This window comes from Haliotis asinina, chromosome 3, assembly GCF_037392515.1.
Source record: "Haliotis asinina isolate JCU_RB_2024 chromosome 3, JCU_Hal_asi_v2, whole genome shotgun sequence".
Lineage (NCBI taxonomy): Eukaryota > Metazoa > Mollusca > Gastropoda > Lepetellida > Haliotidae > Haliotis > Haliotis asinina.
Genome location: NC_090282.1, coordinates 37,221,090 through 37,363,294, shown reverse-complemented (window position 1 = coordinate 37,363,294; position 142,205 = coordinate 37,221,090). Strand labels below are relative to the sequence as shown.

At 40.3% G+C, this 142,205-nt stretch overlaps 11 protein-coding genes and 1 pseudogene across 13 annotated transcripts; 3 read left to right on the top strand and 9 right to left on the bottom strand.

The window, feature by feature from the left end:
• Positions 1 to 13,157: 13,157 nt before the first annotated feature.
• LOC137277937 (failed axon connections homolog) lies at positions 13,158 to 23,789 on the bottom strand. The gene is made up of 6 exons (XM_067809946.1): positions 23,530 to 23,789; positions 18,666 to 18,801; positions 17,738 to 17,934; positions 17,165 to 17,364; positions 14,861 to 14,977; positions 13,158 to 14,091 (listed from the first exon to the last, which is right to left on the bottom strand). The coding sequence occupies exons 1-6, from the start codon at positions 23,634 to 23,636 to the stop codon at positions 13,985 to 13,987; spliced, it is 864 nt and encodes a 287-aa protein (XP_067666047.1). The 5' UTR covers positions 23,637 to 23,789; the 3' UTR covers positions 13,158 to 13,984.
• Positions 23,790 to 25,815: 2,026 nt separating this feature from the next.
• On the bottom strand, positions 25,816 to 31,185 carry LOC137277934 (failed axon connections homolog). Its single transcript, XM_067809944.1, has 6 exons — positions 30,997 to 31,185; positions 30,196 to 30,334; positions 29,778 to 29,974; positions 28,790 to 28,989; positions 27,598 to 27,714; positions 25,816 to 26,514 (listed from the first exon to the last, which is right to left on the bottom strand). The coding sequence occupies exons 1-6, from the start codon at positions 31,101 to 31,103 to the stop codon at positions 26,408 to 26,410; spliced, it is 867 nt and encodes a 288-aa protein (XP_067666045.1). The 5' UTR covers positions 31,104 to 31,185; the 3' UTR covers positions 25,816 to 26,407.
• Positions 31,186 to 41,855: 10,670 nt separating this feature from the next.
• LOC137278865 (uncharacterized) lies at positions 41,856 to 60,518 on the bottom strand. Its single transcript, XM_067811369.1, has 12 exons — positions 60,296 to 60,518; positions 57,902 to 58,040; positions 56,994 to 57,190; positions 55,795 to 55,994; positions 55,264 to 55,380; positions 54,238 to 54,340; positions 50,104 to 50,238; positions 44,906 to 45,044; positions 44,601 to 44,797; positions 44,119 to 44,318; positions 43,515 to 43,631; positions 41,856 to 42,043 (listed from the first exon to the last, which is right to left on the bottom strand). The coding sequence occupies exons 1-12, from the start codon at positions 60,400 to 60,402 to the stop codon at positions 41,937 to 41,939; spliced, it is 1,758 nt and encodes a 585-aa protein (XP_067667470.1). The 5' UTR covers positions 60,403 to 60,518; the 3' UTR covers positions 41,856 to 41,936.
• A 7,078-nt stretch (positions 60,519 to 67,596) lies between these two features.
• Positions 67,597 to 70,647, bottom strand: LOC137277930 (failed axon connections homolog). The gene is made up of 6 exons (XM_067809939.1): positions 70,522 to 70,647; positions 70,147 to 70,288; positions 69,658 to 69,854; positions 68,871 to 69,070; positions 68,424 to 68,540; positions 67,597 to 67,771 (listed from the first exon to the last, which is right to left on the bottom strand). The coding sequence occupies exons 1-6, from the start codon at positions 70,638 to 70,640 to the stop codon at positions 67,665 to 67,667; spliced, it is 882 nt and encodes a 293-aa protein (XP_067666040.1). The 5' UTR covers positions 70,641 to 70,647; the 3' UTR covers positions 67,597 to 67,664.
• A 1,189-nt stretch (positions 70,648 to 71,836) lies between these two features.
• Positions 71,837 to 77,801, bottom strand: LOC137277932 (failed axon connections homolog). 2 transcript variants are annotated; one of them, XM_067809941.1, is made up of 6 exons: positions 77,476 to 77,801; positions 75,583 to 75,721; positions 74,970 to 75,166; positions 74,467 to 74,666; positions 74,076 to 74,192; positions 71,837 to 72,316 (listed from the first exon to the last, which is right to left on the bottom strand). In XM_067809941.1, the coding sequence occupies exons 1-6, from the start codon at positions 77,592 to 77,594 to the stop codon at positions 72,210 to 72,212; spliced, it is 879 nt and encodes a 292-aa protein (XP_067666042.1). In that variant the 5' UTR covers positions 77,595 to 77,801; the 3' UTR covers positions 71,837 to 72,209. The 2 variants fall into 2 exon arrangements, with proteins under 2 accessions (XP_067666042.1, XP_067666043.1); XM_067809942.1 differs by having other exon boundaries at positions 75,583 to 75,718; positions 77,476 to 77,664.
• Positions 77,802 to 82,565: 4,764 nt separating this feature from the next.
• On the bottom strand, positions 82,566 to 84,001 carry LOC137277938 (failed axon connections homolog). 2 transcript variants are annotated; one of them, XM_067809949.1, is made up of 3 exons: positions 83,868 to 84,001; positions 83,260 to 83,401; positions 82,566 to 83,022 (listed from the first exon to the last, which is right to left on the bottom strand). In XM_067809949.1, the coding sequence occupies exons 2-3, from the start codon at positions 83,317 to 83,319 to the stop codon at positions 82,816 to 82,818; spliced, it is 267 nt and encodes an 88-aa protein (XP_067666050.1). In that variant the 5' UTR covers positions 83,320 to 83,401; positions 83,868 to 84,001; the 3' UTR covers positions 82,566 to 82,815. The 2 variants fall into 2 exon arrangements, with proteins under 2 accessions (XP_067666050.1, XP_067666048.1); XM_067809947.1 differs by having other exon boundaries at positions 83,260 to 83,964.
• A 501-nt stretch (positions 84,002 to 84,502) lies between these two features.
• LOC137277933 (failed axon connections homolog) lies at positions 84,503 to 90,683 on the bottom strand. The gene is made up of 6 exons (XM_067809943.1): positions 90,508 to 90,683; positions 87,662 to 87,800; positions 87,043 to 87,239; positions 86,326 to 86,525; positions 85,908 to 86,024; positions 84,503 to 84,947 (listed from the first exon to the last, which is right to left on the bottom strand). The coding sequence occupies exons 1-6, from the start codon at positions 90,624 to 90,626 to the stop codon at positions 84,841 to 84,843; spliced, it is 879 nt and encodes a 292-aa protein (XP_067666044.1). The 5' UTR covers positions 90,627 to 90,683; the 3' UTR covers positions 84,503 to 84,840.
• A 4,358-nt stretch (positions 90,684 to 95,041) lies between these two features.
• Positions 95,042 to 99,962, bottom strand: LOC137276795 (failed axon connections homolog; annotated as a pseudogene).
• A 1,140-nt stretch (positions 99,963 to 101,102) lies between these two features.
• LOC137277931 (failed axon connections homolog) lies at positions 101,103 to 106,477 on the bottom strand. Its single transcript, XM_067809940.1, has 6 exons — positions 106,286 to 106,477; positions 104,348 to 104,486; positions 103,742 to 103,938; positions 102,973 to 103,172; positions 102,555 to 102,671; positions 101,103 to 101,584 (listed from the first exon to the last, which is right to left on the bottom strand). Exons 1-6 carry the CDS (start codon positions 106,402 to 106,404, stop codon positions 101,478 to 101,480), a joined length of 879 nt encoding a protein of 292 aa, XP_067666041.1. The 5' UTR covers positions 106,405 to 106,477; the 3' UTR covers positions 101,103 to 101,477.
• Positions 106,478 to 107,595: 1,118 nt separating this feature from the next.
• On the top strand, positions 107,596 to 114,170 carry LOC137277936 (failed axon connections homolog). The gene is made up of 6 exons (XM_067809945.1): positions 107,596 to 107,824; positions 109,215 to 109,347; positions 110,052 to 110,248; positions 110,723 to 110,922; positions 111,781 to 111,897; positions 112,263 to 114,170. Exons 1-6 carry the CDS (start codon positions 107,712 to 107,714, stop codon positions 112,367 to 112,369), a joined length of 867 nt encoding a protein of 288 aa, XP_067666046.1. The 5' UTR covers positions 107,596 to 107,711; the 3' UTR covers positions 112,370 to 114,170.
• A 1,996-nt stretch (positions 114,171 to 116,166) lies between these two features.
• LOC137277929 (failed axon connections homolog) lies at positions 116,167 to 123,856 on the top strand. The gene is made up of 6 exons (XM_067809938.1): positions 116,167 to 116,356; positions 118,385 to 118,511; positions 119,267 to 119,463; positions 119,878 to 120,077; positions 122,383 to 122,499; positions 122,831 to 123,856. The coding sequence occupies exons 1-6, from the start codon at positions 116,244 to 116,246 to the stop codon at positions 122,935 to 122,937; spliced, it is 861 nt and encodes a 286-aa protein (XP_067666039.1). The 5' UTR covers positions 116,167 to 116,243; the 3' UTR covers positions 122,938 to 123,856.
• Positions 123,857 to 126,331: 2,475 nt separating this feature from the next.
• LOC137277928 (failed axon connections homolog) lies at positions 126,332 to 131,495 on the top strand. The gene is made up of 6 exons (XM_067809936.1): positions 126,332 to 126,549; positions 126,793 to 126,925; positions 127,928 to 128,124; positions 128,680 to 128,879; positions 129,803 to 129,919; positions 130,467 to 131,495. The coding sequence occupies exons 1-6, from the start codon at positions 126,431 to 126,433 to the stop codon at positions 130,571 to 130,573; spliced, it is 873 nt and encodes a 290-aa protein (XP_067666037.1). The 5' UTR covers positions 126,332 to 126,430; the 3' UTR covers positions 130,574 to 131,495.
• Positions 131,496 to 142,205: the final 10,710 nt, after the last annotated feature.

Genomic DNA, 142,205 nt, shown 5'->3' with positions numbered 1-142,205 from the left:
CAAAAAGCAGAACCTGAAACTGACACTCTGAGTTTCCACCGATTTCCGGTCCGATCCAGTCATCTGAGAAAAATGGATCCAGTTTGTTTGCAACCAACAGACATAATAACATGCCATGTGTACAAATATCACACCTGCCTGACTCTGCCGCCATTTTGACTGTATGTAAAGATTGATGTGTTTACCATATACTCTCATACCACCATTGGTGGTCTTTGGAGAATAAATGAAGTTGAAGTTGAAGTGTAATCACATAATGTGACAGAGACAGAACCAAGGTGCACGGGCCACAAATCAATGTATTTTGTTAGAGTGTATAGTCTGATAGGTTGATAGGTGTTAAGATAAAACTGCATGTAGTAAGTGATTGAAGTTGTGTATTGCATAATATTATTGTCATCGACAGACAGGCAGACATATACGTGTCAATAAAACAGACACTGAGTTTTGTTTGTGGCAGAGACTGCTTATTATAACGAACATTTTTCCATGTTCTATAGACATGAATTAAATTATTTTAGTTTTCACGCTCAATTTTTAAAAATGAAATTAGTGTTTCTCATGCTACACATTCTTGAAAACATGGTTTGCACATCCGCCGGTATATGGGACCGGAGTATTGTTTATTACTGCAGGCCCACGATGCTTTTAATCACAAGAGACATCTTTTGTTCTCCAACTTCGACCGCAGAGATAATCCTTTCACGCATAACTTGCAGTGAGTCACCTTCCACGGTTCAAGCCGCGTGAACCTAATTACTGCGCACGCGATATGGGCGCAACATAGCACCGCACCGCTATTGAAACCACTTCTTTACCACTTTTGTAGCATAAAATTTCGTACTTATTCCTCCAGCATTAGGGGAAATTAGTGAATGGTTTGAACTCCGAATTTGCGGGGTTTTTTTTATAAATCGTGCTATATTTCAACTTTTTAAGCAGCATTTCCATTTTTTATATTTTTTCTGTAAGACCACACCCAAAGGAATCAGAATCTGCAAATTTGTATTTTGCGTTGCATGCGGCTTTTGAAACAACAGAGCTCGATAGTCCTTCATACCATCTAGTATTCGTATTATTAATTCAACAAACGTCATCATGCACGAGACAACGACTAATTTGGCCTCAAGTCTCAATTATCAATTATCATGTATCAATTATCATCAGAATTCATTTATCATCAGCATTCATTTTGTACATATAATTATTATGTATATTTTTGTGAATTTTGTATATATTCACTTATACTGCACATGGCAACTATGCTGATTAGATCAGAATGACCTACAAATCGATTACTGCATGATGTCTTGACTAATTAGTGAACTTACTTGGAAAACAGTTTCCTGAGGACAACAATTAACCGACACGCCTCTCACGACAACACTTCCGAAAGCATACAACGTATCCTGCGATGTGTCCATATTGCTGAAACCATTCACGAGAGTCTCTTGTTTGGGTCTCTTTTAAAGCCGAACTAAGTAACACTCACCAAGATTACCGACATTGCTGAATCACGTTGTGAAGGGGAATAAGTGTTGTTACTTAATTGTCTTGACTTGCACCATGGAAAGATCGCTCTCATAACTGGAACATTGCACGGCGCAACGTTAAATACCGAACACTGCCGTCTATTATACTTACTTCGGCTCGTTATAAAATCTGAACACTGTTCATTACGTAAGAGCAAGACTATCATGACGTAGACACAGCCTTATCACAGGGTCTTTGTAAGGAGGTGTTGGGTGTACACGTTCTGTACAACCGCTAAGGTCGTACAGAACCAAGATCATCGTCAGTAGAGCAGTGATACGATACAGTATATATACTAAACAGAAAAAAGAAACACAGCACTAGCTTTTTGTCTTGTAATATGGGGGACATAAACATGAACGCTTACTTTTATGAGATTCCATTTTTTCGAAACTTGCGTTTCTTTTGTTGTTCAGTATATATACCGTGTTTCGTTGGATTAGGATTGTCCAAAAGAAACTCTTATTCACTATGCATCGTGTTTTCCCAGGATCCTAAAAGGGCAGGGCGACAGAATATCAAAAGGGGCATCGTTATCCGTAAAGGGGCATGCGGGGAGAAATGTCCAATTATGGTGTTAAGCTTTAAATGCATATTTGTTGAAAGGGCACAGTAAGCAAAAAAAAAAAAAGAAAGAAAAAAAGACCAGCAAGAGCTGATAGCACTTTAACTGTAGTCAAAGAAGGCGAGGGTGTCCGGTAAAAAGGAGAGGACGCCAAGCAGAAAGGACTGTACGCCAGATTAATATGTAAGTGCGCCGCGACCTGTTAAAATGCCTTGGAGAAATATTAATTTAATGCAGATATCCGTGGTCATTAATATAAGACAACAGCACCTGCAAGCATCTAGTCACGGTAAGGTGACAAATTATAAGACCTGAAAAGCTGACTCTGTTTGTATGTGAAATTGTGTCCCTATTTAACTAATAGTATGTTATTTCATGTTTGCAAAAATGGTTTTGTGCACAGTCATGAAATCGATCGGCTGCTATCGTTTTGCAGTTACTACCATGAGTCATGATAATTGCAGAAAGATACAAGACGGAAAGGTGAAAAATGTATGACGAAGGACTGATCCTGGCTCTACTTTTCAGCCTATGCACCGAGGTCGTACTTGTCTCACAAAGACCGAATTCGGGGTCCTTGTCCGACCTATAACTTATTCGTGCCTTAGAATATACACGGGCTAATCAAACGTGTCAATAAGCAGTGATATTCGTAAAGCCACTTTAAAGTGGGCACGTCTTTAATATGTATCGTACTAGGAATAACGGCATTCCGTTGGCAATGTTGCCAGAAACCATTTGCCACAGTGACCCTTTGCCTTAACACCTGCTCTGACAGGGAGTGCATGAAGTGAGTGGTTTATTGATTGTATTGCATGAGGATGATCCTAGTCTAGGTGAGGATAACCATTGGCGACGAAACCACTGTAGTACGACAATAATGATCCCGACGCTTTAACCATGCTGAGATCAGTTGCTGTGGTCAGTTTGAAGTCATTACTTCAGCTCATGCCTAGAGTGAACAATGCCAACTACAAGAATATCATTGATGCGGAAGTGCGAAACATCGATCCATCGATACATTTGTTTTCACACAGCACTTCCTACTAGCAACAATTCATATTTGTCTTCTGGAAGAGAAGGGCGAGAATGGACACGTCAGATGCTGTCAAGGAGATAACAATCTGCTAGAGTCTTCATGTATAATTAATGATGACATCTCCCTCGTGTCAATCAATAGCCACTTCAGCTACAATCAATATTTTGCCCTCTTAGTTTATGGGTGGTTTTCAAATGATATAAATGAACTGCTGGCAGGTATCAGTCTTGGAGAGCACTCCAAAATCAAAATCGCTGTAGACAATAGACACAAATGTATTTGATGTTTCAAAGTCTATGTCAGCTGCTAAACGAGATCTGACGACCGTCAGATGTATTTTAACAGAGAATCTAAGAATATAAGATTGAATATCCACGAGATACAGTCATCCTTCATGAGGCCGGAAGGACACCTTACGCCCCTAGGATGACACCATTTGCTGTGAAGCAGGAAATCTATCTTCGGATGGCCAGGGTGCCGTACCAGGTGTGTGAGTGTTGTTTCACTTCACAGTAAGGAATGCTGCCATTTGTCACAATAATCTTTATCTGATCCTTGAAAGCAATGGGTTGACCTCAGAGGAGAAACTTCAGAACTCACCTACCCACACATCACATGTTGGGATGATTCCGTATAACACGGAAAACTATCAACTGAACTTAAAAACAAATTTGAAATTCCTCAGACAGGATATGTCGTATCTCTTGCACATCTCTTGTATAGCATGAACGAATCAGAACATATATCGGAGCAACTACACAAGTGAGTGAATTCAGCAATATTCCAGCTATATGGCGGCGGTCTGAAATAATCGAGGCTGGACTGGACAATCCAGTGATCGAAAGTTTGAGCATCAATCTGCACAACTGGGAACCGATGACGTGTGTCAACCAAGTCAGCGAACCTGACCACCCGACCCCGTTAGTCGTCTCTTACGACAAGCATATTCGCTTTTTATGGTAAGCATGGGTTGCTGAAGGCCTATTTTACCCCGGACCTTGACCGGTCGCACCAACACAAGCCATGTGTAGGGAAGCCGTGGTAGTAAAAGCTACCGACAGATACGGTAAGGCAGTATCAGTCGAGCTATCTTACAGAGTTGATTCGCTAAAATATACGTCCAAGTAGCAAAATTCACTTGACAATCATGGTATCATTTCACTCGATTACATCTTCCGCAGAATATCCACAGGATGCAGTTGTCGTCAAAGGGCAAATTTCCCTGGATTGTGTACAATGGACAGGCAGTAGCAGAATCTACACTGTGCACAGAATTCCTCAACCAGGAGGTTTCTGGGTGGACCACTACATGAACCTGAGCCCCGCTGACAGAGGAATAGCTCAGGCAATATCAGCCATGGTGAAGGAGCATCTGTACTGGTGAGAAAACACTTTAAGAGCTTATCTACGTTTTAAATAACCTCGAGACCAGACGTACTGTCCGACCTTGCCTCCAACTAGCAATCACTTTCGAAAGATGCCTTTTCATATCAAACTTGGGATTTGGGTACATTCAACCTGGAATTCTTCCGTGGAATTAGCTGAATGTGTGATATGACAAACACATCATTTCTCACTCTTCGGGTTAATCTGTTCCGCTACATTAGTACACATTAAAATATCTCATTTTATGTCCTTATATTTGATGTCATTAGATATTGAGTGCAATTGCAATGTGGTTGTATCGACGACATCTTGATAAGCAGACAGCCAACTCAAGGATTGGGCCAACACACAGAAGAGGAGGCAACTGAGATGTTAAAAAGGGGTCTACAATCACTCTCCGTCTTTATAGGTACACGGAAAATGTTTTCCTCTACATAATGTATCCGATTTATTTATTATATAATTTAACTGTTTCGGGTTGTCGTGTGTGTGCCTGTGCGAGTATGAACATGATAAATGATTATCCGTCAAAGTATGGAAGTGTAATTGTCATCACATGAGATGACTCATAAACATCTTTGAGCCCCGTTAAGGTCCAGGGTAGAATAGGCCTTTAGCAACCCATCCTTGCCATAACAGGCGACTGTGCTTGTCGTAAGAGGCGACTAACGTCAGGCTCGCTGATTTGGTTGATACATTGCATCGGATCCAAATAGTGCAGATCGATGCTCATGCTGTTGATCACATGATTGTCTGTTCCAGCCCCTATTATTTACAGCCACCATATGGATAGACTCTTTTGGAATGCAGAGTAAAACTAAACTCACTCATTCATGACCGACCGTCACGGGTAGCTGCATTGAAAATTATTTGAAGGCCACTTCTCACTATGCTCTGACTCTTTAACAATTCGATATTCTCACAATGCCTGAATCTTTGAAAACCTCTTGTTACCACATTGGGAAACCTGAAGTTTGAATGCTTCTTCCTTCTTACGATAATTTCATGATTTGTTCCAGTCATTTAGATTTTACTATAATTTTGTGAAACAGATATACAGCCGATTAATGGGATTAATGATCCTATCAAGGTACTGCGGAAGCTGTCAAAAACCGGCATCTGTCCAAACCGGCAAGTTGTCAACACCAGTGTAAATTGTCAGTACAGTCCGTGGCACAGACATTTATCATCAACTCTACAATCCGGCACGTTGACTAAACTGGATTATTTCTTCACTCCCGACTTGTGCCGGTTTAGGGAGCTTCCTCTGTACTATTTAAATAAACTTTAGGGCTTTAGCCCAAGCAGAGATTACTAAAATAAGCACCGTAGTGAGGCTGATTAAACGGTTTACACCACGAGGGTACACATATACACAAATTAAGTGCAATTATATGTCTTTCAGTCGAAATAATTGCTGTTGGGCATCTGAACAAATTATGCTGAGACACTGCCAAAACCAATGGACATAACTTTCCCAAGAGGTTTAAGACATTATACCAAGTATTATCCTTGAAAGGTATACGGCAAAAGTATAACTGGTGGATAAAAAAAATTAAGCGTTGAGTATTGTAACCTTGTTAGGTAATAGTATATTCATTCTTGCAGATTTAGAGGTATTGTTGAAATTTACACAATTGACAACTCATACTCCTTGCCTTTCCGATGTGTACACGTGCTGCTAGATGTGGTAAGACATGTTGGCAGTCTTTCTCAAGCTGACGTGTGCTGTTACTGGAATGCACACAGTATGACATCGTTTATATTCGTCAACATTTACGTGGTAATGGCAGCAATGATACAATTACACTTTCAGCTTCCTCTGTTCTCCAGATTTCTGGACGCACGACACAACAGCACGCATCGATATACGGCTGTAATTACACTGAAAACTGTCTAACCCTAACCCTAAGACACATCGGAGAGACGGTGGAAACTGTCTAACCCTAACCCCAAGACACATCGGAGAGACAGTGGGAGCTGTCTAAACCGGCAATCATCGGGACTGAGGAAATAATCCATTTTAGACAGCGTGCCGGATTAGAGAGCTGACGATAAATGTAAAAGCCACAAATGAGACACATGCAGTGTTACCAGTTTACCAGCAAGGACAGATGCCGGTTTGTCAGCTTCCACTGTATCTATTAGATGTCCCATGGCAGTAATATTGTCCTTGATTGAAGGCCGTGCGTTGTTGATATGTTTCAAATCAACAGTCCACATATATAAACTCTAACTGTCGATTATGAAATTATGCATTAGCGTAATAGATGTTACTTATGTTGCAGACACGTGAAGATACGGGTCGCAACCCATAAGAGACAATTAGCGGGATCAGGTGGTTAGGCTCTGTGAGTTAATTGACCTCCCGGTGTCTCCCCATTAGTCAGAAGCCCCATTAGTCAGAAGATATTTTTCATGGTAGGCTGACCACAGCTCCCCTAATAATTAAATGGACTAACCCGATTCATTAATTACCAAGAAAACATAACACAACTAGCCCGATTCATTAATTACCAAGAAAACATAACACAACTTTGATTCAAGCATTTATTTGTTTACAATGAAAAAGTCAGAGTAATAATAAGAGTCATTTTAGCACTATCACTGTATCATTTCATTCACTTCTGTCCATCGTTCACTGTCTACTGTTCACTTCAACCAAGTTTTACAAGCTTCCCAACAGCATCCAAATACTGTATGGAGGTCTTAATGCCTTGTTGCAACTGATCCCTCAAGCGACCGAGCCGATGGTTAATCTCCCTGTAGACCCTCTTGCGTGGCGGGGGAGCGGCACCAAAGTCAATCTGGGAGATCTTCAGTTTGTCAGCCTTCTCAATCTTCTTGAGGATCTCGATGAGTCTGTAGATGTTTGGGTGACGACTTGAGAGGCTGGCATTCAGGCGACTGTTGAAACCCTCAAGGCAGTTGTTTGTCCTCGGGCCAAAGGTTTCATGGTGATTCCATATGGGAAACCTGAAGAGAGCATCACCGTCTACCCATGTCGTGACCATGTAGTCATGGAAGGCAACAGCAGCTGGCACATCAGGGCTTGAGTGGAGTAGGAAGGAAGGTGGGATGCATCTTCTTGGTGGTACTTCAGGAGTTCGTCTTGGTAAAGGGTTTTGTTTCAGAAGTAGTGAAGTAGTCAAGTGGTTAAAGCCTTCGCAGTTAAAGATCTGGGTTCGTTTTCTCTCATGAGTACAATGTGTGATGCCCATTTCTAGTGTCCCCGCCCTGATATCACTGGAATATTGCTAACAGCGGCGTAAAGCCATATCCAATTTCTCATAATGACATTTTTCTTTTGAAATTTGGATCATTTCTGTATTGTTCAAATAAACATAATCCCAGTATACCGAATGGTAAGGTGGAAACCCAGGAGGAATCAGATGTATTAATTATATGAAATATAATAAATAATAATGTATAATATATTGTTAATATATCTAACCTAACATATATTTAGGGTCTCAATTAAATTTCCTGCTTTCGTGTTCAGAAGTTAGAAAACCCAAACAAACAAAATTATTCGAATTTGAGTTGTTTGTTTTCTTGTCAACTATTAGTTTTCCTTTTGGTTTCATTTTCTAGACAAATACCCGAACTTGGCCTCCTACTGTGAACGTATGAAGGCAACATTCTGGCCAGACTGGGGCCACTGCATCACACACTGAGTGCAACCAAATAATACCTGCATATTCCCATGACTGTTTATATACTGCTTACATAACAAGTTTTGTTACATTCGAGTACTGTCTGTGAAACGTGGGTCCAAGCAATTGTGTGGTTTGTAATCTCCCAAAACAACAACCCAGGAAACGGCATGGGCTTCATCGAGTACACTGTTCTGTTGAATCAGAATTAGTTTGTTATAAATCAAAGCCTGGATGTGCTGCCAGTGATTCCATCGAGAAAAACAGATAATGACTTACTAGATTTCTCATGACTGACAAACTACTGAGCCCTAGAACATGTACTGACTCAATGACTCTAAAATTCAAATAAAATGTGTCCTCTTTCTTGCAAATCCTGTTGTCACCCACTTGCATTGCCACACTTGTTTATACATGCCCCTCATTGCAATCTGGAATCGTTTGCGGTTTAATTGAATCACTGCCGATGAGGTCTTTTATGCCCCACCAACGAATGGTTCAGTTAGTATAAAAACGTCAGCTACAACCATGCTTATGCCAATCTTTCTGATCGTTTTCAGTCACCATTCGCTCACTGACTGTCTGAACGATTCTGATACAATGATCTTATAGTATGCAAGTGCCTGGAGTGGACAGATTTTAACACGTATGAGAAACAAGTATGACAAATGGGTAAAGCGAAAAGAATAATAGCAAATAGAGTATATTTATTGACGAGATCAAAACGAAGTTACTTACATAATGTGAATAATTTGTATACTCTCCAAGGTGAAGGTCTCAATGATCACGTTCTTCGCTAAATAACTCCGATGATAACCTGTCACCAGTCAATGCGATGCAAACATTCTGTTTCAGAACAACACAAGAGCCTCCTTCTTAAATGTTATAGCCTGTCTGACAACACTGATTGTCCCCATATATACAGCAAGACACTCAGTCGCAAAGGTAAAAAGACCTCGTTGATAATAGTAACGAAAGTTCATACACAGTAAGATCGGAATATGTTGCCAAAGGAAAAGTCATAGTTGGTAAAAGTATTTCCAGTACTGATCCGTGGTTCCTTGTCAAGTGCAGCTGTACGCGGTGGAGGTGCATGGTTGGGTTCTGAACCAACTAACGTCTGTCATTTTGGATCATGTTTAACATAGATCTTTGTCTTTGACGTCTGTAGTACTGTTTGCAGAACAGGCGTGTAAATGCCTGTCTGAAAGGTTTATATGTTTTCACATATATGAATACGTTCCACAGGCTATTACTAAGCCATGAGAGAATTGCGAATCTGAAGATATTAACATTTTCAAGACCATTTATTATATTCCAGAATATGGTCGTTGTGGCTGGGATATAAGATGCACAGAATACGGCAGCACAAAGAAGTACCATCAGTGGAAATTTGTTGACACTCGCGTTTGACCCCGACTGTCCACCTTGTTGCACGATTCGATTATGGGCGCGTCTGATATTTTTGTACACCGGTATAGAAAAAACTACCACAGCGCAAAACGGCATGACAGCAAAACAACCGGATATACTAGAGGCCAGCACAGATCTTTGCTCGATAAATGGGACCCAGATAATAGTGTTGAAGTGGAACTTTGTTTCCGCGGATGTCAGTATCAATATTTGAAAGATGCCGAGGATCAAAGAGAAAACAACGAATAAAACATAATTCCGTGTAACGGCAATTCTTGGATACTTCATTGGAAAACGGAGAGCAATGTAGCGATCTACTACAACCATACACATATTAAAGAGGTTTTGATGCCCTATGAACGACAGTATACACGCAAGTCCTGGGATGAGGCTTTCCTTATATGGGAAATAGTCCAGAAAAGCTGATGGTGTTGCAATCAGAAGAAAGAATAAGCCCGTGGCGAAGTCAAAGCTGGCCATGAATGCAATCATCCAGAGATTTGGCAAATGCAGTTCTCTTGATTTGGAAATGACACCGACGACCACTCCATTGGACATCATGACCAACACCGATATAATAAGGTATGACACTCCAAAATATATGTTCTCTCCTGAAAACGAGTCATTGCTTGTAGAATTCACGTTCATGGTTAAAGTTCAAAGTCACAGAAAAAGTCTTGATGTCAGATGTTTTCTTCAGAAACGACGTTGTTGCAATGAAACTTCAGCTTTGCCCCGGCAGATACCCACAGTCTAATGAGATCACATGGATTATTTGCACTGCATTATCATAAAATCAGGTGTTGACAAGAACTGCTAGATAATGAATGACTGTGATTAGAGACACCAAGGCAGTGTGTGAAAGGAGAACATGACTGATCGTGGTAGCTCACACAGTGATAACGAGACACTATTGTTTTGGAATAGTAATGACTAACTTCAGGTCTTCTACATAATATCCTTTAATGGCGTGGGTCTTAAGGTATCTTCTGCAACAATGCAGACAATAAATACATATTTACATAATACTTTCATATATAAACAACTTCTAAACACCAGAATAGTACCTTAAGGCATAACTCCCCTGAACCTGAGATGTACAATAATGCATTCACCCACATAATAATGGACTCTGCCAGGTATGTCAGAAATTATATGGGCATAAAGTACTATAACATCAATGTAATGTTACACCACTTCGATGTGCCTAAATAACAGCTGATAAAACATTTACCCTCATATATGAATTGACTCTTCCAAACGTCAGTCAGATTCGGAAACTATATCAAAACACAGAATTTTGAGTGAAGTAGTTCAAACAACCATGAATGAAACCTGTAAAGTGAAAACAGTCCTTTCCATTACAAACGCCGCTTACCCATATAACAAGTTGCCAACATAATACCATCTCTGAAATACACAGTAATGGAATCCTCCAGTCTTACATGTTACGCCATAAGATGCTATTAGTAATGAATATTAGTCATTAAATATATTGTGAACATTATTTGAGGTAATGTATAATATCCTGTCTGAGGAGTGATTTTTCCGCAAAAATGTTGGGCAAATATTCTCTGACCGTTGCATGTTACATAATCTACTGACGTGTACAGTTCATACGAGCGCATCGCCAGTTGCCTAAAACAGTGATTTGGAAAGGGGGATAAGTTCCAGTTAATGATGTCTAATGATGCAAATAACTAAGCAATTAGAGGACGGTTCTACGTTTCTAGAAAATATATGGTTTACTTTTTTCCTAATCTCAAATGAAAGCAGCACCAAACACATCTGTACTTGATCACACTTCTAGGAAAGATTAATAAACAATATTAAATCAATGACACACACACCAATGATACACAAAGGCTGTACACAAATTAAAGCTTCGTAATCATAATAAAAAATATTCAGATTTCCGAAGTGTCAAAACACCTGTTTAAACAATATCTTCAGTATAATACTCGTTTCATGTAGTCATCCTCCGGGAAAATATCAAGCTCCATATCTCAGCTACAAATAGTAACAGATCATTATACTAATACGGATTGTCACCCCTTCAGATTGCCAGTAGAGTCAAGTCAATTAGTCTACGCATGCGCTGAAAATGTTAAAGCGCTACACTTAATGGCAATGGGGATTGCTTTTCCTGAACTTTATGCGAATCTGTAATTGTTGCTGTGAAAATTAGTTCATATGCTGCAAATGTTTTTAGCCAATCAGCTATGTTTCAGCATCAAGACAAATTATTAACGCCATTATTCATTGTAATGACGGCACACAGTCATTCAGTACGATTTTAGCAATTCGCTGTGTTGGTTTGCATCTCTTGTTTTATCTGTTTTGCAAATCGATGCTGACTCTAAATTTACTTTTCTTGTGTCGGCTGCAAAAAATGGCTACGAAAAGATATGTATCGCATTCCCTTACCTAAATGTTTTTTGACTAAACGTTGACATGTAGTCCCTGTGAATATTAAGAACGGAAATTGCAGAGCCTCAGTGTCCGGTCCGATTGCTCACCAATGTGCGAAAAAGTAAGATTTTGCTATCCAGTCAGACTAAATGTGCCTCAAAGTTACTAGCCCGCAAAATAATTCACTTGGCCTAAGTTCAAGCATAGAAACTAAGCAAATGGTTAATTAAAGGTAAAACCATAACACACACACACACACACACACACACACACACACACACACACACACACACACACACACACACACACACACACACACACACACACACACACACACACACACACACACACACACACACACACACACACACACACACACACACACACACACATATTCTAAGGTGTAAAATCATGACATTCAGATAATTCAGACTTCCTATGCAGGTTATGGCAATTGGCAGTTGTGAATTGGTTCCGAAAGGCTTGGAGCACCACATATCAGTCATGTGCCCTTGATGTTTTTCTTGGTCTTCCAGGGTGAGGTCTGTCCTGTACTCTACCAGTGGCCTGGAACCTGTACATCAGTCTGTGAGTGAGGGAGACACCTGGGGACGGCGAGCAACACGTATTAAACATGTAACCATGCAGTGGCCCTGCTTCTGTCATGGGGGTATAATGGCCTGCGCTGTAGCACGGGAAGTACTTGTGAGGCCACAATACACTTTGTTGCTTCTTTTTAAAGGAACTGTTGCCATTAACAACCACATGCATTAGGCCGTTGTGTTTGGACGTTTGAATCAAACATGGTGCTGGTGTGTTTCAACATCCTTGTTTTTCGCTGCTTTTGACAATGATTCATTTCATCCAAACGCAAGGAATATTGAATTAGTTGCAATAAGCTTCAATACAAGCTCAAAGATGGTATTGAAAGTGGACATCAAACACACGAAAAGTTGCACTCACCTTAGAACATTAATAACCAAACAACTTTTTAATGTATGTATATATGACTTTTAGGGTGCTCCCATATTTTCTGTTTGTAGTATATCTAACGCTGATAACGTGTGCATCTTTCTTTGTTTTTCATTCAGTATATCGTGTATCTATTTATTTCTTGTGATTGTCGCTAATAAACATTAACGACATACAAGTGTTGAAAACCCAAGCATTTATTTGTACACAACAATGTTTACATTTCATAGACACACTTACAATGTATTTCATACAATATATTTGGTACAGACATACTTACATATATAACAGAACATTTAATCATGTTAGTGTGTGAATGAGCGTGGATTATCAAAATTTTCAGCACCATCCCATATAACAACAAAGAAGACACATGACTGTGTCTGAGGGGTCGAATCCCACATTCGTGCTGAAACGTTTCTGTTACGTTCTTACAGGTGGTAGAAGCGTCCAAGTCTTGTACGACTTCAGGCATATTTTTCCACATTAGACTGACCCACATTGTCATATCAGAATATCCCACATCAGTAAACACATTTTACTAAACAGGATTATGAAAGTTACAAGTAAATAAAGTTTTGACTCGAACCGGGAGTCTGTAGAGAAAAAAAAATCTTGTCCCATTTGTCAACTAAATATTGGTCCACTTTGATGAAATAAACATCTCGTGAAATCGTATCTGTACGAACTGTTCCTTCTTGGAAAAATGACATTTGACGATAGCTTTACGTGTAATTTACAGTGCTACTCATGCAACGTTACGCTTACTGAATGCTACAATTTCTGTTTCTGTCATGAAATGGTTACAGAAATACTATTGTACAGAGCTGTGTTTGAATGTTCTATTATGTCATCACAGCTCATTGGCGTAATCCCTGGGTACCTCCTTTGTTCCACCCTGTAGGTTTTGTAAGCGGTAAACTATGCCGTGAGCTGTGTTTGAATATATATTATGGCAACACAGCAAGAAAACTGGAACTCATCTGATGTGAACAGAAAGCGGAGTTCCTACTTGACTGCCTCCCTTGTTCCACCGTGTGTGTGGCACTCGTCCCAGTCAGGCCAGAATGTGTCTTTCATACGTTCACAGTAAGAAGCCAGATTGGGGTACTTGTCTGTAGGATAAAACAATATATTCAACGAGTACCACAAAACATGGGTAAATGTTATATGGTTCCGTAGGGTGGAATTAATTTAAGCATATGGTGCTAGCAGTCTGCCTGCATTGATGCGAGGCTGATGCGGAACAGCTGTATCAGCATACGAGAATGCACTTGCAGAATGCTACCCGGGACGCGTGTTATATGACATAATGATAAGAAACAGTATATTTCATGGTGCATTTTAAAATAAGGCAAACACAACTTTTAAAAAATTCAGCAATAACACAAAAAATCAAGTGATCGCGGTCTAATAGGCTGATACGCGACGTTTTTATGTACACAGCTTCCTATGTTTAGCAGGATTGTTACGACACACACAAATATTTGCTTTCGTTTGGTGTTGACTATTGTTTGACGCCGCATTCAGCAATGTTCTAGATATATGGTGGTTTGTAAATAATCGATTCCTGACCAGACAATCCAGTGACCTACAGCATGAGCATCGATCAGCGCACTTGGGATATGATGACACGCCAAACACGTCCGCGAGCCTGACCACCCGATCACGTTATTCGCCTCTAACGAAAAGTTTGTTTTTTCGCTGAAGACCAATTCCAACCAGGATTTTCACTTAGTCTACTATCATCAGTTCTTCACGGGCAATGCATCCACTATATGTTCTCATGCACATCGTACACCTCATAGCAACCCCGTGGACGGGCAGGAACGTAATCATTTTAATAATACATTTATCACATAACTGATACAATCTGGTACTTGCCCTTAATGATGGTCGCATGTCGAGTGCCATAGAACTGCCAGTAGATCACTGCCACCTGACCAAAGACAGCACAATCCGTCTCACAAGGCTCGTCTCCCATCAGGAACTTTTTGGTTCCTGGAACAGTCACAGGATTGGACTGATGAGTGAAACAAGGAAAAACGCTGGGCAAGAACACAACACCACGTTTGTCTTGGTATACATTGTGACATAGTTCATCCTCACTGTCAGACACACTGATGCTGTCATAATAACATAACTATTATTGAACAATGTTATTTAGGAAGTGTGTTTTAGTGTTGTATGATGATAATAGTGAATTATTTCAATATTACATAACAATAGTTATGAATCACATTAAATACTTTATCATGACGGTAATGGTGTGTATAATTGAATATTGTCACAGTGTAAGGATAGTAATGAAATATACGTTATTGTAATATAAATATATGCTATTGTTGTATACTGACACTGAATAGATAATGTGAATTAATAGCGATAAACTAAGTAAATTACATTGTCTGTTGTTAGTTACGTGTGCCACCACTAACAACGAGCTATAATCCATCTTTGTCATGGACACTAATGTCTGCCCTTTCGCCTGTATCAGAAGGTGCGTGCACAGTGATGAGACCCTTAGTATACAAGGAAACGAGTTGAAATTGGAAAACAAAGTGAAATCACATATAGACAGCTATATTCAATTCTCTTGCGGGTTTTCACATGAGCAGGACCTAATGTATTAAGACAATGATTATCAGATGTGTATATCCAAGCCATGCAGGACCATGCAGTTACAAATCCCAGCTTATTCTTACGTTCCAGTTCAAACATCTTCTTTGTAACAGGTATTTTTACAGGAACATCAACAGTCCAGATAAACTGGAGGTAAGAGTTCCTTCCGTTCCCCCACATTTTTTTCTTCCTCGGATTAACAGAGGTAACACCGAGCGGTTCAACCCTACCTATTATACGTAATTTTAGGGCTTATAGTAATTGTTGTGAGTCCTCTTGTATTAGGGTTTGTTAATAATTCTGGAACACCTTGTCAGTGGATGCCCTTCCTTGGCACCAACAGCATATCTTAAAAGACATGATGGCAATGCTCGCTGCTTTTATTATCGTCTCCGCCATGTCTGTGGCTTTGACCCCGAGGTCCATCCATGGTACGATCCTGAACATGTCCAGGGCGTCCTGGAAAATGATGCTTTTCAACTTCTCTGGAATAGGCAAATATACAGCCCGAGACGAATTCCTGCCAACAAACCTGACCTTGTCCTTCTTGATAAAGCCAATAAAATTATTTATATCATTGACTTTTCTGTCCCTTTTGACAGCAATATGATTGGCAAGATTCAGGAAAAGCATTATAAATATGCGGACCTGCCTTTGAAATGTTTCGCTTGCATCCCATGTTCACTGTCGTCAGGCTCCCCATTGATCTCGGTGCCCTTGGTTTGGTACTTCCTGATTTCTTGGCGAAGATCAGGAGAGTGCCCGGGTTCTCCACCGGGAGCACAGCCCTTCTGACAATCTGGGTAATGCAGAAGGCTGCAGTGTTGGGGGGCTGTATATTCTCCGGAAAGTTCTTGGTGGGTTCGACTAGGCAGTGTTTCCTGGGAGGAGTCCCATTCGCTGTCTGGGCTGCGTGTAGAGGGGGCGAGGGCCCTGAGCTGATGATGAGCTTTACCAGCCTGACTGTGCCAGGATCACCCAAACCCTCACTGCTGCATATCTATCTTAATCTGTAAAACATAATAATAATAATAATAAAGTAATCTATAAAAAAACCCATTGTAGATAGCTCTGATACTATACTCTGCATAGGCAAAAAGTTATTGAGACATGGAATATGTTTCACTGGTAATGTGAATGATTTTTCAATTTGAATCAAAGAAAGAATTTGCTAAAACGGTCGAAGAAAAGCGAAGTTGTCGTTCAAAGACAGGCGACATATTGGAATGAAACGACCAGCAATCTCCACGTTTAAAGGTCCTACGATTGCCATTAAAAGCAGCCTTCATACGCACTGAAGTCAGAAAGCGCGTGTTTGCAGAGAGGTTGGACATGCCGTGCTCTTCAGATGTTTATTGTTTTATTGATGAGGCGTCATTAAATAACCGGTGACCACAACTGCGACAATTGCCAAGCGTATCGCGAGCTAAATAACAGTATGGAGATAATATATGCAGAATGTTACTCAATTTTTGCATGTTTACAACCTTGTCAAACATTTATCGATGCCATATATACAATGTTTTATACATGCACTTTGTGTGTCCACCTAAAACACCTTCTTACCTATGAAGTCCGACAGGGATTGCAGATCTTTCCGGAACATCTCATTAATCTCCTCTTCCGTGTGTTGGCCAAAACCCGCACTCGTAACTTGTCTCATGAAAATTTTCCCAGCCATCCAAGCCGTCAGTCTCCCTACTTTTGCTGTTTTCAAGGTCAACGACTTGTCGTTTTCAAATTTCCATCGGAAGAGGACATGAAACCTGCAGTTTCACTGTAATGTTACTCATTCACGGACGTGAAGTTGATGGTTCAATGCAATAGGAATTTACGGTTTGATTACACCAATCTATAAGAAGTGAGTGAGTTTAGTTTTACGCCACACTCAACAATATTCCAGCTATATGGCGACGGTCTGTAAATAATCGAGTCTGGACCAGACAATCCAATGATCAACAGCATGAACATCGGTCTGCGCAACTGGGAACAGATGACATGTGGCAACCATACCAGCGAGCCTGACCGCATCGCTGTTGCCAAGCTCGTAAATAGTATGAAAATACAATGCCTTCATGTTTGTTTCATCTGCTTTAAGGGCTCATTTTTGCAGAATAAGATTAAATGATTATTTCTCACAAAAACAGCTGTTCCTCCACCATGACCTGCATTGCCTGAGCTACTCCTCTCTCAGCAGGAATCAAACTCCCGTTGAAGTCCACCCCAAACTTTTGGTTGAGGAACTGGATGCACAGTGATGTGTCCGCTACAGCCAGACCATTGTACTCTATCCATGGGAACTTGCCTTTGGATGAAGGTTTCATCCCATGGACGTTCTGTGCGGAAGATCACACATCAAATTTAGAGCAATTATTAAGTTATGAATGTTAATATATAACCACTCTAATCAACGTTTTGTTGTGCAAAATACCCCTAACAAACAACAACTCAGTGTCAAGGTGACACATCACTAATTACGAGAGATTGACGGTTTACATTCATTATATCAGATACCATATGAAAGATATTATATCAATTGATCTCTGACTATATAGCCCAAAATTCAAAAGTTGACTTGATGTTAAATTCAGAATCACTTTTATGAAACAGTTCAAGTAACTAGCACGACAGTATTTGAGAAAGCTATTCTTACTCTGTATTTTCCTTTCGTGAAACGTGGCAAACAATTATTACAATGCTTCACATAACAGCACATATGAGAGGAAACATGTCCTGTTCGTCCAGCTAACAATCAATATCGAAGGTACAACTTGAACCCCATCGTTTTCTTTTAAACCTTAAGAATGGCATTGCTGGAGAGTGCGTATCAGGACGTCTTGGGCTAGGCTCACATTACCTCACCACTGGCATGAAAGTGAACATTGGTTTATGGCTACAGGGTGTTGTTTAGCTGAATCTATATTTTGTGATAACATATAATGAAATCGGTGTTCATGCCGTACTTCTGGCTCTCTCGAACCAGATCCATTACACAACTGAAACTAAGCTCCCATTCTCTCCCTTTGCTCCCTTCGTTCCTCCCTCTCTCAGTCAGTCACTCACTCACCTGGTAGGGTATCTTTGCCATCCGGAGATAGGTCTCCAGCTTCAGTGCGAATGGTGACAAGCTTGGGGCATAAGGACCTCTGCCAGGCTGATGGAGGATCACAGTGTCACGCGGATATTTCTTTGCCTTCAGTTTCCTGCACAATATTACAGATTCATATACAGCGGTTGGTAATATATTTAAAAAAATTAGATCTGGTTGGTAAAACACCAGCAGGATCACGATAGGTGAAGAACGTGAAACGGTGTCACCCCATTAGAAATATGTCGTAAATAAACACGCCATGGTTGATTGCTCTTACGTATGAACCATTAGGTGAGTGAGTGAGTGAGTTTAGTTTTAAGCAGCACTCAGCAATATTCCAGCTATATGGTTGCGGTCTATAAATAATCGAGTCGGGACCAGTCAATCCAGTGATCAACAGCATGAGCACCGATCTACGCAACTGGGAACCGATGACATGTGTCAACCAAGTCAGCGAACATGACCACCCGATTGAACCATTAGAACCTCTTCAAGTAAATAGAGTGACCCATAGGATATGAAACAAAACGAATTTAGTAGTAGCTTATTTGAGCCATTCTAAAAATTTGCGCATATATTTCATTTCAAGATTGGGGCACTTGTTTCATGTTGAAACGTTTGATTATGTTTGTAGTATTCTGAATATAGAAAAGATAAATTATACAAACTTAACGGCATTTCATTTATTTTATGTAACTCTTTTCATTAGGAACTTCAGTACGAAAATTAGTAATATCAATTTGAAAAGAAAAAAATATCCAAAATTGATACCATTTATTGTACGTACATTATATGTTGTTCACTGGTCACGAGGCATGGTTTGAAGTACCCTCGATGTTTGTTTATGTTCCCTGAGCCCAAAGGGCCCCGCTGTATAATTCTTTACATTCACAGGGACTACATTTGAAAGTTTTGTCAAAATCTATCTGTTAGAATGCCAGGCAACTCTTTTCCTAGCCATCGTCAGATTTCGCAGACGACACAAGAAAACAAACTTAAAGTTGTTTCCTCTCCATCGATTTTCATTCGCAATTAGCCAATCATATTTGAATATGTAGTGACGAGTCTTCCATCTTAGGTCAATATATGTGTAGTCATATGGTATATTGAATGAAATGTCATGTCTTTGATTCGTGTCAAAACGGGGTTATCCTTTCCTTTGTGCAATACTTGTTGGATAGATGATTAAGTACCCGTCATTCCAGTCATCGGGTGTTAACAAGGCTCTCCACGATCCAGTGACCGTGGTGCCGTCCCCAGTCATCCCTGTCCTCGGTCGGCATCGATCCATCAGCTTTGTCACAGGTTGGCATCAATACTCATTTGGGTGACACTTCATTCGAGGGTTCATAATGCATAGCCAATAACATTTTAACCGTATGTGTTCCTCATGCTTTGTTATCAGTTATCCGTGCATTGGAGATGTTGCTTTAATTTGAAGCTGGATTACAAAGTTCTGTGTAAATATGTCCCGTGTGCTTATGGTTGTCTGGCTCTAGTTGTTTATTGGAACCTTTGGGTAGTTTATGTAGAACCCGTTTGTGTACACACACCTTACTGTTTAGAAATTAGTTTGGTAATCTTGTGATTTCCATATTGTGCAATGGCGGTGGGGCACCTTAGTGGTTAAAGCGTTCGCTCGTAACGTCGAAGACTCGGGTTCTATTCTCCATATTGCTAAAAGCGTGGAAAAACTAAACTCACACGCTATTATTGTAGAAAACGCAATTCTGTGTGATCAAATCTAAAGTTAGTTTTGTTAGTATGCAATTTAGAGGCGGGTTTGATCTTGTATTGACTTACTTCCGGTGTTATTGAGGCCTGCTGCATTCTAGTAATCCGAATGTGATCAACTTTCTCGGGATTATCCAATAAAATGAGGAACATGTGGAACTTCAAGTCCTGGTCAAAGCATACTTGGTAAACCAATATGCCCCATCAAATATACACGTCATAGACGGATCCATGTGTGTGTGTGTGTGCGTGCGTGCGTGCTTGCGTGTGTGTGTGCGCGCACACCCTCACCCATTTTGTTTGTCCTGAAACATTATTAAATGACCATTGCACCTGTCGTGAAAATGAAGTATGCACCCAGGCCCAACCCTCCACTCCACCCATTTCTCAAAAGCGTGCAACCCTCTTTCTGAAAAAAGCTGTATCCGCCCCTGCACGTGCCATTGTCTTCGAGTCAAAGGTAGTCATTAGAGGTTCGTTCTGTGCGATTACAGGCACTCAAATAGAACGTGTGCAACATTGTGTCACTTCCCTGAAGACAAACGACTCAACGAACATTAACAATGGACGTGGAAGTATACCCTACAAGGTACTTTCATTGGCAAAATTTATTTTATCTTCTAAGAAATGCTGCCGAACCTTTCATGCCATACAACTTACTTGTGAAACAATTTTGAGCGCGACAACTGACACAACAGATATGACAACACCTCCCACAACATAAAACAATTTCTGTGATGTGCCCAAATCGTTACATCCTTCCACAATGGTCTCCGCTGCTGCTTTTCTGTTAGCTGATTGTAAAGTCATCAGGGTGTTGTGCTTGTGTGCCTAAATATGACTGAGATAACTAACAATTCAAGGTCATGTTGAACAAGGTCGATATGTGTGTCGACGATATGTTATATCGCTACACCAAATCGAATGTCAACAGCGTGTGCAGGTAGACACATCGTGGCGGTGACTTTGTAAGATTTACATGTTTTGTCTGTTTGGGGTTTTGTGTGAGTATTTCCCGGTGTCACAAATTGATTGAAATAATAGTCATGCAGGGAGGGCTTGCTGTACATGGCTCTCTGTAGAGGGAAATGGGGCTTGGGTTCCACGATGCGTAGACATGTACAACTGCATTGAAATATTTATTGACACACCAAGTCATTGTAGATATCTGTCTTGTATAAATGTATCAGTTGAAAATAATACGTTGACTTGCAACTGATTGATTTCGGTTCATATTTGTTATGATGATCATCATGAGAAAATGTGATATGTATGAACTGTGGTTTCCAGGTGTCAAGTGGTAACACCCGCTCAATGTACCTATTCTTTGAACGACGTCATAACCTGTGACATCATGAAAGAGTGAATGTCGTCATTTTCACTTTTTCACAAAAATCCGACGTTATATAAGTCATGTTGCTTCGTTCACACCGCAAACCAAACGACAAACCGCAGGGGCGGATACAACTGAGAAAGATGTGGGGTACGCGCACGTGTGTCTGAGTGAGTGAGTGTGTGTGTGTGTGTGTGTGTGTGTGTGTGTATGCAGCCTTGAGAAAGCTCTGTCGTTTTTACGATTTGTTGGATAAAACTAAATATTTCATTTATTTATACTATATAATGTTATTACATTTTAAGCAATATGGCTTTTGCTTGTTTGTTGTGCAACGCTGCACTCTCTAATATTCACGCTATACGGCGCCACATACAGTGGCGTGCCAGTTATATTCGGACGATTAAAATGGCTGCTGTTTGTTTAAGTTTCGACTCGCTCGATTATAAAAATTTCAAATATCAATGAAAAAATCCATTAAAACTTTGTAAAATATCCCTTCAGGACTTAAGCAAACTGACGTGGAATCGATTGACAGAGATCATGAATAAGGTAGTATGGATTACGTGGAACTGCTCATTAAGGGACGTTATGCCATTTACATTGTCCTGTAGTGGTCTCTTTGATTCTAACAAAACATTTTATATTCATTCCTGTGGACTGTTCTGGTCAATCCTTCGTGTTTCATGGCATGAATTCTTGACTTCTTTCACAAATGTCCCTGTGAATGGGCGCGTCGTCATTCTGAAATATACTGACAGCAAAAGAAACGCAAGTTTCGAAGAAATGAAATTTCAGAAAAGTAAGCGTTCATGGTTATGTATTCTATTTAAAAACTTGACAAAAACACTTTTGCTGTTCAGTATATGAACTCGTTGTCAGGGAAATGTCTAGCTCAAACTGGCAACAAATTATCCTTCACGGTGGAAATCTCTTTGACTTGTTCTTTTGAAGACAGTTTCGTTTCTACCTGAATTAAATTCACTACATCACTCAAATGTACCTGTCTATTTAGCTTCATGATTCTGAACAGCGACCCCCGATATTTAATTGAACTCATTTTTGTCGAGATTTCATAAAAACCTTAGCAGCTACCTACAGTTGACAAACACAACGGGTCAGCAAATAGTTTCAAAACTTTCCCTTTTTATTAAACTTCACCGGTACTTTGTCTACATCACACCTTTCGTTTCCTTTCCATGATTAGATGAACTATGTGTGCTTTCAATGCAACAGCAGACGAGACTTCATACGGTGATGCATACGGTGCGCGAAGCGATTTAGCGATCCAAAAAATGACAGTTACAAGCAGTTGTGAATCGTACGAAAATAACAGACACAGTTTTGTATCTGTATATCTGAGTGTGTCGTTAAACAACAACCGAACAACAAACGATCGTTAAACAATCCCATTCTTACACCATCTCATTTTCGTGGTCTCACCAACTCGTTTAGGCGTGTGAGTGGATTGGGTTCAACGCCAATTTCAGATGTTTGTTAACAGATCTAGGCGTGTCTAATTTATGAGGCAAGGAAGCCAGATACGCTGGCTTCAGACATGTTACATATCGGTGAAACCTTCCAAAATGGATATGGAGCTCCAAACAATAGAAAGGGCCAACCGGTATTTGAACACCCATTCACCGGTATCAACTGACGAAACTCCGAACGACGCTCGACAGAGCGAGTCGCGGCGTCCCAGATAGCAGGATGATATGTATTCACATATTTACCTAGTCTCTCTTTGTTAGATATTCACACATGATAACTCACTTGAAACATAGCTTCCTCAGGCCGACGATTGTCACGATGGCTACGACAGCACCTCCAGCAACATACAGTACTTTCTGTGACGAGTCCAGGCCGTTGAATGTAGCCATGATATGCTCAGTAGATACCTGTGTTTGTCACGGAGCACTATGCTTGCTGTGCTGCACAGATTGACCTGAATAACACTTTGTACGATTACCGGCAATTCAAGTTCATGCTGGAAAGGGGAATAACTGTTTGATCGGGACAGTTGTCAGTCAGTTATTTTTCGATGTTTGAGTGAGTGAATGAGTTTAGCTTAACGTCGCACTCAGTGGTATTCCAGCTATATGGCAGCGGTCTGTAAATAATCGAGTCTGGACCAGACAATCCCGTGATCAACAACATGAGCATCGATGTGCGCAATTGGGAATCGATGACATGTGTCAACCAAGTCATGGACCCTGACCACCCTATCCCGTTTACTGTCTACGTCAGTAAACAAACAAATCACAAAATGATGCAATTAAACTATCATGTTAAATACCGCTTGCCACAGATATTTACACTTCTTCCCTTGAACAGCTGAATGATACAAGAACGTGAAGCTGTTTATTGTAACACGTAGTGCTACCTGTAAAGACAATCGTTCAAGGTCTCCATCTACTATGAGTGAGTGAGCTTAGTTTTACGCCGCACTCAGCAATATTCCAGCTATATGGCAGGGGTCAATAAATAATCGAGTCTGGACCAGACAATCCGGTGATCCCGTTAGTCGCCTCTTACGACAAGCACAGTCACCTTTTATGGCAAGCATGGGTTGCTGAAGGCCTATTCTACCCCGGGACCTGCACGGGTCTCCATCTACTATGGCTGTATGTGCAAGTCACTCACTGTGCTGTCGACGCATGCGTATAAATAGCACACAACGAGATAAGGGATAATTCAAGGTCAGGCTGAGAAGGAGCACGGGTGTTCAGGACTATTGTCACTGTATGTATAGTGACAGAAGCTGTGTAGTACTGTTGGAAATAGAAAAAAACAACTGGTTTTTATATTTATATCTACAGACTAAGTAGCTGATATGTGAAAGTGTTAAATATATGTTGAACTAAGTTCGGCCTAACTACAGACTCAGTGACGGGGAGATAGGACTGGTAAAAAAAATGACTTTTCTGAGGAGAGATGAGCGCAGAAATTAGCAGTGCGGTTCTGATAGTGCAGAAATGAGAAATGCGTATTATATAAGTCCAAAGCGACTTGTTTGGAACAGATCATGGCTTTATGCAAATTAGTGTGCTGTGTAAATTCCTATCTTGAAAAATCGACTTTGCTTCATTATAAACGATAGCTGACATGTAAAAATAACAACTTTCATACTGAAACTATCATGGATGAAGCTACCGTGGAATCACTATAAAGAGGAACAGGTAGGACGGGTCGTCTCAAAAGCAAAACCACCAGGGGTGTCGCAAGACACTGGTTGGGGTCGAGCTGAGGGATACAGATATAAGCTAAGATAAGATAATCTTTCAGGGAAAATAAACTGGGGAGGTCGAGGTACACGGCTTGTCATTACAATTTACAATAATATCCACTCCCGTCGGTCTTTTGGTGGTCAGCCTGCCTATATGTTTGGAGACATTTAATACGATGCATTTCTGTGGGTATCATGTGTCACACTCTTTTACATTTCTCAACATAAATGTTATGAAAGAAAGACATGAAAGGTCTTAATCAATAGATGAGATATATTCAAGACACATGAAAAAGCCTGGACTAACAGTTAGTCTCTGAAATGAAAATATTTAGCTGAAAAAAGTTCATAGTTAAAAACTAATACTGTAAAATCATTTATTTTCGCGCGGCTTAATTTTCGCGGAAACAGAAAAATTGACTAATTCGCGCGGTTTAATTAAATGGAATCCTGAGACTTTCTTCATTTTCAGAAGCTAAGGGAATTTAGACTTGCCACATTTTCTAGACTTGCATGGGCTTTCTTGAATATATTTGCTTCACGGTTGGTACAGCAGACTAGAAAAAGTTCAGCATATATTTGAGATTGCTTCTTGTGCTTGTAGGCAGCACTTGCATTTAATGCCAGGCGAGTCGACGGTCCGTCGCCATACCTGGTTGAGTGACCTAATTGCTAATAATCCTGATCTATTCTTATCAGCAGTTATCGGTATGTTTTCAGTTTCTCTTTACCTTGCTCAATCCATTAACCAACAGCTGTCATAAAATGGAGTGTAAAATGTGAATAATAACTTGGTAACACTGTGGTTTCCAACAACAGGAATAGCACAACTGTGAGCTTAATCAAAATTTTATTTTATACAAAGCTATTCGCATTTCAAAGACACACAGTATGCATTACTAACATTTCAAGACAATGGAGTAAAATGAGGATGTCTAACGCAGTTTTAGGCAACACACACGTACACGCACGCCCGCGCCCGCACACACACAAACAAAGAAAACTAAACAAAAACAAAATCCCACAAAACCCGTACACCCTCCCAAAAAAGGGAAAAAAAAAGAAAAGAAAAAAGAAGAACAACAATACAAAAAAAAACAACACTAAAACGCACAGCAACTCTCGATGATCTAGTCTGCCCTAAATATAGTACAGGTTTCACTGTAAGTGTACAGTTTGGGTATCACTTTCAATTCGAAAGGAAGTTGATTCTATCAATCATTTCACAATCTACGCGCATCAATATACATCTTATTCTCAAGGATAATTACCTTGTTTGAGCAAAGGTTTATTATATGATGAAGCACATAGTATCACTGAAAACTTGCTACTTGGTGGCCTCCCTTGTTGCCTCCACAGGCCATACCCGAATGTTACAAAACTGGTTATATAAGTATTACGCCAAATTCATTGGAATTCGCCTTACTACTTGGTTGCCTCCCTTGTTCCACCGTGTGTGATGCACTGGTCCCAGTCAGGCCAGAATGTTTCCTTCATGCGTTCACAGTAGGCGGCCAAGTTTGGGTATTTGTCTACGGACAAAGATAAACAAAATCATGACCATCACGTATTTAACAATAAATGATGAGTTTAAAACATTAATTTATATGTCTATTTGAGCTAAAATTTAGTAAATTTAGTTAAGAACCGAAAATGAACGTACAAAACCACATCTCATAGTGGAAATGGGGCGGTTGGGGTAGCCAGGTGGTTAGCGGAAGCTATTCACGATAAAAGACCTGGGTTCAATTTCACACATACGTACAGTCTGTGACGCCCATTTCCGATGTCCCCCGACCGGCCGTGACATTGCTGGAAACTTGCTAAAAGCGGCGTAAAACTAAATTCACTCTCTCATAGTGAAGTGAGTGAGAATGGTATTACATATACTAGTTGACGAATGACTGACGAGTGAAATCGGGCAAGTCGTAAGTATGGGCTATTGCTGGGCCTGTCTTGTCGACGTAAAGCTTCATACGCCGCCGGAAGACATCAGAAATGGATTTCACACATTGTACCCTTGTGGATAATCGAACACTAGTCTTCGCCGTGATGAGCGAATGCTACAGTAGTGAAATAAAGCGACTGGGGCGTTGAAAATTCAGTGTTGTCCTCGTTACGGAACTTCGATTTGAGGTGTGTTCAATAAAGTCAGACACAGCCTTGTTTAAGGAAGGCATAAAACGTTGCTCAGATCTTACAATTGTTTACGTCAGGAAACAGCTGCATTCTGTATTCCTGATCTATACCATTAAAAAGTAGCCTATATTGGATTTACAAGGTTGATAAAATTCAAAGGAGGAACAGATGATGGGGAGAAATTAAGGGAAAATGTGACAGTTTATTCCCTTCCTTTGGAAATGTTTCATCTGTATGGATATTACTTTTTCTCATATGCATTGACATTGGCTATTGATATGCTCGCAAAATTGAATATCCCCTACTGCTTTAATGGTATAGAATAAATAAACGGAAACAAAGCAGTCTTCTGCATTCTCCAACACATGGAGACACATCATCTAACACAAAAGAGACCATATGTATTATGGGGACTGAAGTGATGAAATGCTTGCAAGTTTTGAATTAGAAATGATAAGGCCACTAAAGGTACTTGCCCTTCAGGATGTTCTCCTGTCCAGTGCCCGTGAAGTGCCAGTGAACCATTGACAGCTGACCGAACACCGCACAGTCCGTCTCACAGGTCTCGTGCCCCATCAGGAACTTCCTCGTCCCTGGAACAATCAGCATGTGTGGACAGATGAACAAAACAAACCACATGAAAAGTAAAAAAAATATCATCAATTTCAGGATGTATTTTAATCTGTTAATGTGCTTACAATGGACCTAAAGGCAGCCACGTTGAAGTAGAGGAAGTAGAATAGGTCCTCTAAGGCGATCGTATGTCACTAAGGTAACCTTTGTGCAATGTTAAAGAATGGGAGTTAAGGTTAACCTTAGTAAAGGTTGCTTCGTGAAAGGTGCCCCAGGATGGTCTTCCGTGACGAATCAATGTGCTCTGTGATGTGTTCGTGAGATCAGGCCCCAATTTCTCGAAACAAACTTAAGTTTTTACTCAAATCTCAAACTGAGTTTCATAATTTGAAACAGCTGAACTTTTAACTCAACTGCATTTTTGACATATAAAATCCAAACAAATTAAGTAATCTGTTCACGAAACTCAAATTGTTTCCTACAGTTTCAGTTTTGTGCCGATTTCAGTTCATTCTGAGAAATGCGTTTTCTCAAATTTGAGTAAAATCTTAGACTTAAGTCAAAACTCAGACTTAAGTTTGTTTCGAGAAATCGGGGCCAGGAGATGGAGTCGTAATGGTTTGCAGAGGATTCTGTATGAACGGCCTATCCCGGTGATTGTCGTCCTGAGCAATGTTACATATATCATACATCATATCAATTTGACACCAGTCCATCTGCAATTCATGCAGCTGCATGTCCCTTGAGCCTCCCAGTGCTGAATCGGCCAATGCAATTGACAGACCTTCCCGGTATCGAACACATTTGGGATGAGCTGGGAAGATAAATGCAAAAACAAGATCCACACCTTGTAAGAATGTGAACGCCATTTAATAATTATTCAAACAATTTTGACGCAATCCACTTCTCGCCGCCTGTGTTCTTCCTGTGTGATTGCGGTATGATGCACGTCTAATTTCATAATATTGCACACACAACTGTCGGTTTCAAGTGTCATGTTTATCATGTGGCCCATCTGCACCTATCATATCTTCTGAGAAATATTTAATGTCAATGTGTAGTATAGAGGTACAATAACATAAAACGTCTGCATACCTATGAAGTCTGATAGGGATTGTAGATCCTTCTTGAACATTTCAGTTCCCTCTTCTTCTGTGTGTCGGCCCATGCCTTGACTCCATACTTGCTTTATAAACAGTCGTTGAAACATCCAAAACTTAAATTTCCCTAATTTGAATTTTTTGGTAATCAAAGATTTGTCATTGTCATATTGCCATCGGAACGCCACCAGTAACCTGAAACAATCGTGACATATATTCACTTTTCGTTTTTTGTGGACAAAGTGTAATTATTGTTAAGGAATTACCTGTTTATTTCACGATATTTCCATATTTCACGATACGGCTGAAATATAGCAGATGTATAGCAGAGAGGGTTTTCTCACTCACACACTTACTTTAAGTCCAAAAATACAGCTTAAATGAAGTATGGAAATTGCAAGTATCTGAAATGGGGAAATATGAGGTGAACGTTTTCTTATCCCCTTATGCAGAACGCACAGGGGTATATTTATTAACTTGTGTTGGTATGAAGCGATTAGAGGATGGAGCCACAGACGTTTTGCTCGTTGGATTGAGGCTGCTTCTACTTGACCACTTCAGTGGTTCGAAGGGAAGGTTCGGCTTAGTTAAGCTTGCTGACTTCTTTGATGCATGTCATGAACATCTTATCCCGAAGACATAGATCATGATGTTCATGATGTCAGTCACCAGATAGTCATTTCTTGACACGATTATTTACAGGCATGTTGCTGAAGTATTGCTAAGTTCGGCGTTAAAGAAGAATCAAAACTGTCAAACACAGGAGAATGGCGTCATGGTTACGGTGGGTAGATAGATAAGAGCCAAATGGCACTACGTGACTGTTTCTCAGTATTACAGATGCTCCTCCACCATTGTCTGGTTCCGATACGAATATTTACAGACCGCTATCATATACAAGGATTGATCAAGCAATCACTATGTTTGCCGATATGGTTCCCATGGACAGGGACATTAAAAAGCACCGACTGACTGTGTCTCACCAGTACAGATGCTCCTCCACCATGGCTTGCATTGCCTGAGCTATTCCTCTGTCAGCAGGGCTCAGGTTCTTGTTGAGGTCCACACCCAGCTTCTTGTTGAGGAATTCGATGCACAGTGTAGAGTCTGCTATTGCCTGCCCATTATACTCAATCCAAGTGAGCTTGCCCTTTGATGAAGGTTGAAAGCCATGCACGTTCTGTGTGGAGGATCACAGACTATATGCAGAATAACTATTAATGTACTACATGATAGAAAACATATACCTGCATGGCTGGGGAATAGAATAAGGCAATGAAGGAGCCTGGATTTGGTCTATCTAGTACGATCCAGTTTAATCTGGGCTTTGTGCAACAGCTAGGGATATGAATCGTTGCTAGTGCAGTCAAATAGATTCAGGTATGACTCACGCTCACTTACCTGGTAGGGTATCTTAGCCATCCGGAGATAGGTCTCCAGCTTCACAGAAAATGGCGTCATGCTTGGGGCGTAGGGACCTCTTGGGGTCAGATGATGGATCACCCTATCTCGTGGGTAGTCATTCTTTGTCTTTGTCTGTCTATAGATTATCATACAAGAACAATGAACAGCTGATGGTTGTGTTTTGGTTTCAACGTTATCAAATGCCATAAACGTTAAGTATATTGCCATAGTTATTGTACGACATACACTGTGTAATTTGGTGTTCCATGATTTGTGGCCGGTCTTGTACATATAGCTGGATTTAGTATAATTCACCACCTCATTGAACATGGATTCCAGCAAACAAAATTTACAGTGAAACTGTTTCTATCGTGATCCCACCTATTGAGTTTGTGAGTACCAATCAATAAACAGAAAGAGTGTCATGATCACAATCATAAGGATAATGAAAATACAGTAGCCACCTGAAACACTGGTTGCACCATTTTCAAGACTCCTCCAGCTTGTTGTTTGGCTGTGTGAATGCATTGGGTTCAACGCCAATTTAAGATTACATTTAAATCACGGTGTGTCGCCTTTATGCCGCATACATGGGTCTCTGACATATTACATGAAACCTTCGAGTATGGGTACGGTGCTCACAAGGAGCCGCACCTGCATTCGAACCCACATTCATTGGTTTCAGCGGACGAAATTCTGAAGGACGCTATGTCGAGTGAATCAAGGCGCCCCAGGAAAATGGATGACGCCAAATAACAACTGAGTCTCTTTACCAGATATTCACATGTGAAAACTCACTTGAAGAATAGGTTCCTCAGACCGACGGCTGTCACGAATGCTACAACAGTACCTCCCACAACATATAGTACTTTAAGCGATGTGTCCAGGTCGGTGAAAGCATCCATGATGCTTTTCAAAGTTTCTGTGTGTGTCACCGTGCCCCTCGCCGTGTTATACAGACCGACCTGAATAACACTCAGTAAACCTATCGGCAATTCAAGGTCGTTTTGGAAAGGGGAAAAAATGTTCAGGGCTCTTGACTGTCGATTTGAGCGGGTTCGTTGTCAGTCGAGTTCGCCCGTTTTCGCTGTGTGGGGTCAGTTGTAGTCTCACAGTCTCTTAAAGGCAGTATTCTCTCCTCAACCTATCCTTTTTTGCTGTGGTATAGCGCTTTACGAACAAGTTATAATTGCCACATGTTTTGAATCTCCAGCCGTAGGGGATCCCTTTCAATGTAAATGAGATTAGTTGTTTCTATCAAAGGTATGGATATTCTGAGACGATGCGTTCGTAGAGATCAGATACGGTCACACATCGGTTTTTTTTATGTCACCAGTTCATACTATTGCCTGCATGAAATACTCACTTATATGGTTGCCATAGTTGTTTGAATGCATTTATATGGTTGCCATAGCTGCTTGAATATGATATGTTCGCTCGAGCAAGCACCTATATCCCAGCTGATGAATGGGTACGATGAGGCATACAAATGAAAAGAATCGCAATAAATTTATTCAACAATATGAGTTTAAAGACATTAACAAACTTATGTTTTACACATATCAGTTATTCAATTCCCTTTATCTTATGTCGTAAATACAAACATCACTTATAGGTACTGATGTCTAGAATGGCTGATTGTTTTTCACCAAAGGGCGACAAGTCTCATTTTGAAAGGATGTGGCTTCTCCGTTAGTTGTATTACAGATATTAAAAATGACATATAGATATTTTATTGATTATGATATCATGCATCTGATTTTCGCTATCAGTTACGGTCAGAATTAAAGATATATCGAATTCGGTTAAATGTGTCTCTCACTGAATCAATGCTATCATAAAAGAATTAATGATATCTGGATATGTTGAAACATTTTAAGTTGTCTTGATTTAGGTCAGCTGACCGACAATTTAACTAAAGATATCACCTTGGTATCTTTAAATAGAATACAGATAGGACTATCGGCAATTCAAGATCAGTAATGTATACGAAACCGACGAATCCTACGCTTCGTTTATCCGAACAGTTAAGTTCCAAGTGAACAAGCTAGACCTACAAGTATTACTGGATTAACGAAGTATGTATATAGTGAGGAAGTGAATAAACTCTTCTTTCCGCTATGTGACTGCGACATCAGAAACTTTCTTCTCCCTTTGCACCATAATCGAACACGTGCCCTTGGTGAGACGACTAGCTGTAAGACTTTCGTTCTGGTATAATAGCCTGAGGTATTTTTAGCGGAAACTAATTTGCATATTTGATAATAGGCTGTGATATTAATAAAAAGACACAAATGGCTCTGTCTCTAATGGGTAACAATTCGTAGCTTTGAATCATTGTAATCGAAGATTCAAAATTTCAACTACCGACATTATTTTCAGGTTTAACAGCACGCTATCCCATGGGGACTGCGTAGTTGTTGTCATGGTCTCCATTAACTCCTGCTGGTCTTGAGCCAACAAAATGGAATAGATTGGTCAACGTCGTTGTTCATAATACTAATGATTGGATGGCTACTTAAGTGATGACTTACTTGATTGAGGCATAACGAAATGGTAATCAGTGATATCACAGCACAGCTCATTCAGCGGCCTGTAAGTGTTACAGTAGTACTAGAATAATAAAGATTAACTAATAATGGAGATAACATCTAAAACCTTCCAGCTATTGAGAGATTTGAGACATACAGATGTGTTGGTCATGAATCCGACGTGATGACAGTACGTACTATGGGTGCCTGAAGACATTTTCAGGAGTAATAAACTTGATATAACCTGTTACAAACCAACATTAGATGCAAATTAACTGATTGTTGTACGTCACAGGAAAAAAAAGACACATGGCTCGTCAGACTCAAAGGAACATCACATGCAGTCGAAGTCGAATTATCTACTGAAGACAATTGTCTCATCACGATCAGATACTTTACATCGTAATCGACCAAGACTGGTAATTCAGTGTTCATCGGATGAGTCGGTGTCCAGGGTGGACCTGGCCACTTGGCCATTACTCATTGATTCTCTTCATCCAGATGTAACCTGATCAGGAAACGTGCTACGAATGTCTGTAATTGTTTTTTCCTCGCTCACAAAGAGCATCAGTCGCATTTTCCACAATCCAAGGGTTTGAATAGTTGCAACAGCAAGTGATCTCAGATAAAAACATGTACAGTTCGCACAAAGGGAACGACACAAAATATGAAGATATTCATTCCGGACATGCAAAGCAAATAGTGATACTGGATGAATATTTGTAGGGTTGCTTTAGGCAATATCTTCTTTTGGGACAAAAGAATGGCTACATTACATAATTGAATAAAGAACAGAAGCACGATCAGTCGCAATAATACTAGCAGCACCTCCAAATCATATTCATGATTCCCCTCCTCGTCCATCCTAGCCTTGAATTGCCCTCTCCCTACGCGGCCGTAAAACATATTATGTTCTCTTTGGAAACAGTTTGTGGTGGGGTTCGCACAAAGATGGTGCGTGGTGCGTGGTGCGTGGTGCGTGGTGCGTGGTGCGTGGTGCGTGATTTGACTTCATATTCATTTCTTCAGTTGGTTCCGATCAAACTGATGGCTAATGTTCTTACAGATGATTTTGTCTCTGGTCATTCAGAACGGACATTGTAAACACGTGATACTGATGATGTTCTTATGTCCAGTGCCAGCGAAATGTTCATCTAAGACAGCTGACCGAACGCCGTATCCTCCTTCTCGAAGAGCTCGTCCCCAATCAAGAACCTTTCGGTCCTTGGAACAACCATGTATGCAGAGATTACTATATTGAGACAAAACAAACCACACGAAAGGCTCTAAACTTCATCTATGGCAAGCCCTGATTCAAAAGAACAGGCTTGTCTTCCGCACGAATCAGGATGCATAGTGATTAATTTTGTTCATGACATTTGGAGATGGCAGCACAATGATTTGTGAGCTTCTTCTCCGAATGGTTGATCTCAAATGATTGTCGTCCAGGAGAATGTAACTGTCATACACTATAGGGACTTTTGATCCAAGTCCTACTGTTATGTAAGCAGCGCCATGGTCCTGGACTGACATTTCAATAGGACAAAGATACGTACTGACATACTTCTTACGTAACCACCATGTTGATCTCATGGAAAATCTAACCAAATCTCACATATTTGGAGATCTGGGAAATAAGTGCAACAACGAAAGAATTAACCACAGACCTTGATAAAGTCTTGGAACGTCATGGAATATTTTTCTTCCTTCAGCTGTACTACACAATCCACTTTTCATCATTTGTATCATATCATCTGGATAATGGCAGAATGATAGCAGTACTTTTCATAATGACGTACACGTCAATGTGGGTTTCAATTTAAGTGTTAGGGGAACTTACCCACCCTCCTGACAAAAGTAAATAACATTTGTCGATCTGTATAATACAATAACTTTACAGTTCTTCAAACATATGAATTCGGAGAAGGATTGTAGGGATTGCTAAACATTTCAGGTGCCTCCTCTTCTGTGTGTCGGTCCAAATCTTGACTTCATGTTTGCTTTTAAGATGTCGATAAAACTTCCAAAACAACATTTCCATAATTTAAACGTAGTCGTTAAAGATTTGTCGTTGTCCCACTGTGTTCGGAAGAGGGCAAGAGCCTGAAGTGACAGTTATTCAGTCACTGGTCTTGCAGGTAAATGCAAGTAAACCGTAATGGAAGTTTCCAGCAGTTTATCTAAAAGGCACTATGTGCGGTAAAATCATTCTTCTTCCTGTCGTCCCCATGAGGCAGAGCACCAGTCAAAAGGCGATAGAGGATCGAACCACCAACGTCCGCTTTGGAAGGACGCCACTAATAGTTCACCACTTAAATGGTTCTAAAGGAATATCAAGGGTGGTCACGCTGGCTGACCAGGTTCATTCATGTCGGGATCATCATACCCCAAATACGTAAAAGGGTAATGATGTCAATCACTGGATTGTCTCGTCATGACACAATTATCAACAGAGCGACATGTAATGTTGGGACATTACCGAGCTCCGCGTTAAATGAACAAACTGTCTTCAAGATAACAGAACTGAAGGTAAATGTAGATAAAAGAAATTTGAGATTGCCAGCAGCTTATCGTAGAGACGTTGTATGAGATGAACGCGTTCTTGTTTATTCCCCAAAGGCATTACCTAATTCAAAAGTTGCAAACATTCCATGTATAAACTATATTTCATGAGGAAGCGTATGAGAATGAACCGTTACGACACTGCCGTTCCAGGATTCACGTCCTCAGGATTCACCGATGGCATTATGACAAAAACGACAAATCCTTACTGGTGAAGTCTACATGGTTCGAGGATACGGTCGCAAGGGGTTGATTATACATAATGTCTCGTTATCTCATACTGTAGTTTCACACAACGTCTTGGTGTCTTTAATGACAGTTATTATCCTTTATCTAATAGCGTACATTCGAGCAATTCTTGTCAACACCTGATCTTAAAATGACAGTGAGACACAAATGATCCATACGATCTCATTAGATTGTGCGTATATCTGCGAGAAAGCTTACAATAGGTTTCATTTCGTTTTTGATGAAGACATCTGATATCAAGATCTCCATGAACATGAATTCTCCAAGCAATGACTCGTTGTCAGGAGAGAACATATATTTTGGAGTGTCATATGTCATGATATCGGTGTTAGTCGTGATGTCAAATGGGGTGTTGTTTTCAAATCAAGGGAACTACATTATCCATATCCGGAAAGCCTTAGTCCAGTCGCTATGTGTATGCCTTTGATGATAGGCTGTCAGAATGTCCTAAATATGTTATGGTTGTAGTAGATAGCTACATTGCTATCATAGAATTGCCGTTACACGGCATTATCTTCCATTTTCTAGTTATTTTTCTAATTACTTTAAGTTGGTATCCTCAGACAATATCCAGCACAATCTATTTGGGTCAAACCCAAAAAGTAACTCCAAATCGGTTCATGCTCAAGTATTCACTTTAACGCAGTAGTGTTGACATCCTGTTTCGCACTAGAGAGACTATTCTTCAACTGCTACTTCACTCTCGTAAAACGCAACACAGAAAGTCGAAACAAAATTATGCTACGTTGTTAAATATCAGTTAAATATTAATCCGAACAGACTGTGCTGAATATTGTCTGAGGTTACCAAATAGCGGTTCCTCTATTTTATACAGTAATGGATCTTTTCTCCAGAGTTGATGTGATGTTTTCATTACATTCAACGTTGAAATGAATGTTTGATCATGAACCAATTTCAACTAAAAGTGTGATTTGTCGGTATCATTTTGGCCCAAACCGACTGTAACTTAAAGGTCACATATACTCTAATAGGGTACAAATGCAAAATCAGTTGCTGACATCGTTATAACTGAAACCCCGTCATTAAAACTGCTCATTTCGATCTTTAATTACCTTAAATCGACTTTTTGTCAACAGTGCACAATTCTCAATTATTTAACCAATCAGAGCGGCGCGTCTCCGTGACGTAATAGTGGGTATAGAAATGAGGGTCTGTGCAGTATTCATCTACATTTCAGGGGTTAAACTATTTCGTTTACAGGTTTGTACAAACCTGCAGTCGCGAAAGCTGTTGTGAAAAATGAAAGCTATATGTTCTCACAATCTACTATCATTTAGTTTTGTCTCCTGCTTTGCCTAGTTTTCATAGACGATTCTGTCAAAATCACTTGGTGTCGCTAGATTGTAATCCGTGTTTGGTGGTATAAACCTGCACGTTATTTGTCATCATTCACTTGATGCTCAGTTAATGAATATATAACAGGTATAATTAGTGGTAACGCCACTTAGATTACCCGACAAAGGCCCCCCATTTGGCATTTCTTTTGTCTGGATCGATCAAAGGATTAACCGATAACACGCTGATTGATTAATTAGTTTTATGGGGATTAAAATGGGTGAGTTGTCAAAAGGCAGTGTTTATGTAAGTACATTTACTAATCTATACTGAATACACTCCGTCGTGTCTGTGTCTATGTAAAACAACACCCTTCTTTCAAAGGATTAACCACCAGTACGTTGATTGATTACTCATTATTGGCTAACTAAATAACTTTTTAAAAAGAATGACGCACATTATGCAATTAGTTGCCAGGTGTGCTATCTTGGGTAACCAAAGAAACTCATATACAGCAATGTATACAGTATACAGCAATGTGAAAAACCTGAAGCGATACATCACGTTTTCGTATATTAGACTGTTAAAAGACACATCACTTGTGAAATCTGCAGATGGATTATATGTCACTCGTTTTTGTGGATATTGATGGATACATTCCTCTAACAAGGTAATAGCCTAACATTGCTCCTATAATTTTAATATTTGCATTTTTGTTTTTAGCTTTCAACAGAATCATTGTTTTCGTGGTTAAGTGTAACGATGCAGACGACATACACTAGGGCGTGCGTGCGAATTATGATTCATATAGGAAAACAATGAAATATCTACATATTACATTCCTGTTATACATTTGCAGATCGCTTCTTTTTATTCAGTTGCAAGCAAATGCATGCAAGTATGATTATAAAGTAATTAGGATCATGAGACCAAGTATAAAGACGTATAATGACAAGTGTCTACAAACTGGTGAACGTTACAAACCAAATAAATTTAGTGAAGAAATTTATCGCACAGTATTCTCACTTCGACCCCGACCTCGCTTAGGTTATGTTACAGGTTGTGTCATGCAAACTCCTTTTGGAAGTGATTCAAATACATATTTATGTAGTTTTGATTTTCTAACTTGATGAGAACAAACCATACATAATTTCATTAATTCAAATGGATTTGACTTCACGATTTTCAAAAATGGCGGCGCACTGTCTGAGGATGAATGGTATTTAAGTTTGTTTTCACAGACTTACGAAATCAAAATTACTTTCTACTGGTAGTAATATATGTATTTTATTGATGGACAATAGGATTTTGCATGACAGTGCTTATAACATAACAATTTCACTCTTGGAAGTGAGGTGGAGGTCAACATAACATTGCTTGCAATATAAATGTCCCTTCGATCCCCACCTTGCTTCCTTGGAAGAAGTCCTTATGTTAAAAGTTGTGTCATGCAAAATCCTTTTGGCCATGATTCAAATGCATATTTAATTACCAGTAAAAAGTATTTTTGATTTTCTAACTTGATGAGAACAAATCATAATCTCAATAATTCTAAAGGACTTTAGCCCGTGACTTCACGATTTTCAAAAATGGCGGCGCCTTGTCTGAGGATGAATGCTATTTAAGTTTGTTTTCACCGACTTACAAAATGAAAGTTACTTTCTACTTGTAGAAAAATATGTATTTTATTGATGGACATTAGGATTTTACGTGACATTGCTTATAACATAACAATTTCTTACATAATATTGTCACTTCGACCACAACCTCGTTTCCGAGGAAGAAAACGATATATCCATGCAAAATCCTTTGGGTCCGCAATGTGTAGTAAGCAGTCTTGATTTTATGAACTCGATGAAACTTGAAATCCATTTTCTATCCTGGAAGCGTGGTTGGGGGCGAACCATCCGATTTAGTATATACCACAGGCTTCCACAAAGCTCACTTCGCACACACTAACAGCCAATTTAAGCACAAACTACGGAGTCTGGTGGAAATCTGTGCATAGTGACACCATCACCCGACCCCAAGGAACAATTGACGGCAACACAACAATTCGGCATGTCTTTGGTGACGTCTACAAATCAGCAAAATGACGAGCTTCATACACATTTTCTGTCCATTTAACGAGAAATCGTTCCTTCTATGACGTCACTGTAGGGCTCTGGCGACAGAGTTACGTAACCTGTCTGCCGTTTCGTTTGCGGGCGAGTGAGAAGCAGACGGCTTTTTAGTAACTTTTAAGCGCTTGGTATTAATTAAGCACACGTTTTATTTTAAAAAAAAGGTGTTTCGTTTATGACTAACCAAAAGTCTTTCATATGCAGTAATAAAAAGAGTACCAAAACATTGAGTTTTGTGGTCCTTTAAAGGTTACATGCAACGTAAAAAACGACTTTGCAGATTCAGTTACCTTTCGGTGTGCACTTACCGAAACCAATCATCAAAAATGCCAATCAACCTATAAAGCTGAAAAAACGTGATAAAAAAAGCTCGCGAAATCGGGAGTTCGAGATCGTGAGCAGTAGTTTGATCTTGGCTGTGTACACAAACAAGGAAATACTCTACTTGTTACACATAAAAAAAAAACATGTTGATTATGATAAGCAGACTCTGTCAAAGAAAAACTCATTGTTTTGTCTGTATGCCTGTCTGCTAATGACAATATGCAAGGCACAACTTCTATCACTGACCACGTGCAATTTGAAATTAACACCTATCGGGCTTATAAGCCATAAACAAAGAGCCGGCTAGGGGTATCGGCAAATGAACCAGTGGCCAATGACAAGGCGTCGTTACACATGAGTGCACATCCACTGGCCCTGACTGGGATCGGTATCGCGGCTGCTTCGTTTCGAGGGAGGTAAACCAAAGTACAAAATATTGCACATTTGATTTGTGATTATACGCTTATAATTTTGTTTATTTGGGGTGTTTTTTTTTCAAAATCACCGATGCATTTTATATATCATGAACAAGTTATAACTGTGTTTTAATTATGTTGCATGTGACCTTTAATTAAAGCAACACATACATTTCTATCAATATAATAACTGTTTTGTTCGTCAACCGTACAAAAACGTGTTAATTAATGTTGCGACCAGATACACTTTTCTTACCTCAGCATTTCTGTTGAATTTTAAGTTTAACGTTCAAATACACGTCAGTAAGTGTTGTCAAAAGGGAACCGTTGGTTTGAGGCAGTGGGGGAAACGTAACCTACTCCGAAGAAAAAAACCAAGTCAATTAACCTTCTCCCGTCATTTGTAATTAGTAACTAGTAATATTCGCACCTACTTGTTAGTTGCAAATTACTCACATACCTGATGAACCCATATCATTAAACCGCTTCAGAATTATTAGTATTTCATGTGTGATTATGTCAAATTTACCTTGTGACCTTTCTTGTCTGAAATATTACTGTGCGTAGCGTTCATTAGCAACGTGAACGACAAACAGGATTAGCATGATAAAAAACACATTCTTTTTAATATGATTACCAATGCATGTTTCAAGGGCACAGTCAGTTGGTATCACTGACATGCTATAAAATCACTTAACGTATGTCACTCATCACAACTGTGATGGGCAAAGCCAACAACAGATGTAACGTTGACAGATTTAACTGTTGTTTTATTTTGTGAGTCCTCTGTTGGATGGATGTCACTGAGTATATTCCTTAAGATCGACAGACTTGAAAAGTATTGTCATTATTCTTGTTTCCGTAGAATCACAGTGATTTACAATGAAATATCTGAACAGCGAACTCCATAAAGCCCGTTTCCGGGGTTGTCATTTAAGAAGATTACAAACAACACAATTGGTCTGGTACACGTTTCACAGGCCATTCTCGAAACTTGTTATATACTGGACAAAATAGTTTACGGATATTGGTATTTTTATGACTGATATTTTATCAGTGTGTCAATGAATAAATGCATAATTATTGAAACTTTCAAAATTTATACATATACCTAACTATTTTTGTCTAGTATATAAGCATTATGCCAACGATCATGGGAATCTGCAGCAACTTCTTGGTTGCGCCCCTGTACCGCCGTATATGATGCAATGGTCCCAGAATGTTCCCTTCATGCGATCACGGTAGGAGGCCAAGTTCGGGTATGAATACAAGAGCTACGAAAACATTCATATTTTCATCTCTTAGTGGGTTAATGAGTGAGTATGGTTTTGCACTGCTTTCAGCAATATTCCAACAAAATCACAGCAGGGACACCAGAAATTGGCTTCATACACTTTACCCATGCTGGAGATCCCATCCGGGAACTACGTGACGAGCAATCGCTTCAACCACAGGCTTCACATGAGCTAATCACACACATATTGGTAAAGGTAACTTACAACCTCATTAATATACAGAAGAAACAATCATGTGAAACAGACCGACGTAAATACTAATCTGACCATTCATATGGCGCCAAACCCGACAGTAGGAATACCCATAGCGGTATCGATGAATAGTACAACACATTATCACCCCGGATACCCCTCCTTTTAGGCGCTAGATTGTTGTAATCACTTATCCCACCGGGTGCCCATTTTTCTGCATGGCTGAAGTCCAATAAATTCACAGGAGTCAAGCTGTCAAACACGGTCACCCATCCATGACCATCCGCGTCCAACGTTGCTTAACCTCAACTGATTTGTGACCTGAGTTCTATGCGCTTTTGCTCGTGAGGGTCACAAGAATGGGTACATTATATTCATGCCACCTCCGGGTACACGTCCCCCTTCAAAAACAAGCAAAGCAAAGCTATGTAAAGCAAAACAGAACTGAACACAAACTAAAACAAAAACAAAGTTTTAACACAAAATACTCCACTTGAAAATCTAGAGAAAGAGAGAGCAAACCAAACAATGTATATATAATAAGTATAACAAGCTTTGCGACAACAATGTCTGTGTTCGGGGCTGGTAATAAAGGATAATTGCCCATTTTGCGCAGAGCTGTGATTATTCATGAAACACGTATTATGAAAGAACAGTCATCACGCGGTCGGCCACACATTTCACAGACCAAACTCAAATGTTACGAAACTGGTTATATAAATATTATGCATTCATGGGAATCCGCAGTTACTACTTGGCTGCCTCCCTTGTTCCACCGTGTGTGATGCACTGGTCCCAGTCAGGCCAGAATGTTTCCTTCATACGTTCACAGTAGGCGGCCAAGTTGGGGTATTTGTCTATGGAAAAGCAAAAGCTCAGAAACAACACGTACTTCACAACAAATGTTATCTTAATCTTAATTAATATGTCAACTTGATCATTTGAATTTGAATAAATTGTAGTCAAACACGTTGACTGTCACTACGAGTATACTGGTATCAATGTCTGCTCGAATTTGCCACTATGAGTTATCTTGTGGCTGCATGAGTGACATTTTAAACCACGTTTCACGTGCACGGGCACAAAAAGGACACGTCTCCTGGAGGGAACAAAGAACATCAAGAGCCGCTTGGTTCTTATTGTCTATTTTCCAACATGTGCGACTTGTTTTAAAATATCACTATTGCTACAAGATAACTCGTAGTGCCAAATTTGACCAGAGTTGATACTACATGTATACTCTTGATAGGCGATCAACAGTGTTATTTGTTAGTGTCAGTGAAGTCGAATCAACCTGAAATGGAAACCTAACTATAGTGGACGCTGTCAAAACCGGCACCTGACCAATCCTGCAAGTTGTCAACACAAGCATAAAATCTCAGTCCCGTAAATTTATCATCAGCTCTATAATCCAGCATGCTGTCTAAACCGGATTATTTCTTCAGTCCCGATGAAAGCCGGTTTAGACAGCTTCCACTGTACAATGGAAAGAGATACTCATCTTCTCCTATACATGAAAAGACAGTTCACAGCAATCTTGGTTAATCTCGACTCTGTTGACGTTCACCTTTATGCATGAAAGTTGAACTGGTTTAAAGTTTGGTTTAAAGACCTTTTCGAGCACAGTTTTGTGAATGTGTTTGTGATACAATAATGTCGGAGAACATTAAGTACCCTGTTTTGTGCGACGTTTTGAGGTCGATACAGTGCATGTACTTTTATGTATACACTGACAGAAATTTACGTATGTAATACACGAGTTTCACCTATCAACAGTTTTGAGTTGGTTGCTAATATTGGACATGACCTTGTCCGGGCAAAAAAGAAACTAGAAAATGCTCAGACCAATGAAACGTCAGATTATAGCGCAAAAAAGGCAACATTTCACGTGAGAGATATTTACTGCATTCTGGTTTGGGGGCCCATCTGTTCTTCATGCACAGTGGTAGGGCGCGCATGAAGTTGTTGCGTGGAGCAAGACCGATCTGACTTTTGCTACATTATGTCAGTTAACTCCATTTAAACCTATTATTTCTCGCTTTTGATTTTGTAACTGATTCTGACTCACTGACATAGGATTTCACTAACATTGTGACCAAGAATATTAAACAAGTGGCACAGCGTAAACTCGTAGTAACTACAGAGAAAATCTGTATTACCCACACCATGGTCTACATCAAATAATAGTTCAAATCAGTACTCCTGGAGTACAGTGAACATCCGACATCAAAACGTTTTTCTGATTTCTTCATTACATGAACATATATCCCCACATCCCCTACCAAGTCATATACATTCATATTGGATAAGGCCACTATAGGTACTTGCCCTTCAGGATGTTGTCGTGTCCAGTGCCTATGAAGTGCCAGTAAATCTGTGACAGCTGGCCAAACACCGCGGAGTCCGTCTCACAGGGCTCGTCCCCCATCAGGAACTTCTTGGTCCCTGGAGCATGCGTGGACAGATGAATATATTGAAACACACGAAATGACATGACAGGCACAAGATTCCATCATCTTCAGGATGCACTCTCATCCTGTTCAGTGGTTACAATGGGTTCGCTGACATATGAGGTTCTACCCAACGAATAGGAACAGGATTGCCTCAAATGACAAGCCAGGCTTTGCGCATTTTCCGGTGGCAGCTTAGGATTGTTGCAAAGGAGGAGGTAATATTACCCTCAGTGAACATCCTGCAAAGTTTGCCACTAATGTTATGGCGCAATCCACCACTTTTCATGGCCCATATTGTCATCTGGATGACAATATGCTTGATGACAAACAGCTTGATACACATCCATTTTCATAATATTGCATATTGAATGTGGGGTTCAGTGTACAAGAATCACATCTATTATTTAGTCTACCCTAAATTACCATCTCACCTAATATCAGTTAACATCGATGTTGCATGCAGAAACCTTAAAACGTACCTATGAAATCTGACAAGGATTGTAGGTCCTTCTTAAACATTTCAGTTGCCTCATCTTCTGTGTGCCGGCCCAAGCCTTGATTCCATGCTTGATTTGTCATAAGGCGTCGATACGTCCAAAGCATAAACTTTGATAATTTCAAGGCATTCACTATGAATGATTTATCGTTGTCAAATTGCCATCGGAAGATGGCAATTAACCTGAAAGCACAGCACTGTTGATTCACTATTCCTGCAAATATATGCGAGTGAAACACAATGGAAGGGTGATGTGAGGTAAACTCTTTCGTTCTATCCCCTAAAGTACAATTGACGTTACAAAACATGCTATGTATTAACATTTTTAGTATGATGCGGTTACGCAGTTGCTCGTAATGTCAGTCACTGGATTGACTGATGCCAACACGATTAATTACAGATGACCGCCACATATAGATAGACAGATGTGTGGGGGTTATGATTACGATGGACGATGTTTCTCACCAATACAGATGATCCTCCACCATGGTCTGCATTGCCTGAGCTACGCCTTTCTCAGCAGGGCTCAGGTTCCTGTTAAGGTCCACACCCATCTTCTTGTTGAGGAAATTGATGCAGAGTGTAGAGTCCGCTACTGCCTGTCCATTGTACTCAATCCATGTGTATTTGCCTTTTGACGAAGGTTGAAACCCATGGACATTCTGTGTGGACGATCACAGACTTCAGATATGTCAGATATGTCGTGACAGAACGATAATATTGTTAACTGTGACATGAAACAACACTCATTGACTCACACTCTTGCCTACCTGGTAGGATATCTTAGCCATCCGGAGATAGGTTTCCAGCTTCACTGAATATGGCGTCAGACTAGGGACATAGGGACCTCTACCAGTCTGATGATGGATCACCGTATCTCGTGGGTAGTCCTTCTTTGTCTTTGTCTCTCTATGAAATCAACGTACAGCTGGTTATGTTATTTTTCAAATTTCTAAAATGCCACTGACATAAACTGTAAGTATATTTAAGCAGACATTGTATGATATACACTACGTGTGTTTAAGGTCTGTGTGTTGCTATTAAATGTTTCCAGTATCACCTGAATTGACCATGCATTCCAGCGACATGATTTACAATAAATCTGTTTCTGTTTTGATTCCACCTAAACTAGTGCTTGGCAAAGCTGAAAACATTCACATTCTCATCTTTGTGCGCAGTTTCTGGAATATTTCCAGCCGTGAAAGTTAATAGCTTAAGGACCCAAATTACTCATATCGTTAATCACACAAAAGAAGTCTCTTAAAAACACAGGAACACTTCGTGAATTTCAACAATCCCATTCTTGCACCATGTCATTTTCAAGGTATCTCCAACATATAGTTTGGTTGTGTGAGTGAAATTGACATAACGCCGATTTCATTAGCATTTGTGTGTAAATGAAGGCGTCTCAGTCAGCCTGGTTCCCGGGGTCTGTTGCGCTAACGCTTCCACATAGACCCCGGAAATCACTACCGAATGGTGACCATCATTGCTGTACGACATGCCATATATGTACTACAGAAAACACCGAGAACGGAGCGCATTTAGCATTATTTAAGCACTTTTGAGCCACGAAAGTCATCGTTTCATGAGCGAAATATAAATACTAGACATTACAATTTCAACACCGACCTATGTGTGGTTTTATTTCTTGCCAGTTCGTTAAATGAAGTCATACACATAAAACATGAATATGAAACGACAATATAGATTGACTGACGATAGTACCCCTTTTCTAGCAAACATTAATGGAGATTGATACGTATATAAGTAATATATATCATTCTTATGTAGTGAATGTTATACGTTGTTCACTTGACACGGTGTGTGTGTTTGTGTGTTTGAACTGTTTGAATTAAGCGTGGGTATCGGATCGTACACTTCAGCCAACCTGTCTGAATCAAACTACTCGAATCGTGCATCTTGCTGTTTTTCACCGCAGGTATTGTCTTAGTAAAGTCGCCGCAATGTAATTCCCCTTCTTAACATTCACAGAGACTATGTTAGAACGTATGTCAAAATTTATTTACTGGAATACTTGGAAATCTTTTCATAGCAATCGCTAGATTTTGCAGACGACACACGAAAAAGAGAAATATAAATACACACTATGATCAGTATAACAAATGATTGTATATTATCATAAAGGTACATATTTTAAATTTACACAGATGTATATTTCGCTATTTGTGAACTGTTCTATTATTTTTACCAACAAAACCTGTCCCCAGTATTGTAATTTTCCTCATGGCTTGAAGCTAGTATCAGAGTAATCCTATATATCTACTATACTAGCCACATAAAGAAACTGCGCATTGCCAAAATATTGTCCCAGTTGATAAGTACGCTAACAGTGAGTGAGTGAGTTTAGTATTACGCCGCTTTTTAGCAATATTCCAGCAATATCACGGCGGGGGACACCAGACACCAGTTTCACACATTGTACCCATGTGGGGAATCGAACCCGGGTGTTCGACGTGACGAGCGGACGCTTTAACCATTAGGCTACCCCACCGCCCCTACGCTAACAATGTGAAAGGTACATATAAACATTAGGGATCATGAGACCATAACGAGTCGAGAATTTCAAAAGAAAAGTCAATCACAAGGCGGGTCCACCTGCGGACAGGGGTCAAACTACCAAGTCACTAGCTCAATAACGGGCATGTCCACCCTCGGCATTGAGAGCAACAGTGCATCGACAACGCACAGAGCCTATCAAGGAGGGCATGTGGGATATCACGTCAGGTTCTGTCAAGTTCTGTTGCAAGGTCTATGACGTTATCTGGCGGATGAGAAAGACGGCGTGGACGTCGATCCATCTCTTCCCAAACATGCTCTATCGGGGAGAGATCCGGTAAGTTTGCAGGTCAGGGTTTGCACTACGTTGTGGTGTTGCAAGAAATCAATAGCAACCTTTGCCGCATGAGGGCGGATAGTGTCCTGTTGGAATGTTAACCCAAGGCCATGTCGTTGTTCGAAAGGAATTGCCACAGGTCGAAGAATCAGATCCCTGTAGCCCACACTAGGTAGGTTGCCCTGAACAATCACCAAAGTTCTTCGGCATGCTGTTATTTCCACCCCAAAACATCACGGAATCACCACCACCACCACGACCAAAGCGATTCCTCTCCAAGACACTGACCTGTGCATAACGTTTACGTTCTCCCACGCGTCTATAGGCACGTTGACGTTTCTAGTATATATATTGATGATTTTGAGCTTCATAGCCCCAGTGATATTTGAATAGATCTGATACGTGTCAATAATCACATAATTCAATATTTAATAATAATTTAATAATTACTCCGCCAGATATGTGCTACATTTCACTTTATTGTGCGTCAACATTTATCCACCACCGATCCTCACACACGATCTTACATTAGGATACAATGAGTCAATGAATGAGTTTTGTTTTATGCCGCAATCAGCAATAATCCACTTACACTTGATATTGGATTACTTGGAGAGGACAACCAAAACAATCTCTCTCTCATTTTCTCATATGTATCATAGTCATCTGACTTTCCATATTAATATCCTTTTAAGATCAATGCCTGTCGAATCATCATGATCACCGTGACGCATAATGGAAGAATAGATATGGATGGTGTTTAAAATATTATTTGTCAAACATATAAAACGAAGAAATATATTCTTCTTTATCATTATTTCATTGTTGAAAATATATGAATTAATTGTTAAATATACATGGCTGAATTAATCAGTAACGTGTTTGAACTGTATTAGATCTGTTCAGTATTATAATGCGACAAGAATCATTTTCTAGTTACTATTACTGGGCGTACAGTTTGTTTCCAGAATAGAAAAGGGTAAATGTAACCAAATTAGTGAATCTTATGTCATCAAATTTGCCAAAGCAAAGATATTCAATCAATGTGGTCTTTCAGATTCATGATTTAGGCTTCGCCCGATTTCCTTTAAATAGCGAGCTCACATGAAATATACATGCACGTCGAGTTTGTAAAAGGGATGTGAGTCATTGTTCACAGCACGTCCATGTATAGCTAAGATACATGGCGTTCACTACGTGAAGTGAACGCTATGTATCTTAGCTAGTCCATGTAACAACGATTTTCGTGTTTCAGACCTGCTTAAAAAACCTGTTCGTGTCTTAAAACTAACGATGGGTAAATTAAAAGGATTGTGTGGAGACTTTTCTTTTACAATTTACACTGACTGACCCTGCTCTTTTTCACCTAGTCCAATCATTTCCATAACAAGCAAGAAAAATAAAAATGAAAAAAATCTGCACATAGCAAAAGGCACCACTTTAGACTCTGATCCATATTTATTCCAATTTATGCTGAACAGTAACAACCGGTTTTAGAGCTATGTACATGTACAATTTAATATACTTATGATTGTTAAAGTTCTCAATATAAGTCAATAAAATTTGCACCTTGAAAAGCATAGTTTTCTGAACTAATACTTCACTGATAATTTGGAAATCCTACTATTTTTGCTGTCAAAGAGGAAGAGGTACTGTCATATTGCAAATGGACTTTCTTCAACTGAGACTTCATTGAAATATATATGTGACTTAAAAAATAAAACCTTTTTCATCAACGATGTATGAACAAGAGTTTAAATTTGCCTTTGTGCTGTAATTTGAATGATCCTTCCCCATTTAAAAATTGCTTCTTAGATGTATCCCCATAATTTGGTATTTGTTTATAACTGAAATATAACAAACACTGTTTTGCTACTTGTTTGCTAATATGGAAAAGAAGAGATGTACAGCAAGGATTGAAGCTGGGTGCTTGAAACCTAACACAACATGGAAATATTACAAGTGATATTCAAGGCAGTAGAAATGTGAACTGAGGGATGTTAACGTTTTTTTGTTTTTGTTTTTTTAATTTTTTAAGCACAAATGGAATTTAGAGATAATTATTTCGATAACTCATTAATTATTTAGTTCCTACATTCAATATGTCTTTGTCGTCAAACGTTTAGGAGTTGTACAGAAACACCAATGCATTGTCAAGGTGGCGGCAATGATCCAATATAATGAATATTGTAGAAAGCATTGAAAACTCCAGAGCAATTCCTTTCAAATCAGTTGTTGAGAGGGCTGGGTGGTCAGTCAGTCTTGATTAGGAAAGAAAGTCTCCACACAATCATTTTAATTATCTAAAAATGTATGAAAATTTGTTATGAACAAGCAGCAAGGTCTGGAACAGGTGTGTTACTATTTTAGGGAGGGAATCCCTTCGCGTCACGTGATTCAAAATGGCGCCGCTCATGCGATCGATCGACTGAGATGTTTGATGGCTTGCAAATATTTATTTTTGTAATATTTTATAACGAAACTAGGGCGCACATGTAGGTATGAGTACAAAGAAGCCATTCATATAAGTTTTTCGTGCGCAATAGTCGTAACGAGTGCGCGAAAGTGCGACAAATGATTTCCACCACTGCTGCCTGTGGAGGTGCGGCATAGCGTTCATGTAGTGAACGCTATGTATCTTAGCAAGTCCATGTAACAACGATTTTCGTGTTTCAGACCTGCTTAAATAACATGTTCGTGTCTTAAAAGTAACGATGGGTATACCTTATGGAAATGCAACGAAAACTTCTAACCGTCCGTCCTCGGATTTTTTTTGCTATAGTAAATACAAGGCGTGTCGCTTTGACCCCAGCAACCAGGCCGAGAGGAAGCCAGAAATGTAGGCCTCAAAGCATATACTATCGATGAAACCTTCGAGCATACATATCGGTGAAATCTTTGAGCATACATATCAGTGAAACCTTCGAGCACGGATATGATATGATAGGCCTGGAAAGAGCGAACCTGAATTTGAGTAACCATTCTCCGGTTCCAGCAGATGAAACTCCGAACGACGCTCGACAAAGCGAGTCGAGGCGCCTCAGATAGCTGGATGTATTCACATATTTTCGGAGTTTTCTCTTTGTTAGCTCTTCACCTGTTATAACTCACTTGAAACATAGCTTCCTCAACCCGACGACTGTCACGATGGCTACGGCAGCACCTCCCACAACATACAGGACTTTATGCGATGTGTTCAGGTCGTTGAAGGTATCCATTACACGCTCCGTCGTTTCTTGTGAGTATTACGTGAACACGTCGCTGTGTGGAACATGCTAACCTGAATAACGCTCAGCCGCTTTAGGGTCTTGTTGAAAAGGGGAATAAGTGTTGAGGGTTTAGACTGTCGGTTGATTGGTAGGTTACACCACACCAAATGTTTCCCATAGACTTCTAAAGTAACCCGATATTTTTTAAAAAATTATCCAGGCAATCAATGCACAGAGTGGTACAGTCTGGCATTTAAACTGAAATAAAACACAAATTCTGTGCAACTCGCCCGGCGATTTTTCGGAGCACATGAAGCGGAGCACACCAAACCTCCATTCCACACTATATGTCAACTACTTGAAAAATGTCATAAGTTATCAGTCATAAACATAAGCAATGGTGATAAAAGTGATTGCACTAAATGCTTAAAATTGTGGTCAGTTTTAATTACTGAAGAATGTGATTTAAAAAAAAAAACCATAAACATCTTACACTATTTCATCCAGTCACAGGTGTTACGCATCTCAGCCTCTTCAGCTATTGACATACGGTCTCAGAGAGCATGTTATTCTGATATAGTGTAGCAGAACCTTGTCAGCCTCTCTCACCTTTTTTGAATGGTCACACGTAAAACATAGTCTGCCTCACAGCACCTTTTGAAATGATTTATTGAGTCCGGTCTCATACGAGATTAAAAGACAGAGCCAACACACCTGAGACCGTTTACAAGCCATTTAGAAACTGGAATATTTTACGGACATTTAACCCGAAGTATTTGAAAATGTCTGGAAATCACTGACATCTTTTACGAACTGAAATATTTCAAAAAATAATATCTTTAATCTGATTTTAGATATCCGTCAGAATTGAAGATATCTTGAATATTATGAACGACATTTCTCATTGTATAAATGCTATCTAGTATGCATGAAATATTTCAAGTTATCTTATACTGAATTAGTTATAAGGTCAATTTACCCTCCATCTTAAAAAGAAAACATTATCGGTATCTTTAATTATAATACAGACATGTTTTAAATGGGTGAGATCACTTTTTTCCAAATAGATGTGAAATCGCCCACATGTTCACCTGGACAGTTAAGTTCATAAATGAAATCATAATGGTTCTTACACAGAGGGGGTACTGGATTAAAGACATATGTATTAAGTAAGATGGCCAACGGTCCTTTCACCTTTACAACAGCAATCCATCAGAAATGGACTTCTACAATTGGACCATGTTCAGAATCGAACATGGGCTCTGGTGTGACAATCTAACGCATTATCCACGTGGTTTCTTCCCTCATCCCATTTACACTCATATGTACGGAAGCGCAGTAGGGCCATGGAGAGCATAATTCAGTCTTATTATCTCTACGTAGAACATGGTGTCTCATACGTAGAATGTGCGATATCTGCTAGTACCTCCCGTGTACGTTACTATAGTGTGTTGAACTAACTGATGCACGTTACTATCGTGTGTTGAGGTACCTATTGCACATTGTTATCCTGTGTTGAACCAAATTGTTGCGCATAAGTGTCATGTTTTGGATCGACTGTCTTACTTTACTACCTTGCGTTCAGTTGGCCGCGCTAATGTCATGGATGGTTACTGACTCACATTTCTACCAACTGAACAAACATTTATCAACTTAATGCCCAGACTTCATAATCCGAATCTGAAAAGGAAGTTTATCTACAATAATTATATCTTGCCACGATAATATAGCGATAACAACTCCACACGCACGTTAACGATCGTAATTACGACATTAAGCATCACTCAGGTCCCCATTCGAAATGTAGTTGCTAGACTTAAAATTTGAGTGTGACTCATCCATATAACTTCATGATTCTTACCAGTTTCGCTTTACACCTAAACGAGGACACCCATGCACGCACGCACGCACGCACACACAACCGCACGCATACAAATAGCACCAGGAACTGATTACTTACGAGACTGGGGATTTAAGTCTTCCATTTCAGATTGATGATACTAGGTTACATTAAATACTGCGTACCACTAGGAGATGCGATGTCTCACACACTAGGTACAGCTCCTTCGTAGGAGATATTAAGTTCTCTGTAGGAGATAGTATCTCCTACGTTGAACAAACTATGTCCTACGTAAGACCTAATAACTCCTACTTACGAGATGTCCTACGTAGATATTAAGTCCTATTTGTGAGATAGTGAGACCAAAACGTTTTTCACCGTGGCCCTACTTCGCTTCCGTACATATGACTAGGCATTTTCAGAGAGAATCTTATTTGCACTTGGTTGTGACATATTACCAAGAAGACACAAATGGCCCTTCATCTAATATTAGGCAACACGTCATTGTGTGAAGATTCAAATTCCGTAATTGCCAATGATTGTATCCATGTTTGACAGCGCCCTATCACGTGGTTATCATGGCCTCCAACAAGCGCTCACAAAATGTAATAGGTTGGTCGAGGCCGGTTACTTGGTTGAGGCAAGCTCACAGTGACCTGTCACAGAGTGCTTATATGGTGTTTTTTCAGGCCGGTGTGTTTACACATACGTATGTAGCCGGTATAGTTGGTAGCAGGTCCTCACTTGTCGCCGATTCATGAACTATTGAAGGACTTTTGGAGACTTGTCAGCTGCACATGTTACCGGTGAACGATTATTTTTCATACCTTCACAAACTGCCTGGATGTGATATACAGTTCGAAAGATAAAACGTGTACCAAGACCAAATTCCCGCTTGTGAACAGGACGTATTTTTCATATTTAAACAAGCATTAATAAAGTATGCCAGTTTCCTTTGAAGGCAATGAATTATTGTATGGGATTACCAGAGTAGCTAGTACTAACAACAGGCGTTTTACGAGAGTGTTAAAACACTTTTGTCGTTGATTATGATTTTGTACAGTTTCCTACGTGCTTGATGTCGGTGCACGGTTTTCAGTAGTAACTGGAACTGGTAAAAAAGCATGCCTAAATAAGTAAGCGAATTACATCAGATTCTGTATGTAGATTCGCAGTTAGGCTCATGAGTGACAACGGCTATAGACACTGTTTGGAGACAGAAAGTCTAAAGGGAATAGCGTAAGTTAGATATATGTCCGGCAGAGCACAATATCCTATCTCAAAATAAAACGGGGAAGGGGTCTCTTATCTCAAAATATAATTACAATGTTGTAATGGGTTTAACACATAAGGGTTCGTGGTATACGTTCCGATAAAGCTCCACTATACCCTTGAAGCATGTACGGATGAATTTAGTACCTCTCTTTGCTGACACCGCATTCTCAGCCAATCATCTAAGCAGCCGTTACAACCGAACTTGTCAGTGTCGGCAAGCATCATACAGACAAATTGACATGGAAAAATGGAAAAAAGAGGCACTGAAGATTTTCAATTTCATTATATGCTGTCGGGATGCATTTTAACGACAATTTACATGCGTAGACGTCACTTGCTAGTGTTTCTCTGTGCCAATATGTTTACATAACCGACTGGGTTCAGACACTAATCTCTGAGACCAAAGTCTCTCAGGCAATACATAGTTTTGATAGTGAGGGGCACACGGATAACCACATTATATTCATGTGACTTCATCAACGTCTCCCCAGTCAATTAAACCAACCAACCAAATAAACAAACAAACAAAACAAAACAAAACGAAAAAACTCTACGCAACTCGACAACACTGAAGCTCATTGTGGTTGAAAACACCAATAGCACAACTAAGAACTAAGGACGTTACGATACATTTGTATTTCAAACGATGCTGTTCGAGTCCCCTTCAATCACCTTCACCTTTAACGGCTAAAACGTATGCAGAAAAAAAAGAAAGAAAAAAGAAAAAACAAAAGCAACCCAAACCTCACTGGTGCACAAAAGGGGTAATTTAATTCATTTAAGAACCTAAGTATATCAATAGATATTGTTAGCAGAGGTACAAAATCCATTCGGGGATAGTAGTGAACATTACCCAATTTGCACAGAGCAAACACATATTACGCCAAAACCACCATCACAGCTTTCTGGATAAATTACTACTTGGTTGCCTCCCTTTTTCCACCGTGTGTGATGCACTGGTCCCAGTCAGGCCAGAATGCTTCCTTCATACGTTCACAGTAGGCGGCCAACGTGGGGTATTTGTCTGTGGAAAAGCAAACATTGATAAGCGTCAAATTCCGAACAACAAATGAAAACATTAATTAATATGTCAACTAGATCATTTAAATTTTAGTTTTAGTGGAAACAGAAGGAGAGTGGGATGATAAACTCTAAATGTAATGAAATGTAGATTGGTACATGCAGTTTGTTGCGATTGTTTTTAGAGACATTTTTGACAACGGTTTGTAAATGCAGTTGTGAGAAAAAGGTGGGAGTATCTTATGTGAACAGTTTTCTGCGATGTTTTTATGCCTGTACTATCTATATCTATATCTATCTATCTATCTATCTATCTGTCTATCTATCTATCTATCTATCTATATATATATATAGATAGATAGATATATATAGATAGATAGATAGATAGATATAGATAAACACAATATATATAACACAATGTTCGAAAATAAACAGAGACGTTGATTTGTTTGTTGATATTGGACATAACGAGGTTCAAGCAAGAAAGAAATTAACAAATGTTCAGCCTAACCAGAGATCAGATGACTAGTATATGACAAAGAACGCAATATTTCATGGTGTTACATGGTTAATGGTAGGATTTGCATGAAGTTGTTGGATGGAGCAAGACTTCTTGACTCACTACTTCAGTTTATTCCGTTTAAAACAATGGCCTCTTGCTTTTCAATTGGTAACTCATACTGTACGGGGAATCTACTGTTCATTTTGACCAAATATTTTAAACAAATAAAACTTACAATACCCTTTTTAATTACAGAGAAAACATAGAGTAACCCTGTCATGATCTAGATCAGATAATAGTTCAAATCAGTATGTCTGAAGTACAATTAACTTCCAAACTTAAATTAATCTTCTGATTTCTCCATTACACGAACATATATGACCACACCCCAAAGTACGTCATATGCATTCAGCGTAGACGCTTACCCTTGAGGATGTTGTCGTGTCCAGTGCCTATGAAGTGCCAGTAAACCTGTGACAACTGACCAAACACCGCGCAGTCCGTCTCACAGGGCTCGTCCCCCATCAGGAACTTCTTCATTCCTGGAGCATGCGTGGACAGATGGGTATATTGAAACAAAACATATCACGTGACACGTATTTAATTAATTTCATAAAGCATTGTCTTCGTTTTCTGTGCTCACATGGGTCCACACAGATACACGAATTCCAACCAATGCAACGGGGTTTGTCTTAAAGGCACAATGTCACAGATTTGGAGCAATATTTTGTCAAGGAACATCCTGCAATGTTTGCCATTACAGTTATTACACAATCAACCAATTTTCATTGTTTGTATTGTCATCGGGATGTAAACTGTATGAGACACATTTATTTTCATAATACATGTATTGCATAAAGGTTCGATGTACAAAGAGACAGGCTTATTATTTTGTCCAGCTGCTCCTAAACACGTTTAACGTCTGTGTAAATACATCCCTTCAGACTTCTGCATACCTATGAAATCTGACAGGGATTGTAGATCCTTTTTAAACATTTCAGCCACCTCGTCTTCTGTGTGTCGGCCCAAGCCTTGACTCCATGCTTCCTTCTCAAGAACTCGTTGAAACTTCCAAAACGTAAACTTTGATAATTTCAAGGCATTCATTACGAAAGATTTGTCGTTGTCATATTGCCATCGGAAGAGGCCAATAAGCCTGAAAGCACAACACTATTTGTTCACTATTCATTCAAATACACATATATGCCAGTAAAATATAATGGAAATTGCCAGCAGCATCTCTTAGAGACGGTGATATGATGTGAACCCGTTCGTTATCTCCCTGAAACAGAATACACGTACAAGAAACATGCTAGGAATTAACGAATCGTAGTTTGATACGATTAGGGGATTGAACCACCAATCGTCTACCCTTTGGATGAATCAGCTTCATCCATCATGAATGCAATGGTTCAAAGGAAAATTTTAGGGTGGTCAGACACGCTGAATAGAGATGCATGTAGATGCCCCCAATTGCAATCATTGGATTGACTGGTCCTTACACGATTATGTACAGATCGCCGTTATAAAGCTGGATTGTTGTTCAACACCTTTATTGTTCGACACTTGAGATAGCATGCAAAATACACCTTGAATAAAAAGCGCTACCCCGTATATTTTGCACAAATACAGGTTGGCACATAGGAATTCTTTCAGAAAAAAATAGAGCTATTATAATTTGGTTTAGTGCTTTTAGTTTAAGAACAAATTCATAATGTATGCGTGGGCTTTTGGAAAGCATGCATTTTGTTTTCTTCAAAAAGGTTACCTTCTGAAAAGTGAAAGTCAGAAATGATCAGAAATGTTATATGGTCACACGATTGTCACTTTAACAACCTTAATTTAATATAATCTTGTATAAGCACAACAGGAATGAGTTTTTCAATTTAGAAACAAGTGTCCTCATATCTGTAACAATATTTCCTTCGAGTTGACATACAAATGGTTATGGCATCCTGAAAGCAGTTACCAGATGAACCTTCTCTAAATATGGATTGGTCTTCCCAATTAGTTCAGCCTAACATTTCCACAGCTTCACGTCTTAATTTGAAATAGCCTGGCGCTTAACGTTTTATTCTCGGTATAACAGTGTGTTTGGTGTTACGATCATCGACAGACCGACAGAATCTAAACGGCAAAAATGACCGTTTCTCACCAGTATATATGATCCTCCGCCATGGCTTGCATTGCCTGAGCTATTCCTCTGTCAGCAGGACTTAGGCTCCTGTTGAGGTCCACACTCATCTTCTTGTTGAGGAATTTTATGCACAGTGATGAGTCCGCTACCTCGTGCCCATTGTACTCAATCCAAGTGAGTTTGCCCTTCGATGAAGGTTCCATCCCATGGTCGTTCTGTGGACGATCACAGATTAGATGCAGAATAACTAATGTATTCCATGATAGAAAACAGACACTTTAATGATCCAGAATTATAATGACTCATAAAATACTCCTAGGCCAAATGTAGAGATATCATGAAAATCAGGTAATATGATACACCCAGCCTTATCACCCATACTGCATATCTTGACCATGCTGAACACCAGTGCTTGTCACCACACATTAGACAATGTGATCATTCTCAAGCAGTTTGTTTATGAACATGTGGACACTGTTTCAACAGTGGACTGAACCCAGCTAGTTTTTAGTAACCTGATACCTCCTGTTGCTTGTTCCACATCAACAAGAATTTTTGGCGGGTGGGAGGTGTCATACCAATTACTGAATAACACGTTTACTGCTGCTGAGAGATCCTAAAAGATAGGGACTTTTCTAGCATTTGGCCTAGGACTAAAAAGACTCAATCCATTTGACTTTGCCTTTCGATGAACGTTGGAGATGACGGACATTCTGTGCTGAAGATCACAGACAAATTCTGGTATAACACATGATAACCCTGGAACAAAACAGGAATTTGGGTGGCTTGGAATTAGAGTGAATGTTTTGTGACATAGGCATATGACTCACAGCTCACGTGGTCGACAACCTGGACCACTTTCCGATATGTCGTAATGCATCGTAAATATTGCTAAAGACGACATGAAGCAACACTCATTGACCTACCTGGTAGGGTATCTTAGCCATCCGAAGATAGGTCTCCAGCTTCACGGCAAATGGTGTCATGCTTGGGGCGTAGGGACCTCGACCTATCTGATGATGGATCACCGTATCCCGAGGATAGTCCTTCTTGGCCTTTGTCTTTCTATAAAATATCATAAAAGGGCCTGTTCACGGTACTAAGACGGTGCCCTACTGCCTTTGCGAGCGCCAACTTGCTATATACCACAGTCCGGCGCAGTGACGATTACTATAACTCACCCTCCCACCCAGAGTTCTATGCGACAGCTAAGTCATCACTACACCGGAGTATGAGCATAACGGACTATGGCATCCGAATTGCCTAGTGTGTGGGAGGATGGTGAACATTTTTTTTGTTCCAGATTCCAGATATGATTTTAAGAGATTAGCGAGACTAGACTTTTATGATTTTACAGAACCTAGCCACCGGAAGTACTAAGGTCTCGCTAAGCACCATGACCTAATTACTGGCCCTATAGATCAATATACAACTGATGGTTATGTTTTGGTTTCAGAGTTCTCAAATGTTGCTGACATATACATGTAGTATATATATGCACTGTAGGACTAACACTGTATAACCTAGTGTTTCATGTTTTAAAGAACAACTAAACTCTTTTTTCAGGTACTCATTTTACCACTGCATATGAAAGACTTCTGGTCAGTCATAAACGGAACACCATTTTTTTTATGAAAAAAACCTTGTGGTTAATTAATACAAAGCGCTCAAAAGTTGCTAAAAAGCCGTCTGCTTCTCAACGAAACCGCAAACGAAACCGCAGACAGGTTACGTAACTCTGTCGCCAGAGCCCTACGGTGGCGTCATAGAAGGAACGATTTTCAGTTAAATGTATGGAAAATGTGTAGGAAGCTCGTCATTTTGCTGATTTCTCGACGTCACCAAAGACATGTCGAATTTTTGTGTTGCCGTCAATTGTTCCTTGGGGTCGGGTGATGGTGTCACTATGCACAGATTTCCATCGGACCCCGTAGTTTGTGCTTAAATTGGTTGTTAGTGTGTGCGAAGTGAGCTTTGTGGAAGCCTGTGGTATATACTAAATTGGATGGTTCGCCCCCTACCACGCTTCCAGGATAGAAAATGGAGTTCAAGTTTCATCGAGTTTCTAAAATCGAGACTGCTTACTACACATTGCTGACCCAAAGGATTTTGCATGGATATAACGCTTTCTTCCTCGGAAACGAGGTTGTGGTCGAAGTGACAATATTATCGTAAGTAATCTTATATTGACCCCTTATACTGACCGCTTCCAAGAGTGAAATTGTTATGTTATAAGCAATGTCATGTAAAATCCTAATGTCAATCAATAAAATACATATTTTACTACCAGTGAAAAGTAATTTTGATTTCCTAAGTCGGTTAAAACAAATTTAAATAGCATTCATCCTCAGACAGGGCGCCGCCATTTTTGAAAATCGTGAAGTCACGGGCGAAAGTCCTTTAGAATTATTGAGATTATGATTTGTTCTCATTAAGTTAGAAAACTACTTTTTACTGGTAGTTAAATATGCATTTGAATCATGGCCAAAGGGATTTTGCATGACACAACTTTTAACATAAGGACTTCTTCCAAGGAGGGACACTTTACAACTGATTGGTTGAAATTTCGTTTGCGGCCGAGAATTGTGCACTGTTGACAAAAAGGTCGATTTAAGTTAATTAAAGGTCGAAATGAGCAGTTTTAATGGCGGGGTTTCATTTATAGCGATGTCAGCAAGTGATTTTGTATTTGTACCCTACTACAGTATATGTGATCTTTAAGGTTGGTGGCTGGTTGTTGAGTGAGTGAGTGAGTGAGTGAGTGTTTAATGCTGCACTCAGCAATATTCAAGCTATGTGGCTGCGATCTGTATATAATTGTGTCTATGTTCACCACCGAACATTGGTAGCATAAGGACTGAAATTACTGACTTGTATACGAAATTAAGTCTAATGTCATGAATCATACAAAAGAAATCTCTTAAATAGACCAGAACATTTCATGAAATAAAACAATCTCATTCTTGTACAAATCATCGTATTTTCATGCCTTCTCCGGCTTTCCACATTACTACATGAATGGTTTAGGCTTAATGCCGATTCCAACAGCATTGCACGTAAATAAAGACTTTATGAGGAAGGAAAGACAGAAATGTTGATCTCTGGCATGTAACATTTCGCTGAAACCATCGAGTATGGGAATGGCGCTCACAAACCTAGAAAAAGCGCACTTGTTTTCGAACCCGCATTCATTGTTTTCGGGGGACGTCACAAAGCAGGACACCCTATGCAGTACGAATCGAACAGCCGAACAGACAACTGGATCTAGCCAAATACTAACTGACACTCTCTTCATTGCATATTCACATGTCATAACTTACTTGAAACATAACTTCCTCAGGCCGACGACTGTCACGATGACTACGGCAGCACCTCCCACAACATACAGGACTTTCTGTGATGTGTCCAGATCGTTGAAGGTATCCATAATACTCTGTAGATCTATAGTTTCTTGTGTAAATGACAGGCCCTTCGCTGTTCTGCACAGACGTCCTTAATAACACGCACTACGAGTGTTAGAGACTTTGGACTGTCGACTGAATCGGGTTCGTTGTCAGAGACTGTCTCCCCTTTCTTAGTTGTCTGGGGTCAGATATAGTCTGTCTCGCAGTCTCTCGTTGTATTTACCTTTCCTTCAATGCCTGATCACTGGATTGTCTCGACCAGATTCGACTATTTACACGCCGCCGCTCAATAGCTGGAATACTGGTGAGTGCGGCGTAAAACTAAATTCACCTACCCCACACAAACACATTGTTCGATATATATTCAGGATATTCTGACAATTGTTATTGAGGAGATTCTTATGTTTTAACCCCGTAAATTATGCTGTGTAATGCGCGCAAACGCACCCCAAAACGTTAGTAGAAAGAAATGAAACCGGAATAGATCATGCATGTAACGTGCTTGCGGTAGTAGTTATATTTTTATAACGGCGGATACAACCTTTTGAGAAAGAGTGTGTTCGTGTGTGCGTCTGCGTGGAGAGGGGGGCGCATCGGTGCTCATAGTGGAAACAAACACGTTATTGTCTGTTGTCTCACCAGCATGTGTCCGCCCAAATGGTTTTAAATGTACCATTTGCAATCCCATCGTGGAATGAATTTCCTGCAATATTTAAAAGCTCTCAATATGAAAATATCACATGTTAATTCAGATATGTAACGTGATGTCAGTCACAAGAAGCTTTGCTTTGGAACACATATTAACTGACGTGATCATGCGTTCCAGTGACAGACATAATTCACAGCAGAACAGTGTACGTTTGAATTCCACCTACAGTAGGATTCCATACAACAGTGAGCGGCAATGGTGAAAATATTCCCGTTTACATCTTTGTGTGCAGCTTCTGGAATGTTGTCACCTCTGAACCTAAATTGCTGAAGGGCCTCAAATTACTGATTGGTACACGGAATGCAGTCTGATGTTAGTCATACAACAGACGCCGTTAATACAGTTTATGAAATAAATCAACTCCATTCTTGCAACATCTCGTTTTCATGGGTTCTCCCGCTTGTCGTTTGATTGCGTGAGTGGATACGGCTTACATCCGACGGAGTGTCAGGTTTGTCCACTTGAATGCCAAGGCCATGTATGGCCGACAAGTGAGTATGAATGCCGATGATATTGGAAAAATGTCTGTATACAGTCGGGGAAATGATAATTATGCAGATGTTGCTATAAGTTTCTGACCCGTGGAATGCTGCTGCCGATCGAATCTAGCCCTACACAGGTGCTGTCAATGTGGCTTGAATTAATAAACAAAATAATTTGAAAGTTGAGTTTTGGCTGTCTTTGCTCATTCATGATTTTGGCGTATAATTGCTATAGCTGTTAGATAGCTGTTTCGGTGAGTCGTGGCGTATAACTTTTTAATAATAATCCGATTGTGACCATTTGTAGCTCATTTTGTTAGGAAATCATCTAGATTTCGATCCTCTGTTCCTCCGTTGGTGGTAAAATCTAACTTCGACTGAAGACTGAGTGGTTTCGTCGTTACGTCCCCCTGCCGTTATGTTGTACTAGGGTAGGGACTATACACCTATACTTCTTTTTAACACTGTTAGTTTCACTGTGTATGTCACTGAGCTCTTCGCTGTGTTGCACAACCCGTCGTCAATCACACTCACGGCAATTATCAGCAGTTCAAGGTCATATTATACAAGGTGAATAAGTGTTGAGGGCCTGTCGGGTCACTCTCGCCCATTGTTTAGTTGCCTGGGGTAAGGTAGTCTCACAAAACCTCATTTTCCTTACGTTTCCTTTAATTAAAACGGAATTATTTATCTAAATAATACATATTCACAGGGAGAAATCCCTAGTGTTGGTCAAATACGGTCAAATGTCGTTTACAGGATTATAATGTCACGAGTTTATATTGCTTCCAGCATGAAATCTATTCCTATTTAGTTGCCATATTTGCTTGGGTGGGTCCGCTAGAATATGGACTTCTTGTTCCAGTTTTGCTAGCTGTATTCTGGAGGGCCCGCACGGAAAGGATGGAGAATATGAATGAAAAGAATTACTGATATTTGAAATTGTTTAAAATGTGCTTGTATTAGAACACGATTTGAAGACACAGACAAATTAATGTTTTGAATATATCAGTAATTCAATTTCTGACACCTAGCGATTAAATACAGACGACACAAACAAAGTGATTATGCGTTTACTTGTTTCAATGTTATTACCAGAAACGATAATTCTCCTTTTGAAATGATTTCTTCGAGTCCGGTCTGATACGAGATGTAAAGCCACAGACAACACATACACCTGTTACCATTTGCAGCCATTTTGAAACCGTTTGATAAATGTGAAACCGCCTATAGGCCCGTCTACCTGGTCATGTAAGTTTCTAAATGAAATCACTAGTTCTGAGATAAAGGTGTAGGTCGGCCACGGCACTTCGCGAGATCTTAGTGCTTCCGGTGACAAAGAAACTTTTATACCTTTTCAAATGTTCTCATGACTAATGACAGTAAGAAACGGATACATGTAATCCTTGCAGAAACAACACACTTCCGGTCTAAAAGTACCAAACTATTATCACTGTCAACAGATGTGACAGTCAAGCCTGGTTATACACTCGGTCCTGCTTATTAAGACTAAGTCATACTGGGCAGACCTGCAATTTAGAACCAGAACTGGTTCTTGAATATACCTTATTACCGGACATCTGGTCCGGGAGTAAGTTTGACCTTGTCTCGCATATCGCCAGATGGCAGTGTGGGGCCGGAAACCAGCTTGGTACCGGAAGTAGCGCCTCGCAAGACTTACAGGCCCTAGATCTGGATTACAGAAGTATGTGTATTATGACTAAATGTCCATGTTTCTTTCACCTTTACAAAAGCGATGTCAGAAATGGACTCAACCATGCGCCATTTTTAGAATCGAACCTGGGCCTTGGTGTACCGATCCGACGCATTGCCCACATATGTTCTATTGATATTCATATGGGTCAGCATTTTCATAGTGAATCTGATTTACATGGATCGATATTCATTTTACCAATCACTAGCTGGGCAAGTTCAGACCCATGTTATTTTGCGCTGTGTTCACAGATCCTAAATAACTCACTCGCTAAGAGTGGCTTATCAAAGAGTGCATGTTTAGTGTTATTCAGCTCGTTGTGTTTACACACGTACAGGGGATATAGTTGGTAGTAGGTTCAGAGTTCAAGGGTTAGAACGAGTACGCTGGTCAGAATTACATGACGATATATTTAATTAGATCATTATTTATTATATTATATTTATATAATGCACATATCAATATTACTTGGTCAAGGCGCTGTATTTGTTTCCCTCGATCATTGGATGTCCGTCTCAGAGTCACATCGTATTAGCAGTTTCAACTCCCTGGGGAGTATTCAACTCTGGTGCCACTAGGCGCACAGAGTTTATTGTTGCGCTCTCATCCTAAGGAGGTACCCAATTCACAGCTAGGTGGACTGGGACACATAGTCACAGTACTTTGTCCATGTTTACTGCACGTTGCTGTACCTATGTGTTTGCACGTATTCAAGTGACCACCACCTGGTCATATACCAACGGATTCGTGGGTTCTTTGAAGTGCACAGGGTTGTGTACTGCACACTGGAGGTTGTCACGACACGGAAAAAGTCTGTACAAAAAGTTGACTCAAAGGTTCTTACACCCGGTCAGAGATGGGCTCGATCACGGCACCTCAACCTCGCTGGATTACTAGCCTGGCGCTTTAGCCAGCGCGCTCACCGATTTTAATATGCAGTAATCAAATATGTCATTTTCATGTATAGGTTAATCACACTTACAAGGTAGTTAATAATATATTTTCCGTAGTTTATTTACATAACTACGGTAATGAGGCTGATTGAACGGTTTACCCCACAAGGATATACTATTTTTCAATACGTGTGTAATGTATTAAGCATGATGAAGATTTTCTAAATAAGTTACTGTAGATTATTATTGTCCTAAATGGAAATAAATGTTTGAGGTCAGGTAATCGGGTATGCTAACAAACCACTTCCAAGAACAATGGACATAACTATCACTACTGGTTTGATTTAAGATATTGGTTTATCGTATCCAACTAGTATTAACAACAGGCGTTTTACGCTTGGGTCATTGAATATGATCGTGTTTTTTTATGTTGATGATATCGGTGCAGGTCTGCATTGGATATGTGCCAGTTTAGCAGACATTGATACAATGGAAGCTGTTAAAACCGGTATCTGTCCAATCCGGCAAGTTGTCAACCCTGGCATAAAATCTCAGTCCCGTCTGTGGCTTGTACATTTATCATCAGTTTTACAATCCTGCGCATTGACTAAAACCGGATTATTTCTTCAGTCCCGGCGAGTGCCGGTTTAGACAGCTTCCATTGTACATCAATATTTGTGGTGGTTTCATTGCCCTTGCGCTAAGGGCGAGACACCCTACTTCACTTATGGACTACCGCTAATTTACCGATGACACAAATTATGTCATTAATCAAATGCGAATTAACGATATCACAGCACAGATAGTTCACGGTGGCTGTCTGTTAATGCACAATACATCAGAGATAAGGATTTACGATAGTGATTACACATCTTAACTTATAATAATTAAGGGATTCAAGACATGCAGATGTCACAGTTAAATGGTAATTAGTCTTTACTAATGCTCAATTCAGTACTGTGATGGTCCTGAATCAGATGTGATGACATTGCGTAACTTAATCCTAATATGACATTTTCAGATCAGTTATCCTTGATTTTAGTCATATGTATTGATCTGCTGATAATGACACATGGCCGTCCTATTACTACTGTGTGCAAGTGACTAAACGCAGGCGTAGAGATAGTTCTAATTCAATCAATCAATCAGTGATGTTCTGATAGTTCTGATTCTCTTCTCACAGTCTTTTATGATTCAGTGATTCTGATTACACTTACCAGCATCATATACGATTCTTTTCTCAAAGTATAAGCAAAATTTTAAATCTGGATTCCTAGAAAATGGTTCATGTGTCTTTATTGCACCTTTAAAGGCTCATTTCGATACGAAGAGTTGCTCTCCTGTGCCAAAAATCTTCAGGGCTCGTAATTGTCGCGAGCCGCTGAGCGATTTCTGGATCAAAATTGCGCGACCACAAAATATGGCTTCACTAGACTGGACCAAGTGTACTATCACGCTTGGCTGCATACACGCGCAATTCATGCAATATGATCCAAGTGTTTTTTTAAACCTGTTGCAGTTCATACTTTTCTTAATCAGACAAGGTGTGACGAGTATGATTAACCAGAACATGCCCCTTGTAACCGTGGTATCGCCATTGCCGTAAAATGTTGTTTGTCACCGGAGCTACGTAAGTCTCGCAAAGTGCCGTGACCTGTTTAAGGTCGTGGGTTTCGTCCGTCGATTCGTACAGATTATGTTTCTGGGTTTCTCATACTCATGCTTGTGGGGTTCATAAAGTGGTTAAATCTTACACTTGCGTCATTTCAAGCTTTGCTAAAAAATGCCAGGGATACTAAAAATCAAAGCAGGGTTAAGCCAAATTTATACTCGTGATGCCACGATTTAAGACAAGACCAACGGGCTGTTAAAGGAAGGCCATTCACTATAACGTTCGAGCAATCTTTATATCTGTATGAATATTATTTAAGAAAAACAACGACATAATGTCAATATATATTAGGAAAGCTGGAAGTGATGAGGACCATAGGTCTTTGACACTTTGCTCAACTCTGTAATAAGACCAGGTTATGCGTTGTTACAACTATGAACATGGACGAACTCTGTAATAAGACCAGGTTATGCGTTGTTACAACTATGAACATGGACGAACTAGGATTCGAACTCAGGATTCTGTGTTTCTGTTGGGCCCATGTTGGATGCAAGAATGCCTTATTTCGTGTATTTTGGTAAATGCTCCTTATTTCGGGTTTACCTGCCACATCAAACTCTCACGCCGTGATATAGCTGATAAAATAAGGTTCTAAAAGGTGTTGAAGATACTCACCCCCTGACAACACCCCACCACAGCCATTTTCAGCATGGGTGTGTACTCTGGCGTGATGCTGGTGATAACTACCTCACAGCAGATAACACCTAATCATCGACATGCTACATAGATCATTTCTGAAAAGCGGAGTGCTTGATAACTGAAGCTGGACACTTCCGATACATTGTTTTAGATATACAATATTCGTTATCACATAACCTCAGTGATGAAAGATATTGGCGACAATATGACTGTTGTATTGAGGACCCAATGTCAATATTCCACAGAGAGAAGGCAAAGGAGTATCCCCGAGATACAGTGATCCTTCATCAGATTGGTCGAGGTACTTACGCTCCAAGCTTGACACCGTTTGCCGTGAAGTTGGAGACCTATCTCCGGATGACCAGGATACCCTACCAGGTGAATGAGGTGTTAGGTCAGTGACTGAGGTAAATAATTGTAAGTGGGAGAACAGACCGTCGAAGAAACACCCCTTTGTGTACAATTATCCAGGTAGATATGAGAGGTATGCTAAACAAAATCCTCATAACCTGATTCTGTAAATTCACCATGGAACATATAACTGCTATTACAGCCGCACTACGAACCAGCAGTAATACCACTGGCGGCAATGTCCTAGACTTTTATCTGTTTGAAGGTGAGTCTGTGGTTTCAATATCACATATACGCAAAAGGCAGCGTTATCACAGAAGCTTAAATGTTATAACAAAGTCGTCTCTGCCAAACCAAACCGTTGACGGAGGGTATTAGGAAATTATGCCGCCTACAATATTGACATAGTCGCACTTATTATCATTCATAATATGTTAAACTATTTACAACCTATACATCATTCACTTAATGACTCGCAAATGAAGATCCGGGTTGGAATTAATCTTCAGTAGCTCATGCTTGTCGTACGAGGCGTCTTAAGGGACCGTGTGGTCAGGTTCGCTCCCTTTGTAGACACGTCATGGCTTAAAATTTCATGCACACGGCTTTGTTACATATTTATATATTTTTCTAAGATTACCTCTTTTATGCATTTTCGTTATGCACACTTACTCTTTTCCGCTAGTATATATCAACAGACATTGTATGTACAGGTACAAAGTCAGTTTAGGGATAGTGATGAATGATAATTACCCAGTTTGCGCAGACGACTAGTTTATGAACCCTATGTTATGACAAAACGATTACAGTGCTCTTGGACAGTTACTACTTGACTGCCGCCTTTGTTCCACCCTGTGTGGTGCACTGGTCCCAGTCAGGCCAGAAGGTTTCCTTCATACGTTCACAGTAGCCGGCCAGGTTGGGGTATTTATCTACAGAAAAAGAGAAAGGTCATATGTAACAAGTATCTCACAACTGATAACATTTATTTATGTGTCGACCAGATCATTTGATTCTGAGCTGAATTTACTGAGTCTTTGGGACTGGTATGGTTAAAAGACCAGAAACTCTCGTGAATGGAGATGTGATGAGAAAAACGTTGGTGTACATTATGCACCCTGTGTTAAAAGAATTCTCCGATGTTCTGAGGTTGGTGAGTGAGTGAGTGAGTTACGTTTTACACCGTACTCATCTTTATTACTGTTAAACAACGGTCTGCAAATAATCAAGTCTGGAACAGACAATCCGATGATCAACAGCATAAGCCTCGATGTCTACGCAGTTAGGAACTTTGAGGCTGGTACAGGGTAAAGTCTTCAATGTATGCATTGACAGAATATTATCTTCATATTTATTCAAGATTTAAAAAAACTACAACTGATGCTACTATTGGCATTTACTTAAACTCTGCGTTAACTATGTTAGGGTTTCCAACAACAAATAACTCCTATCTATATTCTTGAAGTAGAATCCATTCCCAGAAACAATATAATATCACGATTTATCCATCACATGAACGCACATCACATATCTGAAAGAGGCTAGATAAAGTCATTGGAGATGGAGTCAACTAAAAGTACTTGCCCTTCAGGATGTTGACGTATCCGGTGCCCATGAACTGCCAGTAAACCTGTGAGAGGTGACCAAACACCGCACAGTCCGTCTCACAGGGCTCGTCCCCCATAAGGAACTTCTTCGTCCCTGGAACAACCAACACGTGTGGACAGATGAATATTTTTTATACATATTTATACAAAACAAACAACATGACAAGTGCAAAATTTCAGGATGCAGTTTCATCCTGTTCAACTCTTGTGAATGAGGCCATAGAACGTCCTGCAATGCTTTCCCACTTTAGTTATGATGCAATCCAGTTTTCCTCACCCGTGCTGCCATTTTCGGTTTCAACATAACAAGTTACGAGTTGGTATAACTTAGTCCATACAAACCTACAATCTCTGCTTGAAAAACATTTTATATTGCGATCAATGTATACAATGCAGTTCACAATTCCTTCATATTTTTGCTTACCAATGAAGTCAGACAGGGATTGTAGATCCTTCTTAAACATGTCGGTTGCTTCCTCTTCTGTGTGTCGGCCCAAGCCTTGACTCCAAGCGTGCTTTTTATAATGTCTTTGCATCATCCAAAGCATGAACTTGCCTATTTTAAAAGCATTCAGCATGAGAGATTTGTCGTTGTCATACTGCCATCGGAAGAGGATAAGGAACCTGAAACAACAATACTATTCATTCTCTATTCACGCAATTACAGATCTGTGAACATCCTGGTTAGAGAATTGTTCTTCAGTAACCCGTGCAAGTTGTAAAAGGCGACTAACGGGATAGTGTGGTCTGGCTCACTGACTTTATTGACGCATTCATTGTATCGCAATTACGTAGATCGATGTTTATTCTTTTGTTCCCTGTATTGTCAGGCCCAGACTCCATTATGTACAGATCGCCGCCATATAGCCGGAGTACTGTTGAGTGCTGTCTAAAACTAAACTCAATCATACATGTAGGCACAGTATGATGAAATGTGTCAGCAGCGTATCTCTAGACGAGATGTAAGGCGAGACGCTCCTTTCACATCACAACATACTTGGTTCGGAGGGAAAACTTAATGCAGTCATACATGTCATGATCATCCCATCACAAATATCGATGCGCGCGATGTTAATGACTGGATCGTCTTGGTCTGTAACGAGTATTCACAGACCGCAATCATATAACTGGACTATTGTTGTAGCAGTTTGTGTTAGGGTGTGATGGACAGGGAGATAGACGTTAAACGGTACCAGCTGACTGTGCCTCACCAGTATAGATGATCCTCCACCATGGCTTGCATCGCCTGAGCTACACCTTTGTCAGCAGGACTCAGGTTCCTGTTGAGGTCCACACCCATCTTCTTGTTGAGGAACTCGATGCACAGTGATGAGTCCGCTACCTCCTGTCCATTGTACTCAATCCAAGGAAATTTCCCCTTTGATGAACGTTGCCTTCCATGGACGTTCTGTGTGGATGATTACAAACTGAATTACGAACTGAATGAATATCACAGGAGTTCCATGATAGAAAACAGACTCATAAATGGCTTAGGGCTAGAATGACGAGTCATGGTTTTGGCTCTAGTTGTTAGTGATCCAGCTATATCAGTGTTTTGTACAGCAGGGATATTAATCGTTCTTAAAACAGCCAAGAACGTACTTTCCTGGACCAGATCACGTTGTGTCCTGACATAGCAATTTAAGAACATTGATAACTGGCTTATGGAACATGACTCATTGACTCACTCACTCACTGACCAGGTAGGATATCCTGGCCATTCGGAGGTAGGTCTCCAGCTTCACAGCAAATGGCGTCATGCTTGGGGCGTAGGGACCTCTACCAATCTGATGAAAGATCACTGTATCTCGAGGATAGTCTTTCTTTGCCTTTTTCTTTCCACTGAAATATCGTAATGAATCAAGGAAAAGCTTGTCTCAGACATTTTGGCGAATCCTTCGAGCACGTGTATGGCGCACACATAGCAGGACGAACCTGTATTTGAACTCGCATTCGTCTGTTTCAGTGGACGAAACTCTGAACGACGCTCAGTAGGGCGTCAGCTGGGTCACTTGTTTGTCTGTAGAAATATCTGTGTATCTCTTAACTGGATAAAAACACACGCTATAACTTACTTGAAACAAAGTTTCCTCAGGCCAACAACCGATACGATGACTACGGCACCACCTCCGACAACACACAGTACTTTTTGTAGTGTGTCCATGTTGTTGAAAGTATCCATAATACTATCCATATTTTCTTGTGTGTATCACCGTGAACTGTGTTGAAAGGGACGTCGTCACTAACACTCACTACCAGCGTTGAAGACTTTGGACTCTCGATTGGATCGGACCGATTGTCAGATGCTTTCTCCCCTTTTAAGTTGTCAGGGGTCAAATATAGACTGTCTCACAGTCTCTCAGTTTACTTTCCTTTCCTTCACTGCAAGAACGTTATGCATTCTGAATCTCCAATCTCAGTGGGTATGTTTCAAACAGACCGGCCTATATCAAGCACACCCTGATTATTGGTATTTCAAGGTCTTATTAAGGCATAAGTGGTTAGCGCCTTCAACTGCCCTTGGATCGGCTTGGTTGTCAGTCTCTCTTGCCTTTCCTTGGGTTGGGTCTCTGATTCGCGTTATTTTCCATTCTGCCTCGCCCTATCTGTTCTGTGAAAGTTTCTTAGCGAGTCAAGTCTAGATTTCCTTAACGTCTGAATCTCCCATTTCACTTGTGATCCTATTCAATGTACACAGGAAGGATTTAAAACTGTCCATATATATATATATATATATATATATATATATATATATATATATATATATATATATATATATATATATATATATATATATATTCGAAGACTAAGCGTTAGTATATGTCAAATATGGTTCAATACCGTTCAACAATCATTGTCGTCAGTATATATTACTGTGATGAATACTCGATGTCATTTAGAAAGTGGTCAAATCTAACAAATGTTTTATTTTGGATTACACTTTCTCAGTAAGGTACAGAATCTAGTCCTTTTGTTGGGTTGATTCCCATCCAAGATTCGAACCTACACCTTACACACACCTTAGTTGACAAGCGTGTTAACAGGCAATTAATACGGCCATATTGCTGAAGCCTATGAGGGCCGTGTCATCTGCGAGTACAACTACTGGGAAATGATCTCGTCCAAGCTTAACACCCTGACTTCTATGGTCAAGGCGACTTCGTTTAAAACACACAAGGAACAGTCATATGAAAAAGACGGATCGGATGGACGCTTTGATTCGGCAGTGACGTTCTTTATCACTTCAGTCACTTATACATTCGCTACTTACTCGATTCTCGTCGAGGTCCTAAAGCTGAAGTGGTAATGTTTGCGGCGTTAACAAAACATAACTGTTAACTTGATAGCAGTTAATGTGGTTTCCGACAGCACAATTAAGCACAAAAGACATTATTATAAAATTTTACTTTAAACTCAGCACTAGACAAAACATGCAGTACAGACATTTCCAGAAAATGGATGCAGTGTGTATGTGTGGTGTTGCCTCAGGAGATATCTAGTTTTGATAGTGGAGGACAAACGAATGGCACACAATGTACCTGAAGTAAGCCCGGACAGACCCAATACTACCGACCTCTCTCAGCCCTCCTCGCGCAAGTAAGCACGCACGCTCGTTCGCTCCCTCCCTCACCCACTCACTCACTAGTGCAAGGAAGAGAATGTGAATTCCTTCTACAAACAAAGTATTTTAACAGACATTGGAAGAACAGGCAAATGATTCATGTTATACCCAAACTGTCATTATAGCTCTGTGGATAAGTTACTACTTAGTTGCCTCCCTTGTTCCACCGTGTGTGATGCACTGGTCCCAGTCAGGCCAGAATGTTTCCTTCATACGTTCACAGTAGGCAGCCAGGTTGGGGTACTTGTCTGTGGACAAAGGGAAAGGAGATAATCAACATGTATTTAAGTAATCATAACGTTGATGCATATCTAAAGTAGTTTCTTATAATTTGATTTCAATCAAACAAGTTCATACAGAACTGAAATTTTATCACTTCTCGTAGTTGAAATACATTGAGACTGGAACGTTAATCTTAATGTATTGAAATCTGGTTAGGTGGATTAACCGTGTTGTCTTTGCTTTCATTTATATTTTTGAATTAGTTTGAAATCCAACATGCCAATCAAACGGAACGAAATGCACATCACCCTTTATATGTGTAAAGACATGCTGAAAGCGGGCTGCAACAGTTGTTAAAGAGGAATATTTTTCAAGCTTATAACAAGTTTATTTTGTTATGTATGTTAATAGTATCCTGAGATGTTTTGAGGTTAGTATATTAGAGTTCTTAAATGTATGCGTCGACAGCATCCTATCTATATATTTAACTGACCTCACACATAAATGTCGTTTTATGGTTGTGTTACGAGTGTCTATTTTCTGTATATTTTGTTATTAATTCAGTATGTTTTGAGGTTAGTATATTAGAGTTCTTAAATGTATGCATCGACAGCATCATGTCTATATATTTAACTTACGTCACACATAAATGTCGTTTTATGGTTGTGTTACGAGTGTCTATTTTCTGTATATTTTGTTATTGATTCAGTAATAATTATTATTGGGTCACAACATTTAGTGTCTTGAATATTAAATATGATGGGTCACATTTCGTTTTAATAGCTGGTCAACACTTTTATCATTCTTGTTTTTCGGAATTTATCTGCTCTATGTGTGTACTTCCGGGAGACTTATTCGAGGGCATTCTACAGTGTTGACGATGTTCGTTTGTGCCCGAACTTTCGGGAAATGACTTAGTAAAATTTATATAAAGGCTGGTTGCCGTGCAGAGGGTGACACACATACTCATTCATATTTGCTGGAGTTGCTGCCAACGCTTGATCATCAAAACCCGTCAACGCCTGACCTACATTATCTGCTGTCACACCGATCGCTGTGTTGACATTCTGCATAGTTGATTACCTCTCGCACTGAGACTTTGGTGCGTTTGCTGTATTACATTTTGTGACCCATTGACTCAGACTTTGCCTCTCTTGAATTGTATTAAAAATTTTGTAATCAGCATTGTTATATTGACTTGTGACTTCGTATACCTTGCTCTCGTTGCATAATAATAATATCTGAATATTTTAAACCTGTCTTTGTTCTGTTTTGCTGGTTCACAGGGGATTTCTTTAATTGTTGTCACGGTAAACTCTTAACCGTAACAATTGGCTAAGCGCTCTTCTATTAATTTCAAAGTACCCCACTTACAAGCGAGTTACACTGCAATGTACACCGTTGCGAAAGGCAACTCATTCGGCACTTCGCGGAAGTACTCCGTTATCGCGAATAACATTGCGTCACGCATGATGCACGGAAATTACCGATATTTTGCGAATGCAAATGGGTGGAAGGGAAATAACTATAAATTTGTTTTTCTTGTTTCGTCTGTTTCTATCGATGGAAATGATTTGTCTTGCATTCCAATAAATAAATATTGACAAAACGTTAAAATGTAGCCCGTGTTAATATTAAGAAAGGGAATTACACCGCAAGATGTACAGTTCGAATCGTTTGATGCACACAGGTTGTCTGAAGTGTACGATACCAATGCTTCAAGGTCAGACGTATTCAGATGGAGAAATGGTTCGTTTTCATATGATGAGGCAACAAAGTACTTGCCCTTCAGGATGTTGTCGTGTCCGGTGCCTATGAACTGCCAGTAAAACTGTGACAGTTGACCAAACACCGCACAGTCCGTCTCACAGGGCTCGTCCCCCATCAGGAACTTCTTCGTCCCTGGAACAATCAGCATGTGTGGACAGATCAACATATTTATACAAAACAAACCTCACGACAAGTGCCAAATCTCAAGATCATTCATCCTGTTCAACTCTTGTGGAGGAGGTCACAGAACGTTATGCAACGTTTCCACACTTTAGTTATGATACAATCCAGTTTTCATCCCATGTACTGACAAGTTTGTATTACTTGGTCCATCCAAACCTACCATCGCTACTCAATAATATTTAACATCACTGTTTCTAATTGAGTTCACAAACATTCTGCTTACCTACGAAGTCCGACAGGGATTGTAGATCCTTCTTAAACATGTCAGTTCCCTCTTCTTCTGTGTGTCGGCCCAAGCCTTGACTCCATGTTTGCTTTTTCAGGTTGCGTCGAATCATCCAAAACATAAACTTGCCCATTTTAAAAGTACTCAGCAAGAAAGATTTGTCGTTGTCATATTGGCATCGGAAGAGTACAAGGAACCTGAAAGAGCGGTACTATTCATTCACCATTCACGCAACTGAACTATGATGGAAATAGTGTGCTTAAAAGACGTAATGTACAATGAAATGGTTCTTGTTTGTCCCTAAAGCAGAACACATCTACCAAAAAGTTACAAAAATCTTATGTATTAACATCTTTTGGTATGACGACGAGAGAGTGAATTTCGGTTTACGGCCAAATGGGCAAAATCACAGATGCACACCTTGTACCCATGTACGGAATCGTCACATATAGATAGACAGATGTTTGGGGGTTATGGTTACGATGGACGATGTTTCTCACCAGTACAGATGATCCTCCACCATGGTCTGCATTGCCCGAGCTACGCCTTTCTCAGCAGGGCTCAGGTTCCTGTTAAGGTCCACACCCAGCTTCTTGTTGAGGAATTCGATGCACAGTGTAGAGTCCGCTACTGCCTGTCCATTGTACTCAATCCATGTGTATTTGCCTTTTGATGAAGGTTGAAACGCGTGGACGTTCTGTGGATAATCAAATTTTCATATAGAAAATTGGAATGACGCGTCAGAGTTGTGGGGATAGTGTTTGATCCAGCTGAATCTGTTTCGTACAATAGCTAGTGATATGAATCGTTGCTATCGCAGTAAACAACTCCTTTCATAGACCATCTTCAGAGTAGCGGGAGTGTGGCTTTGAGTATGAGTGTGTGTGAGTGTGAGTATGAACGTGTATTTATCAGTGTGAGTATGGTTTCCTGCACTTTGGGCAATATTCAAGCAGTATCACAACAGAAGACACCATGGGATTCACAGATGTTGGGAATCGAACCCGGATCATCTGCGTGACGGGTGGACGCTACTAGATTTCGATATGTCGTGAGGAGAATATTGCTTACTGCTGCATGAAACAACACTCATTTATTCACACTTTCACCCACCTGGTAAGGTATTTTAGCCATCCGGAGATAGGTCTCCAGCTTCACGGCAAATGGTGTCATGCTTGGGGCATAGGGACCTCTACCGACCTGATAATGGATCACCGTATCTCGAGGATAGTCCTTCTTGGCCTTAGTCCTTCTACAAAATACCATAACAGATCAAGCAACAGCTGATTTTTCTCACTTGTGGCGGACATAAATTTAAAGCATGGTAACACACAGTCATTTTACGACATACACTATGTAATTTATGTACTGTGAACAATGCTACAAAAATGGTTATCGCCTTGTATTTTCTCATCTCAACTCTCATCAAAAGGCTGATGTTTAACTAACTACCATTAAAATATTGACTCTGTTTACTATTTGTTCCGAGGGGCTAGTGAAGAAAAGGGGACAGCCAGGTGTGCGAGAAAGCATGGTGACAGCACAAGGTAATGAATAAATAGCTTTCTTGGTACATGTGCACGTCCTTCTCGAACACCTGGCAGTGCCCTTTTCTGCACTCCTCCCTCGAAATAAACAGTCAACTATGTCAATATTTTAATGATAGTTTATTAAACATATTTTATATTATTAGGACAAAACTTCTGCAAAAAATCTCACAGAGTGAACATGATGTTTTGATTATGATCAACGTTTCATTGAGTATGTTATATTCATTAGTTTTCGACCTAGACTGCAATTCATCGGTCCGCGTTTGAGCCAAACGGACTATACACCCGTATACCGAGTGCACGGGATTATTGTATTATAGAGAGCCTACACATCTCACACTCAAAATAACTGATGTACTACACATTTCCGAGGCCTCAATAATGCAGACTGATTTCAGCTTATGATTTGAAATAATAATCTATCCTACAGTTTAATTCTGACCTGGGTGCGAGGCCAAATATAGAAAGCGGTTGTATTTCCGAAAATGGTAACTGGATCGGTTATTTCAGGAAAGCTTGAAATCTCAACTAGGCAGCTGTTACCTTAGTTGATATTTTATATCACCATTTTGATGAGAGTTGAGATGATAAAATACAAGGCAGTAACCATTTCTGTAGCATTATTTACAGACTGAGTACTTTAGTGTTCCATGTTTTAAGGCCGGTGTGGAACTCGTGACTGTTTTAGTACAATACAACAGCTTAACAAATTCAGCAGTTTCTATTTTCATCCAGTTACCGAGTCCCATAGCATCATGAAAGAAACACTTTAATGATTACAATAGCTACCTAAACTACTGCCTGGCCGAGGTGAAAACATCCACATGCTGCCTGATATACGGAAATTAACCATACAAAAGAAGTGTTTCGAACAGAAAACAATACTTCAAAAAATAATATACATATTAAAAAATTAAAAAAGAAAACAAAAAACAACAACAAACAATTATACGCCATCTCATTATAATGGCGTCGCCAGCATTTCGTCTTGTATGGGCGTGTGAGAGCATTGGGTTTAATGCCAGTTTCAATACTATTACTGACCCGTGAAAGTCCAGCTGCAGGAGTAAAGTAGGCCTTCAGCAACCATGCTTACCATAAAAGGCGACTACGTTTGTCGTAAGAGGCGACTAACGGGATCGGGTGGTCAGGCTGACTGACTTGGTTGACACATGTCATCAGTTCCCAATTGCGCAGATCGATACTCATGCTAATGATCACTGGATTGTTTGGTCAAGATCCGATTATTTACAGACCACCGCCATATAGCTGAAACATTGCTGGGTGCGGAGTAAAACCCAACTCACTCACTCACTCAGCAGATTATTGGTAATAGTTACATGACGATGTGTCAACGTTCTTAAGAGGGAAGCCAGAGATGCAAGTCTTAACTTGTTTGTTCAGGGAAATATGGACCGAGTATCTCTTGACTAGCTGTTCACATGTCACAACTTACTTTCTACATAGTCTCCTGAGGCCGACGACTGTCACTATGGATACTACAATTCCACCAACAACATACAGTACTCTCTGTGATGTGTCCAGGTCGTTGAAAACATCCACGAAGCTCTCCATCGTTTCCTGGGTATGCCGCTGAGCTTACGCTGTGACAAACAGTCCGACCTACATAACACTCACCGTGTTTATCGGTATTTCAAGTGCATGCTGAAAAGGGGCATAACTGGTAAGGGCCTTCGACTGTCCGTTGGTGGTTCCACTACACAAAATCAATATCACATGCTCCCCGAGCGAGGACCGAGGACAACTCAAACGGACAGAGGCCTGTGACAGCTGTGATTGGATGAAATAGTGTAAGATGTTTATGTGTTTCAAAAGCACATCCACCCTGTTATTAAAATTGACCAGAATTTTAAGCATTTAGTGCCGTCATTTTTATCACTATGGGTTATGCTTATGTTCGTGCATATATTTTGAAGTAGATGACATTTGGTGCGGAGCTGGGGATTGATGTGTTCCACTTCCTGTGCTTGGCAAATGTGCCGGACAAGTTGGCCACAACTTGTGTTTTTTTGTAGCTTAGAGGCCACACTGTGCCCATGTGTACATGGAATGGCTGTTGATAGCCTGTATGAATTTTAAAAAAATATAATGTTACTGTAGAAATCTATGGGAAAACATTTGGTGTTGTGTAACCTGGATAAGGGCAGTAGGAGTTCTCTCGAGTATTTTAACCTTTTCAATTCAGTGTTGGTACGGTTCGCTTAATCTCAAAAGCAAATCTCATCTTAACAAAATTGTTCTTATGGTAACCAAGATTTCTGGAATTTCTGTTTTATCTTTTCCATCCCTCTTTCATTATGATCGTGATGTTACTCTCGCTGGGAGAATTTTATCAGATTCAAGTCACTTTTTATTCCAAGAATACAATCTTTTACCTTCAGGCCGCCGTTACCAAATTCCCCGTTTTAAAACTAAAAGAGTTCAAAATTCTTTTATTCCATCAAGTATCCCCCTTCTAAATGACTGCTGACTGTCTGTCTTTGTTGTCGTTTTACGTATCTTAATCTGTATGTAGTTATTTATGTTTTAACAATCTCATATGTGTTCACTTTCAAATGTAAAAAGAATTCTGTTGAAATGATAATTATATATTGAAAGACTGAGCGTTAGTGTAGGTCAGATATGCTCAAATGTCGTTACACGATCATTATGGTTTCAGTTTTCATATGGCTGCATAAAAATGATTAAATGTTTCTCTGGCTCAATTGTTTTTTCAAAAGTGACGAGGGCGGTAGGACTGATTTTAAAAAATGATAGAAAACAAAGAGACGAGGGAGGAACACATTTATCATTATTTTTTCTCACAGCTTGGAAAGTTTAGCTCGTTTTAATAAATTGTAGATTCAGTCACACTCGTTCATACAGACACTTGATCATTCTTATAGTCGACAAATGGATGATTTGGACGCGGCAAAGTTTAAATTATTTGGTTTAAATGGAATAATAATTTGTTACACGCACAAATAAAAGTGACGCGTCTATACCTGAGAAACATTTCACATTTTTATGTAGCCTAACCTTTGTGCCACATTTCATTTGGTTGCCATAGTTGTTTGATACTTTCTCTCGAGCACGGACGTCTCGCCCCAGGTTGATGCATCAGTTGTGTTGATTGTGTTCTGGTGACCCGCACGAATATGACGAGGAATATTATTGAACATTATTGTTGATACTTGACATTGGTTTACTAATATCAGAACACGGTTTGAAGATGTAAACAAGTTCATTTTGTAAGTAATCTTTCCAGTAATAAATTCCTTTTCTGATATCTTGCAATTAGATACAGTTCACGTGAATTACGTACTGATATGATGAATGGAAGATGGTATTGGTCAAGCTCGCTGACTTGGTTAACACGTCATCAGTTCCCAAATGATTACGTGCATCAATGTTTATGCTGATGATCACTGGATTGTCAGGTCCAGGCTCGATCATTTACAGACCGCCACAATAGAACTGGAACATTGCTGAGTGCAGCGTTGCCTGAATGAGTGAGTTTAGTTTTAGGCCGCTCTGAGTAATAGTCCAGCTATATGGCGCCGCTCTGTAAATAATCGAGTCTGGATCAATGATCAACAGCATGAACATCGATCTACTGATGACATGTGTCAAACAACTCAGCGAGCATGACCACCCGATCCCTTCAGTCGCCTCTACCGCGGATCATCATGCGTCGAGTGCGGCACTGAGACGATGTAGGTCGACAGTGGCTTATCAAACAGAGTTATTCAGGTCGGGGTTTTTCACACATAGACAGCCGGTATACAGTTCAGGTTCACAGTCATCGCCGATTCACGAACTATGGAAGGGCTTTTGGACACTTTTGGTGACTCGTCACGGACAATAGCATATGCAGGCGGAGGTGTTGTAGTAGCTGTTGCATCGGTCGTCGTCCTCAGGAAGATTTTGATAAAGTATGTAGTATCTTCTGCCTATCATGACAGCTGTGCAAATCACCATTGAACACTTGTTTTGATTCCCTCGAAAATTTCGTCGGGTATGTTATAATTCAGTTAGTGTAACGAACAGAAAGGGCTGTGTCTTGGTCTATGTAGGTATGAAGTAGCACCTGTATATGACAGTAAACAAAACAGCAGTGTTATTTCAAATGATAAAATTGTTTGGTACAGCTCTGACCTCCATCCCCATTTCGATATAAATACCTTTCAGTGACGGAGAACGAGGTCAAAGACAAAAAGGGGAAAGGTCAAAATTTGATTGAATGGATTAACTTAATTTTAACTGGCCCTATCGACTAAACAGTGGACCCACACTTCAGAGTCAGGCACCTAATCGCCAGTCCATAAAGTCAGCCGCCTAACCCGCTCAGCCATCACGATTTCTATAAAAATGATAGAATTTGAACTTTACTGAAAAGGTGTAATAGCAAATATAACCGTTACATCTGACCACTTTCTAAATGACATTGTGTAATCGTAGATTTCAGCCGTGGGAGCCGTGCCAATTAACCTTTATCAGGGGCTAACTGTTAAAATGAAACATCGCCTCGGCAATATTCCAGCTATATAGTGACGAGATACGTTTTGTATGACACATGATAAACACAAGTTGTGAGAAACCGTCATCAGGGAACGGTAAAGTAATTAGTATACCACAGATGGTGTTTAAAAGAAGCATACGAATATTTAACTGCTTTACTATTGATGAAAATGCAAGAACAAAACGGTATTAAAATGTAATTAAAATAAGACATCATGAATAGTCATGCAAACATATTTTTCTCTGTGATTTTCTATTCATAACGTCCATGGAATGAAAATGTCATCTGAGGGCAAAGTCCCCTGGACTGAGTAATACTATAATGGGAAGGCTGTAGCGGACTCGGCATTATGTATTAATTTCCTGAACGAGACGCTGGAGGTGGACCTCAACAAGCACCTGCGTACGCGTCACTGGGACAAGGGTGTTGCTATGGTTATGCAGGTCATGACAGAGGAACATCTGTACTGATGAGAATTCGATAATCTTTGGTAGGATCATTACAATATGATATACATTCTACTAAGAATTATTGGAAATTATTAGCACATGTACCGGATTAGTATTCGTCAGTCTGTGGTTTCAATATCACATATACGCAAAAGGCAGCGTCATCACAGAAGCTTAAATCTTATAGCAAAGTCGTCTCTGCCAACCCAAATCGTTGACGGAGGGTATTATAAAATTATGCCGCCTACAATATTGACAAAGTCACACTTATTATCATTCATAATATGTTAACCATTTACAACCTATACATCATTCACTTTATGACTCGCAAATGAAGATCCGGGTTGGAATAGATCTTCAGTAGGCCATGCTTGTCGTAAGAGGCGTCTTAAGGGACCGTGTAGTCAGGTTCGCTCCCTTTGTGGACACATCATCTCATAAAATTTCATGCACACGGTTTAGTTGCATGTTTATATATTGTTTTCTAAAATAACCTCTTTTATACATTTTTTGTTGTGCAGATTTACTCTTTTCCGTTAGTATATATCAACAGACATTGCATGTACAGGTACAAACTCAGTTTAGGGAAAGTGATAAATGATAATTACCCATTTTGCGCAGACGGCTAGTTTATGAATCATATGTTATGACAAAACGATTACAGTGCTCTTGGACAGTTACTACTTGATTGCCTCCCTTGTTCCACCCTGTGTGGTGCACTGTTCCCAGTCAGGCCAGAATGTTTCCTTCATATGTTCACAGTAGCCGGACAGGTTGGGGTATTTGTCTACAGAAAAAGAGAAAGGTCATATGTAACAAGTATCTCACAACAACTGATAACATTTATTTATGTGTCGATCAGATTATTTGATTCTGAGCTGAATTTACTAAGTATAGTTACGAACTTAAACTGATAAAATAAAACGATATCACAACTCAGTTTGCCAAACCCACTTGATGGTCACTTTTATGCATGCATAGGATGACGGAGATTTTCCAGTCTTTGGGACTAGTATGGTTAAAAGACCAAAAACTCTCGTGAATGGAGATGTGATGAGAAAGACGTTGGTGTACATTATGCACCCTGTGTTAACGAATTCTTCGATGTTATGAGGTTGGTGAGTGAGTGAGTTTAGTTTTACGCCGTACTCAGCAATATTCCTGTTATACGACGTCACTCTGCAAATAATCAAGTTTGAAACTGACAATCCGATGATCAACAGCATAAGCCTCGATATCTATGCAGTTAGGAACTTTGAGGTTGGTACAGGGTAAAGTCTTCAATGTATGCATCCACAAAATTTTATCTTAATATTTTTTCAAGATTTAAACAAGTACAACCGATGCTACTATTGGCATTTATTTAAAAAACTCAGCTAACCATGTTAGGGTTTCCGACCGCAAGTAACTCCTATCTATATTCTTGAAGTAGAATCCATTCCCGGAAACAATATATAGCATCATGATTTATCCATCACATGAACGGACATCACATATCTCAAAGAGGCTAGATAAATTCATTGGAGATGGAGAAATGGAACGTTTTCAAATGATAAGTCAACTAAAAGTACTTGCCCTTCAGGATGTTGTCGTGTCCGGTGCCCATGAACTGTCAGTAAACTCGCTGAGTTGGTTGATACATGTCATGATCATCGAATCTCAAATGTCGATGCGCGTGGCATTAGTGACTGGATTGTCTGGTTCTGGCACGAGTATTTTCAGACTGCTGTCATTTAGCTGGACTATTGTTGAAACAAACAAACAGTTCGTGTTAGGGTGTGATGGACAGGCAGATAGACATTAAATGGTACCAGCTGACTGTGTCTCACAAGTATAGAATCTGATGATCCGCCACCATAACCTGCATCGCCTGAGCTATACCCCTGTCAGCAGCACTCAGGTTCCTGTTGAGGTCCACACCCATCTTCTTGTTGAGGAACTCGATGCACAGTGATGAGTCCGCTACCTCCTGTCCATTGTACTCAATCCAAGGAAATTTCCCCTTTGATGAACGTTGCCTTCCATGGACGTTCTGTGTGGATGATTACAAACTGAATTAAGAACTGAATGAATATCATAGGAATTCCATGATAGAAAACAGACTCATAAATGGCTTAGGGCTAGAATGACGAGTCATGGTTTTTGCTCAAGTCGTTAGTGATCCAGCCATATCTGTGTTTTGTACAACAGGGATGTCCTGACATGATAATTTAAGAACACTGATAACTGGCTTATGGAACAAGACTCATTGATTCACTCACTCCCTTACCAGGTAGGATATCCTGGCCATCCGGAGGTAGGTCTCCAGCTTCACCGCAAAAGGCGTCATGCTTAGGGCGTAGGGACCTCTACCAATCTGATGAAAGATCACTGTATCTCGAGGATGGTCTTTCTTTGCCTTTCTCTTTCCACTGAAATATCGTAAAGAATCAAAGGACAGCTGATTGTTCTCATTTGCGGCCTGAGTTCGATTTCCCACATAGGTTCAGTGTATGTAGTCTATTTCTGATGTGCCCAGTCGTGATGTTGCTGGAATACTGATAAAAGCGGAGTAAAACTAGACTCACTCAATCTGTCGGTGTGTTTAGGGTGCGTGGTGTGTGAGTGAATTAGATTGCAGTCAAATGACAGCTTCATGTGGGACAGCTCTTTGTGTGAGGAACGCCAGAAATGTAAGTCTCAGACATTTTGACGAATCCTTTGAGCACGGGTATGGCGCATACATAGCAGGACGAACCTGTATTTGAACTCGCATTCGTCTGTTTCAGTGGACGAAACTCTGAACGACGCTCAGTAGGGCGTCATCTGGGTCACTTGTTTGTCTGGAGAAATATCTCTGTATCTCTTGACTAGATAAAAACACACGCTATAACTTACTTGAAACAAAGTTTCCTCAGGCCAACAACCGATACGATGACTATCCATTATACTATCCATACTTTCTTGTGTGTCTCACCCTGAACTTCGCTGTGTTGAACGGGACGTCGTCACTAACACTCAATACCAGCGGTGAAGACTTTGGACTGTCGGTTGGATCGGACCGATTGTCAGGTGCTTGCTCCCCTTTTCAGTTGTCAGGGGTCAGATATAGACTGTTTCACAGTCTCTCAGTTTACTTTCCTTTTATCTTAGCTGACAAGCGTGTTAACAGAAATTAATACGGCCATATTGCTGAAGCCTATGAGGGCCGTGTCATCTGCGAGTACAACTACTGGGAAATAATCGCGCCCAGGCTGACTGACTGACACGTCCACCCTGACTTCAATGAACAAGGTCACTTCGTTAAAACACACAAGGAACAGTCATATGAAAAAGACGGATCGGACGGACGCTGTGATTTGACAGTGACGTTCTTTATCACTTCAGTCACTTATACATTCGCTACTTACTCGATTCTTGTCGAAGTCCTAAAGCTGAAGTGGTAATGTTTGCGGCGTTAACAAAACATAACTGTTAACTTGATAGCAGTTTAGGTCAATGTGATTTCCGACAACACATTTAAGCACAAAGAATATTATTATCAAATTTTATTTTAAACTCAGCTTTAGACAAAACATGCTGTACAGACATGTCCAGAAAATGGATGCATTGGGTATGTGTGGTGTTGCCTCAGGAGATATCTAGTTTTGATAGTGGAGGACAAACGAATGGCACACAATGTACCTGAAGTAAGCCCGGACAGACCCAATACTACCGACCTCTCTCAGTCCTCCTCGCGCACGCAAGCACGCACGCTCGTTCGCTCCCTCCCTCACCCACTCACTCACTCGTGCAAGGAAGAGAATGTGAATTCCTTCTACAAGGATTCATATTATACCCAAACTGTCATTATAGCTCTGTGGATAAGTTACTACTTAGTTGCCTTTCTTGTTCCACCGTGTGTGATGCACTGGTCCCAGTCAGGCCAGAACGTTTCCTTCATACGTTCACAGTAGGCGGCCAGGTTGGGGTATTTGTCTATGGACAAAGGGAAAGGACATAAGCAACACGTATTTAAGTAATCATAACGTTAATGCATATCTAAAGTAGTTTCTTATAATTTGATTTCAATCAAACAAGTTCATACAGAACTGAAATTGTTCACATTTTATCACTTCTCGTAGTCGAAATACATGGAGACTGGAACGTTAATCTTAATGTAATGAAATCTGGTTTGGTGGATTAACCGTGTTGTCTTTGCTTTCATTTATATTTTTGAATTAGTTTGGAATCCAACATGCCAATCAAACGGAACGAAATACACATCACCCTTTATATGTGTGAAGACATGCTGACGGCGGGCTGCAATTGTTGTTAAAGAGGAATATTTTTCAAGCTTATAACAAGTTTATTTTGGTATCAATGTTAATAGTATACTGAGATGTTTCGAGGTTAGGATATTAGAGTTCTTAAATGTATGCAGTGACAGCATCCTATCTATATATTTACCTTACCTCACACATAAATGTCGTTTTATGATTGGCTAAGCGCTCTTCTATTATTATCAAAGTACCCCACTTACAAGCGAGTTACACTGCAATGTACACCGCTGCGAACGGTAACTCATTCGGTACTTCGCGGAAGTACTCCGTTATCGCGAATAACATTGCGTCACGCATGATGCATGGAAATTACCGATGTTTTGCGAATGCAAATGGGTGGAAGGGAAATAACTATAAATTTGTTTTTCTTGTTTCGTCTGTTTCTATCGATGGCTACGAAAAGATTTGACTTGCATTCCAATATATACATATTGACAAAACGTTAAAATGTAGCCCGTGTTAATATTAAGAAAGGGAATTACACCGCAAGATGTACAATTCGAATCGTTTGATGCACACAGGTTGGCTGAAGTGTACGATACCAATGCTGCAAGGTCAGATGTATTCAGATGGAGAAATGGTTCGTTTTCATATGATGAGGCAACAAAGTACTTGCCCTTCAGGATGTTGTCGTGTCCGGTGCCTATGAACTGCCAGTAAAACTGTGACAGCTGACCAAACACCGCACAGTCCGCCTCACAGGGCTCGTCCCCCATCAGGAACTTCTTCGTCCCTGGAACAATCAGCATATGTGGACAGATCAATATATTTATACAAAACAAACCACATCACAAGTGCCAAATCTCAAGATCATTCATCCTGTTCAACTCTTGTGGAGGAGGTCACAGAACGTTATGCAACGTTTTCGCACTTTACTTATGATGCAGTCAGGTTTTCCTCACCCGTGCTGCCATTGTTGGTTTCAACGTAACAAGTAACAAGTTTGTATTACTTGGTCCATCCAAACCTGCCATCGCTACTCAAAAATATTTAACACCACTGTTTCTAATTCAGTTCACAAACATTCTGCTTACCTATGAAGTCCGACAGGGATTGTAGATCCTTCTTAAACATGTCAGTTGCCTCTTCTTCTGTGTGTCGGCCCAAGCCTTGACTCCATGCTTGCTTTTTCAGGTTGCGTCGAATCATCCAAAACATAAACTTGCCGACTTTATAAGCACTCAGCAAGAAAGATTTGTCGTTGTCATATTGGCATCGGAAGAGTGCAAGGAACCTGAAACAACAGTACCATTCATTCACGATTCATGCAACTGAGGAATGATGGAAATTGTGTTCTTAAAAGACGTAATGTACCATGAAATGGTTCTTGTTTGTTTTATCTCCCTAAAGCAGAACACATCTGTAAAAACTCTTTTGTATTAACATCTTTTGACATGACGACGAGTGAGTGAATTTCGGGTTACGACCAAATAGGCATAATCACAGATGCACACTCTGTACCCATGCACGGAATCGAACCCGTGTCTTCGCACGAACGCTATCAAAACTAGCTTACCCGCCCGCCCCTCGTTAAGGAGTTTTAAGGAAAGGTAGTCAAACATGAGGATTTGGTTGATGCACGTCACGATCATCATAAAATGGGCACAATGTTAGTGACTTCATTGTCTGGTTCCGATACGAATATTTACAGACCGCCATCATATACAATAATTGATCAAGCAATCATTATGTTTGCCAATATGGTTCCCATGGACAGGAAGATTGAAAAGCACCGACTGACTGTGTCTCACCAGTACAGATGCTCCTCTGCCATGGCTTGCATTGCCTGAGCTATTCCTCTGTCAGCAGGGCTCAAGCTCTTGTTGAGGTCCACACCCAGCTTCTTGTTGAGGAATTCGATGCACAGTGTAGAGTCTGCTACTGCCTGTCCATTGTACTCAATCCAAGTGAATTTGCCTTTTGATGAAGGTTGAAACCCATGGTCGTTCTGTGTATAATCAAAATGTCATGTAGAAAAGTAAACGCGTCAGAGTTGTGGGGATAGTGTTTGATCCAGCTGAATCTGTTTCGTACAATAGCTAGTGATATGAATCGTTGCTATCGCAGTAAACAACTCCTTTCATAGACCATCTTCAGAGTAGCGGGAGTGTGGCTTTGAGTATGAGTGTGTGTGAGTGTGAGTGTGAGTATGAACGTGTATCTATCAGTGTGAGTATGGTTTCCGGCACTTTGGGCAATATTCAAGCATCATCACGACAGAAGACACCAGAAATGGGATTCATAGGTGTTGGGAATCGAACCCGGATCATCTGCGTGATGGGTGGACGCTACTAGATTTCGATATGTCGTGAGGAGAATATTGCTTACTGCGGCATGAAACAACACTCATTTATTCACAGTTTCACCTACCTGGTAAGGTATCTTAGCCATCCGGAGATAGGTCTCCAGCTTCACGGCAAATGGCGTCATGCTTGGGGCATAGGGACCTCTACCGACCTGATAATGGATCACCGTATCTCGAGGATAGTCCTTCTTGGCCTTTCTCTTTCTGCAAAATATCATAATAGATCAAGTAACAGCTGATTTTTCTCATTTGTCGCTGACATAAACTTTAAGCATGGTAACACACAGTCATTTTACGACACATACTACGTAATTTAGGTACTGTGAACAATGCTACAAAAATGGTTATTGCCTTGTATTTTCCCATCTCAACTCTCATCAAAAGGCTGATGTTTAACTAACTACCATTAAAATATTGACACAGTTCACTATTTGGTACGAGAGGGGAGTGCAGAAAAAAGGACAGCCATGTGTGCGAGAGAGCATGGTGACAGCACAGCACACGTTGATGAAAATAGCTTTCTCGGCACATGTGCACGTGCTTCTCGAACACCTGGCAATGCCTTTCTCTGCACTCCTCCCTCGTAATAAACAGTCAACTATGACAATATTTTAATGAGAGTTTGTTAAACATATTTTTTATTATTAGGACAAAAAGTCTGCAAAAACCCTCACAGAGTTGGTATGACGTTCTGATTATGATTAACGTTTCACTGAGTATGTTATATTTTTTAGCTTTCGACCTAGACCGCAGTTCATCGGTCCGGTTTTGAGCCAAACCGACTACACACTCGTATAGCGAGAGCACGGGATTATTGTATTATAGAGACACATCTCACACTCAAAATAACAGATGTACTACACATTTTCGAGGCCTCAATAATGCAGACTGATTTCAGGTTATGATTTGAAATAATATTCTACTCTACTGTTCAATTGTGACCTGGGTGCGAGGCCAAACATAAAAAATTGGTAGTATTTCCGACTGTCCCCTCTGTAATCGATGGTACTAGTACTGGATCGGTGATTTCAGTAAAGCTGGAAATCTCAACTAGGTAGGTGTTACCTTAGTCGGCAATTTATATCAACCTTTTGATGAGAGTTGAGATGGGAAAATACAAGGCAGTAACCATTTCTGTAGCATTATTTACAGACTGAGTACTTTAGTGCTCCATGATTTAAGGCCGCTATGCTACTTGTGACTGTTTTAGTACCATACAACAGCTAAACAAATTCAGCAGTATTTCTATTTTCATCCATACCGAGTCCCATAGCATCATGAAAGAAACACTTTAATGATCACAATACCTACCTAAACTACTGCCTGGCCGAGGTGAAAACATTAACATGCATACTATCTTCGTCAGTTTAAGAAGCTGAAAGTACTGCCTGATATACGGAAATTAACCATACAAAAGAAGGGCTTCGAACAGAAACCAATGCTTCAAAAAAGAAATAAAATATTAAAATATCTCATTATAATGGTCTCGCCAGCAATTCGTCTTGTTTTGGGCGTGTGAGAGAATTAGATTGTCGTAAGAGGCGAAGATGTCTGGTGAAGATCCGAATTATTTTTTTTAGCTGAATTATTGCTGGGTGCGGAGTAAAACTCACTCAACAGTATTATTAGTAATAACGATATGTCAACTTTCTTAAGAAGAAAGCCAGAAATGCAAGTCTGAGACATGTAACATTTGTGTTACAGGGCGAACCTATATTCGAACCCACATTCATCGCTTTCAGTGGATGTCACACTGTACGATTCTCGGCAGAGCGACGACTGGGTCACTTGTTCAGCCCCCCCCCCCCCCCCCCCCCCCCTCGGCAATTGAAGGAATTACAGCAAATTTGAAGGAATTGCATCTCAAATGTAAACAAACGCAGCCCACTCGCGAAACAATTGCAGCGATATCGGTAATTTAGCGGTAATAACAGAAACACATCGGCCCTGTCGGAAGCAAGGTCGGTAATACTGGAAACACGCTCGGCCATCTTCGGAGATTTTTCGGTCGCGAGCGGAAACTCACGCAGCAAAACATGACGTCGTTGGAAGAAACACCCGTCTCGGTGAGTTGTGTTTTTAGTTCCTACTATTACATTTTTATACTTATCCATCTTTGACCACCCGTGTTGAATGCGTTTAGGTATGAGGTGTTGTCGTGACAATAGCTTATGTTTTTAGAAAAAGATTGTCACTGCAGAACAGTGTCACAAGTCATGCCCCTTGAGATTGTTTACACCTGAACATCGAAGTTGTGCCGATGATTACGAACATCATGAACGTGCGCCATGAAGAAGTTTATGAGCCATAATGTTTCTTTCTATGAAGTGCAATTGACAAATTTAAACATATTTTACAAAAAAAATGATGTTATATCTAGCGTACGTTCGTAATCATCGGCACGACTTCGATGTTCAGATGTAAACAACCTCCAGGGGCATGACTTGTGACACTGTTCTGCAGTGACAATCTTTTTCTAAAAACATAAGCTATTGTCACGACAACACCTCATACCTAAACGCATTCAACACGGGTGGTCAAAGATGGATAAGTATAAAAATATAATAGTAGGAACTAAAAACACAACTCACCGAGACGGGTGTTTCTTCCAACGACGCCATGTTTTGCTGCGTGAGTTTCCGCTCGCGACCGAAAAATCTCCGAAGATGGCCGAGCGTGTTTCCAGTATTACCGACCTTGCTTCCGATAGGGCCGATGTGTTTCTGTTATTACCGCTAAATTACCGATATCGCTGCAATTGTTTCGCGAGTGGGCTGCGTTTGTTTACATTTGAGATGCAATTCCTTCAAATTTGCTGTAATTCCTTCAATTACTTAGGGGGGCCTGTTGTTTGTTCAGGGAAATATGGACCGAGTATCTCTTGACTAGCTGTTCACATGTCACAACTTACTTTCTACATAGTCTCCTGAGGCCGACGACTGTCACGATGGATACTACAATTCCACCAACAACATACAGTACTTTCTGTGATGTGTCCAGGTCGTTGAAAACATCCACGAAACTCTGCATCGTTTCCTGGGTATGCCGCTAAGCCTGCGCTGTGACAAACAGACCGACCTAAATAACACTCCCCATGTTTATCAGTATTTTAAGAGCATGTTGAAAAGGGGCATAACTGGTAAGGGCCTTAGACTGTCCGTTGGATAGGGGCAGTAGGCGTTCTCTCGGTTATTTTAACCTTTCCAATTCAGTGTTGGTACGGTTCTCTTAATCTCAAAAGCAAATCTCATCTTAACAAAATTGTTCTTATGGTAACCAAGATTTCTGGAATTTCTGTTTTATCTTTTCCATCCCTCTTTAATAATGATCGTGATGTTACTCTCGCTGGGAGAATTTTATCAGATTCAAGTCACATATGTTATTCCAAGAATACAATCTTTTACCTTAAGGTTGGCGTTACCAGCTACCCCGTTTTCAAACTAAGTATCCGCCTCTTAAGTGACAGTTGACTGTCTGTCTTTGTTGTCGTTTTACATATCTTATTCTGTATGTAGTTATTTATGTTTTAACAATCTCACATATGTTCACTTTCAAATGAAAAAAGAATTCCCCTCGGGATAATAAAGTATTGTCATTGTCATTTCGTTGTATCGGGTTCCAACTTCACACAGTCTCAGGGTCGCATTATCTTCTTTTCTGCTGCGGAAAGTACTGTATGAAGCACGTCTACAATTCTCCAGGTTCTGAATCTTTCTTCTCACTGGAACTCCTATCCTGTTTGAAAGGAAGTATTTGTTTCTGTTGAAATGATAATTATATTTTCAAAGACTGAGCGTTAGTGTAGGTCAAATATGCTCAAATGTCGTTACACGATCATTATGGTTGCAGTTTTCGTATGGCTGCATAAAAATGATTAAATGTTTCTCTGGCTCAATTTTTTTTCAAAAGTGACGAGGGCGGTAGGACTGATTTAAAAAAAATGATAGAAAACAAAGAGACGAGGGAGGAACACATTTATTATTATTTTTTCTCACAGCTTGGAAAGTTTAGCTCGTTTTAATAAATTGTAGATTCAGTCACACTCGTTCATACAGACACTAGATCATTCTTATAGTCGACAAATGGATGATTTGGACGCGGCAAAGTTTAAATTATTTGGTTTAAATGGAATAATAATTTGTTACACGCACAAATAAAAGTGACGCGTCTATACCTGAGAAACATTTCACATTTTTATGTAGCCTAACCTTTGTGCCACATTTCATTTGGTTGCCATAGTTGTTTGATACTTTCTCTCGAGCACGGACGTCTCGCCCCAGGTTGATGCATCAGTTGTGTTGATTGTGTTCTGGTGACCAGCACGAATATGACAAGGGATATTATTGAAAATTATTGTTGATACTTGACATTGGTTTACAAATATCAGAACACGGTTTGAAGATGTAAACAAGTTCATTTTGTAAGTAATCTTTCCAGTAATAAATTCCTTTTCTGATATCTTGCAATTAGATACAGTTCACGTGAATTACGTACTGATATGGTGAATGGAAGATGGTATTGGTCAGGCTCGCTGACTTGGTTAACACGTCATCAGTTCCCAAATGCGTACGTACAATTAATGTTTATGCTGATGAACACTGGATTGTCAGGTCCAGGCTCGATTATTTACAGACCGCCACAATAGAGCTGGAACATTGCTGAGTGCAGCGTTGACTGAATGAGTGAGTTTAGTTTTACGCCGCTCTGAGTAATATTCCAGCTATATGGCGCCGCTCTGTAAATAATCGTGTTTGGGTCAGACAATCCAATGATCAACAGCATGAACATAGATCTACTGATGACATGCGTCAAACAAGTCTGCGAGCATGACCACCCTATCCCGTTAGTCGCCTCTAACCCGGATCATCATGCCTCGACTGTGGCACTGAGGCGATGTAGGTCGACAGTGGGTTATCAAACAGTGCACGTTTGGAGTGATTCAGGTCGGTGGTTGCAACACACGGACATCCGGTATACAGTTCAGGTTCACACTCATCGTCGATTCACGAACTATGGAGGGACTTTTGGACACTTTTGGGGACTCGTCACAGAAAATAGGAGGTGTTGTAGTAACTGTTGCATCGGTTGTCGTCCTCAGAAAGATTTTGATAAAGTATGTAGTATCTTCTACTTATCATGACAGGTGCGCAAATAACCGGGGAACACTTGTTTTGAATCCCTCGAAAATCTCGTCGGGTATGTTATAATACAGTTGTAACGAACATCAAGTTTTGTCGGATATAACTTCTTTTTTACAAATAAGTATAAAAAATAATAAAATAATGTATGGCCATTTTGTCTTTTTGGTGTGGCCATTCTGACTTTTTGGTGTGGCCATTTTGACGTTTTGGTGTGGCCGTTTTGACTTTTTTTGTGGCCATTTTGACATGTGGCCATTTTGACTAGGGACCCAAAGGAGGAAAACGTTGAGAGATTAATTAAACATCTTCAAGTTCTAAGAAAGAAAACATTGCAATGTTTTAACTGAACATCTACACGTGATAGATAAGAAAATATTCCTATTGTACCTTTTGGACATAGGTTTATCCACAAGACTCCATCAGTAGAGGTTTCCCCTTCTGTGTGCCCGTCCCGAGAAGGTTGAAGTTCGCATCCACCTCAGTCTCAAAGTATCACGTAAGAAATTACCTCAGTAATAAACACTGTTTTGTTGTGTGATATAGTTTCTTTTGTCATTTTTACACTTTGATATCAATGCAAATGTCATGAGCTTTAAAAACTAATAAAACAAAAAAACAACACTTTTCTGTGTGGCCATTTTGACTTTTTTGTGTGTCCATTTTGACTATGGGTTACGGCCATTTTGACTTTCTGATGTGAAGCTGTGTTTGCTGTGAAGCTGGCGACCTATATTCCGGATGGCCAGGATACCCTACCAGGTGGGTGAATGAACTATTCGAAGCAACAGGCCACTGGACACAATCAACCAGGTAGACATTGTCACCAAACGATCACCATACCTACCACACCGCCCCGAGAGTTTGAAGGTGATGGTTGCACGCTAGTGGTCAGCTCATCACGGACCATCCGGATATTAGGCTGCTGTGTCAGGTATCAACATCCACCACACTGGGTCAAATAACATGCCTGAATGGATAGGCTGTATGGATAGTTAGTGCACGGTAGCGCAATGAACACTCCACGCCAGTGTTGCACCTTTGCTGGTATTGGTACTCGGATTGGGAAATGATAAAGCATGAAAACGTTAAGTACTAATCTCAGTCTGTCACCATCAGATCTTTCTCATCTCTGAACATAAGCTTGTTTGTTTAAGATGTTCTCATGTAATCCACAAATGAAGTTAAAAAGGAAACATCGCCTCGGCAATATTCCAGCTATATAGTGATGAGATACGTTTTGTATGACACATGACACAAATTGTGAGAACCGTCATCAGGGAACGGTAATGTAATTAGAATACCACAGATGGTGTTTAAAAGAAGCATTCGAATATTTAACTGTTTTACCATGGATGAAAATGCAAGAATAAAACGGTATTAAAATGTAATTAAAATAAGACATCATGAATAATAATGCAAATATATTTTTCTCTGTGATCTTCTATACAGAACGTCCATGGGAGGAAAATGTCATCTAAGGGCAAAGTCCCCTGGATTGAGTATAACAAGAAGGCTGTAGCGGACTCGACATTATGTATTAACTTCCTGAACGAGAAGCTGGAGGTGGACCTCAACAAGCACCTGAGTCTGCGGGACAAGGGTGTTGCTATGGCTATGCAGGTCATGACAGAGGAACATCTGTACTGGTGAGAATTCGATAATCTTTGGTACGATCATTACAATATGATATGCATGCTACTAAGAATTACTGGAAATTATTAGCACATGTACCGGAATAGTATTTGTCAGTCTGTGGTTTCAATATCACATATACGCAAAAGGCAGAGTTATCACAGAAGCTTAAATGTTATAGCTAAGTCGTCTGTGCCAACCCAAATCGTTGACGGAGGGTATTATGAAATTATGCCGCCTACAATATTGACAAAGTCACACTTATTATCATTCATAATATGTTAAACCATTTACAACCTATACATCATTCATTTAATGACTCTCAAATGAAGATCCGGGACAGAATTAATCTTCAGTAGCCCATGCTTGTCGTACGAGGCGTCTTAAGGAACCGTGTGGTCAGGTTCGCTCCCTTTGTAGACACATCATCCCATAAAATTTCATGCACACGGTTTTGTTACATGTTTATTTATTTTTCTAAAATAACCTCTTTTATGCTTTTTTGTTCTGCAGATTTACTCTTTTCCGCTAGTATATATCAACAGACATTGCATGTACAGGTACAAAGTCAGTTCAGGGATAGTGATAAATAATAATTACCCATTTTGCGCAGACGGCTAGTTTATGAATCCTATGTTATGACAAAACGATTACAGTGCTCTTGGACAGTTACTACTTGATTGCCGCCTTTGTTCCACCCTGTGTGGTGCACTGTTCCCAGTCAGGCCAGAATGTTTCCTTCATACGTTCACAGTAGCCGGCTAGGTTGGGGTATTTGTCTACAGAAAAAGAGAAAGGTCTTATGTAACAAGTATCTCACAACAAATGTTAACATTTATTTATGTGTGTATCAGATCATTTGATTTCTGAGTTGAATTTACTGAGTATACTTAAGAACTTAAAGTTAACTAATAAAATAAAACGATATCACAACTCTTATGGTGACTTTTATGCATGCATAGGATGACGGAGATTTTCCAGTCTTTTCGACTGGTATGGTTAAAAGACCAAAACCTATCGTGAATGGAGATGTGTTGAGAAAGACGTTGGTGTACATTATGCACCCTTTGTTAACAGAATTCTGCGATGTTCTGACGTTGATGAGTAAGTGAGTTTAGTTTTACGCCTTACTCAGCAATATGTTTGTTATATGACGACAGTCTGCAAAGTCTTGAACAGACAATCCGATGATCAGCAGCATGAGCCACGATCTACGCAGTTAGGATCTTTGAGGTTGGCACAACCGATGCTACTATTGACATTTATTTAAAGTCTGCATTAACCATGTTAGAAATAACTCCTATCTATATTCTTGAAGTAGAACCCATTCCCAGAAACAATATATAACATCATGATTTATCCATCACATGAACGCACATCGCATATCTCAAAGAGGCAAGATAAATTCATTGGAGATGGAGAAATGGAACGTTTGCAACTGAACGTCCACTATAGGTACTTGCCCTTCAGGATGTTGTCGTGTCCGGTGCCTATGAAGTGCCTGTAAATCTGTGACAGTTGACACAGGAAAAATTACACCGCAGCGATAGACAATACCTGCGTGAAAAACATCATGATGCACGCTTCGAATCGTTTGATGCACACAGGTTGTCTGAAGTGTACGATACCAATGCTGCAAGGTCAGATGTATTCAGATGGAGAAATGGATCGTTTTCATATAATGAGGCAACAAAGTACTTGCCCTTCAGGATGTTGTCGTGTCCGGTGCCTATGAACTGCCAGTAAATCTGTGACAGTTGACCAAACACCACGCAGTCCGTCCCACGGGGCTCGTCCCCCATTAGGAACTTCTTCGTCCCTGGAACAACCAACACGTGTGGACAGATGAATAATTTTTGAGTATCTATACAAAACAAACAACATGACAAGTGCAAAATTTCAGGATGCAGTAATTGTTTCATCCTGTTCAACACTTGTGAATGAGGCCATAGAATGTCCTGCAATATTTTTCCTCTTTAGTTATGATACAATCCAGTTTTCTTCACCCGTGCTGCCATTGTCGGTTTCTACATAACAAGTGACGAGTTGATATAACTTAGTCCATACAAACCTACCATCGCTGCTCAGAAATATTTTATATTACCCTCACTGTATTCAATGCAGTTTACAATAACTTCATATTTTTGCTTACCAGTGAAGTCAGACAGGGACTGTAGATCCTTCTTAAAGATGTCAGTTGCTTCCTCTTCTGTGTGTCGGCCCAAGCCTTAAGCTTGGTTCCAAGCTTGCTTTTTATAACGTCTTTGTATCATCCCAAACATGAACTTGGCTATTTTAAAAGCACTCAGCAAGAAAGATTTGTCGTTGTCATATTGCCATCGGAGGAGGATAAGACACCCGAAACAACAGTACTACTCACTCTCTATTCACGCGAATAGAGACCTGTGAACATCCGGGTTAGAATTGTTCTTCAGTAACAAGTGCTTGTCGTGAAAGGCAACTAACGGGATAGTGTGGTCTGGCTCACTGACTTGCCTGACGCATTCATTGTATCGCAATTACGTATATCAATGTTTATTCTTTTGTTCCCTGCATTGTCAGCACCAGACTCAGTTATTTACGGACTGGAATACTTTTGAATGCTGCCTAAAACTAAACTCCGTCAATCATGAAATGTGCCAGCAGCTTATCTTATATATAAAGATATGTAAGGCGAGACGCTCTTTTCACATCACAACATACTTGGTTCTGAGGGAAAAATTAGGACAGTCATACTCGCTGACTTGGTTGATACATGTCATGATCATCGCATCTCAAAGGTCGATGCGCGTGATATTTGTGACTGGATTGTCTGGTTCTGGCACGAGTATTTACAGACTGCTGCTGGACTATTGTTGAAACTAACAAACAGTTTGTGTTAGGGTGTGATGGACAGGCAGATAGACGTTAAATGGTACCAGCTGACTGTGTCTCACCAGTATAGATTATCCTCCACCACAACCTGCATCGCCTGAGCTATACCCCTGTAAGCAGGACTCAGATTTTGTTCAAAAGCACCTTCTTGAAACAATGCCATATGGCAACAAAGTCGTCAAGCTCAGCTAGTGCGTATAAGCTCCGCTCACTGATGTGTCATCTCTACCAGCCATGTCATTACAGAAGCCCAACGATATTGCGAGTTTCCAGTAGTAGTTCCCGGCGGATGCGCAATTTTTCGCAAGCACCAGTTATAAATATTTTTTCTTTATGACTGATATGCTCATATATCTTTGTATTAAGAGGTACTGATGTGTTTTATTTTGTGTATTTATATATTTTGTGTTTTTAAATTTAGTAATCTAATGACTTACATTGGTAACATTGCGCCATGTTTTATTATTCGCAGTTTTGGTCAATTAAAATAATATAAATATATTCTATATTTCGGTTTCAAACATAACTATTTGGATCAAATGAATTATAACTGTAAACTAATATACATATATATCTTTGTCATTCAGCAATTTGCACCATTACAAGGAAATATTTATTTTTCTAAGTGGTAAGAATTGATTACACTGGATACGTCAGCCATTTTCGTGCCGGTTCGGTGAATGTACTCTATTTATTAGAATTATTCCCAGGGTTAGGGTTAGGTTTAGGTTTAGGTTTAGGTTTAGGGTTTAGGGCTTAGGGTTTAGGGTTTAGGGTTTAGGGTTAGGTTAAGGGACCTAATCCAATATAGTAGGTAAATGCATGAGTACCAATGTGTTTTCCTTTTCCATTTGTAACACTTTGTTCGCAAAGAAAAACGGGAGACCAAAAACTTCAAAAGTTAGATAAACCATGAAATGGTTTAATGTCGAAATTTTGGGCTGGTGGAAATCGGCCTCCAGCAACTTTCACCTCCAGATCTACATATTTTCAATAATGATTCGAAGTCTAACTCACCCTCGTGTTGTCACCAAACATGCCCATGTCTCACTCATTCAGTCCACATTATCCTTGATGGGTTCCCTACAACACTTTTCTGTCACGACAGCACACAATCATATGTATACAAGCACATCGATCATTCATACATGCACCATGAAATCAACGTCTGACGCCTGACGTCAACAATCATTTTCAGTTCGAACCATATCGGCTCATTCAACACAACATGGTATCTTGTAGATTACGGGATAGGACAATCGTGCCAAATGATATCGAGACCATTTGGCAACCGTCAGTAGATTGAGAGCACGAGGCACCACGTCTACACGTAACCTTCGTAATTGTCCGCAACGAATTCGACTCTTTCCGTTCATTTCTATGACGTCAGAGGAATGACTAGCTAAATTTGCACATTGTGCAACAATGTGGACGTAGCTCAGTCGGTTAGCTGTCGGGCTAACAATCCGAAGGTCGCAGGTTCGCTTCCGACGGGTTCTCACAAACTGATTGCCTGTCTGTGACCTACGGCTGAGAACGTCCCCGCGAGAAATTGTGGTGCTGAATTCTAAAGGTGCTCAGTGTTGAGGTCCACACCCATCTTCATGTTGAGGAACTCGATGCACAGTGATGAGTCCGCTACCTCCTGTCCATTGTACTCAATCCAAGGAAATTTCCCCTTTGATGAACGTTGCCTTCCATGGACGTTCTGTGTGGATGATTACAAACTGAATTAAGAACTGAATGAATATCATAGGAATTCCATGATAGAAAACAGAGTCATAAATGGCTTAGGGTTAGAATGACGAGTCATGGTTTTTGCTCTAGTCGTTAGTGATCCAGCCATATCTGTGTTTTGTACAAAAGGGATATTAATCGTTCCTAAAACAGTCAAGAACGTACTGTCCTGCACCAGATCACGTTGTGTCCAGACATAGCAATTTAAGAACATTGATAACTGGGTTATGGAACAAAACTCATTCACTCACTCACTCACTTACCAGGTAGGATATCTTGGCCATCCGGAGGTAGGTCTCTAGCTTCAACGCAAATGGCGTGAAGTTTGGGGCGTAGTGTCATCTACCAATCTGATGAAAGATCACTGTATCTCAAGGATAGTCTTTCTTTGCCTTTTTCTTCCCACTGAAATGTCGTAATGAATCAAGGAACAGCTGATTGTTCTCATTTGCGGCCTATTTCCCACACAGGTACAGTGTATGTAGTCTATTTCTGGTGTCCCCGTCGTGATGTTGCTAGAATACTGTTAAAAGCGGCGTAAAACTAGACTCACTCAATCTCTCGGTGAGTGAAATAGATTGAGCTCCGGTTTCATTAGTATTACAGTCAACTGACAGCTTCATGTGGGACAGCTCTATGTGTGAGGAACGCCAGAAATGTAAGTCTCAGACATTTTGGCGAATCCTGCGAGCACGGGTATGGCGCATACATAGCAGGACGAACCTGTATTTGAAGTCGCATTCGTCTGTTTAAGTGGACGAAACTCTGAACGACGCTCAGTAGGGCGTCATCTGGATCACTTGTTTGCCTGGAGAAATATCTCTGTATCTCTTGACTAGATAAAAACACACGCTATAACTTACTTGAAACAAAGTTTCCTCAGGCCAACGACCGATACGATGACTACGGCACCACCTCCGACAGCATAGAGTATTTTCTGTAGCGTGTACATGTTATTGAAAGTATCCATAATACTCTCCATAGTTTCTTGTGTGGGTCACTGTGAATGTCGCTATGTTGAACGGGACGTCGTCACTAACACTCACTACCAGCGTTGAAGACTTTGGACTGGATCGGACCGATTGTCAGGTGCTTTCTCCCCTTTTCAGTTGTCAGGGGTCAGATATAGACTGTCTCACAGTCTTTCAGTTTACTTTCCTTTCCTTCACTACAAGAGCGTTATGCATTCTGAAATCTCCAACCTCAGTGGGTATGTTTCAAACAGACTCGCCTATAACTAGCACACCCTGATTATCGGTATTTCAAGGTCTTATTAGAAAAGGCATAAGTGGTTAGCACCTTCAACTGCCCTTGGATCGGGTTGGTTGTCAGCCTCTCTTGCCTTTCCTTGGGTTGGATCTCTGATTCGCGTTATTTTCCATTCTGCCTCGCCCTATCTGTTCTGTGAAAGCTCGAGTCAAGTCTAGATTTCCTTAAGGTCTGAATCTCCCGTCTCACTTGTGATCGTATTCAATTTACATAGGAAGGATTTAAAACTTCCAAATGATATATATTTGAAGACTAAGCGTTAGTATAGGTCAAATATGGTTCAATACCGTTGAACAATCATTGTCGTCAGTGTATATTACTGTGATGAATACCTGACGTCATTTAGAAAGTGGTCAAATGTAACAAATGTTATATTTTGGATTACACTTTCTCAGTAAAGTAGAAATTCTAATCCTTTTGTTGGGTTGATTCCCATCCGAGATTCGAACCTACACCTTACACACACCTTAGTTGACAAGCGTGTTAACAAAAATTAATACGGCCATTTTGTTGAAGCCTATGAGGGTCGAGTCATCTGCGAGTACAACTACTGTGAAATGATCACGTTCAGGCAGACTGACTAACACGTCCACCCTGATTTCAATGGACAAGGGGACTTCGTTAAAGCACACAAGGAACAGTCATATGAAAAAGACAGATCTGATGGACGCTGTGATTTGACAGTGACGTTCTTTATCACTTCAGTCACTTAAACATTCGCTCCTTACTCGATTCTCGTCGAAGTCCTAAAGCTGAAGTGGTAATGTTTGCGGCGTTAACAAAACATAACTGTTAACTTGATAGCAGTTTAGTTCAGTGTGATTTCCGACAACACGATTAAGCACAAAGAACATTATTATCAAATTTTATTTTAAACTCAGCACTAGACAAAACATGCAGTACAGACATGTCCAGGAAAAATAAATGTAGTGGATATATGTAGTGTTGCCTCGGGAGATATCTAGTTTTGATAGTGGAGGACAAACGAATGGCACACAATGTACCTGAAGTAAGCCCGGACAGACCCAATACTACCGACCTCTCTCAGCCCTCCTCGCGCAAGTAAGCACGCACGCTCGTTCGCTCCCTCCCTCACCCACTCACTCACTAGTGCAAGAAAGAGAGTGTGAATTCCCTCTACAAACAAAGTATTTTAACAGACATTGGAAGAACAGGCAAATGATTCATATTATACCCAAACTGTCATTATAGCTCTGTGGATAAGTTACTACTGAGTTGCCTTTCTTGTTCCACCGTGTGTAATGCACTGGTCCCAGTCAGGCCAGAATGTTTCCTTCATACGTTCACAGTAGGCGGCCAGGTTGGGGTATTTGTCTATGGACAAAGGGAAAGGACATAAGCAACACGTATTTACGTAATCATAACGTTAATGCATATCTAAAGTAGTTTCTTATAATTTGATTTAAATCAAGCAAGTTCATACAGAACTGAAATTGTTCACATTTTATCACTTCTCGTAGTCGAAATACATTGAGACTGGAACGTTAATCTTAATGTAATGAAATCTGGTTAGGTGGATTAACCGTGTTGTCTTTGCTTTCATTTATATATTTGAATTAGTTTGAAGTCCAACATGTCAATCAAACGGAACGAAATACACATCACCCTTTATATGTGTGAAGACATGCTGACGGCGGGCTGCAATTGTTGCTAAAGAGCAATATTTTTCAAGCTTATAACAAGTTTATTTTGGTATCTATGTTAATAGTATACTGAGATGTTTTGAGGTTAGTACATTACAGTTCTTAAATGTATGCAGTGACCTTACCTCACACATAAATGTCGTTATATCATTGGCTGAGCGCTCTTCTATTATTATCAAAGTACCCCACTTAAAGCGAGTTACATTGCAATGTACACCGCTGCGAACGGTAACTCATTCGGTACTTCGCTGAAGTACTCCGTTATCGCGAATAACATTGCGTTACGCATGATGCATGGAAATTACCGATGTTTTGCGAATGCAAATGGGTGGAAGGGAAATAACTATAAATTTGTTTTTCTTGTTTCGTCTGTTTCTATCGATGGCTACGAAAAGATTTACCTTGCATTCCAATATATACATATTGACAAAACGTTAAAATGTAGCCCATGTTAATATTTAGAAAGGGAATTACACCGCAGCGATAGACAATACCTGTGGGAAAAACAGCAAGATGCACGATTCGAATCGTTTGATGCACACAGGTTGTCTGAAGTGTACGATACCAATGCTTCAAGGTCAGACGTATTCAGATGGAGAAATGGAACGTTTTCAAATGATAAGTCAACTAAAAGTACTTGCCCTTCAGGATGTTGTCGTGTCCGGTGCCCATGAACTGCCAGTAAAACTGTGACAGCTGACCAAACACCGCGCAGTCCGTCTCACAGGGCTCGTCCCCCATCAGGAACTTCTTCGTCCCTGGAACAATCAGCATGTGTGGACAGATCAATATATTTATACAAAACAAACCTCACGACAAGTGCCAAACTTCAAGATCATTCATCCTGTTCAACTCTTGTAGAGGAGTCACAGAACGTTATGCAACGTTTTCCCACTTTAGTTATGATGCAGTCAGGTTTTCCTCACTCGTGCTGCCATTGTCGGTTTCAACGTAACAAGTAACAAGTTTTGTATTACTTGGTCAATCCAAACCTACCATCGCTACTCAAAAATATTTAACGTCACTGTTTCTAATACAGTTCACAAACATTCTGCTTACCTACGAAGTCCGACAGGGATTGTAGATCCTTTTTAAACATGTCAGTTCCCTCTTCTTCTGTGTGTCGGCCCAAGCCTTGACTCCATGTTTGCTTTTTCAGATTGCGTCGAATCATCCAAAACATAAACTTGCCCATTTTAAAAGTGCTCAGCAAGAAAGATTTGTCGTTGTCATATTGCCATCGGAAGAGTACAAGGAACCTGAAACAGCAGTACTATTCATTCACCATTCACGCAACTGAACTATGATGGAAATGGTTTTCTTAAAAGACACAGTGTACCCCGAAACGGTTCTTGTTTGTCCCTAAAGCAGAACATATCTGTCAAAAAGTTACAAAAAATCTTTTGTATTAACATCTTTCGGTATGACGACGAGTGAGTGAATTTCGGGTTACGACCAAATGGACAAAATCACAGATGCACACCTTGTACCCATGCACCTTGTACCCATGCACGTGTTTCGAACGAACGCTATCACCACTAGCTTACCCGCCCGCCCCTCGTTAGGGCATCAAATCATCGGATAGTTGCTCTTTCTTCCTTCCCCACTTAAGGAGTTTTAAGGAAAGGTAGTCAAACATGAGGATTTGGTTGATGCACGTCACGATCATCATAAAATGGGCATAATGTTAGTGACTTCATTGTCTGGTTCCGATACGAATATTTACAGACCAACATCATATACAATAATTGATCAAGCAATCACTATGTTTGCCAATATAGTTCCCATGGACAGGAAGATTGAAGAGCACCGACTGACTGTATCTCACCAGTACAGATGCTCCTCCACCATGGCTTGCATTGCCTGAGCTATTCCTCTGTCAGCAGGGCTCAGGTTCTTGTTGAGGTCCACACCCAGCTTCTTGTTGAGGAATTCGATGCACAGTGTAGAATCTGCTACTGCCTGTCCATTGTACTCAATCCAAGTGAATTTGCCTTTTGATGAAGGTTGAAACCCATGCACGTTCTGTGGATAATCAAAGTTTCATACGGAAAACACATACTTACATGGCTTGAATTAGAATGACTCAGAATTTTGGGAATAGTGTTTGATCCAGCTGAATCTGTTTCGTACTATAGCTTGGTATATGAATCGTTGCTATTGCAGTAAACAACTCCTTTCATAGACCATCTTCAGAGTAGTGGGAGAGTGGGTTTGATTATGAGTGTGTGTGAGTGTGAGTGTGAGTGTGAACGTGTATGTATCAGTGTGAGTATGGTTTCCGGCACTTTGGGCAATATTCAAGCAGTATCGCGACAGAAGACACCAGAAATGGGATTTATAGGTGTTGGGAATCTAGATATCGATATGTCGTGTGGAGAATATTGCTTACTGCGGCATGGAACAACACTCATTTATTCACACTTTCACCTACCTGGTAGGGTATTTTAGCCATCCGGAGATAGGTCTCCAGCTTCACAGCAAATGGCGTCATGCTTGGAGCATAGGAACTTCTACCGACCTGATAATGGATCACCGTATCTCGAGGATAGTCCTTCTTGGCCTTTGTCTTTCTACAAAATATCATAATAGATCAAGTAACAGCTGATTTTTCTCTCTTGACGCTGACATAAACTTTAACCATGGTAACACACAGTCGTTTTACGACATACACTATAATGTAGTTTAAGTACTGTGAACAATGCTACAAAAATGGTTATCGCCTTCTATTATCTCATCTCAACTCTCATCAAAAGGCTGATGTTTAACTAACTACCATTAAATTGTTGACACAGTTCACTATTTGTTACGAGGGGCTAGTGCAGAAAAAGGGATAGCCAAGTGTGCGAGAAAGCATTGTGACAGCTCACGTTAATGAATAAATAGCTTTCTCGGCACATGTGCACGTGCTTCTCGAACACGTGGCAGTGCCTTTTTCTGCACTCCTCCCTCGTAATAAACAGTCAACTATGACAATATTTCAATGAGAGTTTGTTAAACATATTTTTATTATTAGGACAAAACGTCTGCAAAAAACCTCACAGAGTTGGTATGATGTTCTGATTATGATCAACGTTTCATTGAGTATGTTATATTTATTAGTTTTCGACCTAGACTGCAATTCATCGGTCCGCTTTTGAACCAAACGGACTATACACCCATATACCGCGTGCACGGGATTATTGTATTATAGAGAGCCTACACATCTCACACTCAAAATAACTGATGTACTACACATTTTCGAGGGCTCAATAATGCATAATCATAATCAGGTTATGATTTGAAATAATATTCTATCCTACTGTTCAGTTCTGACCTGGGTGCGAGGCCAAATATAGAAAAGCGGTAGTATTTCCGACTTTCCCCTCTGTAAACGATGGTACTGGATCGGTGATTTCAGTAAAGTTGGAAATCTCAACTAGGTAGGTGTTACCTTAGTTGATATTTTATATCAGCCTTTTGATGAGAGTTGAGATAAGAAAGTACAAGGAGATAACCATTTCTGTAGCATTATTTACAGACTGAGTACTTTAGTGTTCCATGTTTTAAGGCCGGTATACTACTCGTGACTGTATTAGTACAATACAACAGCTAAACAAATTCAGCAGTTTCTATTTTCACCCAGTTACCGAGTCGCATAGGATCATGAAATAAACAGAAACACTTAAAAGATCACAATGGCTACTTAAACTACTGCCTGGCCGAGTTGAAAACATTCACATGCATACTATCTTCGTCAGTTTAAGAAGCTGAAAGTACTGCCTGATATACGGAAATTAACCACACAAAAGAAGTGTTTCGAACAGAAAACCATGCTTCAAAAAAGAAAAAAATATTTAAAAATTTAAAAAAGTGAAAAACCAACAATCATATGCCATCTCATTACAATGGTCTCGCCAGCATTTCGTCTTGTTTGGGCGCGTGAGAGAATTAGGTTTAATGCCAGTTTCAACACTATTACTGACCCGTGAAGGTCCCGGAGCAGAATAGAACTTCAGCAACCCATGCTTACCATAAAAGGCGACTACGTTTGTCGTAAGAGGCGACTAACGGGATCGGGTGGTCAGGCTGACTGACTTGGTTGACACATGTCATCGGTTCCCAATTGCACAGATCGATACTCATGCTAATGATCACTGGATTGTCTGGTCAAGATCCGATTATTTACAGAACGCCGCCATATAGCTGAAACTTTGCTGGGTGCGGAGTAAAACCCAAATCACTCACTCACTCAACAGTACTATTGGTAATAGTTAAATGACGATGTGTCAACTTTCTTAAGCGGAAGCCAGAGATGCAAGTCTTAACTTGTTTGTTCAGGGAAATATGGCCCGAATATCTCTTGACTAGCTATTCACATGTCACAACTTACTTTCTACATAGTCTCCTGAGGCCGACGACTGTCACGATGGATACTACAATTCCACCAACAACATACAGTACTTTCTGTGATGTGTCCAGGTCGTTGAAAACATCCACGAACCTCTGCATCGTTTCCTGGGTATGCAGCTGGGCCTGCGCTGTGACAAACAGTCCGACCTAAATAACACTCACCGTGTTTATCAGTATTTCAAGAGCATGTTGAAAAGGGGCATAACTGGTAAGGGCCTTAGACTGTCCGTTGGATCGGGGTAGTAGGCGTTCAAGCCCTTCATGTCGTGTATCGGGGTCAAAGTTCACACAGTCTCAGAGTCACTGCTTTTCTGCTGCGGAAAGTACTGTATGAAACAAGTCTACAATTCTCACTGGAGCTCCTATCCTAATTGAAAGGAAGTATTTGTTTCTGCTGAAATGATATATATTCAAAGATTGAGCGTTAGTGTAGTTCATATGTGCTCAAATGTCGTTACAGGGTCATTCTGGCTTCAGTTTGTATATGGCTGCATAAAAAAAGATTAAGTGTTTCTCAAACACATTTTTTTCAAAGGTGACGAGGGCGATAGGACTTTTTTAAAAAATGATAGAAACCAAAGTGACGAGGGAGGAACAATTCTTTTCGTTTAGCACGTGTTAATGAGTTTTAGATTCAGCCACACTCGTTCATACAGACACGTGATCATTCATGAATATGACGAGGAATATTATTGAAAATTATTGTTGATAATTGACATTGGTTTACTAATATCAGAACACGGTTTTGAAGAGGTAAACATCCTCATCTTTAAGTAATCTTTCCAGTAATAAATTCTTTTTCTGATATCTTGCAATTCGATACAGTTCACGTGAATTACGTCCTGATATGATGAATGGCAGACGGTATTGGTCAGGCTCGCTGACTTGGTTAACACGGTCATCAGTTCCCAAATGCGTTGGTACATCAATATTTATAATGATGATCACTGGATTGTCAGGTTCAGACACGATTATTTACACACCTCCGCAATACAGTTGGAACACTGCTGAGTGCGCCGTTGAGACTGAATGAGTGAGTTTAGTTTTACGCCGCACTGAGTAATATTCCAGCAGAGACCATGTAATAGATCCATTATATGGTCTCTGATTTCAGCTATTTGGCGGCGCTCTGTAAATAATCGAGTCTGGATCAGACAATCCAATGATCAGCAGCATGAACATCGATCTACTGATGACATGCGTCAAACAAGTCAGCGAGCGTGACCACCCGATCCCGTTAGTCGCCTCTATCCCGGATCATCATGCGTCGAGTGCGGCACTGAGGCGATGTAGGTCGACAGTGGCTTTCCAAACAGTGCACGTTTGGAGTTATTCAGGTCGGTGGTTGCAACACACGGACAGCCGGTATACAGTTCAGGTTCACAGTCATCGCCGATTGACGAATTATGGAGGGACTTTTGGACACTTTAGGGGACTCGTCACGGACAATAGCATATGCAGTCGGAGGTGTTGTAGTAGCTGTTGCATCGGTTGTCGTCCTCAGGAAGATTTTGATAAAGTATGTAGTGCCTTCTGCTTATCATGACAGCTGTGCAAATAACCGGTGCACGCTCTTTTTGATTCCCTCGAAAATCCCGTCGGGTATACATGTATTATAATACTGTTATTGTAACGAACAGACAGGGCTGTGTCTTGGTCTATGTAGGTATGAAGTAGCACCTATATATGACAGTAAACAAAACAGCAGTGTTATTTCAAATGATAAAATTGTTTGGTACAGCTCTGACCTCGATCCCGTTTTCGATATAAATACCTTTCAGTGACAGAGAACGAGGTCAAAGTGGGTGTAGACAAAAAGTGTAAAGGTCAAAAGTGTTTTTTGAATGAATGGATTAACCTGATTTTAACTGGCCCTATCGACTAAACAGTGGACCCACAACCTCAGAGTCAGGCACCTAATCGCCAGTACATAAAGTCAGCCGCCTAACCCGCTCAGCCACCCTGACTTCCATAGAAATGATAGATTTGTACTTTACTGAGAAGGTGTAATCCCAAATATAACAGTTACATTTGAGCACTTTCTAAATGTCATTGTGTAATCATAGCTTTCAGCCGTGGGAGCCGTACCAGTTAACATTTGTCATCCAACACAATGTCCACAGCGTACACCACGAGTGGTCCGACTTCCATTATTGTGTACGTCGCGGTGGCCAAACAGGCTAGGCGCCTGACTTTTTGTGCTTACATACATTCTGAGGGTGTGGTGTTGATTCCCGGAGGAGACTAAACTAAATAAAAGTACTACACTTTGTAATTTACTGAAAGAGTGTAATCCCCAAATATAACATATGTTATAAACAGTCGAGTTCAAAAGTGCAGTGAATGAATATGGTTTTACATCAATTTTAGCAATATTCCTGAAAAAGTCTTCATGCAGTGTACCAGTATGTGTCGAATACAGCTTGGCGAGGAAAACTACCACATCGCTCCTCTAAACGTCATGAAGACGAATTCGTACCAAGCCCCCCTTTTCGTATTTCTGTGTGCCGTGTATGAGAATAAACCGACAGTGCTTATGAAAGGCGAGGCGTCGGCTGCCAGTCTCTTCCCAGTTGATTTCATCAGTAAATACAAAATATTGAAACTGTATCTTCGGTCAGTTTATGAGTTAGATATAACATGACCAGTGGTCATTATTGAAAAGTAAGCCCTCTTCCCAAGGGAAATGGGCTCATATCGGTCCCAGGGCATTTCTCCTGGGAAGCCGGCTTACTTTCCAATTGTGCATGCGGGTCATATTATATCCTACACTAACTACTTTATCGGCATGCTAGAAATCATATTTGATTGGCTCAGTTCTTTAAACTCATTACATTTTCATTAGACGCACAACGATGAAAGTTAATTGCGGCTTGTTGTATTGAGGACCCTATGTCACTATTCCACAGAGAGAAGGCAAAGGAGTATCCCCGAGATACAGTGATCCTTCATCAGATTGGTCGAGGTCCTTACGCTCCCAGCTTGACACCGTTTGCTGTGAAGCTGGAGACCTATCTCCGGATGGCCAGGATACCCTACCAGGTGGGTGAATGATGCCACTGAGTCAACTATTCGAAGCAACAGGCCACTGAACACAATCAACCAGGTAGACATTGTTACCAAACGATCACCGTACCTGTCACACCGCCCCCGAGAGCTTGAAGGTGAAGGTTGCACGGTGGTGGTCAGTTCATCACGGACAATGGATATTAATTAGGCTGCTGTGTCAGGTATCAACATCCACCACACAGTGAATCAAATAGCATGCCTGAAAGGCTGTATGGATAGTTAGTGCACGGTAGCGAGATGGAGACTCCACGCCAGTGTTGCACCTTTGCTGGTATTGCTACTCGGATTGGGAAATGATAAGAACGAGGACGTCAAGTACCAGTCTCTGTCTGACACCGTTAGTACTTTCCGATCGTCACATATGCTTGTTTGTTTAAGATGTCATCACGCAATCCATGGTGAGAGAGTGAGTTAAAATGTAACATCAATATTCCAGCTATATAGTGACGAGATCAGTTTTATATGACACATGATAAACACAAATTCGGAAAAAAACAGACATCAAGGATCTGTAAAGTAATTAGAATACCACACATGGTGTTTGAAAGAAGCATTCGAATATAAAACTATTTTACTATTGATGGAAATGCAAGAATAAAGCGGTATTAAAATTTAATTACAATAAGACATAAATAATAATCATGCTAATATATTTTTCTCTGTGATCGTCTATTCAGAACGTCCATGGGATGAAAATGTCATCTAAGGGCAAAGTCCCCTGGATTGAGTATAACGGGAAGGCTGTGGCGGACTCGACGTTATGTATTAACTTCCTGAACGAGAAACTGGAGGTGGACCTCAACAAGCACCTGAGTCTGCGGGACAAGGGTGTTGCTATGGCTATGCAGGTCATGACAGAGGAACATCTGTACTGGTGAGAACTCGATAATCTTTGGTAGGATCATTACAATGAAACTAGGGTATTATTACACATTCTACTATGAACTTGGAAAATACATGTACATGTCACCGATTAGGATTGGTCAAGCTGAGGTATCAAATAGCAACCGTTCTTGAAGAAGCTTAAATGGCGTTATGATATAAAAGTTCTGACCTGCCGATTCACATCGCTGACGGAAGGTAGTTTGAAATTGTGCAGTGTAAATACTGACAAAGTGACATGTATTACCACTTATATCATTTCGAAATCATTTCAAATGTGCCAATATGCTGTTGATGACTGACATTTGAACCTTGACTGGAAGCGGACTTACGGCTGCGGAATTTGCGTGTAATATACACGCTGCTGGTTTGTGTGATGCCGTCAGTTTTCAGCCAGACAAGAAGATACCGGCTGGATCTACATGGCTTAATGCCAGTGATAATGAACAGATACGTGTGTTTTTAGGTTCCTTCTTATATTCCGCTACGAATACAATAACGACAAAACCTTCATCAAGCAAGCGTTGAAGATAGGATCATTTGTGGTGTGGATTGCTAAGTATATGGTTGCAAAACAAACGCGGACACAAGGTTTGGGTCGCCACACAGAAGTTGAAGTGACACAGATGTTTAAGAAGGAACTACAGGCTCTTTCTGACTTCATTGGTAAGTCGAGCCGACATTTCTTCTCAATGACACTACCTTGTATGTACCTGAACGTTTGAATACCAGATACATTCTTTCAGCCAAAGAGATATCAGGCTACAAACGATAACTGGTGACTATTTTTATAACTTCAGACATCAAGGGTTTATGTATATGATATATGATATCGCAATGATACCTCGGTGGTAAAATGTTGAGGGAAAACTTGCTTGATAATTGTCTTGACATACACAAGATGCTTTATCAAAGAGTTCAAGGAGCTGAGACATTGTCAAGGAGTTCAAGTAAAGTTCACTGGACTATAGTAACATCTCACGTATGAAGAAACCCGCACAAAGCATTACGGGTTTAACGATGCATGCACAGCTGACGACCACATAGCTTGAGATACAGGACAAAATTGTTAAAGGAAGCGAAGAGGGTCACTTGTTTGCAGTACTGTTTATATACTAGACAGTGATAGTTACTGCTGTGACAAGCTGATACATGGCGATCAGGGTTACAATTGCTTTGCAACAACCCATGCTTATCGTAAGAGGCAACTATCGGGCTGCCAGTCTCGCTGACTTAACTGACGCATGTCATCGTATCCCAGTTGCGTAGATCGATGGTCATGCTGTCATCACTGGATTGTCTCGTCCAGGCCTGATTATTTATCATGTTGTGCTGAGTACGGCATTTAACAACAAACGAACCTCATACAAAATGTAAAGCACAAGGGATTTACCAAACATCAGTTCCTTTAATGTGAACCACAAGCATTCACATCCAGTTCGTGACACAGCAATGATACATCTGTGGCAAGTGTCCATGTTATGCATTTTCCGGCATATTCCTTCTAATTTCTTCTCATTTCAGGGGACAGGAAGTTCTTGATGGGGGATGAGCCTTGTGAATCTGACTGCGCGGTGTTTGGGCAACTGTCTCAGTTCTACTGGCATTTTCTTGGAACAGGGCATGAAAATCTCATCAGAGGTACCACATAAAATACATATGTTTGCTCATTTTCCCATCAAAGGGCCAGGATTGTATCGAGATCAACAAACAAAAACCTTTCTTTTTTATGGTAACTCCGGTTTGGTACATGTGTACGGCTATGTAACAGACTGCAGGTATTGAGTTTATGCACTTCAGAGCTATTTTGTCCTCTAACGCCAAATGATGGATGAAGAGGAAACTTGGCATGATAAGGTGTAATACTTATACATGTTTTACCTTTAGAGTCGGTGACAAATTACTAAGATACTCAGTATAATTATTGTCAACTGTTTATACAAATGACATCTAAACAGTCAGTAATATATTTAACACGTGTTAGTCCGTATTGTTCCCTGTTCTAGACGAATACCCCAGCCTGGCCGCCTACTGTGAACGTATGAAGGAAACATTCTGGCCTGACTGGGACCAGTGCATCACACACGGTGGAACAAGGGAGGCAACCAAGTAAAGGGAGACACCGCGGTGTGGATATTCGTACAACAGTTACTTTATGTCCTGCTTGTCGTATTTAGTCCTGTTTGTCGTATTTAGTCCTGTTTGTCGTATTTAGTCCTGTTTGTCGCATTTGAAAGTTCTTAGTGTTATGATGGGAGTCCAAATATATCACTTATTATTAGTTATTGATTAACCATTGTGGACTGTGTCTCACATGAGCTTTAGCTCCTTGGCCATAATTCACATGATGGTAAAGTATTTTCTCAAACATTTGTTGTATACCTCTGTCACAGACAAAGTATTATCTTTCATGGTTATAACTTTTCCACTACCTCACTCTTGAAAGGAGTTTCCTTCTTGAGGGTCATTTATACTCCTTCACATAGTGCCACAACTATCTATATTAATACATAAATAACCTTAACTTTGTCCAAGGCAATGCTAACTGTATCTCTCTCTCTCTCTCTGTGTGTGTGTGTGTGTGTGTGTGTAGGCTAGTATTCATGCATATACTTACCTATGTGTCTAGGTATGTATACATGCAAACAATGCTTATTCTTAAGCGTATTTTCAATACTAGAAACATTTTTTAAGGTGTCACCTCGGCCTCTCTAGGCCTGGTGTTTGTATTTTATATACTGTACTCGGCAGTCTCGCCATTTATAACATATGACACTATAAAAAAACCTGTTATTTATTCTACTGTTTCTGTATCGGACCACTGTTGTCGCCTTAGCTGTCCACTGCTGTTGCCTATAACTACAGCTGTATCTAACAATGGCACAATATCACAATGACAATATTTATAGTTCCAACGGAAATTACTATCAACACCTGAAACCATTTCCTAATTTTGATGAACATCTCCTTCATTATTGTTATCAGTAGAAACATCTCGAGACATTGTAAATCTATCAAAATATATCCTACATCTATCATCTCTTGTCAGAAAAAATGTTAATATGTTGTTTTCTGCCATCTTGAATTTGAATTTGTATTTGAATACATGTTTACAATATATGCTCTTGTATCATCATAGCGGTTCATGAATTACACTGTCAAGCACCCGGATGCCAAATGTTAACACTAAATCTCCAAATCATCATCATCATCATCATCATCATCATCATCATCATCATCATCATCATCATCACCACCACCACTACTACCACCACCGCGAGACAGTCTGGAATTCAAACTCTAGGGTAACCTTGCTTGCTGGAGTTGTCCCATCGTAACACGTTTTAATCACTGCTCGACGTATTTCTTTATGTAATCTGTTTATTGTATAACAGATCAAAGAAGTGTGGACTACACGCGTATTAATTCTGAACTAACTTGAATTTCCCTGTCGACATATTTATGTGGATACCTAGGTGTATGTGAGCTGTATCTAGACTTGTCAACACGTGTGATTCTACTTACTCATGATGACAACAGTAACACTAAACATGCTCTCACAAATGCGTGTTATATGCGAAAATGTTCGCCTGTGTCGACCCTACAATACGAGCATGCCTGTTTCCATAGTAATGTTATGCATTTTACTCAAAGCAGATATTTAAGATTTTATAACTGAAATGTATATGCGGTCATTATTTCGTCATTTTGCGTGCTAGATAGGAGAAAGTAAATCCTCTGTAAAACGTTCAACGAGTAAGTGTGAATTATGCATTCGGTATTTGTGAGCGACGGCATGCGTGTGTGGGCGCGTGCATGTGTCACAACTGATGTCCATAGCATGAGAGAGAAACTAGGTCTAGAATTTCTGTGTTTATAATGAATTTCATGGTGAATAAAGTAATATGATCACAGTTGCTTTTGTGTCTTCTTACGGCGGAATGAGAAAATACATTTCGTTGTGTTCAATGTGTTCACGCCACCCGCACGAATATGATGAGAAATATAGTCTGGTTCATAATTATTGAGAATTTTTCTTCTTACTTTGAGCTATCCTAACACCTCAACTGATTCACTGATACTTAAAACTAAGTAATGGTATAAGGGAGGTAACTCATCTTGGCCTACTGAGTATAGTACAATTAGAGTTACCTCCCCTGAATTTGTAGCAGACGTCATTTTCCTCAGCACTGTCAACAATGTCTGCTGAAGATAAAAGAAGGTTGATTTTTGAGATGTGTAATCAAGGAATTGATGATGTAAATACATTGGCAGAGAGAACAGGAACTCCTCTTTCTACTGTGTATAGGATTAGGAAGAATTTTAAAGAGGGAAAGGATTTTGGGCACCAGAAAGGAGCAGGGAGACCCAGAAAACTGGACTTCTCAGATCGCGTCCGGCTGGGAATTTTAGCGTCTAAAAAGCAAAGGGCAAGCATCTCCAACATCAGGTATGAAATGATAGAAGGGGGATCAACAGTTGTATCAAAATCTACAGTTAGAAGAAATTTGATTGATCTTGGATGGGAGAAAAAGACTGGAATTCCTTCTCCTCTCATGAAACAAGAACATAAAGACAGGCGTGTTGAGTGGTGTTTGGCACATGAAAACTTTGACTGGGAAAATGTGATTTTTACTGGTGAAAGCTCAATATGGGTATATCCCAATAATGTGAAAATATGGACAAAGTCTGCGTCAGCACCGTTGTATCGACGACCTAAATACAGCCCAAAGTTTCATGTATGGGGAGGGATATCCTTATTAGGAACGACCCCGCTGTGTGTGTTTGAGGGCAATCTGACAAGTCAACGCTACACTAACATATAAGATAATTTTCTCCTTCCAAGTGCACATGTGTTTTATGGAAATGACTGGATTTTGCAGCATGATAATGATCCTAAACACACCGCAAAACATGCCAAGCAGTGGTTTCAGGAGAAAAATGTGACTGCATTACCATTTCCTGCATATAGTCCTGACTTAAATCCCATTGAGAACATTTGGGGGATGATGAAGGAATGTGTGAATCAAAAGGAGTTGACAAAAATTGAAGACATGAAGAGAGAAGTGGTCCGATACTGGGACAGCATAACTCACGAGACACTAACCTCTCTGATAGGAAGTATGCCTACCCGTCTTAGACTGTGCCGTGAAGCTCAAGGAGACTTGATAAAATATTAAATTGTTACCTACACAACATGAAAAGGTCAGTTCACTTTCACAATACATTCAATTTTATCTGATTTGTTCTCGTTTAAAAATATGAAATGCTTTAGCTATTCTCAATAATTTTGAACCATACTGTAGTTTTGAAAATAATTGCCGATATTTCACATTGGTTTACTAATATCATAACACAGTTTGAAGATATAAACAAATTCACGTTTTAAGTAATCTTGCCAGCAATAAATTCATTTTCTAATAGCTTTCAATAATTATTAAATACAGTTCACATGAATTAAGTACTGATATGTTGGATGAAAGATCTTATGCCAATGTGCGATAATTCTGCTTTCTCCAGGATTGCTGACTTGGTTGGCACATGTGATAGTATCACACTTGCATAGATCGATGCTCATGATGTTGACCTCTAGATTGTCTGGTCCAGACTCAATTATTGACAGACCATTGCCATATAGCTACAATATTGCTGATTGCGGTGCTAAACACCAACCACCAAACCTTTTACCATCAAAGTCTACTCGTCCCCAGAGCCGAATTGGATGAACCGATACTTGAACACTAGCTGTTCACTGTGTAACAGAAATACTTAGATTAAACAAGAATCCCCTTCACGAAGCGACGTTCGTCGACATTGGTTATCAGAGCGTGTAATTTGGCGTTATCCAGGTCGATGTGTTTACACGCGTACAGCCGGTCGAGTGGGGCATCAATGCATGTAGGTCGACAGTGGTTATTCAGGCCGGTGGTTACACACGGACAGCCGGTGTACAGTTCAGATTCACACTCATCGCCGATTCACGAACTATGGAGGGACTCTGGGACACATTTGGAGACTCGTCACGGACAATAGCATATGCAGTCGGAGGTGTTGTTGTAGCTGTTGCATCGGTCGTCGTCCTCAGGAAGATCTTATTTAAGTATGTGGTATCTTCTAGTTACCATGATAGCTGCGCAAGTAACCGGTGAACAATTGTTTTGATACCCTGAAATATCTCGCCGGGTGTGAGTGTTGGTATTTAACGTATGGAAAGGGCTGCATGTCTTGTCTTTGCATGTATTAAGTGGTACCTGTACGTAACAGTCAACAAAATTAATGTGTTATTCCAAATGATAACATCGTTTGGTACAGCATTGACTACGACCCAGTCCCATTTCGATATAAATACCTCTCAGTGACAGAGAACGAGGTCACAGTGGGTGCACACAAAAAGAGGAAATGTCAAAAGTTAGAACGAGCACCTAAACCGAAATCCAAGTCGCGAACAGTAAGCGACATGTTTTCAGATTTTAACAGTGACTGTTCAAATTGCATTTGAAGGGTCTGGAGTATCTCACGGCGTTACGGGTTTTCATGTCACTATCAACATGCGTTTTACGCGTGCTCTAAACACGATTGTGACCTTGAATATCAGTGGATGCAGATTCCTACCTACAAAAGGGCAGTGTTCTCGGTGTGATCTGAGAACATTGAGTTTTCGACAGTTTTCTGTAAATATTGGTCGACTTGGGGCAGGTAGATATGTGTACCAGAAGAACTATTTGCCAGATCAACATACACAAGCCTCACCCTGCCTAGGCTAATAGGACATGATTAAGGAAGAAAAAAGTGAACCTGTCTCTAAGGATTAGTGCCAACATCTCATTTATTTGCATGTTTAAGATATCCCCATATAAGCGAGTAAGTGAGTTTAGTTTTACGCCGCACTCAGCAATATGTCTAGCTGCTATAGAGCGGCGGTCTGTAAATAATCGAGTCTGGACCAAATAATCCAGTGATCAACAGCATGATCATCGATTTATGCAGTTGGAGACTTATGACATTGTCCTCATGTGATCCACATGTGGCAATAAAATTCATTTTGCAAGAGCTGTGAATAATGTATATTACGGAGATTTCCCCCAATGTCTGTTTCTGAACCAAGGCTAAAATAAGCTATTGCAACGGTGAACTAAACTTCATACACACTCCGGTTTTTCGGCACTAAAGGTCCATATTTACATACTTATTATGCATAATATAAACATGATAAACACAGGTATGGCACAAAAAAGGTTATATTTACGTATCGGTTTGTTCCAAGAATGTACTACGCATGCACATGCATTTAACCAGTTTAAGACACGGATGTAATCAATGTTGATTAATGATATCACATCACGGGACAGAATGACTGTTTATCATTGCAAGAAGCAACAGTGAGAAGGATAAACAATTGGAATAACATCTCAAACCTTTTAAAATTAAGGAATTGAGACCTACTGATGTGAAAGTTAAATGGTTATTGTCTTTAGAACTGTATGTTCCAAAAGTTAAAAAAACTGAGTTGGTTATGAATCGGACGTAGCATGAACATTTTGAAGTGAAGTATTCATGAAATTTACTCATTGATACTGATCTATTGATACTATCCAATTACACTGTCGTAAGTTCGGAAAAGACTCTCATTCTTTTCAAAGTCCGTTGGACATTAATTTATATTTCTAAATGACTCTGGAATGATTCTTACTATTACGTAAGAGTAGCAAGAGTATTGTGCGTTCAATACTCTCCTAAGGTAGCCAAAATGCCTCTTCATGTCATTAGTAGCAAGATACCCACTGTCCCTTGTCGGTGGAGTTCAAAGTTAGTGACTGAATGTGGTTTTACACCTATTTTAGCAATTTTCAAGGAAAGGGCGTCATACGTTGTACCCACACACTTTAACTACGCTACCGCCCCTCCAAACATGAAAACGAATTTTCCACCAACCACCTCTCCTTTTCTCATGGTTGTGTACTACGTATGTTAGCTACCTAACATCGCACATCACTGTATCATCGGCTTGCTAGAAATCATATTTGATTAACGCAGTCCATTGAACTCATTACATTTTCATCAGATGGACAAAACGATGAATGTTAATGGTGGCTTGTTTTACTGAGGATCCTATGCCAATATTCCACAGAGGAAAGGAGTATCCCCGAGATATAGTGATTCTTCATCAGATTGGTCGAGGTCCTTACGCCCCCAGCTTGACACCGTTTGCTGTGAAGCTGGAGACCTATCTCCGGATGGCCAGGATACCCTACCAGGTGGGTGAATGGGATGTCGAGTCATTGAGTCAGCTATTCGAAGCAACCGACTCAGCCGATTCGATCGGTAATTTTCGTCATGTAGTATACACGTGAATGTTCGGGTTAGAATATTGGCCTTCAATAACCTATGCTTGTCGTAAAAGGCGATGGGATCGGGTGGTCAGGCTCTCTGACTTGGTTGACCCATGTCATCAGTTCCCAGTTGCGTACATCGATGTTCATGTTGATGATCACTGAATTGTCTGGTCCACAATCAATAAAGCGCCATACGAACATTTTGGCAATACCCATCCCTATCAATGTTCCACGTTGGGACAAATAGCATGTCTGAAAAGCGAAGGCAGGATGAAGACTCCGTGTCAATGTCTGAAGTTTTGCTGGCACTGCTATTCGGATTGGGAACTGATAAATAATCAAACGTATCAACCTCTGCTTCTCAGCATTAGTATTTTGCCATCTTCCCATTTGTTTGTTTAATATTTTCTCGTGTAAGTCACATATGGTGAGTGGGTGAGTCAAAATGTAACGCCACCTCATTTGTATTGTCAAGAAAAAGATTGTTTTGCATACATAATAAATGTAAACTGTTAAGAAGCAGTCAAGAGTGGAATGTAGAGCAACCAGAATACCAAAAATGGTGTTTAAAATATATAACTATTTTACTATTGATGCAACAATAAAATGGTAATACTTTAAAAGAGCCACTAATGAATCATAAAAATAAATATTTTTTTCTGTGATCTTCCATTCAGAACGTCCATTCGCTGAAAATGTCATCTAAGGGCAAAGTCCCCTGGATTGAGTATAACGGAAAGACTGTAGCTGATTCGACATTATGTATTAACTTCCTGAACGAGAAGCTGGGAGTGGACCTCAACAAGCACCTGAGTCCCCGGGAGAAGGGTGTGGCTATGGCTATGCAGATCATGACAGAGGACCATATGTACTGGTGAGAACTCTATATTATGTGGGAGGACAAATACAATGAAACTATACATTCATATATAAATTTGGAAGCCACACGTGCCCGATTACGCTTGTTCAATCTGAGGTTTCAAATGGCAATAACCGCTCTCCTTGAAGCTTAAATGTCATCAAAATGTAAAGCCATCCCCCTACCGATTCACGTCGTTGAAGGTGGGTATTTTGTGTTAATATTGATAAAGTCACATTTATTATATTTTCCAAATCATTTTGAAGATATCAAACAAGCTGATGGATGATGACTGACAATGTCTGAGCCTTAACTATAATACCTTCAGTCCCTATCCAGGTCACGTACATGTAGAAGAAAGTATCCTCTGCATCAGCATGAATTAGGTCGAAATATTTATGGTAATAAACAGTTACCTGTATGTTTCAGGTTTCTTGCTTTATTCCGCTACGTATATGACAACGACAAAACCTTTATCAAGGAAAGGTCGAAGATAGGATTTATCGTTGTGTGGATTTTCAAGTATATGGTTGCAAAACACACACGTGCACAAGGTTTGGGTCGCCACACAGAAGTGGAAGTGACGCAGATGTTTAAGAAGGATCTACAGGCTCTTTCTGACTTCATTGGTACGTCAAGCCGACATTTGTTCTCAGTGACACTATCTTGTGTGTTCAATGCTCTCTTAAGGTATTGTGTGTTTAATACTCTATTAAGGTAGTAGTAAGAGTATTGTAGTAAAGATACCTGTCTTAATAGGAAGACCTCGTGACAGTCCGGGTTAAAATTGGTTTGCAATCAGTCATGATTGTCCTATGAGGCGACTAACGAGATCGGGTGGTCAGGCTTGCTGACTTGGTTGACATCTTACATCGTATGCTCATATAGCTGAAGTATCGTTGTGTGCGGCCTTTAACAACAAAGTACCCAACCTAAAAGTTAACTTGAAACACAAAGATTTACCAAACATCAGTTCCTTCAATGTGAACCACAAACTAAGTTGTTTCCTGGTCACGAGGAGACCATGGGTTGAGGTACCCTCGACGTTTGTTTATGTTCCCTCCAGGGTACCTCAACCCAATGTCCCCTCGTGACCAGTGAACAACGTATTTATCTTACCGAACACCTCAACGTTACGTTTAAACTGTTTGAAGCGTGGGAATCGGATCGTTCACTTCAGCCAACCTGTGAGAATCAAACGTTTTGAATCTTTCATCTTGCTGGGTTTTTTTCCGGTAGGTATTGTCTTAGTAAACTCGCCGGGATGTAAGTCCCCTTCTTAAAGGTCGCATGCAACCCAAAAAGCAAACATAATTAAAACACAGTTATCACTTATTCAGGACATATAATATTCATTGCCGCTTGTGAAAAAGCAACGAAACAAAATTATAAGCGTAAAATCGCGATTCAGAAGTGCAGTATTTTGTACTTGGGCATATTTCCCCCGAAACGAAGGCATCGGGAGACCGAACCCAGTCATAGCGAGTGGGTGGGTTCTCAAGTGTAACGGCGGCATCCGATTGGCTGGTTCATTTGTGGATAAGCTAAGGCATCATTATGTGCACAGAAAGATGATCTGTTTCATGGGCATTTTAGAAGTATGGCGAGTCACAAGAAAGTAAGATTCTTTATGGATAAGAACTTCTTTTATTGTACTTGATGCGTCGTTTCAATATGGATTCATATACCGTTGTCAAACAAAATCATATACACTAGAAGAAGTTGTTATCCATAAAGAATGAATATGTTGGTTTTATAAATACATGTTCGAACCAATCAAAGTAGAGATGGTGAACAACTGCGTGACTGGAAGGTGTCATTCGTCCACGTACGAAACAGGACTGACAAGGGTTTGCACCAGTCAGATCCAGTCATCCGAGAAAAAATGGATGCAGTTTGTTTGCAACCCACAGACATAAAAACATGTCATGTGTACAAGCATCACACCTGCCTAATTACATAATGTGGCAGAGACAGGACTCCGATGGACGAGTCATAAATCAATTTATTTATAGCTTTATAGGTGTTAAATTCAAATTGCATGTGGTCAATGATTGAAGTTGTGTATTGCATATTGTCTTTAGCAGAAAGGCAAGCAGACATATAGGTGTCAATAAACCAGACATTGAGCTTTCTCGGTGACAGGTGCTGCTTACTACAATCAACAAGTCTTTTCATGTAACGAGAAGATTATTTACCTGTTTGCGCACACAACCAAAACTACTGCTCACGACTCATACTCCGGGCATGTTTCAAGCTCCGTGAACCTATTCACTGCGCATGCGTTATGGGCGCAGCGCAGCATAGCTGTTGAAACCGCTTTTTGCCCCAGCGTTGGGGCAAATTTAGTGAATCGTTTGAACTCTGATTTCGCGGGCTTTTTTTCATCGCGTTTTTTCAACTTTAATTATAGGTTGAATTGGTATTTTTGATGATTTGTTTCAGTAAGGGCATACCGAAAGTTATTAGAATCTGCAAAGTTGTGTTTTACGTTGCATGTGACCTTTAATATTCATATGGACTACATTTGAACATTTTGTTAAAATTTATTAATTAGAATGCGAGGCAAATCTTTTCCAAGCCATCGCTGGATATGGCGGACGACACAAGAAAAACATGTTTAGAGTTATCTCCCTTCGATCGATTTGCAATGTCCGTGCATCATGTGTGATGCAATGTTTTTTGACATAGCAGCCACGGAGTACCGATTGCGTTGCTTTGGGGAGCGGGATGTATTGCAATACACCTCGCTTGTACACGGGTTGCACTGAAAACAAGAGAAGAGCGCTAAGCCAATCAGACAGCGACGTTTATGTGTGAGGTAAGATAAGCATGCACATCCATATAATTCATGACACAGCAATGATACATCTGTGGCAAGTGTATTTGTTTTACATGTTCCGGCACACTCCTTCTATTGTCCTCTCGTTTCAGGGGACAAGAAGTTCTTGATGGGAGATGAACCTTGTGAATCTGACTGCGCTGTGTTCGGGCAACTGTCTCAGTTCTACTGGCATTTTCTTGGAACAGGGCATGAAAATCTCTTCAGAGGTGCCACATAAAATACATATATTTTCTCATTTTTGCATTAAGTGACATGATTGCATCGGGGTCAACAAACAATAACATACACTCTGTTTTAGATGGTGAGGTGCCGTTTGGTACATGTGGACTGTGAATCGATTACAGGTATTCCGTGTGTACAATTTGATTTTGTTCTCTAAAACCAACTGTTGATAACACCGATACATTATTATATTATTTTATCTTTACACAGTGACAAATGACAAAGACACTCATAAGACACTTTCTGTTTCGGGTAGTAAGTCATACAGTGTATTAGCATTTAACATGTATTACCTCGTATTGTTCCCTGTTCTAGATAAATACCCCAACCTGGCCGCCTACTGTGAACGTATGAAGGAAACATTCTGGCCTGACTGGGACCAGTGTAACACACACGGTTCAACAAGGAAGGCAACCAAGTAAAGGGAGAGACCGCACTGAGTGGACATTCGCACAACAGTTATGTTGTGCCCCGCTTGTTGTATTTTCTCTTGCATAATACTGAAAACTTTGAGTGTTATGATGGGGGTCCAACGATTCCAGAGTTATAGGTATAATTTACCACTATTATTGGTGCCATTATGTATAATGTCTCACGTGAGCTTTAGCTCCTTCGTCTTTTCACACGATTAGCTAATAGTATATATCTTCTCATATATATATATATATATATATATATATTTGTTGTATAATTCTGTCACAGACAAAGTATTATCTTTCATCAAAGTGAACTTTTCGACTACTTCACTCTTGAAAGAGTTTCGTTCTTGGGGGTTATTTATACTCCTTCACATAGTGCCACAACTATGTTTATCATTACATAAATAACCTTAACTGGTTATGCCCTCGGCCGTGTCTGCCATCACATCCATTTGTCCAAAGTAATGCTATTGTTTTTCTGTCTGACCACTGTTGTCGCTTTGTTTGTCCATTGTTGTTACATATTTCTACAAAACGTAAAAATTTTGTTAAAGCTTTAAATGAGTAGGTGTAAGTGTATTGAGTGTGAGCATGTGTCCAGTATTTGTGTGCATCTGCGTGTGAGTACGTGCCACAACAGTTGCCCCGCATGGGAGCGTCTTTCCGGTCATTATTAATTTCATGATGAATAAAGTAATATGATCACAATTGCTAATGTGTCTTCTTACGGCGGAATGAGAAAATTCATTTCGTGCAATACACACTCTTACTTGCATCATGTTCCGCATTCAGTCAAGACTGTGCTTCGGCTTGCGCTTGTGTGCCACGACTAGTGTTTATTTGCATGAGACAGAAGCAGTCTGTAGGTCTAGAGTCTCTGTTTGTAATCAGTTTTGTAATGAATAAAGTAGAATGATCATAACTGCTATTGCGTCCTCTGACGGTTGAATGAGAAAATACATATAGTCAAACACGCTCCGAGACTTGCATCACATTCTGCGCCCAGTCAAGCCTGACGATACTCAGGAGTGGCCTCCCTTAACATGTATTGTGCCACTCAGGCGAGACTCGCGGAGAAGGAAGAAGTGCAACCGACTTGTCAAGAATGGAGAGTCTTCTTGAAACCTTCAGAAACCTTGAACCGTCACAGAAAATCATCTATGGTTTCGGATGTGCTGTGGTAACCACCGTGTCAGTCGTCGCTCTGAGGAAGCTCACAAGAAAGTATGTTGTTACCTGATGCACTCGACACCGGAACGTAGTCAACCGGTGAAGAGATAAATTTGTTTCCCATGAGATGTCATGAGGTATCCACCCTGTGGAATGGAATGGCCGGGTTATCTGAAAATTAACACAAAACACATTGTATCATACGTTAAACTGATACATTTTTATCTCAATGCGGTTAACGGGTTGTGGGCGCTGGAGATTAGGGGTTATTTACTGTAAAGCTGTTTCGTTGTATAGAGAGACGCGTGAAGAGTATCCCAGAGACACCGTGATTCTTCATCAGATCGGCAGAGGTCCTTACGCTCCCAGCATGACGCCATTTGCAATGTCCGTGCATCATGTGTGATGCAATGTTTTTTGACATAGCAGCCACGGAGTACCGATTGCGTTGCTTTGGGGAGCGGGATGTATTGCAATACACCTCGCTTGTACACGGGTTGCACTGAAAACAAGAGAAGAGCGCTAAGCCAATCAGACAGCGACGTTTATGTGTGAGGTAAGATAAGCATGCACATCCATATAATTCATGACACAGCAATGATACATCTGTGGCAAGTGTATTTGTTTTACATGTTCCGGCACACTCCTTCTATTGTCCTCTCGTTTCAGGGGACAAGAAGTTCTTGATGGGAGATGAACCTTGTGAATCTGACTGCGCTGTGTTCGGGCAACTGTCTCAGTTCTACTGGCATTTTCTTGGAACAGGGCATGAAAATCTCTTCAGAGGTGCCACATAAAATACATATATTTTCTCATTTTTGCATTAAGTGACATGATTGCATCGGGGTCAACAAACAATAACATACACTCTGTTTTAGATGGTGAGGTGCCGTTTGGTACATGTGGACTGTGAATCGATTACAGGTATTCCGTGTGTACAATTTGATTTTGTTCTCTAAAACCAACTGTTGATAACACCGATACATTATTATATTATTTTATCTTTACACAGTGACAAATGACAAAGACACTCATAAGACACTTTCTGTTTCGGGTAGTAAGTCATACAGTGTATTAGCATTTAACATGTATTACCTCGTATTGTTCCCTGTTCTAGATAAATACCCCAACCTGGCCGCCTACTGTGAACGTATGAAGGAAACATTCTGGCCTGACTGGGACCAGTGTAACACACACGGTTCAACAAGGAAGGCAACCAAGTAAAGGGAGAGACCGCACTGAGTGGACATTCGCACAACAGTTATGTTGTGCCCCGCTTGTTGTATTTTCTCTTGCATAATACTGAAAACTTTGAGTGTTATGATGGGGGTCCAACGATTCCAGAGTTATAGGTATAATTTACCACTATTATTGGTGCCATTATGTATAATGTCTCACGTGAGCTTTAGCTCCTTCGTCTTTTCACACGATTAGCTAATAGTATATATCTTCTCATATATATATATATATATATATATATATTTGTTGTATAATTCTGTCACAGACAAAGTATTATCTTTCATCAAAGTGAACTTTTCGACTACTTCACTCTTGAAAGAGTTTCGTTCTTGGGGGTTATTTATACTCCTTCACATAGTGCCACAACTATGTTTATCATTACATAAATAACCTTAACTGGTTATGCCCTCGGCCGTGTCTGCCATCACATCCATTTGTCCAAAGTAATGCTATTGTTTTTCTGTCTGACCACTGTTGTCGCTTTGTTTGTCCATTGTTGTTACATATTTCTACAAAACGTAAAAATTTTGTTAAAGCTTTAAATGAGTAGGTGTAAGTGTATTGAGTGTGAGCATGTGTCCAGTATTTGTGTGCATCTGCGTGTGAGTACGTGCCACAACAGTTGCCCCGCATGGGAGCGTCTTTCCGGTCATTATTAATTTCATGATGAATAAAGTAATATGATCACAATTGCTAATGTGTCTTCTTACGGCGGAATGAGAAAATTCATTTCGTGCAATACACACTCTTACTTGCATCATGTTCCGCATTCAGTCAAGACTGTGCTTCGGCTTGCGCTTGTGTGCCACGACTAGTGTTTATTTGCATGAGACAGAAGCAGTCTGTAGGTCTAGAGTCTCTGTTTGTAATCAGTTTTGTAATGAATAAAGTAGAATGATCATAACTGCTATTGCGTCCTCTGACGGTTGAATGAGAAAATACATATAGTCAAACACGCTCCGAGACTTGCATCACATTCTGCGCCCAGTCAAGCCTGACGATACTCAGGAGTGGCCTCCCTTAACATGTATTGTGCCACTCAGGCGAGACTCGCGGAGAAGGAAGAAGTGCAACCGACTTGTCAAGAATGGAGAGTCTTCTTGAAACCTTCAGAAACCTTGAACCGTCACAGAAAATCATCTATGGTTTCGGATGTGCTGTGGTAACCACCGTGTCAGTCGTCGCTCTGAGGAAGCTCACAAGAAAGTATGTTGTTACCTGATGCACTCGACACCGGAACGTAGTCAACCGGTGAAGAGATAAATTTGTTTCCCATGAGATGTCATGAGGTATCCACCCTGTGGAATGGAATGGCCGGGTTATCTGAAAATTAACACAAAACACATTGTATCATACGTTAAACTGATACATTTTTATCTCAATGCGGTTAACGGGTTGTGGGCGCTGGAGATTAGGGGTTATTTACTGTAAAGCTGTTTCGTTGTATAGAGAGACGCGTGAAGAGTATCCCAGAGACACCGTGATTCTTCATCAGATCGGCAGAGGTCCTTACGCTCCCAGCATGACGCCATTTGCTGTAAAGCTGGAAACCTACCTCCGGATGGCCAGGATACCCTACCAGGTGGGTGAATGAGGCGTTAAGGAGTAAACGAGAGAAACCGTTGACACTGGCAGGAGAAACCATCAAAGCGACAAGCCATTAATATTATTCGTGTTCCTGAACGGGTAAAATGGATATCCAGGACTGGTGGGTTATGATTTGGACCGGGGTTTATCCGTCTCAATACCCGGACCGGTTATCATCATGTAGCTAACAGATTAAACGGTGAAATATATTGTTCTTTCATTATTAAAAGCTTGTATAGTCTTTGAAGATTAAATTTGTAGTCACTTCATTTGAATGTAAGTTAGTACATGTAGAGTCATAGGGTTGGGGTAACCGGGTAGAAAATTTGGTTTCGTCCTGGTCCTACAATGTGCTCAATCAGCCAGGAAGACATTGTTGTCTGACTGTTTACAGCGTCCGAGAGTTTGAAATTTCCAATTTAATGTGTTTCACAGATCGGTATAGGTGGTTCACAGATAGGCGAACCCACGTAGTAGGCAATGGAGATAACACTGTGTGGGTAATTCCTGCAATGTCAACTAATATAAATGTCCACATTGTGACCTGGTTTGTTGTTTGTATCCTGATCCTGTCTTGTTGTTCATGATATCAACCACTGCATTTAATCAATAATTCAAGTGCAGCCCAGATCAGGTTTACACAAGACATACATGCTTAATGTAATATTCGGGGCGACAGATTTGTAAACCAGATCAAAACCAGTGAAGAATATTGAAGAGAAACTTCGTTCTGGAGTGTTTGCTGGAAGTGTAAGCGTGTGTGTGTGCGCTTGCGTGCATGTGTCTGTACGTATGTGAGTACGTGTGTACTTCGGGAGGGGGGTGGGGGTGGGGGTGGGGTGGGTGTGTCTTACAAGACCACGAAGACCACGTGTAAGGTCGCAGTCTTCAGATTAACCAAGAAACTCGACAAGAATCAATCTCCTTCACATGTTTACACATTAGTCGCAGTTTGTTTTCTGCTCACACTTCCTCATACCGTGTCACGTTTCCACAGAACGTCCATGGAATGAAGCCTTCACCCAAGGGCAAGGTCCCTTGGATTGAGTACAATGGTCAACCTATTGGGGACACCACGCTGTGTATCCAGTTCCTTAATCAGAAGCTTGGGGTGGACCTCAACAAGCACTTGAGCCCCTCTGACAAGGGTATAGCGCAAGCGATGCAGATCATGACGGAAGAACATCTGTACTGGTGCGTCAACAGTTATTTGGCTCGTGAAAATCCAGGGTGGAACAGGTCTTTAGAAACAGAGACATCACACAAAAAGCGACTATGCTTGTCGTAAGGGGCGCCTAACGGGATCGGATGGTCAAGGTGCTCCCAGTTTCGCAGAGCGATGCTCATGCTGTTGATTACTGGATTGTCTGGTCCATACTCCATTATTTACAAACTGCCCACATTTAGCTGGAATACTACTGAGTGCGGTGTAAAACTTAACACATTCACTCACTCAGCATTAATTGGGTTTTCAGTAATTCATACAGCGGGATCAGATGCTAAGGCCCACTGACTTTTGTTGACACATGTCATCGTATCCTAGTTCCGTACATCGGTGCTCATGCTGTTTATCACTGGATTGTCTGGTCCAGATTCGTATATTTACAGATACCTGACTATTGCTAAATGCGGTGGTAATCTAATCTAAACTGATTCAGGTAGAAGACGTGTCAACATTTGAAGTATAGGTGACAAATGATGTCTGATGGAATTCCCTAGTTTAGCTTTATGTACTGTTTTCCAATCCAGGTTGCTTGCCCAAATGCGCTGGTTGTACAGCAGAGACGCATCGTTTATTCTGGAAACGTTTAAATTCTCGAAGTTTTTTCTGTGGATGATACGACGACACATCAGAAAACAAACATGGAGTCAGGGACTGGGTCGTCACACTGAAGAAGAGGTCGTCGAAATGATGTACAAGGACTTCCAATCTATATCCGACTTTGTAGGTAGGTTATTAGTGAGGTGAGGTGAGGTGAGGTGAGGTGAGGTGAGGTGAGGTGAGGTGAGGTGAGGCATCATTGGGTTTAACGTCGCACTTGATATTTCGCTCATACGATGGCGTCCATTAGCGTGTGTGTACTGCTTGTACTAGCCTAAACTTAAGCTAGTTTAATAGTTTTAACTCACTGAGGCGGGGACGAACAAGTACCATATTTGAACCTGTTTTGGCAAACCGCGGCCTGGGATCGAACCCATGACCATCCTCTCTCCGGACGGGCGCTCTAACCACTACACCACCTGACTATTTGTGAAAAGAGGTGGGGTCGCCTAATGGTGAAAGCGATCTCTCGTCACGCCGGAAACCCGGGTTCGATACCTCATGTTGGCACAATGTGTGAAGCTCATTCCTGGTCTCCACCGCCGTGATATCGCTGGAATGTTGATAAAAGTGGCGTAAAACTAAGCTGACTCAGTATTTGTGAAAAGTGAGCGAATGGACTCAAATTCGGAAATAATAATAACGGCTCGCTTACTTGGTAGACACATGCCGTCGCATCCCAATTGTGTAGATCGATGCTCATGTTGTTGATCACTGGATTGTCTGTTCAGATTGGATTATTTACAGACCAGCACCATAAAACTGTAATATTTTGACTTCTGGCAATAACCTGGCCGACCTAGAAGCTAACTTAAAGGCACATCTGTAACAAGTGTTCATTTAATGTATGCGGGCGGGGTTAAACATGAAACCAACCAACTACCCCAACCGGTTGGAAATCGAAAAGGAAATGTTTCAAGTTTGTAATTTACCCCTGTGTTAGATACCATGCACTGGTTTATGCATACTTAGTCTGTACATTCTGAGTGACGGTAAGATACGGGGCCATCATTAAATCAATTTAAGTTCAACTTGCCTTTTCTACACCAGGGAGGAAGAAGTTCCTAATGGGGGATGATCCGAGTGAAGCAGACTGCTCGCTGTTCGGTATGCTGTCTCAGGTTTATTGGCAGTTCAATGGATCTGGATTTGAGAATCTCCTAACAGGTAATACCCGGAAACAGGTTGGCAACGGCAATCATTACCTGACCGAAATCATCACTCTCGAAACACCTTGTATTGTTATTCTAGAGCAGAAGAATGTTCTATGTAGTTCTAGAACGTAGTTCTATTCTACTTTTCACACATAATCGCGATGCAAATTCCAAAAAGAAGGGGTATTGAGAAATTATTAAATTATTCTTTATGTAAGTATGTAATGTTCGCAAAATATTCTATAGGTCACTATCAACGTATTCAACTGGCACGGAAGACTGAGTTCCGTCTTGCACCACGAGGAACAGTATTTTCTTGTGATATATATGTTCGTATAATGAACAAATCCCGAGCTAATGCAATTCTGAGCTATTTTCATGGTCATGCTGAAGAAACCAGGTTCTCCACAGCCATTTGACGATGTTTACCATATGGCGTAAAAAACTCTCTGAAGCTCTCTCTGGCATTGTCTGTTCTGAGGTATTTGTGTATCATGTAAGACATCTGCACAGTGCTTATAGTGAAGCATTTTTGTTAATATCATCTTGTCTTCCCTCAGATAAATATCCCAACCTGGCCGCCTACTGTGAACGCATGAAGGAAACATTCTGGCCCGACTGGGACCAGTGCATCACACACGGTGGAACAAGGGAGGCAACCAAGTAAAGGGAGATAACTGAATGTCAGCATGCTCATTAAACCTTTAATCATATTATGATTCTTTCACCGAATGATGAGTTGAATGATATATTTTCACATAGTGTGTGTATAGGTGTAAGAGAGTCAGAGAATATAATTCGGTCATAATTCGTTGGAGTATCAGCAGTGTATCGACGTGGAACACGAGGAACGTAAAATGCTTGAAAGATTGTAGACGAACCCCCGAGTTCGATTTCCTGCATGGATGGTATTACGTTGAAATAATGCTTCAGACTGGATGAAACTCCTAACACAGATATGTTTTTGCTAACGAAATATTCACTGACATGTGAGAAGAAGTATAATGAATTAAACTACTTTTTATCGAGTAAATGCAACCGTTTATATCTAACATATGTGCATAGTATTCGGTAATAATAAGACTTTTGAAATTTTTTACTCAGATTAACTGACAGTGTGATTAATATCATATGTTTCAAGTACTTGTTTTTTGTATGCAAGTGCGTCTATACGATCCATGAGTGTGTCTCTCAAGCCAAAGGCTTTCTTTTTATGTCTTTGCTTACTACATCAAAATACGTCTACAGTCCATCATACTTAGTTTGTAGGAAATCCAACATCTTCCTCTTGAGTTAAGGAGCTGTTTGATCACCGAGAACTACTTTTACCCTGGCCCACACTCGCCAGGGCCACGCCAGGCTCACCCCCAATGACACAGCTGGAAGACATTCATGCATTTTCTTGATGTGTGTAGCTATAAACCATCTATATCAGAGTGTGTCATTATGTTTTACATTATACATGTATATGTGCATGGTCATATGTTAAAGCATTTGGAGTGGCAGATTTGTATTTACACCTGTCTGTCTTGTTACCTTGTAAAGTTTCTTTTTTTGTTTCAAATAAATACTTTATTCGAGCCTTCTAGTTGAAATGTGTTCACAGTAACCTGTGTTTGTCTACAAGGTGTCTGTATGGATCGGCTGATGCTGCTAAAGATGGCTGACTTGTAATTTGTTAGTTAAGTGATATAGTACTCTACCACGGTGAATTGTTATCAGTGAGTGGTTCCGCTGGCGGCAGGGTAGGCTAGCGGTTAGTGCGTTCCTTCGTCACGTCGAAGATCCGGGTTCGATTCCTCCATGGGCGAAATGTCTGAAGCCCATTTCTGGTGTCCCTCCATGATGTTGCTGGAATATAACTGGAAGCAACTGACTTGTTAAGTCTGACTGACTTGTATATATTCACGCTACTATATGTAACAGGAATATTCCAATATGACACGCTAATGAACGCGAATAGAATAACGTTTTCAATAAAGTTGAAAACGAACAACGAGTGAGTGCATGGTACTGTTCGTAGAACATGTATCATGTATGACATATGCATAGTGCTTTTAGTAGAACATTTTTGTAGATGTTATCTTGTTTTCACTCAGATAAATATCCCAACGTATGAAGGAAACATTCTGGCTAGTGCATCATACGCGGTTGAACAAGGGAGGCAGCCAAGTAAAGGGAGATAACACTAACAAGGCCTGCCAATTAACCCTTCAAACATATATCATAGTTGTTTGACAGAATAAGGAGTTGAATTATATATTTTCATATAGTATGTGTATAGGTGTAAGAGAGTCAGAGAATATATTTCGGTAGTCAGGCCCAGACAATCCAGTGATTACCATCATGAGCATCGATCTAGGCGACTGGGATGCAATATGTGTCGACTAAGTCAGCGAGCCACCTGATCCCGTTAGTTGCCTCTTACGGCAAGCATGGGCTGCTGAAGACCAGCTCTAACCCGAATCCACGAGCTGCTCCAGGACGGTCTTAGCCCTGAAGGATAATCATTCCGTGGTTCCAGAATCGTGATATTAGGTTATTTGATATTTTTATTTTGTTTCTGAGAAAACATAAAAAATGCATGTGTCAAAGTAGTACGTTAAGCTCAGAAACTCTGCTTGGAACGACATGACCATATGACAAAATCCCACGATCGGGTGACTGATATCATGAACATCTGTGTTGACTAACCCTACGACTACAAGGTTAAAATTAAGAAAGGGGTCCCAGAATATACGGTTCGCCTAACATTCAATAGCTGAGTATAAAATGTAACTCACCCACTCACCCACTCACTCACTCACTCACTAAGCAATGAGTACATGACGCACCGAATGAAGGTACATGAGATGTTTGAGCTAAACAATTCAGCTTAGCGCTCTAGTCAGACATCGGGCACAGTCAACTACATCTTTTGTGAAAAAAAACAGCCGATTGCCTTCTGGAGGTATTTTTAAGCTTAAGTGAGCGGTTTATGTGTAAGCTTCTGTATTCTGTTTGGGATAAGCTGGAGTCTCGTGGTGTTTGAGAACACATAAGGCGCTACTAGCGGGTTTGAAATAAGTAGAGACAGGGCTGGGAATATGTTCACTATTTTTAATCTGGGGTAAATTAATGCATTAATTTCGTTCTCAGAATGTTTACTTCAAGGCTGAAGAGACAGTTGTATATTGTTGCATGTTACCGTGTTATGCAGCCATCTCTGGGAACAATCGATAGCATACAAATACACAGGAGGTGATGCTGATCATCCAATCCCCTTAACAGCCTGCTACGGCGAGTATGATCCGCAGGAGGTCATTCTAGTCAAGGAATTCGAGTCCCAGATCTAAGAAACAATGAGTGAGTTACGTTTTACGCCGCACTCAAATATATTACAGCTATATGGCGGCGGTCTGTAAATAATCGAGTCTGGACCAGACAATCCACTGATCAACAGCATGAGCATCGATCTGGGAACCGTTGACGTGTGTCAACCAAGACATCGTGCATGACCACCCGATCCCTTTTGTCGCCTCTTACGACAAGCATAGTCGCCTTTTATGGCAAGCGACGAACCCCCGAGTTCGATTTCCTGCATGGATGGTATTACGTTGAAATAATGCTTCAGACTGGATGAAACTCCTAACACAGATATGTTTTTGCTAACGAAATATTCACTGACATGTGAGAAGAAGTATAATGAATTAAACTACTTTTTATCGAGTAAATGCAACCGTTTATATCTAACATATGTGCATAGTATTCGGTAATAATAAGACTTTTGAAATTTTTTACTCAGATTAACTGACAGTGTGATTAATATCATATGTTTCAAGTACTTGTTTTTTGTATGCAAGTGCGTCTATACGATCCATGAGTGTGTCTCTCAAGCCAAAGGCTTTCTTTTTATGTCTTTGCTTACTACATCAAAATACGTCTACAGTCCATCATACTTAGTTTGTAGGAAATCCAACATCTTCCTCTTGAGTTAAGGAGCTGTTTGATCACCGAGAACTACTTTTACCCTGGCCCACACTCGCCAGGGCCACGCCAGGCTCACCCCCAATGACACAGCTGGAAGACATTCATGCATTTTCTTGATGTGTGTAGCTATAAACCATCTATATCAGAGTGTGTCATTATGTTTTACATTATACATGTATATGTGCATGGTCATATGTTAAAGCATTTGGAGTGGCAGATTTGTATTTACACCTGTCTGTCTTGTTACCTTGTAAAGTTTCTTTTTTTGTTTCAAATAAATACTTTATTCGAGCCTTCTAGTTGAAATGTGTTCACAGTAACCTGTGTTTGTCTACAAGGTGTCTGTATGGATCGGCTGATGCTGCTAAAGATGGCTGACTTGTAATTTGTTAGTTAAGTGATATAGTACTCTACCACGGTGAATTGTTATCAGTGAGTGGTTCCGCTGGCGGCAGGGTAGGCTAGCGGTTAGTGCGTTCCTTCGTCACGTCGAAGATCCGGGTTCGATTCCTCCATGGGCGAAATGTCTGAAGCCCATTTCTGGTGTCCCTCCATGATGTTGCTGGAATATAACTGGAAGCAACTGACTTGTTAAGTCTGACTGACTTGTATATATTCACGCTACTATATGTAACAGGAATATTCCAATATGACACGCTAATGAACGCGAATAGAATAACGTTTTCAATAAAGTTGAAAACGAACAACGAGTGAGTGCATGGTACTGTTCGTAGAACATGTATCATGTATGACATATGCATAGTGCTTTTAGTAGAACATTTTTGTAGATGTTATCTTGTTTTCACTCAGATAAATATCCCAACGTATGAAGGAAACATTCTGGCTAGTGCATCATACGCGGTTGAACAAGGGAGGCAGCCAAGTAAAGGGAGATAACACTAACAAGGCCTGCCAATTAACCCTTCAAACATATATCATAGTTGTTTGACAGAATAAGGAGTTGAATTATATATTTTCATATAGTATGTGTATAGGTGTAAGAGAGTCAGAGAATATATTTCGGTAGTCAGGCCCAGACAATCCAGTGATTACCATCATGAGCATCGATCTAGGCGACTGGGATGCAATATGTGTCGACTAAGTCAGCGAGCCACCTGATCCCGTTAGTTGCCTCTTACGGCAAGCATGGGCTGCTGAAGACCAGCTCTAACCCGAATCCACGAGCTGCTCCAGGACGGTCTTAGCCCTGAAGGATAATCATTCCGTGGTTCCAGAATCGTGATATTAGGTTATTTGATATTTTTATTTTGTTTCTGAGAAAACATAAAAAATGCATGTGTCAAAGTAGTACGTTAAGCTCAGAAACTCTGCTTGGAACGACATGACCATATGACAAAATCCCACGATCGGGTGACTGATATCATGAACATCTGTGTTGACTAACCCTACGACTACAAGGTTAAAATTAAGAAAGGGGTCCCAGAATATACGGTTCGCCTAACATTCAATAGCTGAGTATAAAATGTAACTCACCCACTCACCCACTCACTCACTCACTCACTAAGCAATGAGTACATGACGCACCGAATGAAGGTACATGAGATGTTAGAGCTAAACAATTCAGCTTAGCGCTCTAGTCAGACATCGGGCACAGTCAACTACATCTTTTGTGAAAAAAAACAGCCGATTGCCTTCTGGAGGTATTTTTAAGCTTAAGTGAGCGGTTTATGTGTAAGCTTCTGTATTCTGTTTGGGATAAGCTGGAGTCTCGTGGTGTTTGAGAACACATAAGGCGCTACTAGCGGGTTTGAAATAAGTAGAGACAGGGCTGGGAATATGTTCACTATTTTTAATCTGGGGTAAATTAATGCATTAATTTCGTTCTCAGAATGTTTACTTCAAGGCTGAAGAGACAGTTGTATATTGTTGCATGTTACCGTGTTATGCAGCCATCTCTGGGAACAATCGATAGCATACAAATACACAGGAGGTGATGCTGATCATCCAATCCCCTTAACAGCCTGCTACGGCGAGTATGATCCGCAGGAGGTCATTCTAGTCAAGGAATTCGAGTCCCAGATCTAAGAAACAATGAGTGAGTTACGTTTTACGCCGCACTCAAATATATTACAGCTATATGGCGGCGGTCTGTAAATAATCGAGTCTGGACCAGACAATCCACTGATCAACAGCATGAGCATCGATCTGGGAACCGTTGACGTGTGTCAACCAAGACATCGTGCATGACCACCCGATCCCTTTTGTCGCCTCTTACGACAAGCATAGTCGCCTTTTATGGCAAGCGACGAACCCCCGAGTTCGATTTCCTGCATGGATGGTATTACGTTGAAATAATGCTTCAGACTGGATGAAACTCCTAACACAGATATGTTTTTGCTAACGAAATATTCACTGACATGTGAGAAGAAGTATAATGAATTAAACTACTTTTTATCGAGTAAATGCAACCGTTTATATCTAACATATGTGCATAGTATTCGGTAATAATAAGACTTTTGAAATTTTTTACTCAGATTAACTGACAGTGTGATTAATATCATATGTTTCAAGTACTTGTTTTTTGTATGCAAGTGCGTCTATACGATCCATGAGTGTGTCTCTCAAGCCAAAGGCTTTCTTTTTATGTCTTTGCTTACTACATCAAAATACGTCTACAGTCCATCATACTTAGTTTGTAGGAAATCCAACATCTTCCTCTTGAGTTAAGGAGCTGTTTGATCACCGAGAACTACTTTTACCCTGGCCCACACTCGCCAGGGCCACGCCAGGCTCACCCCCAATGACACAGCTGGAAGACATTCATGCATTTTCTTGATGTGTGTAGCTATAAACCATCTATATCAGAGTGTGTCATTATGTTTTACATTATACATGTATATGTGCATGGTCATATGTTAAAGCATTTGGAGTGGCAGATTTGTATTTACACCTGTCTGTCTTGTTACCTTGTAAAGTTTCTTTTTTTGTTTCAAATAAATACTTTATTCGAGCCTTCTAGTTGAAATGTGTTCACAGTAACCTGTGTTTGTCTACAAGGTGTCTGTATGGATCGGCTGATGCTGCTAAAGATGGCTGACTTGTAATTTGTTAGTTAAGTGATATAGTACTCTACCACGGTGAATTGTTATCAGTGAGTGGTTCCGCTGGCGGCAGGGTAGGCTAGCGGTTAGTGCGTTCCTTCGTCACGTCGAAGATCCGGGTTCGATTCCTCCATGGGCGAAATGTCTGAAGCCCATTTCTGGTGTCCCTCCATGATGTTGCTGGAATATAACTGGAAGCAACTGACTTGTTAAGTCTGACTGACTTGTATATATTCACGCTACTATATGTAACAGGAATATTCCAATATGACACGCTAATGAACGCGAATAGAATAACGTTTTCAATAAAGTTGAAAACGAACAACGAGTGAGTGCATGGTACTGTTCGTAGAACATGTATCATGTATGACATATGCATAGTGCTTTTAGTAGAACATTTTTGTAGATGTTATCTTGTTTTCACTCAGATAAATATCCCAACGTATGAAGGAAACATTCTGGCTAGTGCATCATACGCGGTTGAACAAGGGAGGCAGCCAAGTAAAGGGAGATAACACTAACAAGGCCTGCCAATTAACCCTTCAAACATATATCATAGTTGTTTGACAGAATAAGGAGTTGAATTATATATTTTCATATAGTATGTGTATAGGTGTAAGAGAGTCAGAGAATATATTTCGGTAGTCAGGCCCAGACAATCCAGTGATTACCATCATGAGCATCGATCTAGGCGACTGGGATGCAATATGTGTCGACTAAGTCAGCGAGCCACCTGATCCCGTTAGTTGCCTCTTACGGCAAGCATGGGCTGCTGAAGACCAGCTCTAACCCGAATCCACGAGCTGCTCCAGGACGGTCTTAGCCCTGAAGGATAATCATTCCGTGGTTCCAGAATCGTGATATTAGGTTATTTGATATTTTTATTTTGTTTCTGAGAAAACATAAAAAATGCATGTGTCAAAGTAGTACGTTAAGCTCAGAAACTCTGCTTGGAACGACATGACCATATGACAAAATCCCACGATCGGGTGACTGATATCATGAACATCTGTGTTGACTAACCCTACGACTACAAGGTTAAAATTAAGAAAGGGGTCCCAGAATATACGGTTCGCCTAACATTCAATAGCTGAGTATAAAATGTAACTCACCCACTCACCCACTCACTCACTCACTCACTAAGCAATGAGTACATGACGCACCGAATGAAGGTACATGAGATGTTAGAGCTAAACAATTCAGCTTAGCGCTCTAGTCAGACATCGGGCACAGTCAACTACATCTTTTGTGAAAAAAAACAGCCGATTGCCTTCTGGAGGTATTTTTAAGCTTAAGTGAGCGGTTTATGTGTAAGCTTCTGTATTCTGTTTGGGATAAGCTGGAGTCTCGTGGTGTTTGAGAACACATAAGGCGCTACTAGCGGGTTTGAAATAAGTAGAGACAGGGCTGGGAATATGTTCACTATTTTTAATCTGGGGTAAATTAATGCATTAATTTCGTTCTCAGAATGTTTACTTCAAGGCTGAAGAGACAGTTGTATATTGTTGCATGTTACCGTGTTATGCAGCCATCTCTGGGAACAATCGATAGCATACAAATACACAGGAGGTGATGCTGATCATCCAATCCCCTTAACAGCCTGCTACGGCGAGTATGATCCGCAGGAGGTCATTCTAGTCAAGGAATTCGAGTCCCAGATCTAAGAAACAATGAGTGAGTTACGTTTTACGCCGCACTCAAATATATTACAGCTATATGGCGGCGGTCTGTAAATAATCGAGTCTGGACCAGACAATCCACTGATCAACAGCATGAGCATCGATCTGGGAACCGTTGACGTGTGTCAACCAAGACATCGTGCATGACCACCCGATCCCTTTTGTCGCCTCTTACGACAAGCATAGTCGCCTTTTATGGCAAGCGACGAACCCCCGAGTTCGATTTCCTGCATGGATGGTATTACGTTGAAATAATGCTTCAGACTGGATGAAACTCCTAACACAGATATGTTTTTGCTAACGAAATATTCACTGACATGTGAGAAGAAGTATAATGAATTAAACTACTTTTTATCGAGTAAATGCAACCGTTTATATCTAACATATGTGCATAGTATTCGGTAATAATAAGACTTTTGAAATTTTTTACTCAGATTAACTGACAGTGTGATTAATATCATATGTTTCAAGTACTTGTTTTTTGTATGCAAGTGCGTCTATACGATCCATGAGTGTGTCTCTCAAGCCAAAGGCTTTCTTTTTATGTCTTTGCTTACTACATCAAAATACGTCTACAGTCCATCATACTTAGTTTGTAGGAAATCCAACATCTTCCTCTTGAGTTAAGGAGCTGTTTGATCACCGAGAACTACTTTTACCCTGGCCCACACTCGCCAGGGCCACGCCAGGCTCACCCCCAATGACACAGCTGGAAGACATTCATGCATTTTCTTGATGTGTGTAGCTATAAACCATCTATATCAGAGTGTGTCATTATGTTTTACATTATACATGTATATGTGCATGGTCATATGTTAAAGCATTTGGAGTGGCAGATTTGTATTTACACCTGTCTGTCTTGTTACCTTGTAAAGTTTCTTTTTTTGTTTCAAATAAATACTTTATTCGAGCCTTCTAGTTGAAATGTGTTCACAGTAACCTGTGTTTGTCTACAAGGTGTCTGTATGGATCGGCTGATGCTGCTAAAGATGGCTGACTTGTAATTTGTTAGTTAAGTGATATAGTACTCTACCACGGTGAATTGTTATCAGTGAGTGGTTCCGCTGGCGGCAGGGTAGGCTAGCGGTTAGTGCGTTCCTTCGTCACGTCGAAGATCCGGGTTCGATTCCTCCATGGGCGAAATGTCTGAAGCCCATTTCTGGTGTCCCTCCATGATGTTGCTGGAATATAACTGGAAGCAACTGACTTGTTAAGTCTGACTGACTTGTATATATTCACGCTACTATATGTAACAGGAATATTCCAATATGACACGCTAATGAACGCGAATAGAATAACGTTTTCAATAAAGTTGAAAACGAACAACGAGTGAGTGCATGGTACTGTTCGTAGAACATGTATCATGTATGACATATGCATAGTGCTTTTAGTAGAACATTTTTGTAGATGTTATCTTGTTTTCACTCAGATAAATATCCCAACGTATGAAGGAAACATTCTGGCTAGTGCATCATACGCGGTTGAACAAGGGAGGCAGCCAAGTAAAGGGAGATAACACTAACAAGGCCTGCCAATTAACCCTTCAAACATATATCATAGTTGTTTGACAGAATAAGGAGTTGAATTATATATTTTCATATAGTATGTGTATAGGTGTAAGAGAGTCAGAGAATATATTTCGGTAGTCAGGCCCAGACAATCCAGTGATTACCATCATGAGCATCGATCTAGGCGACTGGGATGCAATATGTGTCGACTAAGTCAGCGAGCCACCTGATCCCGTTAGTTGCCTCTTACGGCAAGCATGGGCTGCTGAAGACCAGCTCTAACCCGAATCCACGAGCTGCTCCAGGACGGTCTTAGCCCTGAAGGATAATCATTCCGTGGTTCCAGAATCGTGATATTAGGTTATTTGATATTTTTATTTTGTTTCTGAGAAAACATAAAAAATGCATGTGTCAAAGTAGTACGTTAAGCTCAGAAACTCTGCTTGGAACGACATGACCATATGACAAAATCCCACGATCGGGTGACTGATATCATGAACATCTGTGTTGACTAACCCTACGACTACAAGGTTAAAATTAAGAAAGGGGTCCCAGAATATACGGTTCGCCTAACATTCAATAGCTGAGTATAAAATGTAACTCACCCACTCACCCACTCACTCACTCACTCACTAAGCAATGAGTACATGACGCACCGAATGAAGGTACATGAGATGTTAGAGCTAAACAATTCAGCTTAGCGCTCTAGTCAGACATCGGGCACAGTCAACTACATCTTTTGTGAAAAAAAAACAGCCGATTGCCTTCTGGAGGTATTTTTAAGCTTAAGTGAGCGGTTTATGTGTAAGCTTCTGTATTCTGTTTGGGATAAGCTGGAGTCTCGTGGTGTTTGAGAACACATAAGGCGCTACTAGCGGGTTTGAAATAAGTAGAGACAGGGCTGGGAATATGTTCACTATTTTTAATCTGGGGTAAATTAATGCATTAATTTCGTTCTCAGAATGTTTACTTCAAGGCTGAAGAGACAGTTGTATATTGTTGCATGTTACCGTGTTATGCAGCCATCTCTGGGAACAATCGATAGCATACAAATACACAGGAGGTGATGTTGATCATCCAATCCCCTTAACAGCCTGCTACGGCGAGTATGATCCGCAGGAGGTCATTCTAGCCAAGGAATTCGAGTCCCAGATCTAAGAAACAATGAGTGAGTTACGTTTTACGCCGCACTCAAATATATTACAGCTATATGGCGGCGGTCTGTAAATAATCGAGTCTGGACCAGACAATCCACTGATCAACAGCATGAGCATCGATCTGGGAACCGTTGACGTGTGTCAACCAAGACATCGTGCATGACCACCCGATCCCTTTTGTCGCCTCTTACGACAAGCATAGTCGCCTTTTATGGCAAGCATGGGTTTCTGAAGGCCTGTTCTACCCCCGACCTTCACTTGTCAGAAACAGTAAACTGTACTACGAGAACTGTACCACTGAGAGGAAGTAGGGGGTATTCCGTTTTGCGAGCATACCACTAGCCAATGCCGCATTGAGTGCATATGTGAAAAAGTACTATATATCCATGCAGGTGAAACATTTCTAGATAAATGGACTACATTGTCACATTTCTCTTGATTTCTTTTCATCATCTGTTGTTACGAGAGTGTGTGTTTTCTAATTTGCATAATCACTCATTAGGTGGTTCTTATTATGGGTCACATTTGGACTCATTATATGTATGTTCCATGGCAATGGTATTTTAGCGGCACACCTTTTTGATAGCGCTCCAGATTTGCCTCCCTTGATAGGTTTTGTATCTTGTTGACCTCTGCCTGTCGAGAAAATTCTAAGTGAATGACGATACAGCTACGCTTTGCTCGAATGTTCCCGACACTGTGCCAGTACATATAAAAGTTGGTTGTTGTGTTGATGGGCACACACGGACTTACACTTGGAATTATACCAGAGCTGTGTGCCTTTGACTACTTCTGTGTCAAAACGTTTGACCCTACATTACAAATTGACACTCCATGCCTGACCGCTCTCTGTGTAAACAAGCTTCATGTAGCATATCCAGTCTCACTGTAAAATGCAAATATTCTGTTAATATTTTATATTTA

Excerpts from the sequence above, each read along its gene's own strand:
- LOC137277937 (XM_067809946.1), bottom strand. The coding sequence starts at position 23,636 with ATGGCTACATTCAACGGCCTGGACTCGTCACAGAAAGTACTGTATGTT. Across the intron at positions 18,802-23,529 it reads CTGAGGAAGCTATGTTTCAA|GAAACTGAAGGCAAAGAAAT; the intron begins GTGAGTTATCAT and ends AATATTGTGCAG. Across the intron at positions 14,092-14,860 it reads ACATGCGACCATCATTAAGG|ACAAGTACCCCAATCTGGCT; the intron begins GCAAGTACCAGA and ends TTTATCCTACAG.
- LOC137277934 (XM_067809944.1), bottom strand. The coding sequence starts at position 31,103 with ATGGATGCTTTCACCGACCTGGACACATCGCTTAAAGTACTATATGTT. Across the intron at positions 27,715-28,789 it reads ATCCCTATCAGACTTCATAG|GGACGAGGAAGTTCCTGATG; the intron begins GTATGCAGACGT and ends TGATTGTTCCAG. Across the intron at positions 26,515-27,597 it reads ACAGGAGAACATCCTGAAGG|ACAAATACCCAAACTTGGCC; the intron begins GCAAGTACCTTT and ends CTTTGTCCGTAG.
- LOC137278865 (XM_067811369.1), bottom strand. The coding sequence starts at position 60,402 with ATGGATACCTTCAACGATCTGGACACATCACAGAAAGTCCTGTATGTT. Across the intron at positions 54,341-55,263 it reads ACACGACAACATCCTCAAGG|ACAAATACCCCACGTTGGCC; the intron begins GTAAGCGTCTAC and ends GCTTTTCCACAG. Across the intron at positions 44,798-44,905 it reads TGGCTAAGATATCCTACCAG|AATGTCCATGGGTTTCAACC; the intron begins GTAGGCAAGAGT and ends TCGTCCACACAG.
- LOC137277930 (XM_067809939.1), bottom strand. The coding sequence starts at position 70,640 with ATGGATAGTATTATGGATACTTTCAACAACATGGACACACTACAAAAA. Across the intron at positions 70,289-70,521 it reads CTGAGGAAACTTTGTTTCAA|TGGAAAGAAAAAGGCAAAGA; the intron begins GTAAGTTATAGC and ends ACGATATTTCAG. Across the intron at positions 68,541-68,870 it reads ATCCCTGTCTGACTTCATTG|GGACGAAGAAGTTCCTTATG; the intron begins GTAAGCAAAAAT and ends TGGTTGTTCCAG.
- LOC137277932 (XM_067809941.1), bottom strand. The coding sequence starts at position 77,594 with ATGGAGAGCTTCGTGGATGTTTTCAACGACCTGGACACATCACAGAGA. Across the intron at positions 75,722-77,475 it reads CTCAGGAGACTATGTAGAAA|AAGGACTAAGGCCAAGAAGG; the intron begins GTAAGTTGTGAC and ends GGTATTTTGTAG. Across the intron at positions 72,317-74,075 it reads ACACGACAACATCCTGAAGG|ACAAGTACCCCAACCTGGCT; the intron begins GCAAGTACTTTG and ends CTTTGTCCACAG.
- LOC137277938 (XM_067809949.1), bottom strand. The coding sequence starts at position 83,319 with ATGACGCCTTTTGCGGTGAAGCTGGAGACCTACCTCCGGATGGCCAGG. Across the intron at positions 83,023-83,259 it reads TGGCCAGGATATCCTACCTG|AACGTCCATGGAAGGCAACG; the intron begins GTAAGGGAGTGA and ends TCATCCACACAG.
- LOC137277933 (XM_067809943.1), bottom strand. The coding sequence starts at position 90,626 with ATGCAGAGTTTCGTGGATGTTTTCAACGACCTGGACACATCACAGAAA. Across the intron at positions 86,526-87,042 it reads GCAGAGGAGCATCTGTACTG|GTTCCTTGCACTCTTCCGAT; the intron begins GTGAGACACAGT and ends CTGTTGTTTCAG. Across the intron at positions 86,025-86,325 it reads ATCCCTGTCGGACTTCATAG|GGACGAAGAAGTTCCTGATG; the intron begins GTAAGCAGAATG and ends TGATTGTTCCAG.
- LOC137277931 (XM_067809940.1), bottom strand. The coding sequence starts at position 106,404 with ATGCAGAGGTTCGTGGATGTTTTCAACGACCTGGACACATCACAGAAA. Across the intron at positions 102,672-102,972 it reads ATCCCTGTCGGACTTCGTAG|GGACGAAGAAGTTCCTGATG; the intron begins GTAAGCAGAATG and ends TGATTGTTCCAG. Across the intron at positions 101,585-102,554 it reads ACACGACAACATCCTGAAGG|ACAAATACCCCAACCTGGCC; the intron begins GCAAGTACTTTT and ends CTTTGTCCATAG.
- LOC137277936 (XM_067809945.1), top strand. The coding sequence starts at position 107,712 with ATGGAGGGACTTTTGGACACTTTAGGGGACTCGTCACGGACAATAGCA. Across the intron at positions 110,923-111,780 it reads GGCTCTTTCTGACTTCATTG|GGGACAGGAAGTTCTTGATG; the intron begins GTAAGTCGAGCC and ends TTCTCATTTCAG. Across the intron at positions 111,898-112,262 it reads GCATGAAAATCTCATCAGAG|ACGAATACCCCAGCCTGGCC; the intron begins GTACCACATAAA and ends TCCCTGTTCTAG.
- LOC137277929 (XM_067809938.1), top strand. The coding sequence starts at position 116,244 with ATGGAGGGACTCTGGGACACATTTGGAGACTCGTCACGGACAATAGCA. Across the intron at positions 116,357-118,384 it reads CTCAGGAAGATCTTATTTAA|AGGAAAGGAGTATCCCCGAG; the intron begins GTATGTGGTATC and ends AATATTCCACAG. Across the intron at positions 122,500-122,830 it reads GCATGAAAATCTCTTCAGAG|ATAAATACCCCAACCTGGCC; the intron begins GTGCCACATAAA and ends TCCCTGTTCTAG.
- LOC137277928 (XM_067809936.1), top strand. The coding sequence starts at position 126,431 with ATGGAGAGTCTTCTTGAAACCTTCAGAAACCTTGAACCGTCACAGAAA. Across the intron at positions 126,926-127,927 it reads TGGCCAGGATACCCTACCAG|AACGTCCATGGAATGAAGCC; the intron begins GTGGGTGAATGA and ends ACGTTTCCACAG. Across the intron at positions 129,920-130,466 it reads ATTTGAGAATCTCCTAACAG|ATAAATATCCCAACCTGGCC; the intron begins GTAATACCCGGA and ends GTCTTCCCTCAG.